Source organism: Meriones unguiculatus, chromosome 4, assembly GCF_030254825.1.
Source record: "Meriones unguiculatus strain TT.TT164.6M chromosome 4, Bangor_MerUng_6.1, whole genome shotgun sequence".
NCBI lineage: Eukaryota > Metazoa > Chordata > Mammalia > Rodentia > Muridae > Meriones > Meriones unguiculatus.
Window position 1 is genome coordinate 91,166,524 of NC_083352.1, and position 142,426 is coordinate 91,308,949.

Sequence of the window (142,426 nt, forward strand, 5' to 3'; positions counted from 1 at the left end):
TCCCAGGGAAGGTGTTTCTGACCCCCATTTACAGAAAAAACAGAGGCATGAGATGACCTGCTAACTTTCCTGGGGTCAGAGCTTTGTAAGGAATGGGGCTCAGCCCCTGGGGAATCAGATCCCTGGGTCTCCTGGAATCCTGGCTATGGTGGGAACCTGGGCCTCCGGAGTCACAGGAAGTGCTGGAGTAGAGATGGCTAACCCTCAGTCCTCAGGAACCTGGGCTCTGAAGGCAGCCTCCTAGGGCCTTGCCCTCCTCCCTTGGTGAAGGTCCTGCCCTCGGAAGAGCCTGCCCAGACAACCCACCTCTTTCTCAGGGACACAAGTGGCTGTCATAACTGTGGCCAGGGGCCTTAGACAAAGTGTTCCTGGCTCTCGGTTAGGAGACAGGTGACCTGAGGGGTCTCCCCATGACTGATACTAGCTGGCTGCTGAGGGTGTGGATCCTATGCATCCTGAAATGCCACAGTCTCCCTCCCCCTTGGCCTAGACCTAGTTCTTTGCATCTCTATCTACAAATGGTCTAGGCTGGGGCTTCAAGCCTGCTGCCTGTGAGGAACCCTCCCTCCCCCCCCCCACTCCTCAGGCTGCATGGTGAGCCCCCAACCTCACCGACTACAGCTCGGCTTTCTGGCTTTCCAATTCTGGTCACATCATGCCCACACCTGCCCGCTGCTGTAGCTCTGCTTCCCCAGGCCTGGTTCGGGGTGAAAGCATTGCTTATTAGCCAATCTGGACCCCTCTTTCTGTGAATTACCCGGCCTGATTGATATTCATGAGCCGGCACATCTGAGGCCTCAGCCAGCTGCCACGTGACTGCTCCCAGCCTCAGGGCTGACAGGGATGTGTGCAGCCCTGAGACACTGCCACGGCCCTCAGATGGGGACAGTGGTGTCTTGGGAGCAGCCCCTGGCTGACGGCGTACAGTCTGCCACGGCAAGGACCTGGAGGCCACAGCAGGGCTTCCAGCCAGAATGACCAAGAGGGTTGAGCAGCCATGGCCTCTCATCATTGGCCTCTCTTTCCCTGCTTTAGAGGTGTCGCATCCTTCTTGCCCTGTACAGGTCTTCCATCATTCTTTTTCTTTTCCTGGAGATCTGGGCTGGAATTCAGAATCACGATCTACCACTGAGCTGTCCTCCCCATTACTCATGGATGCCACACTGTCCTGGCATGTGTCACATAGGTATCATTTGTCACTTAGTCCCTTAGTCTCTGGGGATGAGGGCATGGGGACCTGGACTTCTTCCCTTGGCTTACTGTCCACTGCCTAGTACTGGCCAGCGATCAACAAAACTCTGTAGAATGGATGGCTGCCACATTTCCTTTGGACCTGATACTCAGTTCTGGCTTGCTAAACATCCTCTGGGTCTCGGAACCATCTGGAAGGAGTGGCCTTCTCCCAGGTTTCAAGTGAGGAAGCAGAAGCAGATTTGGGGACCTTCTGAGCAGAATCTAGGCCTCCCATATGAGGTTTCCAGCCTGTGCTTCCGGGTCAAAAGGTGGCACTTGACCCCCCATCCTGAGGATGGGGATTCTTGAGTGCCGTCTCATCTTGGGAGAGAGGATGACTTTTGCTCCAGAAGCTGAGGCGCTCGGGGCAGAATCAAAGAAAACGCTGGACAGAATGGCAGGGCGGAGGCAGAAGTCAATGCCAACTGCCTCTGCCATAGCATCCACTACCCTACAAATGCTGCGGGAGCCAGCAGATACAGGGCAGAGGACGGTGGATGGCTCACCTAGCAGGACAGGAGATGGCCGAGTTGAGGCTGCTCTTCAGACTCGACCTGCTTGGGAGCACCAGGGAGATGCTGGCTCCTCCAAAGGTCCCCAAGAAACGAGGCCGCAGCATCGGGGAGAGGCAAAGTGGGGCCTGTGTCTCTGATTCAGGCTCCAGAGTGAGGGCGGCCAGGCCTGGGGAATTGCAAAGAAAACCAGAACGCAGAGAAATGAGGCCACATCCCTGATGAAACTTTCTAAATTCAAAGCTTATCCTGGGGGAATTCAGGTCTGAAAGGACAAGTTTGGGGGAAATAAAATGAACTGGATCTGGCTGGTGGGGTCCCTGAGTACCTTCTTAACGTTTGCAACCCCTCAGCTTCCCCAGGGAGGCAAGAACATGGGAGCCACCTGCATTTGCTGGCCACCCTGGCAGGGATAGTGGCTCCCCTCCCCAACTTCTGAGGGAAGACAGAACACAGGCCCTTCCAGTGTCGAGAATTAGCTCTAACGTCTACCCTAAGGGCTTGAGGAGCACCACTGGGGCCCTAACAGTGCTCCTGGGCCTACAGTTGAGAGACAAGCCCCTTGCCTGGACTGGGCAAGCCTCAGACTGGTAAGAAAGGACTCTGCCTGGGTGCCAGGAAAATGAAGGGGCCCCTCCTGACCTAGCAAGGGGTGGGCAAGAAGATACCATCTTTGTCCTAAAAGGGCTCGCAGCCAGGTGATGGGATCCCCCGAGCCCCAGTGAGGGGTCTGGTGGGGTCTAGGGGCCAAGTCTTTGATGGCTGCTGATGACTGCTCTGAGGAAGTGGCATCTAGATGTAAAAGACAGACTGACAGACAACTGGGGAAGGGGTGTGTGTACGGGGGATAGGAGAGCCATAGAGTGGGTCTGGTTCTGGGGCACTGGCCAGAAAGGGACATGGGTGAAAGATGCCATTAAAACTGTGTGGGAGACTGGGTGCACTTGTTACCCCAACGTCCACATTTTTCCTCCCCCATATGGACACAGCCCCTCTCACTGACTCTGAATTTTCTTTTACAAATATTTTCTTTTCTTTTTAAGCAATGCTGGGGACTGAACCCAGCCTTGTGCATTGGAGGCAAGCACTCTGCCACTGTGTTCTTCCCCGGTTCCCTCCTGCTGACTTTGAGTCTTCCCGTGGAACTTATGGGCAACAGCAAACTTAACCCAAGAGGCTTTAAAGCAACTGCCACTCTGCCTTCCCCATTAGGAGATGCCCCAGCTGGCCTGCTGGATGGCAGGGGTCACATGAGTCAGCTCAGACAAGCAATGAGCCCTGACCTGGGGTGGGGAAGAGGCCAGCCAAGATCTGCAGAGCTGGCCAAGGAAGCTGCAGCTGAAGGCCGAGGTGCCGTAGACCATGCAGAGATAAGAACGGGCCACCCGCAGCACTTGACTAAGTACAGTGTCCCGAGCCACCAGGCTCCGCGATCTCTCTGCAGTTTCGTGGCGGTGGATAAGTGGTCCAGGAATGGGCTTAGAGCTGATGTCAAGGATTCATAGGGGACTAGACTTCTCTAGACAAAGCCTTTGCTATATTCACCTTCACTGTCAGCTTGCAGGAGACACATGTTTGGGTATATCTCAGAAGGTGTTTCCACCAGTGTTTGACTCAGATGGGAAGGCCTGCCCCTGAATGTGGAGGTCACCACTCCATGGGCTGTGGGCCTGGACTGAATAACAAGGGAAAAAGGAGAAAGTGAGTTGAGTACTAACACTCATCTCTCTCTGCTTCCTGACTGTTGATGCCACGTGTTGATGCTTCTTCTTCCCGACACCATGCCTTCTCCACTTCAATGGACTGTCCCTCAAAATATGAGCCCCAAACAAACAGACGGGAAAATATGCTCCCCCCCCCAAAAAAAAAAAAACAATCCATTCCTGTAGTTGTTTGTGCATCAGGCATTTGTTTTTTAAACAGTAATGAGAAAAGCAACCAATCAACTCAAGACTTCCTCTCAACCTTGTTAATACACATTTATCTGGTCCAGTTAATATTATAATCAGAATTTAGAGTGCCATCCCCTTGCCAGATTCCCACAGGGATACTGACAGCTCTTTGAGTGACAGCACTCTAACTTTTATGTCTGCTCAGCTGTGGGCAGAGAAAGGGAAGCTGTGGTCTCCTGTCCCGTCCTGCTAACAGCCACCGACTCTGGCCAAGGCTCTCTACCTGTCTGAGCTTTGGTTTCCTCATCTATCAGGTGGGGACCATAGCCTCATTTCTTCCTGTTGCTGTGAAGGCCACTTGGCTTGGAAGGCTTCACCCTGAAGGTGGTCTTGCCATTAGCTGAACAGCCCAACACCCACGGGGAACCCAAATTCCTTCCACTGGGGGTACTGGTTTGATGGAAAGGTCTTCCAGCATTTGAACATGTAGTTCCAGGAAGTGGTCCTGTTTTGGGACGCTGGGAAACATTTGGGATATGCGGACTAGCTGGAGGAAGTAGGCTTTGAATGTGACAGCCTGGCCACATGACATGGCTAGCAGTCTCCTGCTGCCAGGCTGGGCTAAAATCCCTTAAGTGGTCATAACTATGAGGAAAGTAACTAATACTGGCTTGTGGGGGCTTCCCAGGCCACCAGGGGGACATCAGAGGTTGGCTTTGTAGGCAGATGGTGGGCACATTCTTACTGAGAGATGGCTGAGCACCCCACAGGGCATAAGAAGGGAACCAGGAGAGGTGCTATGGTAGTTCCTGCCCCTGGAGTGTGTGCTGTGAGTCATGTCCCTGGGTGTTAGAGTTGGGCTGGGATTGGCTCTGTAGGCACACTGACTACACGTGGGGCTTCCTGCTATTCTTGGGTTTCCACCCTTGATCTGATGGGCTCATGTGTTTGAACACCTCCTTCCCCTTCAGGTGTTACTGTTTGGGGAGGTAGTAGAACCTTGGGGCGGCATCACGTTCCCACATCCGTTGCTGCACCTGCCAGCCATTACCTAAAATGGTGGCCTTCTCCCTCCAACCATGAACCAAAATGAAACCTTCTTCTCCTAAGTTGTTCTTGTCAGGTGTTTCCCAGGATCTCTTGCAGCTAGGTTACCATATTCTGGCCAAAGGAACACGGCAGGGGCCACATGAGGACTCCAGGCTGTGTGCCTGAGGGGCAGGAGTTCTTCCTCCACCAAGCTGATGGAGTGGGCATCCTTTGGACTGTATGAGCACACAGAGACCCCTGTGGGCAGCACCTGTTAGACCAGGCACGCTCACCTTTCCACAGCCACTCTGGAGACTTGTCTCTGTTGTATTGAAAGCCCCCAAGGCCAGGGCTCGTCACAATAGCCAGAATACAACTTCAGCTGTGCACAGTCTCTCAGAAACCAGTGCAGCTGGAGGCCCCTGACTCTGCAAGATTCTCTTTTACTGAGCACTGAGTTGTGTGGGTAGCTTGCATTTGAGGTTCTGCAAACAAAACAAAATAAAACAAAACAAAAACCCACCTCACAGTGAATAATTACCAAAAGATGCTCATACTGGGAGCTGAAGGGCTTGGGGGTCTGGATCCCATCTCTCTAGACCCATATACCCAGCACTTCTGGAGAGTGCAGTTTAAGACCACATAACTGAAACAGGTGTTTTCTCTCTGCTGTTTGTGATGGTCCTGTGCTCGTTAAGATTTCTTTCCTCCCACAAGGCAAAGGAGAAAGAGAGGCCTGGTCTTTAGTCAACCATGAGGTAGGACCTGAGGAGGACAGGGTCCCCCTCCTTCCCCTTTCACCTCCCTGGAATATTCCTCATGAGCAGCTTGGCTCATTTCTCCAGTCTCAGTTTCCCCCTGTGTGATAATCCCAGCCTGATTCTAGTGAGTCATTCTGAACTGCAGGTGTCCAGGGTAGTGGTGAAGGGAGGACCCTCAGCTGCTTCCTGGAGGAGGCAGGAGCTGCTGCCCGAGGATCTGCACAGATGGATGTGTTTGGTGTTGGCTCCTGCCCAGGGCAGGGGCACCACGGCCCCTGTGGATCACTGTCAGGAAGGCTGCAATTAAGGGGAAGTGGGGTCTATTAGAGAAGCTGGAGGTTGGGGCATCCTGGGTGCCTGGCAATGCTAGAATGAACCTGAAGGTCCATTTTTATTTTGTCACTCACAGAGACAACCCTAGCCCAGGGCTGGTACTGGAATATGCTGGCCTCCAGGGCAGCTGCTGGTGGGGGAGGGGAGGAGGACAGGAAGCCTGCCAGGTGTGGGGGATGAGAACACTGTCTTTGCATGGGGATGGGATAACAACGGAAGGGGGGTTATACTGTGTGTGCTGGGGGTCTTTCCCAACTCTCGGCATGTCCCGACTTAAGCATCTGTGCTGGGTAATTTTATGTCATCATGACACAAGCTAGAGTCATCTGAAGGGAGGGGGCCTCAATTGAGGAAATGTCTCCATAAGATCAGGTTGTAGGCAAGCCTGTAGGATATTTTCTTAGTTAGTGATTGAGGGCCCAGCCCAATGTGGGTGGCACCAACTCTGGGCTGGTGGTCCTGGATTTTTATAAGAGAGCACACTGAGCAAGCCAGGGGGAACAAGCCAGCAAGCAGCCCTGCCTCCAGGTTCCTGCCCCGACTTCCTCCAGTGATGGACAATGGTATGAAAGTGTAAGCCAACTAGATCCTTTCCTCCTTTGGTCATGGGGTTTAATGGAAGCAACCAAAACTATAACTAAGATGGCTTCCTACCAATCTGTGTTTCTGTCATTGCCTTGAAGGACACTGATGCACAGGGAAGCCAAAGAGCCAGTGCCGTGTCATACAATCTGTATTCGATGGAGCTGAGACTCAGCCCAGATTGTCTGTGCCGGTGACTAGGCAAGAGTGGCCATGAAATCTGTGGTGATGACTCAGCTCTAGCACCACAGCAATCTGTTGTGAAGATACCTGATCTCAGCTGGCGCAGTAGGGTTTGGATAGGACTTTATTGAACAGTGTCTGGCCCTGGCCCTTGGCCTGTTGTTGTTTTAATATGCTGATTTAGAACTTCCACATTTATTCTGTGTATGTGGGTCAGGGGACAGTGTGTGGGGGCTTGTTCTCTCCTTCTACCATGGGAGTCTCAGGGGTACAACTTGGGCTGTCGGCCTTCTCAGAAAGCCCCTTTAGCCAAGGAGCTGTCTTGCTGACCCCTCCTTAGTATGCTGGAGAGCCTTGAAAAAAACCTGTGGATCTGTTTGTGGCAACCCCCTGAGAATGAATTCATGAGGTAAGTGTGGACTCCTGATGTCCTCCCCTTGCTTGGGGCCCGCGTTTCCTGTTTCTGAGTTGGCTGGTTGGTGGCCCCCGAAGCCACCAGCTTAAGCATCCTGCTTGTCTGCACTGCCAAGATGGAGTTGGTGGGTACCAACCCTCTGTGCAGCCTTGTTTCCTAGAGGATGCCATCCACCTCTAGGAGGCCCTGAGACAGAAACCAGGGGCGGGGAGGCTCTCTTCTCCATTTCAAATACTATGTCCCCAGGGCCTGCCAGGCCAGAGGGACATTGTCCTGCTGGGACTCACAGTCAGGATGGGGCTGACCCCACATAACCCACTGCAACATGAGCAAAGAGTGGGGCACAGGGCCCTGTGCTTAGAGGCTGGTGTCACTTGAGCCCAGGAGTGCGGGACCAGCCTGGGCAGTGTAGCCAGATCTAGAACCAGTAGGAACAAGGAGGGACACAGGACACAAAAAGCTCTGATGGGGGCTGATGTCTCCCGAAGGGGGTAGAGTATGTAGGGTAGATGGAGACGCTCATGTCAACAAGCTCCAGCAGCAGGGGTAAGCACATTACCAGGAAGCAAGGGGAGCCCACCAAGCTTTAAAAAGCGATTCTTCAAGGTGAAAAAAAAATGCCTAGCTATTCCTGGGGAGGCAGAGCCCTGGAGGCTTCATTCCCAGGACCCGAGCACGGGTTCCATTTCCTCCAGGCCTTACCGAAGGGTTAAAGTCATTTTCATTAAAATTTAAATTCCAGCAGGCGCTCTCTCCCTCCTTCCCTGTCCTTTGAACGTTTTGACTGGCAACCATTTCATATTTCAATCTCAGCAGAACAAATTGAATTAGATGTTGAGCCCAAGCTCGGCTCTGTTCGGCAAAGCCTGAGCGCGTGTGCGCGCAGCCCCAGCCATCCTGAGTGGAGGCTGAGGCTGCAGACAGTGGGGAGGGGAGACTGCCTGCATCAGGGCAGGGCAGTGGCAGAGGTGAGGGGGACACACGGGGCAGGGGGACTGTCTTGCACCTGATATGAGCATCTTTTAAAAATATTTTTATTGACGTGTGTGTGTCTGTGTGTGCCATGTGGGTGCAATTGCCTGTGGAAGCCAGAAGAGGGCGCTGGATCCTCTGGTGCTGAGAGTTCTGGCAGGTATGAGGGGCTCCCCTCATGGAGCTGCTGGGAACCTAACTTGGGTTCTCTGGAAGAGAGGCACACTCTCTTAAAGGCTGAATCACTTCTCCAGCACGCCATGTGTGTATCTCAAGGCCTGGAACAACCTCTGGAGTCCATTCAGCAAGGAATGCCATGTCTCAAGGAAGACACACATAGAGACACCTGGGTTTGTCCTCAGGTCCAGGTTCAGCATGGGTTTGGCACATGGTGTCCAACACCTGGCATTTCCTCCAGCAAAGAATGGCTATTCTGAATATGCCTGCCCCTTGCTGTAGGGCAGTGGCCAGCAGGAAGAGGCATGCTCCATCTCAGACCTCCATGCTGGCTCAGACTCCACTCCACTCCCTTGATTTCCCTTCCTGGCTGGCCTAGAGTCCCAGCTGGGCTCTCAGAAAAACTCAAAGGCCCAGGGACAGAGCAACATGAGGACATTCACTCCCCAACCACCACAGCCTGCCTGTGCCAGGAACCACAGAGCAGGTGATGATGAGTCCAGCCACCTGCCCCTGGCTGCTGGCCAGAAACTATCTCCTCCAGGCCGTGCTGGACCCACAGGCTCCTGTCTAGTGAGGCTCAGTGAGGTCCTAGGCCTGTTCTACTTACCGCTTCTAGGCTACTGAGCTGTGTTGGGCACTGGCTACTGACAAACTCCTATTTATGTGTGTGTATATGTGGCAGGAAGGGCACATGTGGAAGCCAGAGCTTCACTGTGTCCTCAGCTGCTCGCCACCATTTTTTTTTTTTTGACCCAGGTCTCTTGCTCAACCTGGAGTTCACTGATTGGCTATGCTGACTAGCCCTGGGAACCTGTCTGTCTCCACATCATAAAATCTGGGATTCCAGATAAGCTCCACGTTGCCTGGCTTTCGAGTGGTTGCTGGGGACCTGAACCCAGGAGGCCAGAGGACTCAGAGAATGCCATTGCTGAGCTCTAGGGTTTAGAGAGTCACTGGGGGCCAGGCTGGCCGAGCACAGGTCCCCAGGTCCCATGCAGGTGGGTCCCACACCAGGCAGCACAGGTGCCGACCCTGCTCTGGGGAGCTTCTAGCTGCTCCTGTGTCATGCTGGGGACTTTACGCTGGTGACAGAGTGCAGCTTTCTTTCTTTCTTTTTTTTTTTTTTAAAGATTTATTTATTATTTATACGCATTCTGCCTGCACACCAGATCTCACCATAGATGGTTATGAGCCACCATGTGGTTGCTGGGAATTGAACTCAGGACCTCTGGAAGAACAGCCAGTGTTCTTAACCTCTGAGCCATCTCTCCAGCCCCAGAGTGCAGCTTTCTGCCCTGGGCCATCCTGGCTATGGTGCTGTGACATGTGGGTGGGTGCACCGTGAATGGGTGGGCAGGACAGGGAAGATTCCCATCCTGTCTAAGGACTCATAGCAACGTGGACCTTGGTTCCTAATGGTCCAGCCTGGGTGTGGCAAGCATCACTGTGAACCCTCTGGGCAGCACCACGGTAGAGGGTGGTGACAGGTGACGTCTGAGGTGTGTGAGGTAGAGGGAGGGAGCCATTCTAGGTTCTGTCATTCTAGGTTTATTGCTTAATTCTCAGCACCCTTGGACTGGAACAAAGTACCTGTCCCACCACAGGGTACGCTCCTAGCTTCGGTAGCTTGGCCTGGGGTCCAGGCCACTCTGAAAAATAGGACCTCATCTCTACAAAATTGCACAGGCCGAGCTCCTCACACAGAGTCGGAAGGCCTGGAGCTCAGAGTCCTGTCCAGCGCACCTCTAGCCTGTGGTGACAACAGCTCAGAAGTGCGAGTAGGTCTTCTCAGGTCTTCCTGCTGGGATGGTTGAAGTTGGTGTGGCTGGCTGAGGCAGCCATGCCAGTCACCGGCACTGAACGGATACTCCCTGAACTCCAAGTGATGTGGGTCTTAAGCTGCACGCTTGGAGTGGTGCTGCTGGTGCTGGGCAGTGGTGGAAGGGCTGTGGCCCCTGTTCCCTGCTCGACATCATCACCAACCTCAGGCTGTTGGTGTACCAGCATTCATGAAGAGGCTGTGCTAGGGTACCCAGCCAAAGATGAGCTTTTGAGGCCGCTGGCCCGGGGCGTGGGACTCCCAGTGCCTCCACCTTGAGCTGCAGGCCTGGTGGAGCTCGCAAAGTTCAGCCTGCGAACCTGGCATCAGGGCTTGGAATGCATGCTTCAGGAGGACCGTGAAGGGCCCCAGGTGATGAGGTAGAGTCCCCAGCTCCCTCCTTTGGCCAGCAGTTCTGTAGAGGGGGAGACAGGGCTGTAGGAGGCTGGCTGAGGGGGGGCCCGGGCGGCTGGTGAACAGGGCTGAGCTGTGGGTCCCACGCAGACAGCAGCTCATTCCTGCCACTGGCCCTACACTGGCTGCGCAAGCTGCCACCTATCGCAGAGTCTGAGGCTCTGTAAGGAGCCACCTCACATGCGTTATCCAGAGCAGGTGCTCAGTCAGCGGTTGCTGAACACGTCACCCACCGGTGGGGAGCCTGCAGAAAATATGTTCTCACATCCAAGTACTTGCCACAAGCTTTTGTGTCCTTTGGCCCTGACCTATGAAGAGCTCCTGTCACGCCCTGCTGGCCCCAGGGGCCCAGAGCCACACACCTTGGTGGTGCCAGCTCACAGCTGAAGAGCTTGTTCACTGTCGTCATCGTCCCCGTCTTCCAGCTGCTCCAGGATCCCATCCAACACCGCAGACCGCTTTTTCTTTGGGGGCTCTGTGGCAGATGGCAGAGAGAAGGGACCCAGAGAAGGTTAAACAGTGAGTGGGAGGAGGGGGGGGCGCAGAGGTGTGTGAGGCAGGCACAAGGAGAGTGAGTGAGTTGGGGATGAGCCAGGGAGGGATGAGAGAAGGAAGAGAACAAACACAGTTAGTCCAGCCTCCTGGTTAGTCCAGGCATGTCTCCTGCCTCCCACTGCTGCCAGCCACCCTTGTGCCCTTTCCTACCCTTCCACAGAGCAAAGGACCCACTTGAGGGAGCCAGGGGCCCACCTGAGGGCTGCCTCCTCCCCACCAGCCAGAGGACTAGCCAACCCAGGCAACAGCTGGACAGACAAGCGCGAGCCAGCTCCGTTTCTGTGCCACCATAGACTCAATGTCAGGTGCACAGCTGCAGTGTCCAAGGAATCCAGAGAGGCGTGGGGGCCATAGCAATGAGGACGGCTTTGGAGGAGAGGAGTTATTGGATTTGGGCTTTCATGGGTGCAGAGGAGTTTTCCACGAGGAAGGGGCAAAGGGACATTTGGACACACAGCTGCTCCGAATGCCACTGACTATCTACTGTTTGCTATGGCACTAGTGCCCTCAATAATCCCACAGACAAGGAACCAGAGAGGTTGGCTCTGGGCCACCTGCTCCACCAGTCCCCCTGCTAGTCTAACCGTTCACTTACCACCAGTGAAGGGCAAATTTATAAGGAGGCTGCCCACTCAAATCCCTGCCTTCAGGCTACTCTAACTCCTTCTGGGAAGCCCTCTGGGTGCACAGTCACCCACCCCTTTACCTAACACTTCTACATGACAGATATTTGTGTAGCTCCTGGTTCTGGCATGGATGACCTTGGCTCCTTCCTGGGGGGTAGGGTTGGGGAGCAGGAGTGTGTCCTGGAATCCCTTCCCTTATCTCATCCCTCCCATGCTCACCCCTTCCATGGCAGTCCCCAACCCAGCCACCCTTGACCCCTCCCTATCAACTTTGTCCTTCCATACTGGTTCTCCCACACACGAGCCCACGGGCACTCCTCTCTAGCTGCCATGCTGCTTTTTGAATCACCCCCAGGCCTGCAAAAACATCCTGGTCTCCCTTGCCCTAGCTCCCCATGTTCCGTGGACAAACAGCCTGTGCCTCCCCTGTCCCACCATGCAACAGATCCTTCTCTTAGGGTCACTCTCCCCAGCCGTATGAGACACCCAAGTGAGAAATGCACAGACAGAGGTACAGGGCTGGCACAGAGGTTGCCCGGAGAGGACAAGGGTGGTTGTGTGTGTGGGGGGCACTGGCTAGGAGCCGAGGTCTGGTAGCTATGCCTATCAGGGCCAAAAAGGAGAGGAAGCAGCCTGGCTCCCCGCAGTGTCCTCTCTTCACTCTATGCCTCATGCCTGCTGTACAATGGCCTCAGGAAATTGGATCCTGGGCAGGTAATAGGGCTGGAAATAGACAACAACAAAGCAGGTTCCCAGCCTGTGTCTGAGGCCCCTCCTGCTGCTACTTGGGTGGGGAACCGGGACAGGCTGGCTGGGAAAAGCGGCAGCCGGCAGGTTTCCCTTAGGTATTCCTGTTCTGTTTCAGAGGAGACCCCAACCTCTAGCACAGCCCCTCCTGCCACCATGATGGTCCTCCCAGCATCTCCACCTTGGAGACAACCAGAGGGACCCTGTCAAACCAACGCTAGAGCCCATCTACTTCTCTGCAACCCCTCTGCAGTGCCCTGTCCCTCGGGAAAGCCAAAGCTATAATACTGTTGGCAACTAGTGCACAGGAGTTGGGCATTTCCTAATCCTGGCACCCACTCCTCTCATCCTATGGCCTTTGCACTGCCATTTCCTGTCTAGAAGGCTCTACTGGGCCACTCAGGGGCTTCATATCTGTGGCAAAGCTTCCCTGGTTCCCCCTCAGCACTTGCACGACCTTTTGACTTCACTGTTTATCTCTTTAGCTGGAAGGCAGGTATGTCTGTCATGTCTATCATTCTGTCCCAATGCCCACAACTGTCTTGGTACCTGGCAGCCCTCAGTAGATGTCTGCTGAGTGAGTGACTGACTGAAGATGGCCAGGGAACAGCAGGGGTTAAAGGGCTCCAGCTATGGCAGGAGGGGCAGAGAGAAGAATGCGGGAGGCCTTGGGGACAAGCTTCATGGTATCCATTGCCCTTAGCCTGGGCTCATGGCACCAGACAGGCTGGGTCTCTAGTCAGAGTAGAGTGTTCTCTAGTCCACATCTTTGTCCACTTTCCAAATGCTGCTCTCTGGAGTGCCCAGCTGCAGGGAACATGCCTTGCTTGTGGTTATTCCCTTAGCCATCGGTCTCCTGCCTGGCAGTGGATGCTCCATGCTCTGCCTCTAGGGGGTGCTGGCTGTTTCTTGTGACATGTGACCCCCTACCCCAACATCTCCTGGAGCCCATGGGTACAGACTGTGCTCTAACTGGGTGCTCCTCTCGCTCCCTCACTGATGCCAACCACACTTGGGGAACCCCTGTGCATGAACCACTCCGCTCACACTCAGACTCCTATAGGGGGAGGCGGAGACGGCAGTGTGTGAGGACCCCACAGCAAGGAACCAGCCTCTCGAAGGCCTGGGCTCCCTGAGGCTGTGGCTGCGACTTCCACTTCTGCCGACTCTGCTTGGCTCAGTGTGACCGTACGCCACCCGCAGAGCCAATAAGAGTAGCCCAGGGCTTGGGGACCAACTAGCCACTCCTTCAATTATAAGAATTTTGTCCAGGGAGGTGCTGGAGGCCTGGGACACAGGGTCTAGGCAATGACACAACTCCAGGACCCTAGATCAACAGACTCTGCCATAACCACCCTGAGCAGGTCACTCTTGTTCTCTGCCACCTCCTGGGGTTGGCTGTAAGGACAAGAGAGTCAAAGGATGGGTGGGGGGGTCCACCTTGCTGGTGGGTCTGGCTCAAGTCCACAGCCAGGGATCGGGTGAGAACCCCCATTTCGCCCTGTAGGGCATGCTGGGCCCTGTGTCTTCACTACTGCCACTCAGTCCCTCCCCCCCCAAGCTGGCCTGCCCCCACATGGAGTGCCAGCTCGCCTGGCAGGAACAGCTGTGGAAACCCCGCTTCCCCATGTCGGAGGCCTCCGTGGGCCTTCACCAAACAAACACAAAGCAGAACCCGGGGAAGGTGTGAAATAAATAAACGGAACAAGCCGTGCATTTTCCTTCCACGGCGCAGCTGCTCCTGAAGATAAACAACAAGTGACTGTCACCAAACATCAATACCGAGAAATGAACTTGACAAAAAGCTAGGCCGGCCCCCAACAGCCCCCCAGTCCTGCCCCCTCCCCCCAACCTCCAAACACCACTTCTGCATTTCTCCAGTTCCCACCTAATGGTTTTATTTTTCAATTAATTCCTTGACAGAATGCCAGCCCGCATCTCTCCCTTCCCTGGCTGGCAATGCCGCCTGCGTGGAAGGCGCGGGCGGGGGCCTGTGGGAGGACAAGAGAAAGCGCTTCATGGGAGGAGAGGCAGGCTGGGGATGAGAGCATGGCTGACAGGGAGAAAAGAGGCTGGAAGGGGCCCCTGAAAAGGCAGGCGAGACAGAGGCAGCCCAGGAGGAGAAGCCAGCAGGTCAGGATCAGACCTAGTCTGGGCTCAGTTCCTGAATGAAGCACGAGCTGTGTGCTGGCCATGCCTGCAACCCCAGCACTGGAAGGGCTGGCACAGGAAGAGGGCCTGGGCCTGGTGCTGAGAGCCTGGACAGTGGAGAGATCCCATTTCAGAAAGTAAGAAGTGACTACCCACCAGGTCTTCAAGACTTTGGCTAGCAGAAGGGTGAACACTCAGTTGCTGAAGGCATGGGCCAAGACAGGCAAGAATTCTTAAAGGAACCATTAAGCGTCTCTGACGGCCAGCACCTGGGAAGCAGGGGCGTGGACTAGCATGGTAAAGCTGGAACACCCGTAGGTGTTCTCTGGGCACCTGTGGGCTTGCTGCAGCAGGCAGAGTGTGGACTTTTCTTCTGGGAATCTCACAACTTAGGTACAAGATCTCCGGCAGACAGCCTCCCCACATGGGCTGCGCTCATGCTGGAGTCTTTTCCTCATACCTCAGCCACACCTAAGGTTCCATGGTCACTGGCCCTGCTGTGGGAAGTGCCAGCACCACCCTCTGAGGGTCTCAGCAAGAGAAATGGGGGCAGAGTAAGTCACAGGGCAGGATTCACGTCCCAAAGCCCTCCCTCAAAGGGCAGGAACTCGGGCCCCACTCCAGTGGGTTGTATTCAAACGGCCCACATGGGCAGTGGGGCTTATTTCTCACAGCCATATTCTGAGCCCAGAAGGAGGGACCTAGGTGCTGGGAGGTTATGGTTTGGCCACAGGCTAACTTCTCTCCAGGTGCCCATCCTGAGCATCTTCCTGGGTGTAGGTCCAGATAACTGGACTGGCCCCGCACATGGGCAGCTCTGACCTGGGCCAGGCTAGGCTTATCCCAAGGTAAGGAAGGGGTACACATTGGCCCAGGGTCTTCTGTGCTTGGTCGGTATGAGTGTGGGCTATAGGGGCTGGGAACCCTGTGCAGCCTGGGAAGACCAGCAAGTGTTGAGGCGAAGGAGACTTGCTGAAAAGAGAGCAAGCACAGGATGAGGGGAGGCTGGCAGGAGGCTTCTGCAGCCCTGCTTAGCCTGGGAGGCTCGGTTTCCATTATCTTCCTCCTCCTCCTCTTCTTCCATCTTCTATCTTCATCTCTTCTTCTTGGGTCCAAGCAGAGATGACAAGGAGGAATGTGCCAGTGTAAGGGCCAGCTGGAGTCATCACAGAGTCACAGTGCAGGGAGGACCATGTGCCGTGGTCTGGGCAGCAGGGAGCCCACATGTCACAAATGCACAGTGGCTCTACAGGCCTAGCCATGGGAGATGGGACTAGGGTGCCCAGACTCGATTTCCTAGGAGTGGCTTGAAACTGATTTCCAGGTCAGATCTTCCAGTGGCCAAACAATGATGAATCCAATACTGTTTTGTGTTCACATGTCGCAGGCAAGGCACCGATGTCTCAGCTGGTGGCCTCTGGTCTACGTGCTTCTTGCTGCCTATCTCGGGCACTTGAGGCAGCCTCTGAAGCTGTCTCCCTGGCTTCCTCTGGTTGGGCCAGGCCGTGTGTCAGGCACACTGGCCGGCCTGTACCCTCTGGTCTGTGGGCCCTTGGCCCCGCCCAGGATGGTGGCCAGGCCCTGCCCCTCCCACACTGCCCTGCGGTACTCCTGTCAGTTTAATTCTGTGATCGATGAGAAGGAGCAGGCGAGATGGCCCAGCACAGCTGGCTTCCCCGTTAGCCCTAGCAGGGATTCGTGGGCTTGCCGGCGACGGCTGAGTGAAATGTTTGCAGAACGCACAGAACACAAGTCAATAACAATTTAGTGGGATTGGGAGCAGGGCCCTTCCTCGCACGGACAGCAGCTCCCAGGGGAGGGCGGCAGAGTGTGCAGGATATTGTCAAGTTGCTTGGAGTAGGAAGCTGGGCTGTGTGTGTGTGTGTGTGGGGGGATCGGAGGCAGGGGGTGTGGCTAGGCCACACCTGCCCCAGTGGCCTCGAGGACCTGCAGGCTCCCAGGAAACCTTCACTGGGAGACCCCTCCACATGCCCCATCCATCTGTACCCTGGGCAGGAGCTGCCTGGACCCAAATGGTTTCACTTTGTGAGCCTTGGTCTTGATTTTCTTTACCAGCTGAGGCAACCAGAGGTAAGTGAGAAAGTGTCTTGGTGGCTCCTAACCTCACCTGGCCTGAGCCATTCACAGAACCAGGAACCAGGATGAAAGCCCTCTTGTGTAACCACCCATTCCCTCCTGGGGCCCAGAGTGACAGTATTGGGTGTAGAGAGAAATGGCTGACACAACCAGGTCCTGGGAAGAGTGAGAGGGGCCCGGATGAAGGGCTGAAATGTGAGGCTTACACAAAACCCCCATTCCCAGGGAGCTGGGAGGAAGCATGACCAGGGGATATTTTGAATAATAAATTCTGTGACTTCACATACTTGCTTGAACTTTCTGCCTATGATTTTGAAAGCCTGATGATTATGTGTTCACGGCTAAGATCAAGGAGGCCAATTTGCAGGGGCTGATGGGGGATAACAGGCTCTTGTGGTCCCTGGTCTTTTGAAAGTGTGCCATCCTGCCGATGATGGAGGTGTGGAATGGGGGTGTGTGGGAATGCCGGCAGGCTTTAAATATCATCTGTATGCTGATAACTTCAAATTTAGATCTCGGCTCAGCCTTCGCCCCTGAGCCCTGAACTCATCCATCTATCTGCTGATATCCCTCAGGGCATCCTGGCTGATGTCTCAAACACGGCTTGGTCAGGCAAACCCCCTCCCAATTCTGCACCTATTCTTAGCTCCCCAGGCTGGCTCACCACCCGGGGGGGCCACCTTTTACTTCCATGTCTTTTCTATGCATACCTGGCCAGCACTCCCTTCTCCCCAAACAATCAGTCTCCTGGCCACTTTCCACCCTGCAGCCTTTGGCTGTGACCTTGGCCACCATCTCTGGATGACCACAGTGTGATCCCCAGCCCTGGTTCTAGCAGTATCCACTGTAATCCCAGCAGTGATGTGAGCTGGTGAGGTTGGTCTGATGCTGGCTTTCCCCTCTAGTCTTCTAGGGCTTCCCATGGCAACATCAGTGGAAGCTGGGCTAACCAGACCCTGCTGGCTTCCCCTGTCTGTTTTCCACTCTCTATCCTGGAGCTCCAGCATTGAACGCTTCTGCCCCAGGGCCTTTGCACCCGTGGGTCCCTGGGCTTGGAATGTTTCTCCTGTAGGTCTTTGGTGGCTGGTCCCTTACAATCACACAGAAATGCTGACTCCATGGGAAGGCTTTTTCTAGCTGCCACATTAGACGCCTCTCCTTTGGGATATGTTGTACCACCCATTCTAATTTTCCTCAGAAAACCTGCTACTGCCAGAACTGCGATCTTCGTATTTTCTGATAATCACAAGCACCACCTCCATGCAGGAATGAAGGATGGAGAGACAAAGCCACATGCCTTCCTCCAGGAGAGCTTACACCGAGGCTACCATCTAGGATATACACACGTGTCACGTGGGACTCAGAAACTGTGGGGAATGTAGGGCGCAGGAGGGCACAGGGATATCTGTTCTACACTGGTCCAGAGCTGTGTGTTCTTACGAAAGTCAACAGCCCTCTCTGGGCTTGTCTGGACCTGAACATGGGAACTGTCTCTGAGGGTGCTAGGCTAAAGTGCTACCAGGGGTTTAAATTGCTGCCGCACAAAGGCTCTCGACACTTGGCTCTCCTTGGCTTCCCTGAGGCTGATCTCATCTTTAGTGAGACTTCATAGGGCTGTAGAGGAACAAGGTGAGGCTATCAGGCTCCAAACAGGGGCCTGTCTGCAGGTTTCAAGTCGAAAGAACTTTGTGCTGGGCTCACACCCAGCTGTGCTGAGCCTTGGTGCCTAGACCTAATGTGAAGGGGACTGCAATCGGCGCCATGCAGGGCCCAGAACGTGCTGGATGCTCACTGAAAATCAGCCACGACCGTGACTGGTTCTTACGGAGCTCATTCATTACTCTGTGCACAGTTATGAAGACAGCTTTATGCCTGATGCAAGGAAAAGTGAGAGCGTTGGGAGAAGGCTGTGTCCCTTGGAGGGTTAAGCTAATAGGGAAAAAAGACGGTCTTGCGAGTGTGTGCACGCACGCGCTTGTTGATGTGTACGTGTGCGTGCGTGTGCGGGCCTCCATGCATGCCTGCATTCATGAATACGTTCGTGCGTGTTCATGTGCATGTGGTCAGGGCACTGGGAGAAAATGCAGTATGGAAAAGAATGCTGCAAGAGGGCTGGAGGTGAGGTGGTAGGCTGATGGGACAGGGGTCTGGCTGGGGCTCCGTCCCTGCCCTGTGAGGCTAGGAGGGTGGCTCAGAGTGCCAGGCCAGTGGCTGACTGACCAAGGCTACCCCAACTTATGCCAGAGGGCTCTTACTGCGCGTGCTTTCTGTCTACATTCTGCTTTGGCTGGTGTCACCAGGCCCAGCGGGCAGGGGATAAGGCGGGTGGCGGGCGGAGGGACTGCGTCACTGCAGCCACTTGCAATGCTGCTCATGCCTGCACGCCTACTCTGGAGGTGAAAGTTGCAGCCGCTAACCACAGCCCATCAGGCCTCCCCAGCTGGAATAAGACAACAGAGGGAAGCCGAGCCACGCTCCCGGCTAAATAAAAGCCCGTGCGCCAGGCCTCCCTGGCTGTGAGCTCTTAAGATGGGGCTGGGCAGCGGATTGCTTCCAGGCCATTTTATTCTGTCGCCTGTGCTTGTGGTGACTGTGGCCTGCCAGGCCCTGAAAGCTTCAAGATGCTGCGACCCTGCTGGTTTGTAACATGCTCAGGAAGAAAGGGACACAGCTAGAGACAGACTTTCTTCTTTCTTCCCCTCCTGTGCCTTCTTTTCACATCCCACACGCCAGGCAGAGAAGAATACCACTTCACCTACTACAGGGCCAGGGGCTGGAGACCAAATATCTGATTCCTCACCACGGAGGGGGCGGGAGGCGACAGCAAGGGGAGGGTGGGAGTTGGAGGGAGGAAGTCAGGAGATCAGATTGGAATAGTCCAGGGGTGTGTTTTGGGTTGGGGGGTGGGATGGTGAGAGGACAGGAGATAAAAGAATAGAAGTAGGGAACCAAAAGAGAGAACAGCAGCCTCCCCCCCCCACCCTTCCTAAGGCACCTGTCTGGCACTGGGGTGTCTGCTGACTCTGACTTTTCCCAGAGGCCTAGCCTGTACTGTGGGCTTGCCAGGTGCCTCCCAAGCACGAGCTAGCAAGGGACACTGTGGCGCGCTCCCATCACCCAGGAACTGTGGACAGCACTTAATGACAGTAACTTAATGAGGGATGCCCCATGGAACAGGCAAGGGAGTGGAGGTTAGAGCAAAGCTCCTTTGGACACCAGTAAGTGGAAAGCCTGCAGTGGGCTGAGCCGGGGGCACCTCCTCCTATGTGCCAGGCCCTGTGCCCTGGCTGGAGACTCAAGAGCACCAGGCTCTCCCTCTTCTTTGTCCAATTACAGCCTCTTCAGTCCACTAGCCTGAGCCCAGGAGAGTGGCCAGATGTTATCTCCTCAGTGCCACGGGCCTCCAGGGTGACAGCACCCTATGTCCACTGTACAGAGGGCAGAGCCGAGGCTGCATCTCATCAGGGCCACAGAGTGGCTAGTAGGAGAGACACACACACACATACACATAATGGATCAAACATAAGGGTGCTGACCAGATCAGCCGATGCAAAGGCTTTTAGTCAGGAGCATGACTAAAAGCTTAGGCTTGCGTTCCAGCTCTGTCATGGGTCCAGCTGGGCACCCCTCATTAAGTTACTTGCCTTCTCTGAGCCTCAGTTTTCTGATCTGCTAATTGGGTCAATGAAAGTATCAACCTCCTTGAGTCTTCTAGGATTAAGAACACAACAGTCAGTAGCTCTGTCAGTAGCTCTGACAGGAGAAGAGTGGCACAGCGGTGACAACAGGAGCTATGACTGTTAGTTTGAGCTATAGTTAAGCTGTCTACTTTGACCTAGGAATCTCCTGTCTCCAGCATCCCTCCCATATCAGGAGTGGGGCTGTGGAAGAGGCAGAACCCAGGGCAGGAGCAGTGACGCTCCCCCTGGCTGTACTGGGTATTGAAAGCCTTCGGCCAGCGCTCAAACTCCAGCAAGCTTGTGGCTGGGGCCTGTTTGACGACATGGCCTGCAGCTCTCAGGGAGCCTTTATGCTTCCACCTGAGGTCTGAGTACCTTCCTGGCAGAAGTCAGGGCCCAGGCTGGAGTTGGGCACGAGTCCCACTTGCCTTTGGGCTCTGCCAGGGCCCTGGAGGTTCAGAACAATGTGGACTTGGACACAAATGAGCCAGTGCTTTTCACAGTGGGGAAAAGGGCAGAGGAAAAGGAGGCCCAGGAAGGCTACGGGGTCCACAGCCCTGCTCTGAGGACTTCAGCTGCTGTGCACATGTGCAGCACAGGGTGAAGGGGGGGGGGAGCACACTGTTCCTGGGGCACCTGCACACCTGGCAACCTTGCACCTGCCTTGCGGCCTGCAGGGCAATGCCTGGCCAGTGTCACAGCCATGCATGGTCAGTACTCATGGCCATTTTGGGGCTCCCGGGTATCTGAAACTGATGGAGAGGCACTGAGTATCTGCCTAGTGGGGCCCTGTAGCTGTGAGCGGCCACGGAGACAGCCCATACCTATAAAGGCCTGGTGTCTGCTGCATCCTTTCGCCTGGGAGATGATGCAGCCTTTGGAGCTCAATTTATTGAAGGGGCCTCTGTCCACACAAGGCAGAAGTGCTGAGCCCACACTCTTGCAGGCCTGGGCTGGTTAGTGGGGTGACCACAGGGGAGGCGGGGCCCCCCTGCCTCGATCCCGGGAGAGCACCTTCCACAAACATTTGCCGACGGGTGCATTTGGGTCTGTCGATGCCTGTCGATGAAGACAGGTTCTGTCTGCCCATCAGGACTTGGGAGCTTATTGAGTTGTGAGTCCGACACCAAGTGTGCCGCAATCTCCTGCTTCTTCTGCTTTTCGCATCTGTTTGGGCTGGAATGCTCCCAGCCCTGGCTGGAAAGCCTGGTACTACTTAGGGACTGAGCTAAACAGGGGCATCAGATAGGAACTGACCACTCTAGATATAAGCGCACAGTACACCATGGTTGCCACAAATGGGGGTATGGGCTAGGGCGGCTGGGCCTGGCCAGAATAACAAGTCATAAGAAGGTTAAAAAACAACAACAACAACAACAACCACCATCCAACCAACCCCCCTCCCCAAAACCAAACAACAAAAACCAAAACCAAAACCAAACAATAGCAACAATAACAAAAAAGCAAGAAAGTGCAGGGACAGAAGCCCAGAGAAGACAAGTGATGACTGATGTCTGGAGTGCAGGGCAGGGCGGGAACAGCTGCATGGAAGGAAGCAGCATGGGCACTTTGAACAGTGCGTCCAAGCCCCTCAGTACAAGCAGAAACAGAAAGGAAGGTGCTGCATCGATACAGAACAGCATGTGTGAGGGTACAGGGCCCTCTTTAGGCTTGCGGGGCAATGAACTCTGTAGGAAGTACGGTAGACAGGTGGCGTGGCTCCGGGCAGGCCAGTGGAGGAGAGGAGCAGGGTCTGGCCATGTTTCACGGCTTTGGCCTGCTGGCTATGGTCAGCAGCACCATCTGTCTCTGTGTGAGGGGCAGTTTTGCTGGACTGCTCGTAACCCCCCAGGACAAGCAATGTACCCTTGTGGTCCTCCCGCTGTCCCTGGCTCCCAATCCCAGCTCTGTAGATAGCTCATGGTAAACACCTTCAGGGGACAACAGTGGCCCCTCCGAGCCCAGAGCTGGGAGGACACCAGAGGGCCCTGATGCAAGGATGACCAGGTAAGAAAAAACTGCCTGCCTCTTAGATCACAGCAGCAGTGGCTGCATACAGAAATGTGCCAGCCCAGCCCAGAACCTGTGGGCTGGCAAGGTGGAGGGGACCTGTTCCCAGCCGGCAACTCTCACGCAACCAATGGACCTAAAGCCAATAGACAATGGTAGCTGCTGCATTCTGCTTCCTGGGGTCCACCATGGAGGTACTTTTAAGGAAGCCAGGTTCAAGATCAAGCCTTGACCTCCTAGTGAGGGGTCACACTGACTTGAACCCCACAGACCTCTCCAGCTCTCCCTGATGCCCTCTATCCCTCAGCACCAGGCATAAGGCCCATAAATGTGGGCCTCTTGTTTCTCAGTTTCTGGAGATCCTTGGCCTAGGCTACCCACGAAGGGAAGTGGCTACCCTGTTTACCTGTGTCCATGACCCTGCTTAGTCACTATGGTGTCCAAAGTATGAGGACAGCAAGCCTCAGGAAGAACGTAACAGATGATGAGTCAGCTCTGTTAGTACAGAGCTCCAGCAGGAAGTACAGAGCCCTCAAGAAAGGCATATTGACACTGTGGTTCCTAGGGCCAGCTGCCAGGACCCGTTGCCGGCATTCCTGGGCTTGAGGTAGGTTTTTTTGGAACCTGAATCGAAGACTATAATATAGACAGAAAAGGCCACACTGCCTTTCCCTTCTTGCTTGCCTGGCCCCATTGCTCTACCTGCCCGCAAAGCCAACAAGATGAGACACTGTGCCTGTGGCTGTCCCAGTACAAGGTGGCTTAATGTAGCAGGAGGCCTCGGGGCTGCACCCAAAAGTGAGGGCAGCTATCCAGGTGGTCTCTGTCCCAGCTCCCAATCCCGGAAGTCCCAAATCAGCCAGGCCACTCCTACCTTGGAAATGCCTGGCTGTCTTCCTCCGTAGGGACTGCAGGGTCACCTCCGAGTCTGCCCATTCCAGAACCAGCCTCCGGCCGTACAAGTGCGTGCTGTGACACAGAGCATTGAAGGCTTTCTGGAAGAGGGAGCAAGAAAGAGCAGGGTGTGAGCTGTGTGGGTGTTCCACACTGCCTCTCTTGCCCCTGTGACTTTTGGTATCTGGTGAGGCTTCGGGGTGCTGTTGGCATACCTACTTAATTAGTGAGTTATATTTCAGGTGAGGGAGCAGCACGGGTGACTGAGCAGTCAAGGCACTGCCTGGGCTGGGCTGGTCACCTAGTTCCCATGTGGCATCTTACCTGTTACCTGTGGAGGGCACCCTCACTGACAGGCTCTCCTCTCACCCAGCTGCCCAGCCACAGAGGACAGGTGCACTGCCCCTCATGGTTACCTGGTGCCACTCTCCTTCGCTGGCCCTGTGCCTCATCTGTCCTGGCTGTTTCTGCTGCCTCCTTCCTGGTCCCTATCCTTTCCGCTATAGGCCCCTGTGCCCAGTTCAGCAGCCTGGGCCTCAAACACGCTCTTCCTTCTTACTCTGACTAGCTTCCCACCCCTTTCCTTTTCAACACTAAACTGAGATATAATTTATACACAGTCAGTGTGTTTAATATGCAACCATCAGCATATGGATTCTAGAACATTCTATCACCACTTCAAAAGAAAGATGCACTTCAGCTATCACCCCTAAAATCCCCCAATTCTTCTCCTTCTCCCAGCTCAGAAAGACTACAAACCCATTTCCTGCTCTTATGGATGTGCAGGCCTGAGCAGTCATATGATCATTAGATAGCACTGATCAAAGCCCTCTGTAAACATGGCTGGCTTCTAGGCCTTGTGCAGGGACAGCCTCCTCCAACTCTTCTGGAAACACCCCATGTCACTAACACAGGACTTTGGTGGCCAAGAAGCCTCTCAACTCTAGAGTCACCATATTTGGGGCATGGTAGATCCTGTGCTTCCATTTTTCAAGATCTTAGGCAGGTTAAGCAAATGGCCTGGACTCAGCATCCTGAAGTGGAAGGGTAAATACACCCAGATCTGGGATCTGGAAGAGGATTTGAGGTGATGCAGTGTAGGCTATATAGCTCGCCCACCTCCTGGGTTCTCAAATTCCCTTTGCAGCTCTCTTCTTTCTGCAGAGCTCTATGGCAAGGAGGATGCTCTGAGGGCTTCTGAGCTGACAGCTGGAGGACAGTACACTGGACCTGGAGAGAAGCTGGGAGCCAGCTCCTCTCATTGTGCCGACACCTAGAAGCACTCCTTAACCAGTACAGTGAGGACTGGAAGCACCTGGAAGCATCATGGGTCACCGTCCCTGGCCCATGATGGCTGGAACAGGGGGGTGCCGTGGTTGGAATGTGACCCCTAGGAGATACTTTGGGTCCTGACCTTGGGAGGTGACTGTGCCTGAAAACAGTGGTCTATGTACCCAGGCCACACTGGAGTGAGGTGGCCCTAGCTCAAAAGGACCTAGTGTCAGACAGGGCAGCATTGTGTGGGGATGGAGCCAGGGCCCGGCTCTGGCAGTTGAGTCTGCAGACCATACATGGGAGGCACTTGCCTCACTCTATGCCACGCTCTTCTGGTTCTGGGCCACGGAACTGCCTGGTGGTGCACCTCTGCTGTGTAAGCTGCAGGATGAACGTGGGAAGCAGGGCCAGGACCTTGGGCTAGTCACTGTCCCAGGTGGGCCATGCCCCGCCTTGGAGAGGCTTCAGGACTTACAGTAAGCAAGGAAGGCGGCACCCAGTGTCTGCTCAAGACAGACAGAATCTGGAAGGACGGGAGTGCTTGGGGATGGAGGGGTGAGGTGGGAGGGGAAGTGTGAACCGGAATGCATGGCCAATGGAGGGAAGGTTTTCCTGCTTTGTTCTCTGCTCTGCCTGAGAAGGGCCAGGTGCAGCTCCCCCACCACTGTTTTTTTTTAAGTTCCATTTAGAAGCCTTTCTTGACTGCCGGCAGAGCCCCTACCATTTTTTTTTCCAGGCAGATATAAAAATGCATCTGGCCCCCAAGCCGAAATGGCTCATTCTGAGCTCCGACGCGGGAGCGCTCAGCTGTCGAGGCAGAGAGATGGCGGGACTGGGAGAGCTGGGCGTCTTGAGACCGAGAGAGGAACTGGCGGGGAGTGTGGTGAGGGTCCCCGAGGAGTTGCATCCTGGGGACATGGCAGTCTGGGACAGCCAAGGCTGCATCTGGTGGCTGTTCTACCCACACTCACAAAGCAGAGAGCAATCTTGGCAGGGAGGCCCCGGAGAGCCGCCGCAACTCCAGCCTGCCTTTCTTTCTCAGTTTTTGCAATTTTTCTCCTTTCTGCTGCCTCAGAAGACCTGGGTCACTGCAGGAGCTAATCGCCTCTCCTTGGTTCTCCCTCTCTCTCCACCCCTTTGGTACTTTATTAGCTCCTCATCAAAAGGGCTTTCCACGCTCAGAGGTGTGGGGGCTGTGGCTCTGCAGCCACACTACCCCAGTTCAAGTCCTGTTCTATCACTTCCAAGCTGTGTGATGCTGGCCAAGCTGCTTAATGTCTCTGAACCTAGGCTTCATCACACCTAGAAGTAGCAGCAAAGATGGGGGTGGGGAGACTCAGGGAGCCATTCAGTCCCAGCTCACAGTGCTGCCCTGAGGTAATGCTGTCTGGCATACCATGTGACACTCCTCAGTCTGCAGGAGCCACGAGAAACAGTGGCAGCTCCTCATGCAAACTCTCTTGGTTTTTCTAGAACATAAAATGGGGTTCTCCAGAAATAGCAGAGCCCTTCCCAGCTCTGACTGCTGAGGGCTGAGGCCATGCTCTCTGTGCCTATTTCCTGAGCTGGAGTGTAGTGTCCTCAAACTTTTCCCCTACTGGGTAGTACAGTGACTAGAGGCTAAAGTCAGCTTTGGGGAATGCAGAGCACACACTTCAAGGAGGTGACAGGCACCTGTCTTCCTGAGGGATGGAGGGAGAAGGGAGGGAAGGTCCACTTCTGAGAGTCTTTTGGGCTGGGGCAAGGGCATACCTGAGGTGCATGAAGATTCTAGGTGCCTTAGTGGGAAGAATGCAGGCTGCCAGCAGCTCTTCCCTATGCCGGCCTCACAGAAACCATTCCGCCATCTTCCCAGAAGAGGCTCAGCTCAGGGAACTTGCTTTGCCAAAAATAGCCTGGGTGTTTGTTTCCTCTGGGGTGTACCATCCTGTGGCTGTTCTCTGTCATCCCTGTGGCTAAGAGTCTTTTTGGTGTGGCCCAGGGGGGGGCTCCCAGTTCCACAGGTCTCCAACCACGTGACCCTAGCCTGCTTGTTCTACTGAAGGGTCACTGGTCTCCCACTTCAACACACTGAGTGTGTTCCATCTCCTTGTGCAGTGAAATTGTGACCTCGTGTGCAAAGGCTCTGCCACCTTGTGCCTGGCCCACATGGTCTCAGTACCAGCACCCACTGCCCACCTATTGTCTCCTTGGCTAAACCCCAAATTGTAGAGGAAAGGCGCCTCATCCCTTCCTGAGCTGGCACACTACTCTCAGTAACAACTCAGTAAAGCAATCTCCTTCGCCGATACTCTTAAGGACAGGTCTCCAAACATGGTGGATGGTCAGTGTGGCTCTGCTTTAAACACCCGTCACAGCTTTTCAAGCTTGCATTTCTGAACACAGTGAGCATAGCTGGGGTCACTACAGATCCAAAGATGACCTGGACTTGGTCACAGCTGGGGTCACTACACACCCTATGACCTGGACTTGGTCTGCCTCTGTACTTAGCACCCATGGCTTTGGGTCCCTGATAAATGAAATGGTCACAGCAGTGTCCATTTGTGGCACAGGAGACACACGTCAACCTTTACACTGCCCTGCTGGGAAGCCTATGGCCCAGAGTACAAATTGAGGGACTCAGAGCTGACACAGAGGATGAGGAAGAAGAGCCAGACCCTGCTACCTCCTGGTAGCCATCGCTGGCCATGCTCAGCTCCATCTTCTGCACTCCAGGAGCCTCCTTCTAAGGCCACAGCCAGCACTGTCTCTCTATCTCTGCAGAGGGGGTGAAGGCAGGAGGCTTGTTGGGGGATAAGGTGAGGGGGGGTAACTCCCTCCCATCCCAACCTCTAGAGGACAGCTTGGGCCTCACCTTTCTTCCTAAGACTCTATCCTGAGGGCACTGACATTCCCCTACCAGCTGATCCATAGCTGTTCACGGTGAGTCCCTCAGTTTCTGGGGTGTAAATCTCTCTACCTGAAACACTGTGGGTGGACCTGCCCCTGAGGGACCCCAACTCCTGTTGGTGGGAGTCTGTCTCAGGTGGCTCCCTGGGGGATCATCTACTCCAGGTCCAGGGTACTACCATCCATGTCTCCGGCTCAGCTTCCCCGTGACTGAAGCCTCAGCCCTCAGGTCCAAGGTCATGGCCTCTAGCCTCCTTGTCCTAATCTCACCTGGAAGCCAATCTACCAGGGGAATCAATACAGAGTACAATGATGCTGGACCTGGTGGCCATCTTGCAGGCCATGGAAGGTCTGGAATGCTGCCAGTGCAATGCTGGGTCCGACCTTTATGCAGTTTTCCTGAAGACAAAAATTCTCCCAGAAACCAGAACCATTTTGTGCCCTTGGCAGGACTCCAGTCCCATGTGGTTACAGAGGACTAGCTATTCTACGGCTGTGGGCAGAGCCAAGAACGGACCTGACTTTAGAAGCCAGCAGCATCCTGGCCCTGTCCTCCTGCTCTTTGAATCCTCCTGGCACAGCCAAAGGGTTGTAGATCCCAGAGGCATCCAACCACTGACAGCATCAACCTGCTGTAAACATCTGTGCCCCAAACCTGAAGGAGAAGGTGATGGGGTGGCTAAGAATGGCCATGTGTGTGCAGGTGCGCAGCCACTGAGCACGGGGGACAGAGGAGCCAAGTCCTGCCAGGCTTGGAAGAAACACTGGGTGGTGCCTTCCGAGGCAGGGTCTACCTCAGGTCAGCACACTCTGCCAGTGGCTTCTGGCCTGCCCAGAAGCTGCCACTTAGGTAGGACTGTGTTCTAGCTCTTTGGATAAACAAGGAGTGACTTCCAAAGTGAATGGATGGCACCAGGGTCCATTCTGAGAAGTGATACTATCTTAGTCACTGAACAGTGAAGAGACACTATGACCAAGGCAACTCTTGTAAAAGAAAGCACTGAATTGAGGGCTGGCTTATAGTTTCAAAGGATACACACACACACACACACACACACACACACACACACACACACACACAGGCTGGCAAGAGCTTCTGAAAACTGAAAGTCCACCCCCAGTGACACACTTCCTCCAACAAGGCCACACTTCCTAATCCTTCTAATCCTTTCAAACAGTTTCACTCCCTGGTGACTAATCATTCAAATATATGAGCCTGTGGTGTCCATTCTTATTCAAACCACCACAGACACTGAGGAGCAGAGGGGACCTTCAAGATGAACAGCCACAGGCCTGTTTGTAGACTGACCCCTGACTCTTTGAGACAGACATGCATCCCCAGGAACCCCATCAGCTCAATCCAGTCAAATTAACCTCCAAGGATGGGGGTTGTGGTGGTATGTGTGTGTGTGTGTGTGTGTGTGTGAAGTAGGGAGAGGCTTCTTCACTCCTGCCTCAGCAGGTCTGAAGCATCTCAGAGGGCAGGTGTCATGGAAAGAGGCGGCAGGCTGCAAGGCCTGAGGCAACTCAGGCTGACATGGTTGAACCCTGCACTTTGCAGTGACCTGTCAGAAGTTTCTCTAAGTTTTACTTTCTCAATTCAGTGTGAGGACCTGAGACCCAATCAAAGCAGGGGCTGCTCCTTCGCCTTGTGTATGCCTCAGAGCTGGGTTTCTGCCTTCCTCTGACTCCCATTTGTGTCTGCCATATCTGAAAGCCAAGCCTTTGCTCTGGTCTACAATGGCACAGTGTGATCCTACTCATTTCTTGGTGGGGGTGGGGGAGCTGGGCAGCACCTGATCCTCGGGTTTTAGACCACATGTGCTGGCTGAGCCTCAATCCCTGTCTTGAAATGCAAGCTTGGCTAGTACTTCTGGGCGGTGGTGACAGAAGCCTGGTAAAGTAGCACCATTCAAAAGCCGGTGTGATCTTGCATATGGCATGAACGCACACCCAAAGGGAAAAGTGGGGACGGAAGGAATCTCAACTCCAGAGCAGGCCGCATTCTGGCAGACACACAACTGATTGATGCAGGTCTCAAGTCGGGTGCCCAGACCTTCAGGGCCGGAGGGACTCAGTTGCCTCCCTGCCCCCAGTACACGCGCCATGCCATCTGTTCTCTCGTGCTCTGCCACTCCCCAAGGGCAGTGTCACCTGTTGTGGGGCAGGGTCACCTGGGCTCAGGGACACACATTTGGAAAAGAAGGCAGCTCCGACGTCATGGGCCACTCTGCCCCCACTTGGCATTGCCTAATTGGAACAGGGGTGTTTCCTTGGTGGGAGGGGGGCCATCCTTTGCACACTATACTGACACCTCACGCTTTCCCCTTGCACGCCACCATGCAGACGTGTGGTAAGTACATGTTACGGATCGTCCGGTAGATCACGTGCTGCCAGCCACCATTCAGCACTGAGCAGGGGTGTTGCGAACTAGCAAGGGAGGTAGGAGGCCCGAGAAGCTCTGTGCTGCCCCTCATCACCAATTTCACAACCCCAGATCTCACTGACATGCCCTCTGCACCTCAATGCATCTCCAGACACCGTGAGCTCAGGCCACGCACCCCATTGCTCCCTGCGTGTCCGCCCACCGTGGTGGAGATGTGGGAAAGAGGAAGGGGATGCATAGGACCTTACAATTAAAGCTGTGGTTGTTTATCACGGCAGACCTCTGCCTGCCAACGCCAGCCGCCATCGCATATCCGGCTGCTGGCTCCCCCCAAGTGTTTATTTAAGCCAACACATTGCTCTGCTAATTGGATAACATTCTATGTGAAAATAGGCCTTTTAAAACAACAGTGGCGGTGGCTAAAACAGCTGCAACCGCAAAAGTACAAAGGAGCACGGTTCGGGAGGGAGAATTAAAGGCGCCTCGTGTGGAGAACAATTAAAATTTTGGTTTCCCGGTTTCTGTCTGCTCCTCCCCTCCTTCCCATTATGGGTGGCCCTTTCCTCCTTCCTCTGGGGCCAGCCTGGTCTAGGTAGGGAGAAGAAGGCTGGGCCTGAATGGAAACCCAGTGCCTATTGGTGGCTATTTAGGGGGCCAAATCCACCTTGCCCAGGTCCCCTCACTGCCTGTTTAGGTGAGAGGGCCCCATGAGCTGGGGTGGGCTGCTGGGAGCTCAGCAGTGCAGAAGGCAGCTGTTCTTCTGGGGCTCAGGGGACCCTCCCAAAAGATGTCCTCGTGGGACCTCTAGGCCTCTCTGTATGTCTCCCCCCATGGAGCCCTTTACCAGGGTGAGGTGCTGAAGCTGGGTAGCAGGAATGGGTATGAGGGGTGGGGTAGCAGGAGAGTCAGCACTTTGGTACGCCAATGCCTGATAGGAGGGAGGAGCCTGGCTTTATAACACTGAGCCAAGTCTGGTCTTTGAGCCATTTCTCCACCTGTTAAGCAACTTATCACCAACACCCGGGGGTATTAAAAATATGGGGCAACAGAAGTCCACAGGCTTTATCGATTCAGAGATACCCCAGAGGCCCAGAGAAGGGTGTGGTAGTGATGACAAGACAGGGGCTGGGGCACACAGGTAGGCAAGATGTGAACTAGCCTGCCTTCTTGCCATGCTACAGTCTCCTAGTTAATGCCAGCTTCCCTCTTCTGTGTAGGCCTCGGTTCCCTGAGAACTGTGGAGGCTCAGCTAGCATGGGCACCGTCGGCAGTACTGGTATTTACTGCCTAGAACACTAGGGGCTGATCAAATGTCCTAGATGGGGAAGATTCACCTGCCTTTCCTGTGGGCAGGCAGGGCTCAGGTCACTAGTGCCTGTGACTGGGCAGGGAGCCCAGTCCCTCCTCCCATCTGCCTGAGCAAGTCAGTGTCAACCAGAGGTGGGGCCCCAGAGGTGGGGCCCTGGGGCTGTGCAGACACACAAGGTCAGGAGAGGAAAGTTCCTGTGCTAATCTCCACTGACTCTATGGTGTTGCCCTCAGGGGCCCCCGCCTAACATTGTTGGGTGCCTGGTTCCTCTGGGTTCTGGCAGGTGACCTTCATGGAGCCCCTGGCTGGGTCTGCTCTCCTGCACCGTTGTGTACTTGATTCAGAAGGGACTCTGATGGGCCAGAGTCCCTGAGGATGTGTGAGATACAAGGTGAGGCCCAGAGAGAGAAGCAAATCCTTCATTCCAGGATGAGAGTCGGCACTTGCCAGGGTTCAGTGGGCCTGTGTGGAAGGGTACACCGTATGCCGAGGGGCCTGGGCTCAGGAGCTGAGATACAGTGGGGAGGGCTGAAGTGGGGGCTGGTTGCCCGCCCCTCCAGGCATGAGTCTCTATGGGCTTCTGGCCTTATAGTCTTCCACTGGGCAATGCAACCCTCCCTCCCCTTCTATGTCTAAGGATGGTTTGGGGAAGCCTGAGCGAACAAGGTTGCAGGAGCCCAGTGATTAGCTGCTGCTTTGCAAGGAGAGGGGACAAAGTAGGAGAAGGCATCCAAGAGGGTCAGGGACCATTGAGGGACCTGGATGTTTCTAAAGGGGCCTCTCTTTTCAAAAACACTGGGTGTGAAAAGGAGGCTTGGGAGAACATGTTCTAGGAGGTGGGGTCCCAGAGCCCTTTCCAGCTTGGTTGGGTTCCACTCTCCCAGCCTCAGGCCATATCTAGTGAGTGACACCACATTCAGGGTGTGCCCACACTGTTTGCAGGGTGCGTGTATCTATGGCAGGTGAAAAGTTACCCACAGGGCCACTCAGCAGACAACCAGGTCTGCAGATAGACCAAGGGGCTCAGAGGAGAGAGATGCAGCCGCCCCAAGAAACAAGAAGAGCAAGGGATCATTGTGGGAGGCGGATCACAGCTCACGCCCACTTCCATTAAGATGAGCTTACTGGCACAGTAGGCAGAAAGGGTGTGGGTGTTGGCATGGTAGGCAGGGCAGGGGGACTGCTGCAGGGATGGGGAGGCCCGAAATAGCACCTGGTGAGGGGAGGGCACAGCCATTCTTCAGGACTGTGGGCTGAGCCCTCGCTGTCCTTAGCTGCCCTTTCTCTTCCAGGAGCCAAGAATGGAAAGGGATGGAGGGGAGAAGCCGCCAACTCCATTATGTCACTGCTGAGGGGACTGACGAGGGATTAGGAGCAACACTGGATCTAGCCAACTGGGAGTAGGGCGCCCTGTGCCCCAGGACTCAGGACTGCTCTGCAGCACACAAGGAAGCCCCATCAGACCTGAGAGGTGCATGGAGGGTGAGCCACTCACTCTTCCAAGGTTGCACTGAGGAGACAAGAAGCCACCCTGGCTTCACAGATGGTGAGCTCAAGGCTGGGGTTGGCTTTGGTGAAAAGACCTTTCTTTAGGGGCAGAGAGTTAGGGCCTCCTCTACTTCTCTCCAAAATACAGCCTTGCCTGGGAGTCTGGCTAGGAAATGGACTGTGGTGGTCTCGCTACCGCCACTCCACTGTCCTGTGTTGGGGAGCCCCACAGCTCAAGATGCAGTGCACACACTGTCTTGTATTGGTACTCTGCTGACAGGAGGTCACCAGGTGTGCACAGACCTGAGAGCTGAGGGGCAGATGGCTCAGAGGGTCCCTGGGTTACATCAATGAGAAAAATCAGGTAATGCTGAGCATCTGCCATGGGCCAGGAAGCTGGCCTCATAGGTTCATCTGTCACAAACCTGGAATGGGGACACTACTGTCAATCCATTTCACAGATAAGGAAACCGAGGCATAGGGCAAGGCTAGAGGAGGCCAAGCTGCCTTCGGTGACAGTGCTTCTCTGGTTGTCAAGTGCTTGCAGTGTGTTGTCCCTTCTGTCACTGATGGAGGTGACAAGGGAAGGGCTGCCAGCTGTAGAGAGAGGACAGATGTCTAGGCAATGAAGCGGGCACTTGAAGTGGGGACATAGAGATGTAGGTGGCTGCCATGCCGTGGGACTAGTAACTTGTGCCTGTGGGATGCCCAGTCTAGGCAGTGGTGTGTCCCTAAGATGTCTCTTCTGCTCCATGCTGCTCCCCACCCATGGGGCCACTTGCAACATGACAGTTGGCTCTCAGAGCCTCTCTGCCCTTCAGCAGGATTCCCCTTGGGGTGGAGGAGCCCTAGTCATTTGGGAATCATCCTGGATACTGCTTTCTAGGGAGGAGAGTGGAGGCAATGGTGGGCCAAGGCTGATGGGCAGTGCTAGAAAGGGGGTACAGGATGGCCCAGCAGCCCCGGCCTTTGAAGCTTGGGGCTGTGAGAGAGATCCTAAACTCAGCTGGTGAGGACTCAACTCTGGCAGGATGACAGCCTGGCCTGCTGTCTTAGGCCTGAAGTCAGAGCAATGGCCTTGCTTCAAAGCCCAAGGGGGGCAGGAGAGGGCGTAATGGGGTATGGAAAGTTGGTTCAGTGGGTAAGGCCGCTTGCCTGGTGACTTGAGTTCAATCCCCACTAGCTATGGGTAGGAGAGGGTTACACATTCATGCACACATACCAAACACATATACAATAAATAAGCAAAAATACACCCCCCCCCAAAGGGTGTTCTGCCCTGCATAGCTCGAGAAATATCTGCTTATGTACATGTCCACTGCAGGGGTGGTCCTTGGTGTCACTAGCATAGAATGGAACTGGCCACAAGTGGAGGCTTGAGGAGGGAGCCAGATCCTACTCCATGCACTGTTTTCTGACACCCTTTCCATTCCCACTCAAGCTGGTTCAAACAGCACCCAGCCCCGCAGCCTCCTGGATGCGGGTCTTTACAGAGCAGCCTGAGAAACAGGTCGACCTAGTCTCCTGCACAGGTATTATGGACATGTGCACACACCAACACACAGTACCTGGTCCTCCAGATCCCATCCCCAGTGTTCTTCCTCCAAGCATACTGGGTAAATGAGCAGTGTCAAGGAAAGAGCCGACGGCACGAGGAAGCAGCGCTCTCCCCTGGCTCAGAGGCCCTGTGCTTCTCTTGGGCAGCACTCACCTTTGCATCCTGCTTGGTGACGAAGTCCACAAAACCGAAGCCCCTGTGTGCACCTGTCCCCGCCATCTTCTTTGGCAGACGCACAGTCTTCAGTTCCCCGAAGGTGCTAGAGACAAAAGGCCGACATCAGAGATTAAGGACTGAGGCCTGTGAGGGACGTAGGGGTTCTGGCTAGAGAGACCCAGGAGCTGACCCTGCAGGTTCCCGGAGATTGCTGGCTGCAGGAACACCCACCGCCCAGGCATGTTCATGTGGCTTCCTACTTCCCCACAGCCAGCCCTCGCTCCTCTGCAGGCGTGGCTTCCTTCTCCCTGCTGGCCACCAAGCGGGGGAGGGAGGGTACCATCAGGCTGGAGGTGCTGATGGGAAATTTTCGGTGCCTCTCCTGCCACCTGGGGGACACCTGGACACCTGTCCTTTCCCCATGGGATGTGTCTTGCACACACTGTGCCAGGTCAGGAAGGCCCCAGCCAGGGCAAGAAGCTGCTTGGGAGAGCCAAGGCTCTGGAGCGTGGCTGGTGGAGGTCCCCAGTTTTCCCAGGCAGATTTCACATCTGGGGCCAGGTGTATGCCAAGCCTCAGCTGACTCACCCCAACCCACAAAATCTTTTCTGTCAAGCTAGGCCTTGGGGTCTGGAGGTGCCTGAGGGCTCAGGGCCCTGAAGTCATACAGCTCCTTCCTCTGAGCCCCATAACCCCCACAGGCTTCCCTTTCGATATCTGCTAAGCCAGTCAAGCAGTGTTCCGGAGCAGAAAACCTGATCAGGGAACTGCCACCTAGATCACCCTTGGGGTCACCCCTCTCCTCTCCATCAAGGTAACCTTTGAAAGACTCTAGGACAAAAGGAATAAGCTTCCTTGGGGTCCCCTGGCCTCATGCCCCAATCCCAATCCCTTTGTAATGTCCATTTATCAAATGTGTACGTGTACATTGCCACTGATAAATATTTAATGCGCTCGGCATCTGAAGAGAGGTGTTATTTTTATTTGAAAATCTACACTCTCTGGCGGCCTCGGGGTCCACACATCCGCACATGGTGGTCTGGGATGCTTTGGGCCAAGGACCGATTGCGTAAAGAACACGGCGCAGGCCGTAAGTGCTTGCAAAATGATATAAGTTAAATCTGAGGCGTTAACCTGCAGCCCTGCCAGCATGAGCAGGCATCTGCTGGCCCCATTTCTGAAGGCAGGACGGTGGGTAAATGCAGCATTATGAAGCCTCAAAATGAATCGGCACGTCCAGCTCTCCCCAGCAGCCACCCCCACCCCCATGCCCGCGCAGGCCACTGGGACTGGAGCTGGTGACAAGGCTGGGAAGGGAAGGAGGCAGAGGGGAGCCTGGCCAGCTTCTCTTAGCTGAATTTGGGGGAGGGGGTGTCAGATGAGAAGCCTGGAGAGCTGACAGTCATGCAGCCAGCAAACCCTGCTTTATTCTGCCACCTAAAGGCCCACACATCCCACGACACATGGCCTTTGGTCCTAGGCACTCCCCATGTGTCTGTGGTGCTGCCTGGGCGAGGAACGGCTGGGCATGCACAGGCTTGCTTCCAGGCTGGTCCACAGAAATGGCTCATCGGTCACCTGTTCTCTAGGTCACTGCTGCTGGCGAGGACACCTGTGGGGCCACTGTCCCCAGTCTGAGGGCTTTACACCTTTGTAAGAAGGCTAGAAGGTGTGGGCAAACAGGGTGTTGTCTCTGCAGAGGAGGACAACACCTGGCTCTCCAGGCCCACCCACCTCATCTCCAGTACACCTGTCAGTCACCTTCACAATGCCACCAGCCACTGTCTCCCAACAGGTCTCTGGGTGTTTTGTGTGTGTATGCATTTATCTCAACAGTGGAAGAAACCAGACTGATCTCACTTGTGGCTGTGCCTGTACCCGGAGGCCAGTGCCAGCAGCCTGGGGCCCAGTGCCAACCTTGCACGGGTGTTGATAGAGCCACTTCCGGAATAAACAAACAACAGGAGATGGCTGGAAGAGGGTGACTATGAGGAAGGGAGGGGCTATGAAGTTTATCACTTCCAAGTCTTTCCATTCTATTTCACCAACAACCGGAATCCAGGGGAAGCAGTGCCAATCTGGGTGGGAAACAGCAGGGGGGAAGGTCCCTTGCTCCCACACGGATTGTTCAAGCCTGTCCTGTCCCCTATAGGGTCCCAGTCACTTCCAGAAGTGGGGCTTCTTTCTTCCCCAAACATGGCCAAATCAAGGGTGAAGCAGGAGTGTGTGTGTGTGTGTGTGTGAGAGAGAGAGAGAGAGAGAGAGAGAGAGAGAGAGAATGTGCATGCAGTGACTGGCCCTGCACACAATCCAGGGTCCTAGCAATCCACACAGGATCATGGGGACAAGGGAGGGAAGAGCATGTGCACCTCCTTTCTGCCCGGCTCTGTGATGAGGTTGGGGCTGGGGGGTGGGGAAGGGAGACAGAGGAGAGGGAGAAGAGGGCAGGGTAGGGGAAGGCTGTTGGGTTAATTCCTCCCCTCCACAGCATGCTTCAAGCCGTGGATGCTTGGTGCATGGTAAGCAGCTGAGGGGCCGGAGGAAGCGAGGAAAATAATTAAAAGGTGGAGAAAGAAGCTGGTGAGGCGGTGGAAGGGGGTGAGCTGCCGTGGTCTGCGGACGTGCATCTGAGAGTGTGGTGAGTGAGCCGTGACGATTTGGAACCACCATGGAATGGGGGTGGGGATGGGAGCTGGGGGCCTTCGGGGGAGCCTGCAACCCTGGCTTGGGGCTTCTAGACTGCCAATTGGATGGCCAAAGAAACACATGCCTCAAGGCTCCAGGAGCCTCAGGGAAATGGCTCCAGTGAAAAGCAGCTTCTAAGGACAGGGCAAAGAGCCAGGCTGGAAAGGACCTGAAGGCTTAGATCTTAGGAAGAACTTCCCAGTAACTGTGGACACTTGTAGAAATGTTCAGTGAAGGCTTCAGAACAGTCATTGCTGCTGTCACCCCAGCTATAAAGGAGGGCCTGCCAGGTCTCTGACACCCCACTCCCAGATGTAACAATGCTGGGATCAACATGGCCACCACCTCCGGTTGACAGATGAGAAAACCAAGGGGCAGAGGGCAAAGGTGACTCAGGTCTGAGGTGAACTCCTACCCTTAGTGATCATGAACAGGGCTGGCCAGAAACTGGCCCTGGGTGCTTGTGTAATATGGGATCATGGGTGGCCAACACCAAGGACTGCAGAGAGATAGCTGAAGAGAATTAAAATGAAAAAAGAAGGTTGGGGGAGGCAAAAAAAAAAAAAAAAAATCAATGAAGTACCTTTCGCTCCAAAGAGATAAGCAACATATAAATACCAGCCATTATGAAGGTTCTTATCTGCTGGCCTGGTCTGTGAGGCCAGTTTTTAAAAGAGGCCTTTGAAGGGAGTTCCACAAGAACCCTGCCTCCTGGGAGCCAAGGCCACGGTCATTGGGGCGAGGTTGGGCAGGGCCACCAGGGACCAGGGAGGGAGGGAAGGAAACTGCAGCACCTAGGGATTCATCCCCAGCCCAGCACGCTGGGGGACGGAGCTGTGCACGCTCCCCACTGTGTAGATAATAGAAACCACAAAATAGCAATTACTGTATCCGAAGCTGTGAATAAAGAGGCCAGAGCGGGCTTTTAAACACAGCCCTCCTACCCACCCCCACACGCTCACACTTCCCTAACAAACTCACACCTCACTTTTCCAATTATTTCATTCACCCTGGGTTCACCAATTACTCCTCCCGCACCACGGCCCCACCCCCTCCACCATGCTGCCACCACCAGGATTGGTGGCAGGTCTGCAGGTTTTGGATGACAACTGGAGTTTGTTGTGGGTAGTTCTGATTTCTGCAGGTGTGTGGGTAGGAGCGAGCACCTATGGGCCAATTATATCTGCTCTAAGGTGTGTTTGCCTACACAGGCAAAGGCGTGGGTCCCCTCCCGGTGGGTCCCCTCCCTATACAGGCTGCACCCTGCATTCCCTGTCCAGACTCAACTTACACAAGCCTGGCCAAGAAGGTGGGCTCAGGAAGAGAGAGGGAAGGTGAGAAGAGAGGACCCTGTAAAGATGCTGAACTGAGTGACACAGTTGCTCTGGACCTGGTCCTGGGCCTTGTGGGGAGGCTCACTGTGTGCATGCTGCCACCAGGGGGTGGCTGGGGTGCACCCCGATTCCAACTGTTACCACGGTTGAAGTCCTCACTGCTCATCCCACACACGTGAAGACATCAGAACCATCTACAACCAACTGCAGCTGTCCTCGAGAACCCACAGATTTCCCGAGAGTGTGGAGTCATGTAGAAAATCCACTGCAGGTCCTTTCCCCATCTGCGCTCGAGGCATTGTTGAGGAGTGGGCCACCACCCAAGGGACCCAGAGAGCAGCCCTGCTATATGAGCAAGATGAAGGGTGGCTTTGTGACAGGGGTAAACTGCAGGCGCTGCAGGCGTCTTCTTGCTGTGAAACAGTGCTTCAAATACGGTCCCAGCTCTAACTTCATGTTACGCAGGCACACGCGCACACACACACACACAGAGCCCTGAAAGCAGTGACCAGACCAGTACATTCAGTCCTGTGTCCCTTGCAGCATGCAGGGCAGCCTGGGCTATGAACTCACATGGCCCTCGAGAGCAGGGCATTGGCATTTCTGCTTTAAAGAGGGAGGAGAGTCAGGCTGGTCACCTGGGAGGCCTTGGTACTCCTAAGTGACAAGGAACAGAGCTGGACTCATGATGGGTGTCTGGTCCCCAGGCCTGTAGCTTGGCTGACAATGTCCGTGCCTCAACCTGTCTACCAGGGCCAGCAGCCAGCAGCCAGTGGAGCCATGCCCTGCTGGGGGAACTGGCTATTCTTTCTCATTCAACAGACCAGGGCCCAGTGCCCAAAAGGTCTGATCTTTGCTACTCCATCCCCTGATGCCATTGTAAGTGAGGGTGCTGAGTGAGTGATACATGACACGTGTGAGGCCAGCAGCTGCCCTGTTAGGTTTCCTGTCCCTTAGAGTCCTGTGGTGGCTGACAGTCCCACTGGGCAGCTAGAGAGCCAGGCCCACTGTCACCTGGCAGCAAGCCTGATCTCTAGCCTTGCAAATAAGCTAAAGGCCATGCCTACCCAACAGTGGCTTCAAGGGACACATCTGCCCTGGATCCCGTGTCTGTGTGCCAGACCCACACCCTCAATGCTGATGGATCTTCACCTCCCTTGTTGTCCAATCAGTATGTTCCCTAGCCCCTCTCTCCTATAGTGATTTTTCTTTCTAGTCGGCACCAACCCCAGGGCCTTTGCACCAGCTGGTCCGTTACTTAAAAAAAACAAAACAAACAACCCTGACCTGGATGTCTCCTCATTCAACTGTATATCTCTATTACCATCTGAATTCAAATTCTGCCCCTTCCCCTAACGTCCCTTCTGCCCTGAGCTACTATGAAGACGGATACCATCTGAATGGCTTATCTGTCTTTTCTTCCCTCAGCCAGAAACAGACAAGGCAGGTTCAGGCCGCTCAGCTGAGTCCAATGAGTTGTGCCCAGCACCCATTCTCCCTAGGTGTGGAGTCAACATGACTTGTTCTCTCTGAGTGTAGAGCACAACCCACCCGCTATCCTCTTTGGCAGTCACACGTGAGGGCAGAACATTCTTCGGATGATGTCCTTGAGGTAAGGTGGCCCATGAGTTAATGCAAGGACTCACCTCTACTCTCTGAATCTGGTGACAAAGTCACAGCAGGAAGAGAGGGGTCTGTCCCCTACTTGTTGATAGAACTGTCCCCAGATCATGACCTTCTCAATTATTTCCTGCTTAGCGGGAAAAAGAGGCAGTCCCCCCAAAGATGACCCGGACTGGGCGTGACACTCAGTGGGATGCGGCCACTCCCACAGAACTGTGGACAAGCATGTGTGCGAATGTGGATGGCAGTGCTGGGCCTGCTCTGCAGAAGTGATGGCCCAGGGTTGGTTAATGGCGTCTCTCCCTCTTTGTCCTCGTTGGCTCTTTAAAGAGGGCCTTTTACACTGAGCCCTTCCAATTACTCGGCGCTTCGGCCTGGTGAGAGCCGATGTAAAAGGTTACCCAGTCGCCATCAGCCAACACTTCCTTTCATTTTTGTCTCTTGAAGGCTGAAAAATGGCCTGGTTTCTGAGCAAGCGAGAGGAGCGGAGGGCAGCGTTTAGCGTCTCTCAATAGCCTTTCTCGGGGCCCTTCCAGGCAGGCGCGGCCTCTGTATTTTCTAGATGAGAGATCTAGGGCTGAGTGGTTAAACGGAGCGTCTGAATCTAAGCTGGGGCTAAGTTCCAGGTAGAGCTCAGGGCCTCTTGTGAGCCGCTCCACAGAGGGGAGACTGGAAGGCAGTCCCTGGCCTCCCTGTACCTCCAGGGGGAACTGTGGGCAACTCACTGCCTGGCTGTGCTGATGGACAGAATCGGTGGAAGGCTGGCCATGCCCAAACTCATGACTCCCAGGCCAGGCAGATGGCAGAGCGGGACAAGTTTACTAGGGACCCTGAGGGAGAAGCAGCTGGTGGCCAATGCTCCATTCCACAGGCAGCCTCCGCGTTCCTTGCGAGACGGTCAGAGATGGGTCCTTCACCACCTTTCTGAACCACCCATGCTGACTGAATGGGAGCCTACACATGTCAAAGGCCATCCCACCAGGCCAGGAAGGGTCCACACAGCCCAGCCTTGGCCTCTAGGTGGACCCATTTCCTTCTAGAAAAGGAAGGTGGTGATCCAGCATCTGAGAGACTTATAGGATACCTGTCAATCAAGCCAAACCCACCATTCACAGAACATCACTAGATACCTAAGATGCCAGAGCTGCCTCCAAGTTTGAGTTCCAACTTGATTTGGTACAAAGAATCCTTAAAGGCTAGCTCACATCCTGAAGACAGTGGTTCCCGCCTCTCCCCGTGACCTGGGCCTCGAAGTAGTTCAAGTTCTTGCAAGAGGGATTCTTGAGAACTCCACAAGGACACATAGTGTCTGCCTGGCTGCAAGTCCACCTGCAGCCAATCCACTCTTCAAGGCCTCACCACCCTTCAGGCTTCACAGCTGTGTCGCTCTGGGGGAATCCTACAGAGCCCCGGAGTTTCCAGTCTGTAGGCCATACATGCACCTGGTCAACAACCCCGTCCCCTCTGGCCAGGCTGGGCTCTGCTTAGACGGCCACCAGGAGCTGGTGGTTAAGTTTGGGATTTGCAGTCTTAGCTCTCCTGGGCAAAAAGGACTTGAGTTTGGATCCCAGAACCCAAATATAACAGCTGGCATGGAGCTATAATCCCATCCCGGTGGGGAGGCGATCCCTGGACTCCCTGACCAGCCTCCTTGGAGACCCATGTAAAAATGACAGACCATGTCTAAAAAACATAAGGTGGAAAGAGACTGAGGAAGACTCTGGAGGTTAAGCTCTGACCACCACCACCACCACCACACACACCTCTAAACAGAAACAGATTCTCCTTTGCTGACTATAGCAACAGGTATAGTTTGAGCCACAGAGGCCACAGAGTGGACCCTGGGTACTGCCCTACACAATCCTTGGAGGCAACGAGAGGCAGGATGTGGGGCCTTCTAAGCTATTTAATGGACCTGCCAAAACACACACAGCTATTGGATGGTGAGGCAGGGCTCACATGGAGGCCCTGCATGGACTCACTTGCTGTGCACACACAATAGAAAGGGTTTGTAAGTGAGGTGTGCCCCTATAAACCAGCGCCATTCATAACCATCCCACAGGGACAGAGTCAAAATTCTGCATAAAAGGCTAAGTCAGGAGCTCTCTGTCTAAGCAGTGTGGCCAGTGTCTCTGCTACAGGCGTTGGCAGTGCCTTAATACATGAAGGGGACATGAAGGGTATGTCTAGAGGGTGAACGGATGTGGTGCTTCTCAAACTCATCAGACCACCAAGACCTATTTTGTTTTTTTGTTTTTCCTTTGCCTGAATGAAAAAGCTTCCTGCAATCCCAGCAGGAAGCTGAAGCAGGAGGAGAACTCCAAGCTAGCCTGGGCAACAAGCCAGTCTAAGGCCAGCCTGCACTACTGAGTAAGTCTAAGGCCAGCTGGCATAGGATGGTGAGACCATGTGTGAGAAGAAGTGGTAAGAAGGCTGGGCACACAGCAGCTGTGTACCTGCCTAGGATTCGTGAGGCCTTGGCTTCCAACCCCTGGCACTTTGAGAACACCAGGAGCACCTCTCAGGACACAGGTGCCGCAGACACGGGCTGCTGTGGCAGATGAGAGAGGGGCATCAGCTCATTAGCTTAGGCACAGATGAGACTGGGGAAGGCTTGGTCTTACTCAGGTGACAACTCTGCATCACCAGGAACTACAGAGTGGGTCACTCTGTGGAGGGTCCCGTTCCAATGTGAGAAGCACCTCACATTGGGGGAGCTGGAGCGCCTCACAGAGGGAGAGCTGGAGTCATGACCCAGCCCTGCACCTGCCACCATATTTCTGAGGCTCCATATCTCACAGGGCTGTTGGATCCATGGCTACGTCAGAAGCTGGGCAAGTGAGAGCTGTGGCTACCTCCACCCACATCCATTGAAGTCTCTGTGCTGGCACCAAGCAAGAGAGGTCTCCCTGGGGACCAGGCATACCCAGCTGAGCCAAGACAGCAAAGGGGCTTCGTCAGTGCTGACACTCTGAAGCAGGCAGGCCTCCATCTTGGCACATGTCCCACCAAATGTTAAAAGACACTGTGAACAAGTGTCACCATGAAGGTGGCCCAGCACCTCTGCTTCCCATGGGCCACATGAGCCCATCTGGATCACAGGTCCCTCTTCTAGGGAGTGGGATGGAAAGGAAACCCCTCGAGCCCAGGGTGCACACTCAACCAGTCCCGCCCTCCAACCGGTACAGTAAAGGAACACATGGGTCCTCTCCCCCTCTGGTCTTCAACTGCCTGGAGAACAGCTAATCCCATTATGAGAAAATAAAGTGGATAATTTAGTTTAATGAAATCGTTACAAGCATGCAGCAGCCAGAGGTGGACGCCCAGAGCCAGTTCAACACCCTCATTGTCATTATCCGCAAGACAGGAAGGGACAGAAAGGGAGGACAGACGTTTAAAGAGACAGTGGGGGGGGGGGACCAGGCCTTTCTTGCAGCCTGAAACTAGCAAGAGTTTGCTTTTCTTTTGTTTGTTTTAGTTTTGTTGTTATTTCTATCCCAACTCGAGAAGCCTCAGAGATCCAGGCATTCCAGATGTGTTCATAGCCATGTGGGACCTGCTCTACAGTGCTCTGCCATCTCCCATCCTGCTCCTTTAGAATGAGCCCAGGACATACCATTGCCGAGCTGGGACTAAACTGTCCCAGGGTCTTCAATAGGAACAGGGGCTGGGAGCCATGGTGGGAAGAGGGGGTGAGTAGCGGCTGGGACCCACAAGGCAAACCTAGGGCACTGAGCAGGAGGATAGATAATCCTGCCCCTGGCCCACGGCTGCGCAGGCCTGCTCCCCACAGCTGGGGTGTGGCTGTCACACTTGCTGGCACCTGGCAAGACTGTCCATGCACTGATCTGTTCACACCTGCCTGGACCAGGTCACAGTGGGTTTTGGTGGGCCACTCCACCTGAGTGCCTGCCCCTCCATCACTTCTCCACTTGTCGCCCTGTCCCTCTCTCACACAAACAGCTCGTCCAGGCCCTGTCAAACATTTTGAGGATCTGATCTGCCACCAAAACATAATGATGGTTGCATGTTGGCAACCACACCATCATGAAGTTGCTTCACACAGGCCCTACCCTGGTCTCCAGAACGAGAGACTCTTTATCCTAATATCCTAAGTTTTTTGTTTGTTTTGTTTTTTGAGACAGGGTTTCTCTGTGTAGCCTTGGCTGTCCTGGACTCGCTTTGTAGACCTAATGTTCCAAGTTAAGGGCAAAGGGCCTTCTAGCAGCTGGATCCTGACCAGGGATGGAGGCCAGGAGGATGGGAAGGGGAAAGGTGAGAGGCAGGTCTTCCTGGGAGGTGGAAGATGCCCTACTGACAGTGCTAGATAATCATATCACCTCCATCACCAACACCTGACAGTGATGAAGGAACCAAGGCATGGCAGGAGCATATACCTACTTGGTGCTGCCTTCCTGCAGGGGCAAAAAGTGATGTACCCCAAGACTCAGAAAGGCCTTTCTGGCTCTCTAGCATAGTTAGACATTGTCTCTAGCAAACGAACTCTTGTGGTGGTGGTGGGGACTCCTCCCTGCCCCCCTCACCATGTGATGCAGGGAAGAAGAACCTCTGGGGAATGAAATGATTCTGAGCCAGGCCAAGAGAGACTGTGCCAAGGGCAGACTGAAGGACAGTCATGTGATGTCACTGTGGCTTTCCACAGTTGCACAGGGTGGCAGCCTTCCTTCATCTAGAACCCTGAGACTCCACAAGGAGGGACAGATGCCCAGTTGGACCCTCCCTCCCCTCCTTCCTTTTCCCAGAGTGGCTGACAAGGGCACCGGGTTAACAGTGGCAGATTCCGAAAGGCTTTAGGACATGACAGCTGGCAGCCACTGTTACAGTGAGGTACACACACACTCTGTATAAAGGCCAGATGGTAACTGGCTTTGGCGGTGTGAGTGCAAGGCTCTCCCTGTACCTGGAAAGCAGCCAGTGGACAGACATGGCTGGCTGCTGATAAAACTTTATTAAAATACTGGAAAAACCAGCAGCGAGGGGCTCTGTGGTATAGAGGTGGTGGTTCCACTGCACTGTACAGCCCAGGTGTTCTAGGGACATTTGGGAAAGTGTAGAGGGTAGAGTACAGGACAGTCTCTCCCAAAGGCTATTTTCAGACTTTCAGATAGAAGGGACTTCTGAGGAAACCTCTCCTCCCTGAGAGCCTCGAGGGACAAACTGGGATAGGCATGTCTACAGGAGTGCTGGTCCCGGGAGCCCGTCTAGACAGCTTGCCATCCACCTGAAGATTTTCTGAGCAAACACATGACCTTTAGCCCCGATTGCTGGGCAGCTAAGGCAGTGGAGTGCAGGGTGGGCTACCACCTCAGGTTGGCGTCTGTGAGCATATGCAAGGGGCTGGCACCTGTTGGTCACCTCGCTCAGTTCTCTGACTATACTCTAGGATACTTCCCTTCTATTCATTCATGCTCTGTCTCCCTGTTGAATCCCAGGATGGCTGATGCCCGGACAGTGCCAACTGCACCTAGTACCTTCTGCAGAAAGCATATGCTGACCGCTGAGTAAGTCACACGTTAGCTTACAGTTAGCCTTTCCTGGCTTCTCTGTTTTGTGTCACACCCCTTCCAATCATGACCAGGTCCCTAAAAGGGGAGTTGGCCTGTCCCTCCAGGGCCAGAGTGACCCTCTGGGGTAGCCATGGTGACTCTGCCTGAGGTTTCGCTGTGAAGTCTGACTTCCTACTTTGCGTCAATAAGCCCTCCCCTCTCACCCGCCCCCCACCCCCCCCGGCATAGTTGTGACATTCTAACTTTGAACTGCTCTGAGTATCTAGCTTGGGCACCAGACCCTGAGGGGCTTCCAGGCAAAGAAGGAAGTGGAGTGAAGAGCTCTGGAGGACAATGTTTGAGGAGCTCTGGCCTTCTGGATACTTTTTCTAACAACTGACACTAGGAGAAATGGACCAGAACCCTACCCCACGTCACTGGAACGATCTAGAATTCCCACCCCACGTCATGGGAAGTGCTCTAGAACCCCTACCCCGCGGCACTGGAAGACTCTAGAACCCCCACCCCACGTAATTGGAAGGATCCAGAACTTCTGCTATGTGTCACTGGAATGCTCCCCAAACCCACCTAGCCTTGCTTAGGATTGTGAGAAAGCCTTGGTAGGAAGTATAGGGCACAGCCTGTAGTGTGCTCCTTCAGCATCGGAGAAAGCACCTAGCGACAGCCAAGCCTGAGGCCAAGAGTGGTGCTGCCCCGGCAGACAGAGGCAATGTCTAGACAGCAAGCTGGGGGGAAGGAAGGCCTTGGAAGTTTCAGATGGCGGGCGAAGGAGCAGCAGTGATTCATACCACCGTGCCTGCCAGCACGCAGGGGAGGGCGACTCGCCTAGGCTGGGATAACTGTTATTTTTAAAAGTCTGGGAAAGAAAACAATAATAAACAACCGTGTACATGATGGCTAGTGAGTTTTGAGAGAAGGGGAGAGCAGAAGATGAATCTGTGAGCTGCACCATTTATTTGGGGCCAAACAACCAACACAGAGAGCTCCATCCAGTTCCACAGGGGAAGCAGCGGTGGGGGCGACTGTGTGGTCCATCAGTGGCTGAGAGCCAAGGAGTCTGGGGTAGAGTCAGGCCCACGGAGGACCATCTGCCATCAGGTTGGTCCAAGGAGCTAGAGGAGGCAATGATTTTTTTTTTTTTTTTAATCCAACTAGGGCCAGGTAGGATTTCAAGTGTGGAAAAACTCAGAGGAGTCGGCAGTGGGGTTGGTGTGTGTGGGGGTCGTGGCCACCAGTGTTCACCTCACCGGTGGGTTAGCAGCACTTTTCTCTCAGCCATGGCTGTGGAGAAGCTGGGCTGGGCTCCCTGCACAGGAGCAGGCTGGGCTAGGGGTGCCTGCCTCCCCCACTTTCCGTTTGGAAGAAGGAAAGAAAGTGTAGGCACAGCTGGGGACTAGGTCTGTAGGGACACGTGCCTTGTGGTGGGGGTGGGGGGCGTGGTCAGAGGGATATAATCAAAGCTTTCCACACCCTTATGGGGCACAACGGAAGATAATTAAAACCAGACTTGGTTTCTCGGCCTGGATTGGAGCCCCCCGATGAAGCAGAAGTTTTGTTTGGACCAGATGTGGTGCCGGCGGCTCCTGCAAGGGAGTGGCTACTTCAAGAACAGCTTCCAATCCAGGCTCAGACGGTCTGGCCAAACTGGGAGGTGATAGGGTAGGGGGCTCAGGTAGAGGGCGGGGGCTCCTGCCTCTACACAAGGGTCCCCCAACATGTTAACTATTAAATGCAATGATCTGTCTGATGTAGGTGGCCCACAGTGAGCAGACGGTGACGTAGATGAGTGTGAAAGAATAAATGAATGAATGGTTGCGTTAGCTCTCCCTAGCTGGGAAGGTTGGCCTGTGCCTATAATCCTAGCATGTGGGAGACTGAGGCAGGATTGCTGAGTCCAGGGCAAATCTGGGATATTCAGTGAGGCCATCTCAAAAACAAAACCAACCCACAAAGGCTGTGTTCTCTGATTCAGGGATAGGTACTGAGGTAACGGGTGAACACCAGAAACCTACTCTGCAACAGAAGGAAGGGGGAGGCACTTGTCCCACCTAATACATGGTGTAACGGGGACACAGACCACAGCAACAGTTCAGGTGACCCCGCCAGCCTCGCCTCTTCATACAGGGCATGGAGGCTGGGGCTGTGGGGCTGAGGAGAGGGCTCTGAGGTGAAGAGGCTTGCTGTGCAGCCTGACAAGCTGAGTTCAGGCCTAGAACCCAGGTGAAGGAGAGAACTGACTCCTAAGGGCAGTTCTCCGACCTCCACACTGTGACGTGTGTGCACCTGCACACACATGTATGAATGTGTTCCCGCACACACATACACGAGCGAATGTGCTCGCTCACACATGTATACACATATATAAATGCACTTACATACATATCTGCACACATGAGCATGCTTGCATATACATGTATGCACACACACACAGAGGAATGCACATGTACTGTGCTCTCTGGTTCACTAAAGAGAAGACCTGTTCTTCCTGTGCTTCAAGTCCTCCCAACCCTGATGAAGAAGTCAGAGGAGCCATGAGACCAGGCTTGACATATGATATATGCATGAGCATGAGCCTGACTAGAGACCCGGGGTGCTCCCTTCATGGCTGGGGCAAAACCCAAGGCTTTGAAGTTCTGTGTGGGCAAGGGCCTCGGGAGGCACGGGAAGGCAGAGTAGAAGCAGCCATCCTTCTGCCTAGACAGGGGCTCTCATTGTAAATGATTGGGAAAGGGGGAGAACTGGCTGGTTCTTTCACACAGGGCCCACCGGCCAGGTCTGACAAAGTTGTGCCATCTGGGGATCACGCGATCCACAACACCAAAACTTTCCTCTGGATCCTCACAGAGACCCTGGCACCCCTTCTCTTCCCGGAGGCTTCGCTTGGACACAGTCTCCTTGAAGCCCTGGTGTCTCTGTCTCCTTCCTGATGTCATTTGTTTTCCTTAATCAGGTACTTATGCGCCCTGATGAGAGGCCAGGGAAGACCCAGTCAACCTGTAATTAGGGAGGTTTGCAGCAAGGCTCATTAGGCCTCCCAACCTTGCCTCGCAGCTTCACCTGAGGGGCCTTAATGAGGCTGTTTCCCTGGTGTGCTGCTGAGAGGGCTGAAGGAGCATGTCCCCAGAAGACCCAGCTGTACTGTACAGTGGCCAGAAGAAAGGGGAGGAGGCTCCCTTCTCCCCAAACATACACAGAGCAGTGGGAGGGAAGGCAGGCACAATGCTAGAGGACCACTCCCCATGGACCAACGCTGAATTGTGCAGTTATGTGAAAAAAAAAAAGCAAAAAACCCAAACAACATTAAAAAACAAACAAACAAACAAACAAACAAACAGGTGTCAGAGTTAAAGCAAAACCCAAACCACAAAATTGAGGGGATCTGGAGGTGTGGCTCAGTGGTAGAGCCCTTGTTGAGAACCCCCCAGTGAAGGGCTGTGTGGCAGAGTGTTTGCCTGGCACTCAGCAGTCTGGGTCCAGCCCCAGCACCACCAAAACCAAGAGTTATTTGTTTATGAAAAGAATCAGCATGAACATTGCCATAGTGAAGAACCTTACAGACTGATGGCTCATTTTCTGGCCCCAGTCAGAAATGGGGAACATCTTTCAGGTAGCTCCAGGTTCCTTGGGTTACAGGATCAGGAACAGAACCACTGTTCCAGGGCACCTAGTATCCTGTCGGCCTGGTCTTTGTAGGTATAAGGCCAAAGGCACCAATGAGTGGTTGGTGGTGCATATATATATATATATATATATATATGCGCCCCATATAGTCTGAAGGCCCCACTCCTTTGCCCAACTTATCACACACACACACACACACACATACACACACACACACACACACACACACACACGCAAGGCTTGTCCAGACAGGGTGCTGATCTAATGAGTTTATGGGGGTAGGAGGGGCTGGAAGCTTTTGTCGTCTGCATCCCCACTCTCTGCCTTCCCCCTCCCCCAGATGATGACTTCTCTTCAGCAAGTTTCTTGCGGCTGTGGCTGCAGAGACAAGGGGCAGAAGCTGAGATGGGGACAGTTGCCATGATACACACTGTGGTAATTTAGCTTCAGAGCTTTCGCTCCTGTGGAATAATTTAACAATCTGGTGGGGAGGGAGGGAGGAGGACAGCGGTCATGCAGCTTCACATCCCCACCTCCAAAAAATAATCTAAGTTCCCAGAGCCAGTGGAGGTGCACGGCTGCGGGAAGAAGGAGAAGAATGAGAATGCTTTCCACCAGGACCCTGAGAGGTGGGGAGTGCCTTCCCCATCATTTTTGTGGGCGGAAAACAACAGGTGAGCTAGAGAAACTGTGGGGACTCCATCTTCCTTGCCCTGGGTTCATTCCTTCCCATTGAGAGCCTGAGCCTAAAGGGACAGTTTTCGGGAGCCTTTGGCCCTATGGTGGTCATCTTCATTGTCAAATGGACAGGACTGTCTCCTGGGAGACGCTTTTGAATGTGTCTGTGAGTGTATTTCCAGAGAAGTCTGACTGAGGTAGGAAGACCCACCCTAAATGTGAGAGGCACCATCCCACATTTAAAAGGAAAAAGTGAGCTGGGCCCTGGATTTACTTTGTCTCTGTCTAGAAGCTCCAGCCTGTGAGCACACAGCCCTGTCCTCCCGTCACCCCACTGGCCACTAAACTAGGCTGCAACCTCTCATGGGCAAACAGATCTCAGCCCCAAGGAAAGTTGATTGATTCAATGGGAAAGACAGGCCACAGTCCCTGGAGGACGCCAGCCCAGAGGACCCCATGTTACCAAAGTTGAGCTCACAGAAGCAGAATGTGGCCAGGAGGCAGGTGGAGTCCTGAGCATTACAGGCCTAGGGGTAGGGGTGGTCGGGAAGGGTGGGAGGGCGAGGGATCAGCCAGCTGAGCTGCTGAGGTGCAGGAAACAGCGTCCTCAGCCTGCCTGCCTTCACCAGTCTCCATCCACACAGTCTGACACGTGCTCGGTGCTGCCCAGAGCCCCGCGGGTGGCCATCCACCATGATGCTCATTCCAGAGTGAGGAAACTGAAGCTTGGCGGCACATACCCACCCACGGTCAAAACTGCAGTGAGGGACAGGGCTGGTATCCGAGCAGCCTGATCCTGTCCTCAGGCCTTCAGCCACACACGAATCTCAGACTTTGCCAAACAGAGACTGCGCTGGCCCAGGCTGCCAGAGGCTGCGGAGGGATTTGAACCTGGTTCAAGGAGACATCCACGGAACAAGTGGCTGGTGTGTGTCACAACTGCCTGAGCCGTGAAAAGCAAGGGAGGAGGTGTCTCTCTTCCTAATCTACAGCCACCCCAGGCTGAGATGAGCGGTGGCATGGGTTCCGCTGGGTCAGGAGATATGAGTCCCTCAGCTGGCAGCTTTTACATTTAGGTTACAGCGCAGGCACAAAGCTGTGTCGGAATGGCCTGATTTTGATAACTGTACAAAATAAGGTCATTAAAAACATCTTGTTATAAGAAAACTCTCTTAAGTAGCTTCGGCGGGCAAAGCAGGGATGCAGTTCACCCTCAAATATCAGAACTTTGGCCTTAGCTGGTCAGAAAAACTAGGATATACAGGTAGGAACAGAGAATAGACCAAACATGAATTTTTATGGTTTTCTTGTAATTTTTCTATTTCTGAACCAAAACCAAAACCAAAACAAAGCAACCAAAAAACCATGCCTCACACAGCCTCGCAAACCTACCTTCAGCTTTATCATTTGATCCAATGATAGACCCAGGCTCTAAGATCAACTCTCCTTAAAATATATTAAAACAACAACAACAACAAAAACTAAGACTCTTGGCTGCCTGCGACTGGGTCTTTCTCCTGTGCTAGCAGACACAGACAGGCTCTGCACGGCGGTGTAGCATGAGGGGCTGGGAGGGAATGTGGTCTTCCTGAGCTTTGTCAGGGATCATCCCTTATCCTTGATAAAGGGCAGATACCTCTCTCTCTGGTGGGCATGTGACAGGGCACTGCCAAGGGGTTTCAGGGATCTGACTTTCATACCAGTGACTCAATGGCAATTATAAGACGAAGGGGCAGTAGGACCCCACTGTACCCATCTTCTCTTTGCTGTTTGTTTTTCCTTAAGCAAGCGTTTCCTGGGTGCCTAAGAGGCAGCCCTGTGATGGGGCAAGCACTGGCGTAGAACTGAGGGCATGGAGGCCCACGTAAGGGAGGGGGCAAGGGTGGCTGGGCCACACCAGGCAGCTAAGGAAGGCTTCTCTGAGGGGAGGGCCCAGTGTCGCAGATCGTGAATGGCACAAAGAGAAACACAGGTATGTAGGGAAGACGGCTCCAAGCACAGGGAGGCGTGAGCCTGGCACTGGGTGGTGAGGAGGTCACAGCTGGTGAAATAGGCAGAGAGGGGATGAATGCACACAGGATGCCCAAGAACAGCCATCCTCCGACGTGAAAACACAAGATTCGGAGAAGCTGCCTGTGTCCCTACTGTTCACCTAGACTAGGGGTGGCAGAGACAGCCACAGTAGGCCTAATGCCTGTTTCCACACAGCCCCAGAAAGAACAGTGTTTATACTGGGGGAGGTTTGGGAGGGAAATCTCACAAGAACATTGTGTGCCATAGGAAAAAGACTTCCTATGCCTTCACCACAGCAAAAGCAGCCACATCCCATCCCTCCCAGTTCCCTGTGCTTTTGAGCTGTGGCTGTTGCCACCATCTGCCCTTTACAGAGAAAGCCAGGCAGTCGCTGCTCTGGACAAACCCTGGTTAATGCTGGCTTTGCCTGGGAGTTACTGAGCAGAGAGGGTTGGGAGTCAGCACGCTGGTCCTTAGGATGTGGCGTAGGTTAGGGAACATATATATGATATATAGAGGAAGACTGGGGGCTAGGGGAGCAGGAAGAGTGGCTGCCCACGTGTCGGCTGAAGAAAGGGACTTTATTAGATTGAACGCTGTTGCTATTTGTAAAAACTCAAAAGACTTCGTGATGACGCTGCGGGACCCATCTGTCTAATGGCGGAACACAATTCCCGAGAAGCTATAGCCCATCAAAGGGTATTTGATTCTGCTTTGCCACAGTTCGTATTTTTCAGCCCTAATCTAGTCTGGATTTTCAATCCTGACTGTGTTTAGGAGTGTCCGGGTGGGCCTGGAGCCTCACAGGAGTGCTCTATACTGAACTACACCACAGCCTTTTACATTGGGAGGCACTGTCTCTTAGGCTTTGCAGGTAGGCTTTGAACTTGGGATCCTTCTGCCTCAGCCTTTCACGTAGCAGGCACAACTGGCTTCTTGCTTTTGTTTGAGACAAGATCTTTGGCTTCAGCCTGGTTTTAGGTCGCCTCTCTATTGTCTCTGACTGAGCCTAAGGTACAAGGCCTCAAGTAGGCTTATCACTGTCCCAGGATTTGGGCTGTTCCCACAATGGCTTCCTTCCCCCTTAGTGCATCTTTTGACAGACTCCTTTCCACTCTCCCCGCTGTCCCTCCCTCTTTCCCTCGGTGAAGGCTGACTGGCCCTGGTTTTAGCTGCAGGCTTGGGATATCATCTTGTGCTCTTTATCTTGCCATCTGTGAAGCTGAGGTAAGCTCAGGACTGGCAACAGAGACAAAGTACCTGAAAGACAGAGGTTTCAATGGGTGGTGTTTTTCCCAGAGGGCCTGTGGACACCTGTGGGGCTGATCTGGGTTGTCACAAAGACTATCAAGACTATCAGCAAGTCGTGCAGAATAACCCCCGGCACAGGACAAGTTGTCCCTCTGCGCCAATCCCACCTCTATTAGTGTACTGTTGTTGGGTGAGAGGAGGTCAAACCACACCACCAGCCTCCAAATTCCTGTGTCCTCCAACCTCCTATGTCCCACACCCTAGAGGACGCACACAGTACTCTGGCTTCTACTCATTAGTACAAGTAAGTACCTTCCGAGGCATGACAACACCAATGGCTCTGGGCACTGCTAAAGGTCACTCTGAGACCATAGCTCCCAACTCTGTGGTGTTGGCAGTCAAGGAGAAGCTAGCACCAGGCCCCACTGCAGAAGGTGAACCCCGGGGGAAGGGAGGCTTGGCCCCCATGGGGGAAGTCTGAGTGAGGCTGGGGATTTGGGGAAGGAGAAAGGACGTCTGGCTCGCTGAGATTACATTCTTTTGCAGCGCTCTGCCTGGAGCACGGCCCCCACGGGTCTCAATGCAAGGCGGAGCACGCCTGCCTCCCCATCACCACACATCTGCCTTCTGGTGCTGCTGACTTTTTTTTTTTAAGCCTATAAACAAAAACAAACGCAACGACCAAACAAACAGGGAATTTCCAACTGCTTGGGTAAAAGGCAGCGAATGAGAAGCATTATTTATTCCCCTGCCTGGGTGCACAGGGCTTGGAGAGAAACATGCACGGTGCAATTCCCTACCATAGAAGGAGAAAAGCCTGTGAGAGATGGGAAAGGGCACACATTCTCCCGAGCTTCAATTAAGCAGAAGGGGAAGATGAGCAGGCTGTCTGGTGGACCGGCGGGCCTCCCTCTCCAAGGGCACCTCCTTCCCAGGCTTCCTGGTTCCCAGATGCAGGGCTTCTGGTCACCCCCAGGTTGACCGGCTTCCAGCCCTGGCAGCTGGAAGCCAGGAGCGGAAACCTCGCTAATTCAATCAATGAGCTCTGACAAGCCTAAATGGTTGTTTGGAAGGAGCCTCTCTCATCCACCTCCCTCGTTGCCCCAAACCTCAAATACAATAAATTAAATAAAACATGAGATACAATCGGGGCCTTTTTGGCCGCTGTTTCTAGTGGGAGTCAGAAACATATTAATGAAGCCTGCGTTCTCCCTCCTCCTCTGATGTTTGCTCTTCCTCCTCCCTGCCTCTCCTGGTGGGGGAGACTGGAGGGGGCTGGGGGTATAATTCAGCACACTGCCATAGGTGTCTTCAGCCAATCGCAGGCGATGGCAGCCGCTTGCACCTTGCTGACAGCTGCTGTCAAAATACTCTCTCAACCAGCAGCTCGATAATAACTCGAAAATGAGATACAAATGAGTGATTCCTTGCGTGTGACTGTGCTGACGATCCTGCAGCCCACTAGCCCTTGGTGTGGCCGGGAGGTACTGCAGGGCAGCTCTGGCCTCTGCAGGGAGGCTGGCAGAAAACAAAAAACAAAAACCAAAAAACCAAAAAAAACCCACAGAAGCCAAATGTCTAGCCCTGGATGAATGTCTGGGGAGGATGCTCAGATCCTTAAAAGGGTCTTGAGAACTGGTCCAAGATCCTCCCAACCATGGGGTGCTGCCTGCCCCTTCCCACATCCAGGTATACCTGATGTATGGCCAGAATCTTCCAGTGCAAGCAACCCATGAAGTACTCTCTGACCACTATGTGGGGAACCGTGTCTGAAACCCCAGGAAGAAAGAGGACCACAGGACTGCTACCCAGGATGAGTGTCACCCACCTGCCTCTGTCACCCACAGCCAGGTTGGCCCATTTCTCCCTCAACAATGCTTGCCCCTCACACCTTGGTAAGAAAGGTACAGGGGAGCCCCTGGGAGGACCAAGTGAGTATGCAGTCAGTCCTTTTCCATGGTTCCCCGGGATGGGCGGAGCTCCCAGCTGTAGGTAGCAGGACCCTGGGGGCAGGGTGGACAACTCTTCCCCAAAGCCAAGGCTGGCTGCTGCTGGAGGCTCTCTGCTTGTCATGAATAGGGATGGAGGGGGCTACGAGGCAACTCTGAAAATGGTCCAGCACCCATCTCTTTAAAAAAAAACCCGATGCATTCATGATGCTCCTCTCCTGTTTAATAAGCTGCTTGGAGCTGATGGGGCTGTCTGTCTAGCTAGGAGTTAGGGTGCCTGCCAGGCTGGGCCGGAAAAAAAAGGTTCTTAGAGAGGCCCTTACTTAAATTTAAAGCAGTAGAGTGCCATGGTCCCAGGGAGGGGCACCTATGAGGCCTGCACTAAGATCTCCCCCCTCAGCTTGTTTTCTCCTCCCTCAACAAGCATTTATTCCCAGCCTGTGCTAGGAAAACACTGAGCTTCTTACCCAGTGTGTGGCTGTGTTCTCTGTCAGCTGCCTGTGTCACCCATCTACTTTATGATGGCGAGGGTGGGATCAGCCTGTGGAGCCTGCGGTGCCAGCGGAGCCACTGTAGGAGGCTTTTAAGCGTACACTCGGAAGGACAAGAGGCTCTCAGCACACATGAGCAGGGGAGATGCTGGTATGGGGGTTACGTCCATCAAACTCGACTACAGAGCCAGGGGAGTGCAGACTGGAACCTGGGCCCCAGGGCCTTGGTTCTGCCACTTGACGGCTCTGAGACCTCAGGCGAGTCACTTAACCTCTCTGCCTTGCCGTCTCCTCATCTGTGAAGTGAGGATATTAATGCCGATCCCACGACAGAGGCGTGTGGGACAAGCATGGGGCAGTGCCATGATATGCTGCAGACGCTTGCAAATGGCTGCTTTGGTGGCTTTTGCTCACTTTCCCACGCTCTTTGGAATGAGACTCACTTAAGAATGGGGAGAAAGCCTTTAAGACCAAAGCTTCGATTTTGTTAGCAGATAATGATCCTGAAGGTGTTTTAAGTTTTGACAGTGTGTGAAGGGCTGGGAAGAAACCGCAGTGGCCAGGACTGTCCCATCTACATTTATAGCAAGGAAATTCAAATGAGGGGCTGAATTCAAACAAATCAAAGTGGAAGATATGAGAGGACAGAGCCACTGGAAGGAGAACTGGCCATGGGTTTGACCAAAGTCATCTGTGCAAGGCTCTCAAGGTCCTCACCAGCAGCTCTGCCATAGGGAGATGGTCTGAGAGGAAGTGCTCTCCCCTCTGACTCTAAGCATCATAGCAGCAGCACAGGAAGGGAGTCCAGGCCACCTTAAGTGGACCAGCACTGGCCGTTGCTGGGCATGCTTTCTCCTGATCTTTACTCTGTGCACATAAGCGAGCATCACGCAAGCCTTGGGTGTTTGCTCAGTGGCCCCTTCCACACATACTTTCTTCCCCTCACCACTGGGAAAGCCTCTCCCCGCCCAGCACTGCTGAGGTCTCCCTGGCATCCCTCCCTGCTGTCCTTAGCCCCTTTTCATAGAGATGGGCAGAGGGAAAGCCAGCAAGGAGCCCGTGTGCACACTGCCGCCCCACCCTGGCACCTGAGCAGTCTCCTGACGTCCCACTCCATGGTCTGGAGGGTTAAGCTCTGGGTCCAAGGCTAGTTCCCTGGAGGAACCACACTCCACCTACATCTGGGGCTGGTCCTTGCTGGGGACAGGCAGGAGCATTCTTTTCTAGGAGAAATACCTTTGGATCCCCCAAAACTGGGCTCAGAAAACAAGTGTTCTGGAATTTATCTAAAAGAAGAGGTGAGCAGAGGGGAGGCAGGGGCAGTGGGGAGGCAGGAGGCACACCAGACACCAAGGAAATTTAGAAAGGCAGCGGTGGGAAGGAATCTAGGAAGCCACGTGCCCTCTGGCTGTAGCACAGCACCGGGCATTGCTGTGTACTCCAGGCACGGTTCCTAGACTCCTTTGTACACAGCACCCCACATGCCCTCAGAACACCAGTGAGCTCTAATGGAATCCCTCAGACCTTTCCCCTAGTCTGCAGCAGCACTGTACCCCCATCATAGCTGACCTAGGCTCCTTCCCAACACTGAGCACCCACAGAGCAGACACAGGCTCACTGTGGCACTCAAGGTTCCTGGGTCCAGTTTGAGAACTGTGATACCAGTACCAGGGTACCACAGTACTTGGACTGTCATGCTGAGTGCTGGTGAGGACTGGCTGTCGTTCCACAGGGGTGAACCTCTGGGAGGCAGAGACCCACATGACTTCTCTGAAGGGGACTGGCTGCAGAGCCAAGACTCAGCAACCCTGCTCCAGTGCACCCCAGGACAGCCCTGGATGGTTGTGTGGGTCGGACACTACACAGTTCTTGAGGTGGCCACTCCCACAGCACTGAGCTCATGGCCCCACAGTGCCAGCTTTAATGGATGCTGCCCCCTCTCTGAGCCACCTATCCTGTGACTTCTGCACTGAGGCTCTTGGAGCTCCCCCACAAATGGCACCCCCCCACCATACTCCACTGCCAGCCACCAGCCTGATAATGACATGCCATGAAGTGCCAGAGGCACCATCGGCCAGTGACCAGTGTTAATTGGGAAACTGCACCAAAATTAGAGGCTACACAACCACCAATGAGGCTGACAGGGGAAAAGATCTGCAGGCTTAAGTGGGCCCAACAAGTACGTGGTACTGAACATTGGGACTAAGGTTAAGGGCCGGTCTTCTGCAACGATTCTTTAATCAAAGCTGCTGCCTAGAAAGACCATAGCTAAACAAAAGGCCAGCCAGGACAGTCCTTGTCCCTCTGGGAGCTGACTACCCTGAGATGTACTGGTGAGGGCCTGCCTGCCCCCCCATACAGGCCAGGAGAGTCCTGTTCACTTGAAAGCTCTGTGACATGGGCGGGGTCTGAAGACACTCTGGGGACATCTCCCAAGCTCGTTGGCTCCCACTGCCTTCTGTACCCAGGATGCTAGGAGATAGATAGGTAGAGCCCTGCACTGGTTCCAACAATCAAGCTGCAAGCAAGACCAAACAGAGTGCAGGCTTGTGACAGGGCGCCCCACTTCAGTCTAGGCTCTTTGTCTTCCCTGCATATAGCAAAAGGCTGCCTGCAACAGTAAGGAGAATACATGCCAGTGCTGGCTTTATGAGGAGGGTTCCCCAAAAGCAAGAAACTGTGCTCTGTCATCCAGGCAGGCGGACACACCCTTGTAGCAGAGGAACACCACATCGCCACTGCAAACTGTGGCTGCTCATGTATCAATGCTGCTGTTCCTGCAGTCACAGCAGACATTACTAATCAATTGCAATGCCACGTTCTGCAAAGCCCAAGCAGCCTCCCCACCCCCAATTACAGAATGCTAGGCAGGCACAACCAATAGGTTTTGCTGCCTTGGAGAGCATAAACTCTGCCATGCCTGAAACAACTGCCTGTGCAGTGCAGGCCCAGAGAGGTCAAGCAGCAGCTGAGTTCAGCCTTGTCGGTGGTGTCCTGCTGACGTAGAAAACCTCATTAGCTCCTCCCAAGCTCATAGCCAACTTCTGATGTCTGAGAAAAGACACACCAGATTGCCCCCAGACTCTCCTCTTAGCAAGGGGCTGGGCCTGGTGGAGCAGCAAGAGGAACCAGGAGCTTACTAGGAGAGGCCCATTTATAACTATGGTTATGCACCTACACTTCAGACCCAATCCTATGTTGAAGGAGGGAGGCTTGGTACTTCCAACATTCCAGGGTGCCAGGTTCATATCAACTATCTTAGATTTAAGTACTAAAGATTACACAGCATATAGAAATCGGGGTGACTTCTCTCTCCCTGCTTGTCTCCCACTGGTTGTTGATGGATGAAGCAGATTTACTCCTGATCAAAGACCAGAGTGGCAGTGACTGACTGGGGCCTGGTCCTTCTTGGGTCACAGATGACTGCTGCATGACTCAGTAGCTTCTCAGGTCTTCCCAACAGCTGCCGTAGATGCCACCTGCTTACTCCTGCGACCAGCAGCTCACTACTGCCATCTGTCACGGTATGGGGTATTGATCTTCCAGTTGAAATCTGAAGTCATTTACAGATTTACATGTGGCTAGCCTTGAACATTTTATGCAAGGATGCACCCTGTTCTGCTGTGGGGCTTTCAGACTGCAAGCCTCAGTTACCCAGGGAGGTAGAGAAATGAAGGGGACCCCAGGTACAGACTGCTTTAGGCACAGTAGGGACAGTGGTCAAGAGGCCCTGTCCATTGTGCCCTATCCCACGGCGATAGGGATCATGAGCATAACAAATGTTAACCTCACAGCTAATGCCCACGGATCCACCAGGAGCGCCCACCAGGATCCCAAACCTATGCCAATACTGGATAGAATAATCAAACAGCACAGCTCTGGACTGTGGCCCTGGCCGAGGTTCTTTTTGATGCATATGAAAGCCAGGGTGTGTGTGGAGAGATTGAGGGGCACTGCCAACCTCATGGGCTCCACTCCAGGTGCAACAGACCATCCTGCTGGCCACACGGTGCCTCAGTTACTGTCCTAGTTTCCCCCTGTCCTGACCCTCACCGAAGCCATGTGTATGCCCTAAAGTGGCCAGCAATCCACATCCAGAGCTGATAGCTGCTTCAAGCCACAGGAACCTGAGATGTAGGGGATACAAAAGCCCCTTGTAGCCTCCTTTGGGGAGGCTGTACTTCCCCCGAAAGGGCCTTAAACAACCTTAGCCAATAAGATCCAGAGACCCGCTGAAGAGCAGAGAGCTCCATGGTCTAATGTGTGGTAACCATCACCCCAGACATTCTGGAAGGTCTGCATGGATGGGCCAGGCTAGAGGGGCAGCTGGCAGGGTAGCACCATCAGCCAGACAGGCTTACTCAACAGTGAGGACGAGGAGAAGCCTCTACCTCAGCCAGGCACAGCAATGGGTTCCAGAGGGACTGTGCCCACACAGAAAGTTTCATAGGAGGACAGGGGGAGGAGACAGAGACCCCAGGGAAGGAGGCGATTGAGCGTCAGCTATGTGTGAGTGCCCCAGGGAAGGAGGCGACCAAGCGACAGCTAGGCGTGATTGAGCTGCCACAGGACCGGAGAGATGTTGTGGTCCTGTTACCTGGGATGTGGTTCCAGAGTACACAGAATGACAAAGCCAATTAGAAAGTTAATAAGAGAAGTTAGTTTAAAGATCAGACAGCTGGGGCTGGGGGGACATTCAGTGGCTAAGAGAGCTTGCTGCTCTTCCAGAGGATGGGGTTCAGTCCCCAGCACCCACATGGCAGCTCTTATAACCATCTGTAACTCCAGCTCCAGGAGACCCAGCAGCTTTTCTGTCTTTGTGGGCAAAGGCCCCCCCCAAGACACATATGCATGCATGTATATAAATAAATATATATATCCATATATAAAAATCAGACAACTACAATAGAAAATCATGGGAAACTGAGCAGGGGTCCGCAAATGAGGTCGGGCAGAGAAGGTGGGCGAGTCACGTGTGCGCCGGCTAGATGTGGGGCATGTGTTGGGGTGCAAATGCTCGCGCCCTGGCATTGAGCACGCGCTGGAGAGAGCTACTCTGTTTAGTGGTGGCACCCAAAAGCCAGGAAGCACGCGCCCCGTGAGCAATACACACAATAACCAAGACCTACAAAAGGCTGCACTGCCCTGCAGTGAGGTGCACCACAGCACTGCCCACGCACGGCTGCACTGCCCCGAAGTGAGACCCAGCACAGCACTGCCCCACGCACGGCTGCACTGCCCCGAAGTGAGACCCAGCACAGCACTGGCCCACGCACGGCTGCACTGCCCCGAAGTGAGACCCAGCACAGCACTGGCCCACGCACGGCTGCTCTGCCCTGCCGTGAGACCCAGCACAGCACTGGCCCACGCACGGCTGTACTGCCCCGAAGTGAGACCCAGCACGGCACTGTCTCCTGACACAGTAAGACACAGCATCAAACAAGCAAGCAAGCGATGGCTCACCTAGCCAGCATGGGAACCTCACCGGATGCACACAGCATGCTGTAAAGGGCAGTGGGGGGGGAGGGCTCTCGCTGGGTGGCAGCAGGACCAGGAACCATGTGGAGCTGGCCGTGTCTTGTGTGGGCACTGGCTAAGGTGTGGATGTACAGGCACGAAAGCTTGTGGTCCGCATACACCTCTGCACCTGGTCACCTCTGTCAACCTTCAGCAGGTCGCTGGATCACATGTCTGCCTTCAGAAACCTTTGCTGGCCACCCTGAGATCTAAACATGTTCATCCAGAACCCATGATCCTATTCTGATATGCGATCTCTACAGATCTGAGACAAACAGACGGAGCCATGGGGCCGGCGGCGGGGGCGCCCATGTCAGGAGGAGCATACAGACACACACTAGGAGGTGCAGATCGGTGCAGGAGGGTCTGGCTGTGAGGCAGGGAACACCACTAGTCCAGGGTGGTATCTTTCCAGACAGCCAGGGGAACCCGAAACCCCCTCCCCTCATCACACCAGCTCTGTGCAGAGCAGTTGATGCTTCTAGAAAATACTGCCAGGAACCAGGAGCTGACACAGCAGAAACCCCATCTTGGGCAGGGGAGGGAGGCCACTGGCTGCCCTCTTCCTTCCCTCTACTGTCACGGTGCCTATGAGAAGAAATGAGCCGACAGGGACAGACTGAGCTGTCCAGTAAGTCAACACAACAGGTGTGCCAGGCACAGGAGACCCAGGCGTGTAATTAAGGGCTCCGGACACCTGTTGTGAATTGCCCATTCACACCCTAGCAGGTGGCTCACACCTCTGAGGAGGAAATAGCAGGGGAAAAAAAATTAGCTGTGTTCTATCTGGAGCCAGGCCAATCTGAGAGGCAGTGGACATCCCTGCCCTTCGGGGACAGTCCCAGGAAGACGGTGGGCTCTAGAGTGAGAGCTAACTACACCACAGAGCTGTGTGACCCTAGGCAAACTGCTAACCCTCTCTGTGCCTCCCAAGCTTCGTCTTCATCAGCATTCTAGAGTAAGGGTGTGCCCAGTAGGGCTGTGCACAGTAGGGCTGCACACTCTGTGAGCATTTTCTAAGTACCCACCGGGACACTAGGCTCCCGTGCACACTGTGTGACTACAGTGACATCTGACCTTACAGTCTAGATGGGGTCAAAGGGGAGCTGCAGGCAGGTTGGGAGAAAGTGGGAGAAGCGAACAGACCAGGTGGAAGGGATCCAGTGAAGGGTGAGCGAGCCAAAGGGCTCAACCCACACAGCCGTAACCGCAGAGATCTGGCACTGGGCACTCTGGATTTCCAATTCCCTGATGAGACTAGGGTACACAGAGGGTGGGTAGCATGTCCCAGTCACACAGCTAGGGATGGTGGCTCTAGGCTAGGAGCCCTTTATCTTGCTGCCTTGACGACTGTGACATCATGTTTGACGATTCTAAGATTCACTGTGTGTGTGGCCACTCAGAGGAGAAGCTGGGAGGAAGAGAGGGAAGAAGGAGGGGGAGCCAGGGCGGGCTGTAGGGTCTCAAATCTGGCAGAAGCGCAACCCATGCCTGTGGGTGGGGGTGAGGTGAGCAAGGGGCTGGCCAGAGAGCTTCTCTGGTGAGTGCCATGTAAACCAAGTGGCAGTTCGAAGAGTTGTGTGGGGCCATATCTGACCTATAGTTTATCAATGGTATCTTAGGCTGTGGTGAGCCCGGTGACAATGACACTCTGTAATAGCCAGGTCTTAGGAAGAACCACAGGCCTCAGGAGCTCAAGGAACACAGACCCTGCCTCTGTGTGTGTGTGTGGCGGGGCCTCCATGTCAAAACCGAGGGCAGAGGGACTTGTCTGGGGCTGATAGGGAGTCAACAGTGCAGCCTTCCTACAGAACATCCACCTGGGCTCTGCAGTGACTGGCTGGTGACTAGGAAAAGCCCTCAGGCCCTCAGGCTGTCCAGGCCGTCAAGGCCCTCAAGACTTGAGCTCCATATCTTTAAGATGTCCCGTTAGTCCCAGTCTTAGCATCAGTGTGCTGTCTTTGAAGATACCTGATCCTTTCAGGAAGGAAGCACATAGCTTGCAGGCCCAGGGACAGCTCTAGTGAACACCTCTCAGGGCACAAACATGGGGAGAAGCTCAGTAAGTTCTCACACAGATGGCCTCCTGTGCCCATGACTAGGAGGGCAACGGGCAGAGAGCGGAAGCAAACCCAGACAGGACAGGAAAAGGATGGCTTTCATCCTCTTGGAGAAGAGGATGGACACTTCTGAGCAGAAACTGCCCAGGGAATATGTGGAGGCCTGGCAGAGGCTGTGCATTCTCCCTGCCCTCTGCCTAGGCCTTCTCTTCTGCCTTAGACCCCTGATACTAGTCTTCCTAAGTTTCAGGCCAAACAGGGCTTTGTGAAGTCCAATGCGGCCCAAGGGGAGTCTCAGGTTCCACTCTCAGGTCTGTAACCCTGTTGGGCATGCTGCTATCTCCACCCTGAAGTGAGGAAGGCTGGGGCCTTAAGATGATGCAATCACTTAGGAGAAAAGAACTGTTGGGAAGTGTAATCTGACCACCAGACTGAGAATGACACCACTTTCCCTCCTGTCTTTCTGTCCATCCTCCCCCAGGCTATGCCCTTTGCTGTCAGAGTAGGGAGGTAGCAGGAGCCAAGTTGTGGTTCTTCTCCTATGAATGAGGAAACTGAGGCTGGCCGACCGTCAAAATTCTCTGGCTCCAAACACCCTTATCTTCCTGCCACACACCTGGGAGGTCCCTGAGCCCTGTGAAAACCACACACCAGGTTTCACAATGGACACCAAACCAGGTGTGGAGCCTTGTGTGACTCTCCAGGCCATGTGCCCATGGGGCCAGCCCTGCAAAACCTCCTTCCTGGGAAGAGAGACTCTTGCTTTCCTAAAACCAGGGACTCTAGGCAAGGCTGCCCAAGGAAGACAATGGGGTACTTGGAGCTTTTGCCTGTCGTTGCAGTTGTGAGGCCTGAGCTGCAGTGTGCACACACAGGCTGGAGCATCCCTTCTGGTCCTTCTACAGGGCAGAGGGACCTGGGTAGGTGAGTCCTTCAGGCATCCTTGTGGGCTGATGAGGCAGAGGGAATGGCAGTGTGGAAGGCACATACCCAGGGAAGGGAAGAGACAACGAGAAAAGTTACAGACCTTCAGGATTCTGCACCTCAGGTAAAGACCCAGCTCTGCGTAGAGCCAGATCCTGGGTTCAGATCTTGCTCCTACTGTCAGGTGATGCTGAACCCCAGTCATCCCAACTGTGACTGCTGCCTCTGGGAAACCTCAAGGAACCTGAGAGCCCCTGGGAAAGCCACTTGGAGGAGGAAAGGGCATGACAGCCAGAGGCACTGAACCAGCAAGTGGTTTGGATCTGGGCTGGGGAGCAGTTTCTTCCTGAGAGACGGAGGCTTTTAGAACAATGGCAGACTGAAGCAATGGGATCCTGGGAACTTGAATGGTTCAGCCCCAGTGCCTGGTGCCCCACAACACTGAGTATCATTCCATGTCATGACACAGCACAGCTATTAGATGCACATGACAGGCATCAGCATAGTTATTATATGACGGGACACTGAGGCCCACAGCAGGTATACCAGAGAGAGCTATCACTGTCCCTACTGTTGGCTCAAATCACTACTGATGAGGCTCCTGCAGGCACAGAGCCCCACAGTATCTCCTGTGAAGGTACTGAGAACCAGTAGAATCTAGGGGGCAGTGGGGCCTCCAGAAAAGGGTCAGTAAATGCTGTCCTGCCCCAGCAGGTGGTGTTAAGACCTGTCACACAGGCCCAGCGTTCTCACGTGCCTCTTCCCTGGCCTCTGCAGGCAGTGGCAGAACAGCAGAGGCTCCTGACACAGCTGCATCTAGCATAGTACCTCATATAAACCACACAATCACCACAGTGTCCCCACCAGGACAACCTGGGGTGACAAGTACTTCTAAAACTGGGAGGGCAACAGACTGGCATGACCAAACTCTGGTCAGAGCCCTGAAAGCAACATGCCTGCTCAGATGTGCAGTCTTGGGTAGGCTGTGCCCCCAGTTCCCTTTGGGCAGAGCAGAAGCCCTCCCGTGCCTAGGACTGCAAGCTCCAAGCAGATCCAGAATGGCCACCACCAGGCACAGAGCCCAGCACACAGGGACATACACACCTGGAATGTGGGTTGTGAGTTTGGTCAGATCTACCAGGAAAAGCTCCCCAATCCTGCCTGACATAGTAGGTCAACCAGTTCTCCGAAACCCTGAAACCTTCCCTTAGTCAGTGACCTTTTGCTGGCCTGTGGGTGGCTTTGTCTAGAATCAGGCCTGAGGCCCTGGCCTGGGAAGGCTCACAGTGACCCCTGCCGTCCACCACTGCAATCAGCCTCATTTCTCCATCCGCTAGGAGGCTAACAAAAGCAAGGCAGCGCCTGCCTGTCCGGGAGGAGAGGTTCCAGCTTCAGGGTTTCTGACCGCTTAGTCAGAACAATGGCGGAGGGGAAGAGACACCACATGTAAGCACATTCAGCAGACACTAATTCCCTGTCTACTAAAAAGAATATAATACACAGATCAAACAAAGCACCTTCTCTTGCCTTGCAGTCTTTTGTTTCCCCGGATAAATGTCATCCCCAATACGCTGTGGAACCAAGTGACACTGTCATCTTCCAGGGATGTGGTTCCCGATCAACACGCACGGTTCTTAGCAACTCCTTTTGATGTGGCAGCTGTGAGATTGGACCTTTTTTTTTTTCCTTTTTTTTTTTTTTTTTTAAGAAGCAGAGCCACAGTAGGCAAGCATGGAGCCGGCACTCTCACTCGCCTTTTGGCTGATGTGCCGGATGTAGATACGTGAAAAATGTCCCCTTGCCCCCGACTGTGACCCATCTCACCAGGCACCACAGCTTAGGCATCACAGGGGATGATATGTGGCGTCAGCTGGGCTGATGGTGCCTGTGAATGCCCCCACCCCAGGGAATGGGGAAGAACATGGAGAGAAGGGAAGGGTTTGAAGCTGATTCCCCCAAACAGTGTCCTGCCTCTTAACCTCACAGCGAGAGTAAAGACACAAGTCTCACGAAGATAATTCCCTCTCCAACTTAGCACTCATCACGTAGCCATTGTCTGTCTTGCAAGACACCGTTGGGTCACTACCAGAGACATCACCTGAGAAAGTGACAAGCAGCCGGGTGCTGCTGACGTAGCTCTTCCCTGGGCCTCTCTCTGTAGGCAGTGGCAGAGGAGAGAGGGGGCTCAAGCCCTGAAGTACTCTAAGACTCCAGCTGAGCCTCTGCAATTGGCATGGAGGGGTGAGTGAGCTCACACACTGGCTGTGAGAGCACATGCCTTGGGGTGCCTTCAAACCCAGCACCCTCTTCTCATGGGATCACAGAAATGTCTCCTTCAACTTGGGGCTTTGGGCAGAGCCATCTATGCAGCTCTCCAAACCAAAAACCCTCTGCTGTGAAGGTACGTGGCAGCCAGCCTGTGTGGTTAGCTTTTAAAGAGTCCACAAGTCCTTCTGGGATCCCCTATAAGAGTTCAGCTTGATGGGGGGGGGGGGAAGGGTGATGGAAAGATGGCTCAGTGGGTAAGAGCACTGACAGTTCTTCAAGAGAACCTGGGTTCATTCCTAGCAGCTCACGAGCATCTGAAAACTCCAGTTCCAGGGGATTTCACGCCCTCCTCTGGCCTCTGAGGGCACTGAATGCACATAATATACAAGTGGAAGTAAAACTCTCATACGCATAAAATGAAAACATTGGAAAAAAAAGAACTCCAACTGACGGATCTTTCAAACCACGAGCAGAGTGAGCCTGGCTAAATCTAGGCTCCAGCACATCACCACGGCCTGCAGCTCTGCCTCTGTCCCAGCCAGTCTGTCTTTGACCATTACCTGCCTGGCCCCCAAGCTGAGGTTGACTCCTGTGCTAACAGACCACGGCCTGTGTTCTGTTGGTAGGATATCCACTGTCCTCCCCAAATGGCTTTTCAAAGAGGGCAGCTGACATCAGCAGTCTTAATCCTATCAGGACATTAGGATCCTCTGGGGAGCCGAGGTGAAGGTCCCAGTGTCTGGGCCCCACCCTGAAGGGATGACCCTCCTAGAGCATACACAGTAAATGCCACAGGGGAACCACAGGCTGTAGCCACCTGTCCCTCCTGATACGTGGTGACAGCCTTGGGGTACCAGTGCACACACCCAGCTGTCCTCCTGCCTGAGAGGAACGGCTAGGGCACTCCTGTACTACAGTCCCTGAGAATAAAGGAGACAGACCAAGGGCAGTTTGAAAAGCCCCATTGTGAGCTGCAGTGCCATGGTCAGGACCTGGGTGGCCTCCCAGCCTCCAAGGGGCACTGTGCCCACTGCCCAGTGCGGGGACCCACCTGAAAAGCTCCCGGATCTCCCTCTGGTTGGCCTGGAAGGGGATATTCCGCACCAAGATTTTGGAGGTCGTCTGCTTCTTGGGTGCTTGTTTTTTCCGAGTGGGTGTTAAGGCAGGCCTGGGGTGGGGTTGATGAAACAGCAGGTTATTTGAGGTGTCAACTGTTCGTGCCTAGACCACTCCTGTCACCTTCCCACACAAAACATCTCCCTGTCATTTCAAGTGGCCTGCAGAAGGGGCTGTGATGAAAGCAGACGATGTCAGCCTGTCCTCCACTCAGGGTGACAAGGACTGGAGTTACCTTCTCCCCTGAGCTGCTGTAGCTCCCTGATCAATGCAGCCCGCTGCTACTGTCTTGTAACAAGGACCACGAGAAGGAACCTTACGAGGGAGGGCCTCCTGCATTTTGGGCCAGCACTTTGCCCCTGAGCTACACTCCCAGGCCCATCTGCTCCTTTTATTATAAAGACATGTCTAAGCTCTGTACCCAGAGGATGGACAAGGGCTGGTCCGATTGGGCAGAGAAGTTTGTATCGAAGTTGGCATGTGTAACCTTAATTGGGAAGAACCCCAAATGGGTGAGGAATTGGCATTTAAGAACGAGACTCCAGAACAATCAGCACCAAGGTCAGATGAAGAGAGCTGCCACCCATTCAAGGCCAGAGGAGCCACCTGGGGACTCACTTAGTGGCTCGTTCGGAGATCCGTACTTCCAGTTTATGGCCGTCGACGACGTGACCCTAGAACACAAAATAACCGGGCCTGGTCACTAACCCATCCTTGCCCTTCTCCAGCACCTCGTCCTTGGTCTGAGGACACGAACGGCCTGTCCCAGGCAGAGGGGTTGGTGGGAGCCAAGGACAGAAACGGCTTTAACACAGAACAGTTCCCTGAGCCAAGCAGCAGGTGGCCAGAGAGAGCCAGTCTCCCATGTCCTCCTGACCTCTTGTCCACCCAGAGAGCCATTTCTACCATTAGCAGCATTCTCAGGGAAAGAAGCCTGCAGATCTAGCTTGCAGACAGCTCACTCTAGCTTGCAGGCCCTTTATGGACCGTTCTAGCTCACTAGAGACATGCATGAGCTAGGCTCTAACTGCAGTCCCCAGCTGCAAAGCTGGTGCATTAGCAAAATGACCCCTGGAAATCCCTCAGATATCCCAGGAAATACAGCACATGGGGATTTGGACGCGCGATCCCTGGCAGTGATGTGTACACACGTTCGCGCATAGAACAGCACATGGCACGCATGCAAATGCTGGGCTAACAACTCTTGAGAAATATGGACCAGTGTTTGCAGACTTGAATTTGAGTCAAATGAAGGCACGGGGGTCCAGGAACGAAGCAGGATTTCTAGTAAACAAAGGACAAAAACCTCACAGGGCACATGCTATGCCCTCTGCCCTGCCTGGCCTGAGATGACTGTTGATGTGCAGAGCTCTAGCTATCTTTATTGTTTTTGAGACAGGCTCTACTGTATAGCTCAGGCTAGCCTACAGCCTGCTAATGTAGACTGGGCTGGTCTGGAACTCAGAGGTCCTCCTGAGTGCTAGGATCAAAGGTGTGTACCACCACTCCTGGCCTTGTGGTTGTCTTCTTGAGCAAGATTCAGGTCCCTTGAGGGCTGCCACAGGCTCAGTCCCACTGTTGAGGAGCACAATCTGCCTCTTTGCCTAGACACTTCTCAGCCCCTCTCCCAACTTTCTCATTGGTCCAAGCTAAGGTGATGTCTTGTGAGGGGCATAGGGGTTCCCCATTTATCTCCAGACTATCCATGGTCCTCATAGCAGCTCTGGAAAGTGTCCTAAAGCTCAAGCCAGAGCCACGGTCTTTTACCAAGTTAAAGCCCAATGCTCATTCTCTAAAGGACCCATAAGAAGGTCTCAGCTTCTACACCTCTCTCCTCACCTCCTTCCTAGAACCTTACCCCAATCATGCCCACCACACTGGTCTCTCTCTGCTTCCCAAATGTACAAAGTTCACTCCTGCCTCATCCCTGCCATTGGCCTCTGCATTTGCCATCCCACCTCCCAGAGCTCTGAGATTTCTCTGTCATGGCAGGTGCTAGCTTACCTGCTACCTCCTGAAGGAAGCTTTTTGTGTTTTCTGAAGTATCCTCCCCGTCCCTCCAGGGGAGGCATTATTGTCATGGAGCACCTGTGGCTGTGTGCCCTTGCACATCTGTGCAGGTCTGCAGCTGGTCTTTCCCAGCAGAGAGAGGAGTGAGCCTAGTTCACAGTCATGGTCCGATAGACTATCCAATAGACAGACGCATCTCCACGTGCTGTATTTCCTGGGATATCTGAGGATTTCCAGGGGTCATTTTGCTAATGCTCCAGCTTTGCGTCTAGGGACTGCAGTTAGAGCCTAGCTTACTCATGGCTCGGGTGGGTTAGAGTGGTTCATAAAAAGCCTTCGAACTAGAGCAAACATGTTTGGAATCATGGTAAAAAAATGAATAAACAAAGTTACCACGGACGGGTGAGAAAGGCCCTTAATCTGTCTTGGGCCATGGCCTCACCATGATGGCCCAGAACCCCAGCTTACCTGGAGCTGCTTGAGGGCTTTCTGGGCCTGCTCCGGCTTCTTGTATTCCACAAACCCAAACCCCATTGAAAGTAGCACTCCTGAGAGAAAGAAGGAGAAGGCGGGGGGTGGAGCTTAGACCAGCCCACCTGTGAAGACTCCATGGATGGACGCCCACTTAATTTCTCTTCCCTTCTCACACTGCTCTTCCTTCAAAACAAGACCCCAGCTCGTGCTCAGAGATGTAGGACCAGGCATTAAGGTAAATCACCAATGGGGCTACAGGGCTGCTACCTGGGGCCTCTAGGCTATTAACTAGCAGATAACTGACACTATGATCAACCTAATCAGATTCTGCTTTTCAAAGGGAGTGAGCAGTAACAGGGGTGACGACGGCTGCCACAAGCAGGATCCTGGGACCCGCCTGAGGAACAACAAGTAGAACATCATGGCTATCCATTATTACTCAGCAGCATGCTGGGCCAGGCCATGTGGTGTCCCCACCAATCCTGCCTAGCCAGAGGGACTCCGAATGGGGATGGCCTGGCCCTGCCCATCCCTTGTGAAGCCAGGAGGATAGCTAGGACTCTGGAGAATCCCTGGGTCCAAAGAAAGACATGAGGCATATGTGCCCACTGGCCAGGGAGACGCAAGATTAATGAATCGGTAGAATGTTCTAGAACTTGTTCCTCTGGGTATTTCCCTTGGAAGACAGGAGGGAAAGCCTAAGGCCAGCTATTTCTTGGCATGCCTGGGAAAGTTCCAGAACATGGGGGTAAAGGGAGAAAACAGGCTTCTGCTCCACACTGCTGCCCCTGTGGAACTGTTTCAAAGCCGCTCACTGTTAGGGAAAGTTCAAGAGAGAGAAGAGCCCAGTGTGTCAGCTGGGTATGCCAAGGAGTAGGAGGCCTGAGGCAGGCCAGGTACCAGTTTAGGCAGGAGGTGGTGACACTTGGCCTTGGTGAGGATCCCGTCTCCCTCCCTCACACCTTCAAGAAGCGCTCCTGCTGAGCCACAGGAACAAATACCTGCTTTATTCTTCTTCTTGGAGATCATGCAGCTCTTTACAGCTCCCACTCTGGAAAACACCTGCAAAAGACAGGTGCCTGTCACTGGGCTGCTTTTTGAACAGAAGTCCAAAGCTACTCCCTTACATGAGGACCCATCCCTAAGTGTATGAGGAGGCCCAAGAGTTACAGGTAGGGAAGACACGATGCTATCATCAGGCCACAGCCTGAGGGGTCCCTTCCCTGTCTCCAGTCTCACTCACTTCCTTCAGTGTCTCCTCTGTGGTGCTGAAGTTGAGGTTCTTAATAAACAAAGTGCATCCTGGGACACTTTCTTCTTCCTCCTCCTCTTCCTCTTCCTCCTCTTCCATCTTGCCCGTGGAGGCTTCTGCTCCTTCCTCAGAAGCCTTTTCACCTTCTGGGTCGGGTGCTGGCCCTATCAACAAACAAACCAGTGTGTTACATGAAGTCACTGCAAAGCCCAAAAACCTACTAGATTAAAGGGCTCCTGCAGGCACTGGGGTTCTTTAGCAGAGGGAGGTGAGGAGAAGGGAAGGGAGAAAGGGAGGAAGAGACAGGGAAGAAGTAGAGAGAGAGGGAGGAAGAAAGGGAGAGAAGGGGAGAGAGGGAGACAGACAGGGAGGGAAAGAGAGAGGTGTAAGAAAGGCAGGCAGACACAGATGACCTACTGTTGGTGCCATTTGAGAGAGGGTAGAATACTGAACACAGATCAAAACTGTGAGTGTTAAACAGGCCCAGGCTGCACTAACTTAACTTTAAATTACTACATGAATTATTCTCTTTAATCATTAACCTAAGCAAAATGTTATTTTTCCTCAAAAACAAAACAACCAAACAAACAAATCCAGGGTATTTGATGAACTTCAACTAAAATCCAATTTGAAATTTCTCAAAATTGGTGGTGGTGAAACAGCTCATTCTCAATAACCCTGGACCCAAGGGATTGGGCTTGATATGCACTGCTGTCAAGAGATTCCAGCAAGGGAAATGCTTGCCCTGGTGGACAGAAACCAGAAAGGTCCTCAGATAGGCCCAAGTGACACCTGCTGTTTCCCGGGTCTGGCTTCTCTGTGTGAGTGGGACTTCTTTCCATCTCCCCAACCTTCTGAAAGCCTCAAACTAGTTATAACTGAGTGCCAACCCCATAATTCCACCCCATAAGCTCAATGGAAATGCCGAAGTGACATCAGTGACTTGGTTACCTCTCTGACACTACGAGAAATACAGCTGTGCCCTCAGCTCTTTGGGGCCTAGCCCAGAATCCACACTCACCTGGGAGACAAACAAGTATGTCTCACAGCGATGCTACCCCAGCACAACTGCTGGTACTTATGGATCAAAATGGAGGAAAAGTGTGACTCATGACAGGGAGCAGGGACGTCAGGTCCTGGGGAAGATTCAGAAGCAGCATGGCCTTCCACAGGATGATAGTCCCAGCCACTAGCTCACCTTGGCCTCAGGCAAGGAGGCTGGTGACATCGTTGACACATGTGACCTTGATGAGGTGCCACACCACAAACCATGAGAGCCCACAGAACATTCTGGAGGTTTCTGCATCTGTTCTGAACTCTAAATCTCAGGCTGCCTCAGGTTGGTGCAAGGGTTTGTCAGAGCCAGAAAAGACCTTTTCACAGAGGAGAGTGAGAGGGAAGATGGTGGCTCAGCAGGTGTGCGGGCTGCTAGAGTGGGTGTCCCTTCTCAGAATTGGCCGATCTCTGACACTTGAAGGGATCACTTCAGTGTGGTCAGAAAAGTGGAGTTTTCAAGAAGAGGAAAATGTAGCTGTTTTTAAAAGTTGGTTTATCAATTCTTACAACTTAAGTTAGTAGCACTTGGCTTTCATCCTCAGCTGGGGCCAGTGAAGAAACCATTTTGCTTGCCTCACGCACTATGCCCTGGCCTATGCAACACTGCTGACCCTGCCCTCCTCCTGTCCCCAGTCTGGACTCAGCCAGCCCTAAGCAGCATCCAGGGAACAGAAGCCTGTCAGCCCCTGCTCTGGGCCGCACAGAGCATGTTCAGATGGTAGCAGGGAGGTGTCTCTCAGCTTTAGCAAAGGACTGAGCTGAGAGAGGCTGTGGTCAGTGTCTAAGATGGGCAGGTTTCTCCTTAGCAGGCCAGCTGCTCCTAGTCCCAGCCTCAGGAGGTAGGGGACTTTTAAGAATGGCTGGCACCTATTCCTCGGTGTGAAGCTGGTCTGGCCAGAACAGCCCCAGTAGCCTCCCCAACTTCCGATGAGCTAACCTACACCCTCCCTCAACATCAGGAAGAACACCACCCCCACTAAAGGTGCAAGACAAGCTTTGGTGAGGCAGGCCTTCCTCCCACAGCCCGGCTACCAGCCTCCCTACACTCATTTTGGCACTGTGGATCCAAAGGAGGGGGGAAAACTGAAGGCACAGAGCTATGACACTTGTGCAGGCCACACTGGTTCTGCTGCGAACTGGCTGTGCCAGGGCCAGTGGCTGAACCCTTCCTTCTGCAGTATGGGTATGGTGGTTTGAGAGAAAATGGACTCCATACGCCCATAAGGAGGGGCACTATTAGGAGGTGCAGCCTTGTTGGGGTAGGTGTGGCCTTGCTGGAAGAAGTGTGTCACTGTTGGGGCGGGCTTGGAGGTCTCCTATGCTCAGCAAGGCCGTGTGACACACGGTCTTCTGCTGCTGCCTGCAGATCAAGATGCAGAACTCTTAGCTCCTTCCCCAGCTGCCTGCACACCGCCATGTTTCCTGCCATGATGATAATGGACAAAACTCTGAAACTGTAAGCCAGCCGCAATGAAATGTTTTCCTTTATAAGAGTCTTCACAGCAATAAAACCCCAATGAAGACAACGGCGTTTAATGAGACCAAGCGCGGTGTGCAGGCACGTTACACACATACATACATACACACCCACTCTGTTCATCTCAGAATCTCCACCAGGTCACAGCACTAGCATTTTCCCTGAGGGTTCTTCTTGCCTACCGTGTTACAAAGGACTCAACTAGTCTCTATTACTTTCCTCTAATTTCCTCTTTTCAGATCCCTGGCCTCACTGTGAAATCACCTTCCCTCCTAGCTCTTGTCTGTGTGTCTCAAATAAGAGGGGAGCTTACCAGGTGTGAACTGGGCCTGGGTGCACACTGCCTGGTGGGCCCTTCTGGAGCTGCTGAAGGAAGACCTGTGAATCCCTAACCCTAGAGGTGAGACAGTACAAGGCAGGGAGTGCAGGCCCCATCCCCTCTCCTTGGGGTTCTGGGAAGGCCTGCCTACACCATATATCCAGGAGACCTAGTCCCAGCCACCTTATATACCTAATCACTAGCTCTGCTGGGGCCTTCATTTGGGTCCAAGGGAGGGCTGGAGGTGGCTAAGTGCCACGGAGACAAAGACAAGGTCTTTTCTTACAAAGTGTTTCTGCTTTAGCCCCAAGTGGGGAGACAAAAGAGACTAGAAACTGGGTACCATAAAGTCCAAATGGATGACAAGAAAAGCAAGAACCACCAGGGAGAAGGGAAGGAGTTAGAAAGGTGGAGGGCTGGGCAAGGGCCAGGGCTGAGGTGAGGAGCTGGATGCCAGGTGGGCCACAGGGACCGGGAGGAGCACAGAAAAACCACTTCTGCACCAGTCGGTACAATGACAGCCAGTCATGGATGGCCACAGGGGGCGTCATTATAATCAGGCTGTAGGATTCCCCTGCCCCTCCCCACTCCAGGCTCCTGTGAGGCCTACAGCGACAGCCTGTTATCAGCAGCAGGCAGCTTTGTGGGACCTCCCCTGACTCACAGCCTTTTATCTGGAGGTGAGGGTCTTGGTTGTGGGGAGATAAAACACGCTGTTCCTGTCCCTGGGGACCCATGCAGGGAACAGAAGCTCACTGTAGAAAAGCCTGCCCATCCCCCTCCTTGCTTGTGAAATCCTAGTCTGCGTCCCCAGCGCTCTAGGTCCTCACCCTACAGGGAGGGGAGAGCTGTCGGTACCTCAGGAACAATATGCAGTGGGCAGGAGATGAGGCGGCACAGGATGAAACTCAGAGGAGTGGCAACTATGTAGTCAAAGAGGGACGAAAGAGCCATAGGAGGCCAAGATGCCTCTGGAAAATGGCAGTTAAGGATGATGCCACTTGGCTACCAGCCTGTGGGTGACAACAGTAGCCTTGGGCACCCTGGTGGCTACCACCCATGTTAAAGACAGAAAAACAGAGCTTAGAGAAGAGAGGTGCTTCCCCTAGTCATGACAAGGAGGCTGCTGTGTGCTGGACAGAGTGTAAATTTCCCCCCACCCTGGCACAGCACCACTGCTGTAAGTGTAACTCAAGTTTCCATTGACCACAAAACAGGCTCGTGCCATAACCACCTAAAGTCACCCTCACACTTCACAGTGTCACCGACCACTCATTGGCCACCAAACCCTGAAGCCACTCTCAAACCTCATGTGTACCAGAGCCTTGGGACACAAGCACCACCATAGGCCAGCCCTCTCTTGAGAGGGATGGTGTCACATCCTTCCCCATGGTCTTTCATGGCCTCGGCATCTGTCTATGCAGCTGTCCTGCCCTGTGCCTAGGGCTGCATGGGGTGCTGGGCACCTGGGCCACAGTGACAGCCTGGTCAAGACAGAAATGAAAAGGGAGAAACAGAGAGTATAAACTTCAGTGTCTACCAGGACCAGAAGGACAGGTGGACAGAGCCACACAAGGTCTTTGTGGGTGGCCCAGTGCCTCACAGACCCCAACACTGCTGCCCAGCCAGGAGATGGGCCTCCCAGAGTGTGTCTTCAGGAATCCTGGCCCTGGCTAATTTTCATGCCCGACAATGAGTACTTGCTTTTATGCCAAAACATACCTCCCAGGTTCAAGTGTGGTCAACAGCCAAGAAGCAAGGCAGCTGGAGGCCTGGGGTGACATGGGGTAAGAGAAAGGCCCAGCAGAGGTGGGCAGCTCAATGGACAGGTATTGGCAGGGCATCTGCAGCCCAAGGTTCCAACTCCCAACGGTAATGACAAAACAAATGTGGTACCATAAGAAGAAATGCCTCCTGAGAAGATCATGAGGGGTCTGACAGACAACCATGTCGCCTCCTAACAGAAGGTAGCGGGGTACCTAGAAAGTCTCACCAGCTACATGAACCTGATGAGCAGAATGTGTGTCAGGGTCACATGACAGAGACAGACAACCCATCTGGACCTGTGGCCTCTGAAAGATCCTCAGTGGACAGTGAGCAGAGATGTCACTCCAGCCGGGGGAGGATCCAAAGCCTCTACCTGCCAAACTTGTTACTTGCCTTCGATTTTCTTGCTGTCATACTTTAATATACAGAAACCATACGAGATAGGTGTGGTCTGCACACCCAACACCTAGCCTGTAGCCCCAGCACTGTAGAGTGGAGGCAGAAGGACCTGAAGCTCAGTCATCCTCAGCTACATGGGACGCTTGAGACAACCCTGGGCTACGTGACAAAGTCAAAACAAAACAAAGACCAATAAATTCCACACAATACCTTGACCTCCACAATCCTCACACTTGCTGTCTCCACTGCCCAGAGCACACCTGGGATGTTACCCAGATGTTTCAGGTTCTCAAAGTGACAGGTACTCCTGAGCATCAGGAATGGATGATGGAGAGCTCTCCTGCTCTAACATCAGTGATGCATCTGTCCCTTCCCCACAGTGAGGCACCAGCAAAGAGGACCAATGCCTTTTGCTTTCCTGACCACCAGGGGGCACTGTGACGCTCAAGCTGCTACAGAGGGTCCATCTCTTCCAGCAGCAGCCACCTTGACGCTGGAGACAGGTTCCCACAGCCTCTTTCAAATCCTTGTCAATAGACTAAAGTCCCAGACAATACACTCAGTGAATCCATTCTTGTAACCTTTGGCCAAGAAACTAAAATTGACCATCTCATGTGACAAGATCCATTGGTCCACTTTTTAAAGGGTGCCTGACACTCCTACACAAATCTATTTGTAGGAAGACCCAAGGGCATCTACTCAGTGGTCTAATGACAGGCTTGGCTGTCCTCCACCCCGCCCTCCGCCCAACCCTGCCCACGGCACGGTGACCCCAGATTCTGCACTCACCAGTGTCTTGCTCCTCCTTGGCTTTCTTTGCAGATTGCTCAGGTTGGGAATCTTTCTTCTGGGGAGCTGCGCTGAAGACATCAATTGGAGCCCACTCTAGGTACAGGGGAACATGGTGGAACTGCAGAGACAGGGGTGCAGAGGCTATGTATGGGTCCCCATCAAAGACCTGGCTCTCTCAGTGCCACCTGACTGAAGAGCCAGAAACGACAGAGGCAGGAGAAGCTGGACACAGAGCCCTTCCTGGGTCAGCCGCGGGCCCAGGGCCTCTCATACAGCCAGGTAGCCCGGTACAAGCAGATGTGGTACTGAGGTCATGAAGCATAAAACTCCCAGACAGACAGACAAATAGACAGACAGAAATTCCTTGTACTGGGCTGAATGGTGGCTCCCCAAGACACGGTCAAGGTCAACTCTTGACCTTGAGCCCCAGCCTGTAACTGTGACCTTGGCAATAGCAGGCAGATCCTGGGGTGAGACTGTCCTGTGCTATCTGGATGGGTGTTAAGTTGAACAAAGTCCAAGGGGAGGAACAGGACAAGCACAGGTGACTAGGTGAGCCTAGGGCCACTGGGACCATCAGAAGCAAGAACGTCAGAAACAGACTCTGCCTGCCGCTGGCAGAGGGAAAGAACCCATTGCTAGGTGGTTTGGGCATCTAGCTGGCAGCTTTAGAGAAACCAGTCTTATGCCACCACGCTGGTGGCCACTTGTTATAGCAGACCGGAAAGCTCATGCCTGCTATTTTCTTTTCTTTAGTCAAAAAGTCAGGAGGCAGCCCTGGGTACAGCAGTAATGTCTACCACAGGGCAGCAAGCTCCAAGAGAGAAGGCAGATTTGAAGGGAGTTTCTCTGGGCACCCACCAAGATCAGCGGTCATACCTTAGAATAGGCCAGGTGCCTGAAGGCCTTGCGGGCCTCCAGCGGCTCCAGGAACTCTACAATGGCGGTGATGCCGCCTTCAGGCAGCAGCACGCGACCCAAGCTGCCAAAGCGGCCGAAGATCTCCTGTAGCTCCGCTGCTAGCGTACCGGCGGGGAGGTTCTTAGCCAAGATCACAGTCTTACTTCTCTCTGCTGCGGCCTGAGGGGAGATGAACGTGTGTGGGACAAGAGCAGGGTAAGCTCAGCATGGCTTCAGCACTGACCATTGCGGGTAGCTCCAGGAGAGAGGTCCCATCAGGGCCCTTGGTGGTCAGGCATGGAAAGCAGAGCTTGGGCGGAAGGGGTGGGCATTCGCTGGCAGTTTTTTGCTTAGTCCTTGTTCCACAGACAGCTCTGCAGAAGGGCTGGGGCTCAGAGCTCCAGACTATACCTTCCTCAATTCACCACAAGCCACAGGGCCCAACAGCCCCCAAACACAACCCAAATTGGAGCACCCAGGGTGGCCCCATGGGCTTCCAAAGGACAAGAACCACATCTCAATGCCCAGGCTCCTTCCTGGCAGTGCAGACCTGCTGACTAGACGCGGAAGGCAGGAAGACGTGGGGACTTTGTCTTCCTGGGTGCACCCTTCTCCTCTGCAGGAGATGTTCTGAGGAGGCCAGTCCTGCATGATTCCTCTTGCCTCAGGCTCCCATCACCCATAGGATCTATCTTTCCAGCCTTCCTTCCAGGAAACTTTGTCCCAGCTCTGCCCGACCACAGACTTACTGTGTGCAGTAAGGACTCACCTGGCTGAAAGAGTCCAGGCTGACGCCATTGTTGATAAGGAAGCTGCGGACCTCCTGGACCAGCTGGGTCTCCCCGAGAGCCACGCGCACAGCCACACTGCCCTTGGTCTCCTGTAGGAGGAAGGGAAGAGGCCCAAGTGCTATCAGGGGGTTCAGCGGAAAATGCGTGTGGCCACACCAGTCATTCTCCAGACTGGAGGCTCCTGGGACTCAGACTCCTCTGGACTTGCACAGTAAACCTGGGATCCCTTGGTCCCTTTCCACTTTGCCTTGATCCATGGCTCAGGATGCCCTCCCCTGGCTTTCCTCAGGTAGATGGCCCTGATGTTCTTCCTTCAGGTCACTGCCTGCAGGGCCTTTGGACTCACACACCTCAGCCTCCTGTGTCACACCTGTCACCCTGCTGAGCAGCCCAGTGTAGCTATGACCTCTCATTTGTGTGTCCCGCCAATACAGGGCACCAGAAAAGCAGCTTCCCTTCTGTCCTGGGCATGGCTAACATCTGAGCCACAGCAACTGTCCCCTTAACTTAGGTCAGGCTGTGGCCTTTGCTTCTCTGAAATCATTATCTCATATGAGATGTGCTCAGTGTCCAGGGACAGTGCTGACCCTGTGTCTGGGGAAAAAGGTAAATGACAAGGGAGGGTGGAACTGTGAACAAAAATCAACAGGTATCCTCTGCCAACCAGGTGACAAGCATGCTTCCGCCCAGGTTTGGCCTAAGATAACTCAGCAGCTGACCAGTGAAAGAGCGGACATGAACTAAACCACACAGAGGCCCTTCACTCACATGGTCAAACACTTGGCTCTTGGTGGCATTGTACTTCTGGGCGATGGCATCAGCCACAGCATTCGGTCCCATAAACAGCGTGTTCCAGTTGTGAGAGCTGAGGAGGGCAGAACAGAGGTCACATGGTGGCCAAGCAGGTCGATTCCTTTTCAAAAGCCAGCCTGGGCTTTTCCCTCCACGCCCCTGTCATGAGCCAAGTGCATGAGGCCCATGACTCTAGAGACCAGCAAACTGAAGAACCCATGTCATAGCCCCTAGCTCTGGGCTGGGACTCAGTGCTCCGCACACATTCTCTCCTGAGATCTATGCTGTGATGTTTTTGCTCTCCCCATCCTGCAAGTGGGGAAACTGAGGCCCTTGAAAAGTCATGGACGAGGAGCACCAGGAAGAGTGAAAGACGGGTTCAAGGGCAGCAGACCCTGGGACGGGGGCTCAGTGGCCACGGTGGAAGACAAGAACCTGGAGCTGTTGGCTTTGTCCATGGCTTCCTTCTTCTTCTTGTAAGAGGAACCTGGGGCGTCAGCCTCTTGGGTGGCTTCTTTCTTGATGGTGGAAGGTAGGACGTGGAGCATCCTGCCCTGGAGGGGATGGAAGGATATAACACAGGCTCTACCCTCAAGGATGCCACCTCAGGTCACAAGTGCTCGAGATCTGTTATCTGACTGGAGGGTGCGGCAGAGGGACCACGTGATTTGTGATAGAGTGAGTGAGAATGGACCCCATAGGTTCATGTATTTGAATGTCTAGTCCCCAGTTTGAGGAACTATTTTGGTCTTGGAGGAGATGCGTCACTGGAGCTGGACTTTGAGGTTTCAAAAGCCTACTCATTTCCAGTTAGCTCTCTCTGCCTTATGCTTATCAATGGAGATGTAAGCTCTCACCAGGTCTAATGCCATCCCTGTCTGCCTGTTACCATGTTCTCTATCCTCACGGTCAGGGCCTCACCCAATGAAACTCCTCCCCATAAACTACAAATTTAAAACATAGCGTCCACCCATGTGGACAAAGAGCCTCCCCGAGTCGGCCAGGGACCTGTCATTGTCGTGAGGCCAGCTGACACAACTGCACGTTGGAAATTTTGTTCACATATTTAAGAAGACTGAATTTTATATATGTGCATCAGTGTGTACAGCACAACTACCAGTTTGGCTTATTTATTTGTTTGTGGTTTATGGATGTCACTGTTATCAGGTCAGCCTGCACCTTTCTTCTGTAGACCTCATGTTCTCACCATGGGGACAGAAAAGGACAAGATGCAGGTTTGTGGAGCTGTGGGAGCTACAGCTGTGCTTTGTAGAGTATGCCTGAGCTTGAGAATATGTGTATGTACCGTGTGTGTGGTGACTTTGGAGGCCAGAAGAGGGTGCTAGAGTCCCTGGAACTGGAGTGTGTGGAGTTACACATGGTCATATCTGCTCCAACATGGCTTCTGAGAATTGAACTTTGGTCCTCTGGAAGAGCAGTAAATGCTGATTTTTCTTTACTCTTTTTGTCTCTTGAGACAAGATCTCACTTCTCCCTATATAACTCTGACTGGCCTGGAATTCCATATGTAGACCAGGCTGGCCTTGAACTCAGAGATCCAGCTGCTTCTGCCTCCTGAGTGCTGTGGACCCAGGAAGTGCTCCTAAATGCTGAGCCATCTCTCCAGCTCTGGAAACTTCAAGCAACCTGAGGTGCTCGGGCACACCATGGCCACCACACCTCCTGTGTCATCCTCTGCCAAGGAACAGTTTCAGAAGGCAAAGAGCGGCCTTTAGAGATGACACCCTCTAAAAGCTCACAGAAGGCCACCGTGGGATCGAAGGCCTGAAATGCACATGCTCATGCAGAAACACACGCATGCACGTACACACTCCTGCTTCCTCGAGCCCAGCAGCCAGCAGAACTAGCACTGAGCTAACTCACCTGGAATACCTGCCCATCTACCTCTGCATAGGCCTTCACTGCGTGCTCAGGGAACATGAAGGTGACGAAGGCAAAGCCCTTGGGCTTCTTGGTCAGGCTGTCGATGGGGTAGTGGAGTTCTGACAAGGGACCTGGAGATGGGACGAGATGGTCAGTCTGCTGTGGGCCAGAGCACTGGCTAACAGGAGTGCTGGGACCTCGCCAGGCAATGGGCTGGATTAGTAAACTCAACAAATGGCTGTTCTCGACCAGCCCAGGCTGCTGGGTCCCACAGGAAAGCATAGCAACTACCAGCCAGCTTACCAGCCCAGGGTTAAAGGCATTCTGTGTGTCCATCCTCAGGAGAGGTGTGGACTTTATATGTGGCTTCATTACTTAACATGCATAGGCTTGTTTCCTCACCTATAAAATAACACAAGACCCTTGGGTCATAGGACAGGTTAGGGGGTAAGCTGTGCTAACACATGAGGAGTGCAGCCAACAGTGTCCCCTACAGGTGGTGTCATGTAAGTGTCATGACAAACGAGGCAATGCTTCCTACTCTGAACAGGGAGCGTCATCATGTCCCTACCACAAGCCCCTGTCTTTCTAAATGGACACCCACAGTCCAGACAAACTCTCTCCTTCAAGCCTGGCCACGTCAGGCAGCAGGCAGGAAGGTCTCGCTGGCAGGATTCTATGGGCACCCTGGGAGATTTCATCACCTTGCCTTTGTCTCCCTGGAGCCTCCTTTCCCCTCCCAACTCTGAGCCTCCACTCCCACGCTGTCCTTGGAAGAGACACAGAAGTTATTGTAGGCTTCTTGAAAGTGTCAGAACCTCAGCCCCATTATTACAAAGCTTCCCTTTGTGTAAAAATCCCGACCCCATAGACAAACACAGCCCCAAGACCAGGAAACTACAGGCTGGTGAGTTTTCAGTCTAAGAAACTACAACAGCAGCAACACTAAGAATAGTTCCTCTGGGCTGGGGTGTGGCTTGGTGGGTGACCCAGTGCTTGCCTGGCTCATGTGAGGACTTGGGTCCATCCCCAACAAACTAGGAGGAAAGTTAGCTCATCAAAAGACCAGCCTTAGGCTGGGCATGGTAGTTCAATGCCTTTAATCCCATCACCTGGAGGCAGGTGGATCTGAGTTCAAAGGTAACCTGGTCTATAGGGCTAGTTCCAGGACTGCCAGCGCTACACAGAGAAACTGTGTCTGGAGTGGGAGGGGGGCAGAGGGCGACAAGACCAGGCTCGTGGTCAGCTGATTGGTTGTCTAACCTGGACAGAGGACTTTGGATGGTTGGCTGGGGATGGTAGTACATGCATGCAGGAGGCTGAGTTAGGAAATTTTCTGCAAGTTCAAGGCCAGCCAGGGCTATCAAGCAAGATCTTGTTCCTTAAACACAAATAAGAGACTTTTGACAGCCAAGTGCCTCAGTGTCTACTATGGACAGGACAGGCTGAGGCAGATGCTGCACTCTCTCCACATTCTGAGAGTGAAGAGAGGCCTATGTACACGGCAGAGGTGCGGAGGACTGTCAGCAGTCATGGTACACAGAGCGGCCTCTAGCTGATGGACACAGATGGCACCCAGGACCAAGTGGAGGCAGCACCCACCATAGGCAGAGAACAGCTTCTCCAGGTCCTCCTCAGAGCTGGTGTAGGACAGGTTCCGCACAAAGAGCCTCCCTGAGTCGGCCAGGTCCTCCTCCTCCTCATGTTCCCCGAGCTTGCGGCCCTGCCAGGGTGCGCTGCTGCTCTTTGGGGGACCGTGCGCTGTAGGTGCCTGCTTCTCCCTGAACACCTCGATATAGCGTCCACCTGCACGAAGACAGGGGTCAGGGCTGTGGGGTGCCTGAGGTTGCCAGAGCCGCCTGAGGTCCCCACAGCCTCCGCTCTGCTGCCATCTAGAGCCTGCCGTCTCTACCTATGACCGTGTCTGCAGCAGACTGTTCCTCAGGCTGGAGCTGGACTCACTGAGACCTCACCCACTTGGAAGTACAGTCAAAGCCCTGAGGAGCTTTCAGGGCCATCCCAGACAGGGTTCTGGGGCCTCCCTCCTTCCCACTATAGCTGGTCTTTGCTACTTTGTGGGTTTTTCTTTTTTTTTTTTTTTCATTATTTATTTACTTAATGTGAGTTCTTCTTTTTCCCACCATTTCACCCCCCCCCCCAGTTTCATCCCCTATCACTAGATAGGGAAGGATAAAGCAGAGAGAGAGAGTGGGGGGGGGGCTTGACTCTAATTTCTTGTTTCTTATTTGAGCACAACTACCAACAAACCACAACCAATCCCTGTGAGCAACCAACAACCACTAACCCCACCTATGCGGCTCTAGCATTTATACACCCTCTGAAATTGTCCCAGAATTCCAAATGTCACACAATCATAGAAACTATCTGCAGCTGGCGAAACCACGCCTCTGCTAGAGCAGGGGGCAAATCACAGCCAACTGCTGCATAGCAGCCCCATGTCCCACCCGTGGGATTGAAATGAAAATGTATAATCTTGTAATATTTCTGTGTCTTTTAAACACAGAAACTCTGGACACCAAAATTTCAGAATTCTCCCTATACCCACGACTGGCTGATCTGCCTTGAGAAGCCTGCACATGACAACTGGACCTGGGACACTGAGCAAGTGAATCACTGCACCACCTCTCACCCCAGGTACCTGTCCCACTGCAGCCAGCACCCATCCTCCCCACCCACTCTGCGCTCCGTCAGAGCCCACCAACTGTCCTGCTCACAGGGTTCCCATGCTCACTCAGGGAGACTCCTCACACGTGCATCTGAGCCACTTGTCCATGCCACGGATAAGTGAGGATGCATCTTCCCCGGGCAGCCAGTGTCATAGGCTGTTCTCCAGACCCAACAAGCGGCTCCAGGGAGCCAGAGCCCAGGTCAACACAGCTTGCCCCGCTCCACACACCACTCAGATGAATGGCATCACCTGCCCACTTTCCCCATGACTTTCCTGTGTTCATTCTGTGGGTGTTCCAAGGGGAGGGACTGTGGACTCCCTGCTGGATCCCCAGGCCTAATGTATGATGTCAACACAGGGACAACCTTCCCTGATGTCTGACATGCCCTTACCCATGTATTCTCGGTTGCACTTCAGAGCTTTTTTCACTTCCTCTTCACTGCTGAGATCCACGAAGACATATCCTGAGAGAAGACAGTGACAGGAGTCATAGGCACAGAGTTAGGGAAACCTGTCTGTCAATCTCTAGCAGGCATGCATGCACACACACACACCACCCCAATAGCTCCAGATCAGGGGGCCAGCTGTGTGAATGGAGATGTGAGTGAGCAACAGGGCCTTCCTGCCCATGCTAGCCTCACCCTGTTCCTGAACACTGTCTAGAGAACTGTGTTGGTGGAGGCCATGCTGTGACCCAGTTCAGGATGGTCGGGGCCATTGCCATGACCACTGTCCCTGGAGCTCAGATCCAGGCCAGGAATCCTTCCTGAGGGGAGCCTAACCCTATGAGGCAGCACAGCAGGGCCGCACCTTTTTTAGAATAGTTAAGTCACATGTCCCAGGTCACACGGCTATCTGATGGCAACGCTATAACTTGACCCCAAGCCCACGGGTTTTCCACAAGCAACAAGAAGCTATTCTTTCTGCCTAGCTCTCTCTTCTGTCTTCTGTAGGGACATTACCTCCTCACAAAAGTACTTCAGTCCCTTCCTCCTCCATGAGTCTCCCAGGGGCACAGCTCTAGGCCTCGCCATTCTCAATCTGATATAGCCTCCCAGGCCCAATCCCCTGTACCGAGGCTGGAAAGCGCGCTGACTGACGTGTGGCTGAGTCCCCCTCCTCCCCCCCCCCCCGTTCCAGCCCTTTCACAGCCCTGCTTGCTGCCCCAGCTGGCTCTCTTGGCTTTGAGAACTCAGACACACTCTCTCCTGCTCCCTGCCCAGTCTCTAAAGTGTTGTAAATCAGAAGCACCATCCTTAGTTGCAGACTGACACCACCACAGTTCTCACAGAGCCGGCAGCCTTTAGTGTCAGCTCCTTACTCCTGGGTGACAGGCCCACCCCTCTGTGTAGTTACTAAGGCCTACCCTGTCTGTGTCTGAGGTCACAGGGCTCCTAAAAGCAGCTAAGCTGGGATGGAGACCCTCTACTCTACAATGCCCTCTTCAGGATTAAAGGTGAAGAGAACTTGGTACAAGATGTGGTAGAGTCAAGAAGGGGTGCTGGGAAAGAAACGAGGCACAGGTGCTTTCTTCCCCAGGTGCTCTACCCTGGCAGCCTCTTCCTGCCAAGGACCCTCACAGCCTGCAGGCTGGGATTCCCTGAGCCATAGCGTCTTAGGGTGTCTCTGTGAGATGCAGCTACGCTCTGGCCGCATCTCCAACAGACTCCTGGCCTGGTCAGCAGGTAGGAGGCCCGCAGTTGCCCGCCTCTCCCAGCCCCAGCTCTGGCTCATCACCAGACTCTCTGCCTTTTGACAGCCAACGCCAGTGCTCTGAGTCCAGGGGACCCTGGCTGACCAGAGTGGAATCCTGCAGAGGCATGGCCCGAGGCTACGCCACACACACATTCAACAAGCTAGAGCTGTCCAGTGTCAGTAGACACATCCAAGGACAGTGCAGCAAGCTCAGGACCCACTGGCATCTACCAACAGAGGGTGTGAGCCTGTCCGTGCAGAGAAGGCGGGGAGGGAGGGGAGACCCTTGCAGATGAACTATGCTAACTGAGGGCAACAGATGGCAAGAAAGAAATCGGTGTCAAGGAGGCCCGTGGTGCCTCCTCAGCGCTGTGGCGCAGGGTGTTCTCTCTGCCTCACCTGTTTTGTTCCCGTGAGCATTTCTCACTATTCGAATGGCCACTGGCTTCAGGGGCGCCAGGAATTCCATGACGTTTTTCTGAGAGAAAAAGAAAGGTGTTTTTCCTTCTATCTTTCTTTTTTTTTTTTTTTAAGCTTAATATTTATTGGACTTGTTAACAATTTTCTAGTGTTTTAGACTTTAAAGCATCTGACAACCGAACCAGGGATGGGGTTCAGTGGTTGAGTTCTTGCCCCCAGTTCCTCAAAAAAGAGAAAGATGTGCCTGCCAACTGGTCTCATGATGTCTGTTAGGTTAGCATTAACAGCATGCATCTAGCTCTGTTTTCCTTTCCCTGGGGATTGAACTCAGGCCACTGAGCTTCCTCTCTGGCCCCATGTCCCCTCCCCTTCTAACAGAGAACCCGCCCATCCTGGCACCACGTGAGGGAACATAACCAGTCTTCACACTGCCACCTCTCTGCTTCCCATGGCAGCAGCCTCCATGGCCTGCTCCTTCTAGCTCATGACCTCATCTGACCCTGGCATCCCCACCCTCTCTGCATCCTGTATTCTCTGAATGCATTACCTCAGTGACATTGAATGGGGCTCCTCGGAGCTTCACGGTGTAAGGGGTGGTGGGTTCCTTCTGGCTGGCTGGCTTCTCTACCTGAGTGATCACGGAGAAAAAGCGATTGTGGTGAGTAGCCGACGGCCACGTGGCAGGTGGTAGCTGGCATACCCTGTAGCTGGAAGGGGCACCAACTGCTGGGGAAGATGGCGAACTGCTTGCTGTGAGCCCAGCCTGGATGGAAGTGGAGCCGGCAGCTGGAGCATCGTTACTACACCTGAGATGAGGGCTGCCCGCACGCAGAGCCTGGCAAGCCACCAATACACCAAGAGACCCTGGCCCCAGGAAGGAAGTAGAGGTATCACTGAGCCAGGGCTTGCCAGGTGTCCAGCTGGCAGTACAATGCCACAGGGATGCTGAGGTCAGGTTCCACAGTTCCGGGGTGCCAATAATTCCCAAGAGCCTCTGCTCTAGGTTTCTCCTTTGAAGCCCAAACCTGCCCTGACTGGAACTCTTTCCCTGTCAAAGTCTGTCTTGGGCTGCTGTGTACCCCCCGACTTCTTTCATCACGTGAACCCCAAGGGCTGCCCTGGCTTCGGCTGCAGGACGCATGCACAATGACTGTATCATGGACGCCCTCATGAATCTGAATGACCAAATCCTGCACTGCAGGGACACGTGTCGTGACTAGAGGCCTGTGGGGTGGATGCTTCTCACCCAGGGGTGACAGGTACTGAGGGTCAGTACTGGCATGTGACTTCCATGCTGCCACACATCCTGGACAGGGCATGTTGGTTTGCGGTGGCAGCAGACGAGGAATGGAGGCCTCTCTGCCTCTCACTGTGAAGCAAAGCGCAGGGCAGGAGATGGGCTGCTCCCAGGGAGAGGATGCGGTCCCACCAGAGTGTCTAAGTGCCCTGTCTCTGCAGCAGAGAGGATCTACTGCTGAGAGGCTAGGGGCCATCCTCAAGGTCTCAGCTTCAAGTCCTGGCCCCACCATCTCCCAGCCATCACCATGGGTGAGCCACTGCCCCACCCAAGACCTGCTTCTTCACCTGTGCAGAGGACTGTAATGAGAATCACTGATTTGCCAGGGATGTTACCCAGCATGCAGTGAGCCCTCAGTGACCTCATCTATCTGTAACTAGTGTCCTCACATCTGTCCATCTTGCTGCAGGACCCACCCACTGATATGCCACAACTCTAGCTTCCCGAGGCTCATACAGGGTCCTAAGCTGTGAGGACACCCTGTGAACAGCTGGCCTTCCTTCCTAGTCAGTCCCCTAGGGAAAAGGCTGCAGGCACCCTGGGTGACCCATGCTCATCCTCATCCTCAAAGACACAGACAGACAGACAGACTGACCACACACACACCTTGCCAGCAGCTTCCTGAGGCCTCTGGCTTGAAGACAGAGTTCCCCGGCTCACACTTTCCTGCTGGGCTGGGGGGGCAGGCAGGCCCTCCTCTTCCTCAGCCTCGCTGCCTTCCTCACAGTTCACCGCCTCGTCTTCACTGTCCTCTTCGTCCTCGTCCTCAGAGGACACCTCTGCCCGCACCATCTTGGATTTCAGGTACTCCATGTCGGACAGCTCCTTCTGCACGGCTGTCTTTGGCTGCAGTCCTTGCTCCTCTGGGGACACAGAGGTTGGCGGCCTTTGTGAGCAGAGACAATGAGCCCACCAGGGCCAAGGCCCTCACACACATGCAACTCCAGCCAGTTCTCTGATGAGCAACACTTGGTGGTGAACTGGTCACACTTCCCTTGTCTCTCTACTCAGCCCATGGCACATGGAGATCTGTCACTCCCTTTCACCAACCTGGCCCCTTCCAGCCTTCTGTCCTCTATAAGATTTGATTATGTGTATGTGTCTATGTGTGTATGTGTGAACATGAGTGCAGTGCCTAAGGCCAGATGAGGACACTGGATCCCCTAGGGCTGGAATTATAAGCAACTGTGAGCCACCATGTGGGTGCTTAGGCACTGAACTCAGATCACCTGGCAGAGGGGGAAGTGCATTTAATGGCTGAGTCAATCTCAGCACCTCAAGATCTCCTTTTAGGTTCAACTTTATTGAATCTTTAAAAAGCACATATAGCTAGGTGCAGCAGCGAACGCTTGTAATCTCAGCACTCGGGCAGGTAGAGGCAGAAGCAAAGGCAGGTGGATTGCTATGAGTTTGAGGCCAGCCTGGTCTACAAAGTGAGTGTAGGATAGCCAGTGATACACAGAGAAACCCTGTCTCAAAAACAAACCAAAAAGAAAACAAACAAAGAAAAAAGTACACACAACACACTACTCCTTTTGCTTATGGGCAGAGGTGCTGTGCTTTACCCATTCAGCAAAAATCCACATGCATGCTGACTATAGTCCTTGCAGGATACTAGGCTTCTAGGGGTGACTGTGCTGAACACCTGCCACCCTATGTCCCTTATTCTTGGTGTCCCTGGTGAATTGTATAGTTTGTGCCTAAGTACAAAGGACACGTGGTGTGACAATGACAAGGGTTGGGGGGACAGGAAGCTGGAAAGGGGGAAGAGGTGTGAGTTTCCAGGGAAGCCTGGCTGGGCAGAAGAGGCATGGCCATTCCTTATGCTGCAGCCTGGGTGACCCTCGGAGCACACCCTCCAGGGGTTTCCAGCGCTCAGAGGAAGGGAGGCTGAACTCTCCTCACCCAGCTCCATCTGCTGTGAGTCCTGAGACTAGGCCACGTTTCTTCAGCTACTGTGCTTTCCTTTCTTTGGGCCTCTCCAATACTGTTCCCCACTTCTTTGGCCTCTCCACCCTTAGTCTCACAGTCCTCAGCTCGGCAGACTTTACCAGGCTGAGCTGAGCTAGTCCCACACCTCACTGTAAACCGGAACAGTTGTCACTGTGGGCCCCACACGGTCTACGTTCTACGCTTGGATTGGCCACTTACCAGCACAGGCCCATGAGGGTGCGGCCCCACCACTATTCCTTAGGGCTGCAGCCCTTCCAGGAAGCTTTGCCATGCCCCGTCCTGCCTCCTTGGTATACCTGTCAACGAACATGCTCCACCGGGGAACATGGGAACCTGCCTCTGTCCCCTGCTCTCACCAGGATGCCCATTTATAGGTACAGGAATTTGGGGGGTCTTTTCTCACTACTGTGTCCCCAGTCCCCAAAGCTGTGCCTGGCATACTGCCCATGCTCAGTGAATACTGGCTGAGTCAGGTGACTAGCTCTGCCTGGGGGAGACATACCAGTGAGTGGACTGCTCATCCGCCCTATGGCTGTAGGGCAGCACCTGGATGGCTCTTTCCTACAGCCTTCGTCACCAGAGAGTGTCACACAAGGTGTCCTTTGTAGGTCTGTGCCAAGTATATTGTACTTGTGCCCATCAGGCCAAGGCCAGGCAAAGGCTCACACAGTCCCAGGAGTGTAAGCTCACCTTCAGGTTCCTCTCGGGCCAGCTCCTCCTCACTCTCCTGCCCTGAGTCGGAGTCAGAGTCAAAGTTCAGATAGTCACTTGCCGGCTTGGTCTTCGCTTTCGGGAGCTGGGAGTCCAAAGCATCGTTTGCCCACGTGGCCACTTGGGTCCTCTTCTGATGAATCGACAGGAACTCCTGGAACTCGGCATCTTGCTTCAGCTGCAGCAGCGCAGCCAGGCAGGAGGGACGGGGAGGAGGGAGAGGAGGCAGCAGAGGTTTAGAAGGCTCAGTTCTCCAGTCCTCCACCCTCTCAAAGCTCGCAGCCCTCCCCCTTTACCCACAGAACATTCACCTTCTCCAGGTCACTGGGCACCTTTTTCTTCTTCTTGTCCTGAAAGTACAAGACAGACACGGTCACACTGATGTTGTGAAGGGAAGACGGAAGTGCACTGCTCTGGGCATACCCACCTTCCAAAACCATCCAATAGATACTCTCAACTCCTTCCCAGCCAGAGCCCACCCTGGCACTGGGCACAGGGCTGGGGGTACCACCTACATACTTTTTTAGTGTCTGATGGAACGGAGTCTTGCAATGGCTGCTTGGGCTGGTTTGGCTTCTGAGCATGCTTGCTCCAAGCTCGGGGCTTCGTTGGGTCTCCAAAGGACTTGCAGAATTCCACCTGCATAGGAAAGAGAGCTGGTTTTCACAGCTGCTGAGGTACCCAGGCACATGTATGTCCCTTCAGCACCAAGAGCATAGGTTTCCCAGAGTGCAGTAGCCACTGACTTGCTTAGTGCTTTAAAGTGAATCACTTCCATCCCCAAATGAAACATTATCCTCCAAAAAGCCATTCTGGTCACTGCCATTTACAGGGGACTAGTTCTGCCTCCCATGCTCACCAGTAGAATGTGACAGGAAATGCTACTGTCCCCTGTGCTTAGACCAAAAGCACCTGGAAGCAGGTGATGGGGCAGAGACAAGACTGGGAGCTCACATTCACCTCATAGGCCAACTAAGGATGCCTGGGAAGCAGCACCTGCCAGGGGCAGAGCAACAGGGAGTGATGACTGTTTACCATGAGGCAAGCTCAGTCACAGCAGAAAACAAGCCCAGGGTAAAAGGAACAGCAGGGTGACCACAGGAGTGTAGAAGAGCGCCAGGGACCGTGCTTGAACTGATGGATCCCTCAGCCCTGGCACCTCCAACACACTCTGAGAGGCAGCCTCTGGGAAGACACTCCCACAAGCCACACCCAGACATTCCACGCTATTATTGGTCAGCAAACCACTTTATCCCGGTGATGTCCCTTTAGAAGTAACTGTGTTCAGGGTTTAAAGGTCAAACAACAGAAAAAGAGTATGATGAAAGTTAAACATATTTTAATTCATCGGAAACGCTGGAGAGGGTCCAGGGAACAGTTGGCAGACTCTCAGGCAACAACGCTTGGGCACCTTGTGTAGTCCTGAAGAAAGGCGAACTCTCTGTGGTGGGCAGGAACTCAGACTCACCGTGATCCGGGACGTGTCAATAAAGCTCCTGTGGAAATGGCTCAGCGCTGCCTGGGCCTCCTCCTCTGACTTGAAACCTATGAAGCCGAACTTGCGGAACTTGCCATCTTTGGTGAACTTGAGGCTGCAGTCAGTCAGCGTGCCGAAGGCGGCAAATAGCTGCCGGAATCGCTCCTCCTTCATCTAGCGCAGAAGGGACATAGTGAGAGAGAAGCTGGGCTCCCCGGAGCAAAGGGACAGACAAGCTGGAAGCCTGGAGGTCCTGGAGGGCAACCCGAGATGAGTGGGTGGCATCATCTACTTTTTTTTTTTTTTAGGGTGGCCAGGTGCCGGCTCAGAGCCTGACCAGCTGAGCACCCCCAAGCATGAGGAAATGAGCACCTCAAATGGTCTCTTTCTTATTCTGTCCCCTATAAGGACAGAACCAATTAGAGCCTCCACTTTGTGGCTCCAATACAACGGATACCCAATGGACAAGGGAAGCTATGCAAATGTTTGCTAACCATGTAATGGAGCTGATTAAAGATGGCCACAGCCCAATCCTCAGCACCTGGGATTGCACTATAGTACACCGCAAAGCTAGAGTATGCAACCCCGGCTGGCCTCAAACTAGAGATCTGCCTGCCTCCCCTACCAGTCCCAACAGGGGTGCTCCATCACTTCCACATATTGCAAAAAAAAAAATTTTTTTTTGGTGTGTTTGAAAACCTGGTGGTGAAGCCAGGCATGGTGACACATCCCTTTAATCCTAGCAATCTGGAGACTGAGGCACACAGATTTCATTAGAGTCTGAGGCCAGCCTGGTCTACATGGCAAGTTCCAGGCCAGCCAGGGCTATGAATGAGATCCTGTCTCAGAGAAGACAAGAACCCTGAAATGAACCTGGGTATGGCAGGGAGACAGAGGCAGGAGGATGTCAAGTTCAGGGTCAGCCTGGGTCATAAACTAAGAGTCTGTTTGTTTGTTTAAAACTCACTCAAACCAACAAACAAAATCCTAATGGAGGAAAGCATCCTGGATCTTCTGGGTACTTCAGCACCAACACTGAGGTAGAAGGCTCTGAGCCTGAGGAGGACTAGATGGAGGAAGGGGATGGGGAGGGAATCAGAAAGCCAGGTGTTCTTAATTCTGAAGGCTGGGGGTGACAGAAATGGCCATGAGTCAGAGAGGGCAATGACCAGCAGATCCTAAAGAAGCCTAAGATGATCTGCTGGCAGCCATGTCTGACCTGCAGCACGAAAACCATGGTGCTATCATGTTAAAGGGTTAGACACTCCAGCCAGCTGCCAGTGTCTGACAATACCTTGACATTAGACTTGCTGACCTCCAAAAGGGTAAAAATAAAAACAAACAAAATATCGGTATTGTTTCAACCACTTTACCAAGAAAGTAATAGGAAATTCACATGCTAGCTATTACCATAATGTGGTTAAAAAGTCCCACAGTGTGAGACAGCTGGCTCCTACCAGCCTTACACCAGCCAGGTTTCTGTGTATGGCTCTAGGGCAGTGGTTCTCAACTTGTGGGTCGCCACCCCCTTTGAGGCCACATATCAGCTATCCTGCATATCAGATATTTACATTACATTCATAACAGCAAAATTACAGTTACGCAGTATCAACAAAATAATTTTATGGTTGTGGGGAAGGGTGACCACAACATGAAAAACTATATTAAAAGGGTGCAGCATTAGGAAGGTTGAGAACCACTGCTCTAGAGGCACATGGCCCCACCAACAGCCAAAATAAATTTGATTTGTGTGGCGGGGGTTGGGGGGCTATGTAACCAGGCTGGCCTTGAACTTGCCATCCTTTGCCTGGGTGTAATGAAAGCTGACAACAGGTGGTCACTACCACACTTGGCTTTGAAGTCTGTGGCCGAGCTTGCCCTGTGATAGTGAAACAGTAAGTGTTCTTCCAGTCTGCTTCCTGTTGTGATACACAGCAAGACCGAAAGCAACCTGGGGAGTAAAACTGTTTGCTTGGCTTGCACATGTCAATCACTGCCCACCATCCAGAAAAGCCAAGGCAGGAAAGCCAAGGCAGGAACTGAAGCAGAGACCACGGAGGAACCCTGAATACTTACTTGCTCAGCTAGCATTTTTATACAGCCCAGGAGCACTGGCCCAGGGGTGACAGCGCCCACAGAGGGCTGGACCCTCCCAAATCAGTCACTCATCAATGTGTCACAGAGTTGTCCACGGGCCAGTCATAGGTAGCTATTCAGCAACTGGGGTTCCCACTTCCTAAGTGGCTCTGCTTTGTGTCAGGTTGACAAAAATTACCCAACACAACAAGGAGGGGTCCTCGGTGTGCTCTGAATCCAGCCGCCTATCACCACATGCAAGCGTTGTTTTCTTCTTTTACCCGGCACGGCACGCGGGTCCCGAATGCCTGTCGGGTGCCAGGTTCTGTGATCACGCCAAGGTGGGCCCCCCTCCACTCAAGAAAAAAGACCACTGAACGCCGTTTCCATCACTCAGGTCCTCGGGGGCACCGCTCCACCTGTTTCCCCCGACAGTCTCGGAAGTGGGAGAGTGAACAGCGTGGAGCCATAAGGGTCCACAACTGCATCGAAAGAACCGGGTCCGAGGCACAAGGTGCGGCTGGCATCTGCCTGGAGTAGGGCTATCCGGTTTGGAGCCAGGCACCCATGAAATGGCAATAATCAATGAAGGTAATTATAATAATCGTAGCCACTTTTCCCACTTCTGGAGTCGACAGAACAGGGTCCAGCCCCATTGGCTTCCAGACCTAATCCCTCCATCCTTCAGTCTCCTTCCCCAGACCCCCACGACCACTTCCGGGCCCCCATCTCTGGCTCTTGCTCACCCCATTCGGGAGGTTCTTCACGATCAGTCGCGACATGGCTCCCAAGTCCCCCTCGCTTCTGATTCACGCACCCCGAAACGGCGACTTCCCACAACTTTCACGCAGCCTCTCTGGGCGCCGCCATTTTTAGTGAGTCACGTGGCCTCCTCCCGGAAGTAGGTGTGGCCTCACTGGAGCCTCTCCAGGGAACTCACACCCTCAAAGGGAGGGGAAAACCTGAACGCCAGCATTCTACGCAGGCGCAGTTTCTCCGCCAGGTCTTGGAGCGGCCATGCCCGGCAAGGCCAGCAGGGGGCACCCATGCCCAATTCTCGAAGGATGACAGACCGCGGGGGGGAGGGGGGGAAACAGATTCTTGCTTCCTTAATTTTTTTTTTTTTTTTAAGGGCAGAGGCAGTAGAATCTCCTTGTTCTAGGCCAGCCTGATCTATAGAGTGAGTTCCAGGACATCCAGGGATACACAGAGAAATCATGTTTCAAAAAAAATTTCTAAAAGATTCATTTAGGGCCAGGCGTGGTGGTGCATGCCTTTAATCCCAGCCCTCCGGAGGCAGAGGCAGGCGGATCTCCGTGAGTACGAGGCCAGCCTGGTCTACAAAGTGAGTCCAGGACAGCTAGGGCTCTGTTACACAGAAAAACCCTGTCCCGAAAAAACAAAACAAAAAAGATTCATTTATTTATTGTGTCTACATAATATATACGAATATATAAATGTATATATGCACACATACTTGCATACATACACGCACACACGTGCACACGTATGGGCACATGTGCCAGCGTGCACATGTGAAGGTCAGAGAACAGCATGCCGGAGTACCCTCCTTCACCTGGTGGGGCTCGGGATCAACCTTAGTTAGAGCTGACTCCTTAAGCCCCTGAACCAGCCCCCTTGCTTCCTCTTTAGGACAGGGAAGCTGAGGCTTAGAGAAACTGCCAGGCACTGACTCAGCGACTGAGCATGCCACATAGATACCACTGTCCGCTGTGAGTATTGGAGGTAACAGCCCTTAATTTGCAGACAGGTGAACGGAGGCCCTGAGGAGTGGAGCCGCTCCATTCAAGTCACGTAGGATCTTGGTGAAGGCTGAAATTAGAACCCAGAGCCCCACAGTGAGTACTGACTGTTTCTACTGATAGCAACCGTGCAGGCATCCCATGGGTCTCTGCGGGGCTTTTATCACCTCAGCTGCCAGCCTGATGCCTGAGTTCCTGGCCAGACTTGCCCCTGAGGGCTTTGCACGGCTGCAATCAGCCAGGGTAGTTCTTCTAAGGTTCAAGGTTTTAGAGCCTTTTCAGGACCTGCTCTTGGGGGGGGTGTTAGATGGAGACCCCCATTTTCTCTCCAGAAAGACCTTAGTCTGTTATAATTTCCCATCATGTCTCAGCTGCACCCCATGTCTTCCTCCAAAGCTTTTGCGATCTTCTTCTAAAAGACATTTCATGCTGTCTCCCCATACTCTTTCCTATCACTATTGGCAGCTCTTTCGAGAAAGAGTTCACAATTCGCCACTTAAAGTGTGTGGTTCTGGTTGGCAAGATGGCTTGTCAGGTGAAGGTACTTGTGGCCAAACCTCTGGGGCTCACTGGCCTGCCCATCTAGACTAAGAAACAAGTGAGTTCCAGGACAGAAGAGATCCTGTCTCAAAGGAGGTGGACCAAATTCCTGAGGATGACACCTCGAGTTGTCTTCTGGCTTCTACCTGCACATGCATGCATGCATGCACCCCACTCCACCCACCCACACATACATGTGCACACACACATACATGTGTATACACACAACACACACATATATACAACTGAGATTTTTAATCAGCTGATTTCTAAACTGCAGACAGGCAGCCTGCTCTTTCCACGTTTTATTTCCAAAGAGCCTCATCAGGCCCATCTTCCTGAAGCTCCCCGGCGGGAGCCAGGTGGAGTCAGCAGCAGCTGTTTATTGGATGCTGATTGCCAGCAGAGCGCTGCGGGTTTCAGGCATCTAGTGGATTTGTGAGCAGAGCCAGGTGGCCATGTATGGCCTCTGAGGGAATGAAGTAAGCAGGAGGCAGATGTGGCACTCCCCAGGATTCAACAGAAGACGGTCTGAAGAGTTGTTAGCTAGAATGTGGGTGGTGGGATGGATAAGGACGGCCCCTCCTAAAAGGTGCCCCGGGACCTCGTGAAAAGGGGTCTTTGGCCATGTCACAAAGGATTGAAAAGTGGGATCGTCTTGGAAGACCTGGGTGGCCCTAGATCTGTTTACTGACAAGTGTCCTTTGGCGGGAAGATGGAGGACAGAGATGGGAGTGGATGTCACTAAAACAGGCAAGGGGGCCACAGATGATGGACCAGGTGTACAGAGGGGGCGTGGCCCCAAGGACAGCTTACTCTCAAGCTTGTCACTGTAGACCTGAGAGAAAAATGACTCTTTTGTGGGATCATTTGTTATTCTAGCACAGAGAGAAATATAGGTGGGTCTGGCATGTGGCTATGTCTTTAATCCCAGCACTTGGGAGGCAGAGGTAAAAGGATCTCTGTGAGCTGGGGACCAGCCTGGTCTACATAGTAAGTTCCAGGCCAGCCAGGGGTAAATAGTGAAACCCTATTTTAAACACACACACACACACACACACACACACACACACACACACACACAGAGAGAGAGAGAGAGAGAGAGAGAGAGAGGCAGACAGACAGACAGGTGGGTAAGGGATACCTCAAGGCAATTGAGACAAGGGCTGGAGAGGTGGTTCAGTGGTTAGAGCACTCTTGCGAAGGACACAAACTCTGTTTTCAGCACCCACAGTGCTGGCACACAACAGCCTGTAACTCTAGCTCCAGGGAATCCAACAATCTCTTCTGCCCTTCACCAGCACGGAACTCACGTGGACAAACCTACACGCAGGTACACATAACTTAAAATGAGAGCTAAATATTTTAAAAAGCAGGTAAAGCAGCAAAGCCCACAGCACAGGGACCAACAGTCCCATCCCCTATGGCCCAGGCTCTAGAGGGGAGTGGACAGGGCAGGAGCCATGGAAGATGGGGCAGGCCTCCAGGAGCTGTGGTGGTTGAGACAGAGCATCACCACAGAGCTGCAGAATGGTGCATGGCTGGTTTAAATGTGATGCCCAGTCTGCATGCTCTCCTTCATTTCTCACTGCAGCCTCACACTGGGTAACCCAACCAGGGTTTGGGGGCTTGATGACTGTCTTAGTCACTGTTGTATTGCTGTGAAGAGACACCACTACCAAGGCAACTCTGATAAAGAGAAAGCCTTGCTCACAGTTTCAAGGCTTAGCCATGACCGTCATGGCAGGGAGCATGGTGGCACACGGGCAGGCATGGTGATGGAGAAGTAGCCGAGAGCTACATCCTGATCCATAGGCAGAGGGGGCAGGAAGGGGGGAGAGAGAGAGAGAGAGAGAGAGAAAAGAGGAGAAGCAGAGGAGAGGGGAAGGAGGAGTAGGGTGAGACTGGGGCTGTTCTCGGCTTTTGAAACCTCAAAGCCTGCTCCCAGAGACGTATCTTCTCCAACAAGGCCACACCTCCTAATCTTTCCAAATACTTCACCAGCTGGGGACTCTGTGTACAAATATGTGAATCTTTGGGGGCCAGTCTCATTCAAACCACCACATCGACCAGGAGCAGGGGTGTGCAGTTGGGGTCCGGGGCCCATGGCCCAGTGAAGGAGCAGGGATGGTTGGCTAGGGACCAGATACTAGAGTTTCACCAGGAAACTCCAAGATACACCAGAAGACAGAACCAAGTCCTGTCATGTATAGTGTCCCCCAAGTATTGGGGTGATGGTGTGGAAACAGGGCATGCACTCTTGTTGGTCACGGCAGCCATCACTTAAGACAGCTACTGTGTTCTGGTTCTCCCCTCCCCTTTACAGGATGCTGCCCAGATATGTGTCTGGTATTCCTCAGCTCTCATTTCTGTCCCTATATCCTCTCTGCATTCTCCTTGTACACACTGCAAGACCCCGCCTTGACCTTTCTCCAAAGGAACTAATGATTTCACCTTAACACCATCACCTCCAAAAGAGACCCTGTCTCCAAATAAGGTTCCCCTATGTAACACTCAATGTCAGAGTTAATAGGACCTCAATTTCTAAGTGTGTTGCAATCTTTTTGTTTTCCTGTTGTTTTTGAGACAGGATCTCTCTATATAGCCATTACTGTCCTAGAACTCAATCTGTAGACCAGGCTGGCCTTAAGCTCACAGAGATCTTGCCTGCCTCTTCGTTCCCTAGCAATGGGATTAAAGGCGTAAGTCTCCTTTAATGCCTTGCTTATATTCAACCTTTAACAATTACATTAGTCGATGGGTGTGGTGGCACATACATTTAAATCCCAGCACTTGGGAGGCAGAAGCAGGCAGATCTCTGAGTTTGAGGCCGGCCTGATCTACAGGCCAAGTTTGAGAACAGCTAGAGCCTACACAAAGAAACTCTGTCTCAAACAAACAAACAAACAGAAAACAATAAGCAAAAAGTCCAATCACATTGGCCAAGATGATCTCACAGGCCTGTGAGGAGGTGACAGTAATTGCTGCTTCAGGGAAGGGGGACAGAGAAAGTGGTGTCCAGGTGGAAGACATCTTTTAAAAATTATTTATTTATATTTATTATTATTTGTGTGTGTGTGTGTGTGTGTGTGCATGCTAGCACATGGACTCCAGAGGCCAGCTGTGAGTCACCAGACGTCCTCTGTAAGAGCAGCAAATGCTCCGAACCACTGAGTTATTCCTCCAGCCCCAAGAGAACATCTCATATTGAGTAGTGATTTGTCATTTTGATTTTTTTTTTTAACACCGAAACAACTACCGGCTGTTTTAAGTTAACGACAGTGTTAACTACATGTGGATATTATTATCCATACTGAAATTATCTCAGAATCAAAGTCAGCAATGATGATTATGGAGGCTGCCGCCAAGGCATGGGAGGGACAAAAGGAAAACTTGGCTGGATTTGGAATCACCTGGGGTGTATCTACAACTTAATTGTCCAAGATTGAAATGAGGATGGAAGGCTTACCCTCGGTGTGGCTAGCGGCATCCCAGGGGCTGAGGTCCCAGCATCCATCTCTCTCTCTCTCTGCTTCCTGACCTCGGATGCAATGAGACCAGCCACCTCTCCCTCCTGCTGCCATTCCTTCTCAACATGATGGACCGTGCACCCTAAGACTGTGAGCCAACCCCAAGTTCCTGCTTGCCCGCCTTAAGTTGGTTCCATCAGGTCTTTTGTTACACAACGAGAAAATGAACTAATACATTGATTGATTGATTGATTGAGTGAGTGATTGACTTTTACTTAGAGAGCAGAGAGTAAATATTTCAGGTTTGGTGAGCTACACAGAGTCTGAGAAGCAACCAGAAGCAGCGTGTGTAGACACGTGAATTTACCCTGGTGCGATTAGAACACGCTGCATGGGTGTCTTGAAGGCATGTTGAATCTTAACCACCAGACCACCAGAAAGTGTGGCTTCTACATACATCAATTAGAATGTTAACACTGTATAAATAAATACAACGATGGGGCTGGAGGACTGTTTCTAGCTTGGGAAGCTTGAGGGCCTGAGTTCGAATCCTCTGATCCCGGTTGCCAATAATCCCAGGGAGGCAGACAGGAGAGGATTCCTGGAAGGGAAGAAACAAACAACAGAGGGACCTTGTCTCCCACAAGGTGGAATGTGGCAACAAACACTGGGGTTGTCCTCTGAGCCCTACCACACATGCCATGGCATGCCCACACCTACACGATTACACGTTACAATTACATGTTAATTATTATTATTATTATTCTAAATTTAAAACATACCTTCAGTTCTGGGGACAACTCAGGGTCACCGTGTTCCAAAGTCATTCATTGACTCTGCCCCACATTTCAATGTACTGAAACGTCCTTAATGAATGACATGAGGGATGTGACCACACCCCAATCCCCTCTCAGAATAGTCTGGGGGTGACTCTGAGGGCTTAGCCTTTAAGCCAAGAGCAGGTACAGGCGGCTCCCCGGGCCCCAGACTCATAGACTTTGATTTTATTATTTTTCATGAACTGCTGTTATTAAAACACACAACTAAATATAGCCTCCCCCAGGGACGGCTGCAACTCAAAAAGGTGTTTTAAAGGCATTAAAAGAAAATGGAATGCTCTTTACGAATCCCACATCCCCACGCTGGCCCGGGAAATATGGTTGCCACATGTGTGGCAGGCTGCCGTGCCCACGACCTTCTCTCCCCGTGCATCAATAAGCTTGCTCACCTCAGCTTTACCGTGCCCCCTTCTTGTCCTCCTGCCTTCCTGTGTTGCCCCCTAACTCTTGCCCCTTTTCTCTCTCCTCCCAGCATTTGGATTTTGGGGGCACCTGGAACCCTCAGGTTGATTTTCGCTGACAAGGCCTCGGGAATTAAAAATAAGAAAAACAATGCAGGGTGGTCCGGGCGGCTCCAGTGGGTCAGGAATGCATTCGGGACCCCGAGGAAAGGCAAGCAGTAAGGAGAGAGTCTGCAAGGCTCTAGGATAGTTGTCCTTAACCTGTGGGTCCAGACCTCAGAGAATCCTTTCACAGGGGCTGCCAAAAAACATCAGAGAACACAAGCGTTGACATTACAATTCACAGCAGTAGCAAAATTACAGGTCTGAGGTAGCAACAAAAATAACTGTGCTTGGGGGTCACCGGGATATGAGCGACTGTGCGAAAGGCTGCAGCGTTAGGAAAATTGGGAGCCACTGCTCTAGAAAATGGAGAGGCCAATTTCAAACGAGCTCTTGGTTTCCTGTGTTAGTTGCTGTTTGCCCCAAATGCCCGGGACCACCCGGAGCCCTGGCGGTACTGCCGAGACCCCACGTGCTAACGTTCTTAGTTATTTATCGCGCGTCTCTCTGTGTGTGAGCACACACAAGGGCACACCTCTGTAGAGGACAGACGTTGATGTCTGTGTTTTCTCAGACTTACCTTGTTTGGGAGGCAGCGTCTCTCATGGATACAGTCTTCAATTCAGCAAGGCTGTCTGGCCAGGCAGTTCCAGGCTTTTCTCCTGGGTTCAGGTCCTCCTGTTGGCGTAGCCATCACTTTACCATCTAAGCAGTCTTCCTTCTCTGTTGCAGCTTTTTGTCCCTCCCTGTCGGATACAGGTGTCACTCAAATATGTCACTCAATGAGGGTGTGTGCATGTGAGGGCTGGAGAGACTTTGCGCACACCATTACCACAGCGCCAACAGCAGTAACAAGAAAACTATGTTTTGATGCGTCGGCCTTGGAGACTATCTCTCCCCAACCTTGCAATAATCCAGGGGTAGCCCTGCAATTATGGAGGACAAAGTGGGAGCACAGAGAGGCGACCTGAGCTTGCCTAGCCAGGAGCATACGTTGGTCAGGGCTGTAGCACCCGAGGCCCACCCGCTATGCCGTGGGTAGTTGCTCATGGTTCGACCCCAGCAGCCTCCTGTCGCACCGGCTGGGTCTGGAATTCAGTCTCCTCTGTTAACTGCCACCCCACAACACTTAAGATTTCTCCTGGGTCCTCCCGAGGCTGTTAGGAAAGCTGCCTGCAATTCCATACTGCTGGCAGCAGGGGGAGCGAGTGGACCGTGGATCCGCGCTAACAACTCCTGCTTTTTTTTTTTTTTTTGGCCCCTTAGATCCTCTCTGGAACCATTCGGACCAACCAACACAGGAGGGCATGCTTGGTTACAGTTGGCTGGTAAATATTTCTGCAAACACGAATAGATTTGAATACCGGGTAACTGAAGGAAGGCAGAGAGCCACCTGGCTGGGGCTGGCAGGATTTGTCAGGGTCCTGGGTAGGGAGGTCTGCAGAAGTGTGGGCATGGCCAGAGGAACAGCAGGAGAGGCCTGGGAACCTGGACCTGCGCGGTCCGCAGCAGGCTGAGAAGTTCCCGTCAGGGCAAGCACCCTTGCAGATCTAATGAAGTACGGGCCTTAAGATGGGAACATTTTTGGAGACTACCCTCTTGTGCCATTGCTCGTGTCCTAAGAGGGAGAAGACGGGGGAGTGACAAGGACAGGGCCTCTGAAGGTTCCCCCTGGCACCAAGAACCTGGCCAGTCCGAGTGGAGAATACAGATGAAGAGCAGGTTCAGCATACAAGACCTGGATCCCCTGGACACCAGAAAGAATCTACAGAGAAACACTGAGGAAGGATTTGGAGCTGTGGTCTCAGCACAGCAGAAAGTGGCGGCCTGTTCCGCACAGAAGGAAGCGCAAGGGACTGGTGATCACTCACAAGCAGAGAAAACTCCACCAAGACAGCGAGGGTATGCTTGGGACAAGACTGCTGGACCCAGGGAAAAGGACAGTGCACGTCCCTGTCAGGCAGGAGCTGGGACGACCCCCTGACCTTCCTGACCTGTCTGGGTCCTAAATCCACGTGGAGCCGGCCTCAGGGGGGTGATCACGGAAGCAGAGAGGAAGCTGGGTAGGCGATGACATGAGACAGCACAACATCCTCTGCTCTCGGGGGGCTCAGCCGGGCCCTGGGGGCTCTGAGCTATCTCTGGGGTCGAGTCCCAGACTCTTAGGTCAAGGAGGGACAAACTGTTGGCGAGCTCTCATGCCTCTGGGCCCTGGCCTCCGGGCTCCGGGAAGAGGCGTGAGTGATCTGGGGGCGGGGCACGTGGCACAACTTCTCAGGCTGTCTAACAGGGAGCCTGCCTCTAACCCCAGCCTGACCGACCCACCGTGTTCCGGGAGGTCCTGAGGGGGATGCTGGCTTTGGTGTTCAAAATCCACTGAGCTGTGTGGCCCTGGGGGAGTCAGCCCCTCCATCTCTCCGAGCCTCAGTTCGCTCATCTCATTTGGAAAGTGGAACACCGGCTCTATTTGTTGAACTGTGTTCTCCACCAAAGAAACACTGGAGGGCAAATTCCCCCGACATCTGTAATGTGACCTTATTTGGAAATAGTCGCTGTAGAAGGGGGTCAAGTTAAGATGGGGTCAGATGGGGTGCGGGTGGGGCCTATGATCACGTGGTGTTTTTCTAAGAAGAGAGAGAGAGACGTAGAGAACACAGTGGTCCATCAGAGCACCGACAGCAAGGACTAACCAGTAAGACATGGGGCTCTGAGGCCAGGCTACCAGAGACCTCACACCAGGAAGGCGGGTTCCTCCCTACAGCCGTCGGTTCCTCCCTGCTGGCCGCCAGAGGGCGCACGACCAAGCGCTGGACAGTTCTTTCCTGTAGCCGCCAGAGGGCGCACGGCTGTAAGCATGGACGTTAGCTTCCAGGCCTAACTGCTCTGTCCCTTTAAGCCAAGCGGACTTTGGTTGCCTGTGACAGAAGCCAAGGCAAGACAGACAACCTCAAACCAGAGCTCATTGCTCCTGTATGTGCATGGGAGAAAATTCGTACAGCACGCGGTGCCTGGGCCTGTTCCCTACTTGGCTCAGATGTCCCTTTTTGTACAAACTCACCTGGACTCCCCCAGTCCACAGATGGGCTCCTAGGGGAACCCCCCCTTCCAGAATAGAAACTGATCCACCTGAGGGTGGGTACACCCAGAGACTCTGAGTAACTTGTCTAAAATCACATGGCTGGCAAGCAGCAGAGGCACGACTTGAACCCGGGACTCTCATGTCCAAACTTGGCCTTTTATGCTCCGCTGTGCCTCCAAGCACAGCATGCTGGGGTGAGCCTGAAGCCTGTGCGGAGGTGCCAAGCCCAGAGGGCATGAGAGAGACCAGTCCCGTTCACCTCCTTCCCATGCCGTCTCTGCCCCGGGGACTCTGGTTCCCTCTTCACACGTACACAGCTGCCAGGGATCAAAGCCTTCTCCAAGATGTATTTGCTGTGACTTCCAAACAGACGGGTGTTAGCATGTAGCTAAGAGAAACATCGGGAGGACACAGCGTACAAAAGCCGGAGGGCCTTTAAAGTCCTGGTGATTGATGGGCCCCGCTTTGGTCTCGGGCTATCTGGGGGCTGGGGTGGAGGAATGAGGAGCTGAAGCTCTCAGAGCCCAGGGTGGAGCTGGCCACTGCAGGGACACCTCCCACGGCCTGATTCTGCTCTCCTGCTTCCGCCTGGAGAGGGAACTGTCCAGGCTTTGAGCCATAGACCAACATTGGCACAGAAACAACAACAACAACAACAACCCCCTCTTGTCTATTGCCAGGCTGTGCCCATCAAGCAGGGCACTTCAGGTGTGTCTGGACTGAGAACCCAGAACTGGCTACCAGGGAGGCTGGGCTCTACTCTGTACTCCTGGAATACTGACAGACCAAGACAGTTGAAATGCCAGTTGTGGCAGAACACACTTTTAATCCCAGCCCTGGGGAGGCTGAGGCAGGAGGATTATCCGTTTGGGCAAGCCTGGACTAAATAGTGAGAGCCTACACCCAGACTGGGAACTCTAACTTGGGCCCAGTTGCACCAGACCTTGACCTTGTTAAGAGCTTTGGACATCCTTCAAAGAGCTTTGTGTTCCCAGGACTGGGGGAGGGGAACAAGCAGAGGGCCTGGCTTAGACCATCCATGGCCTGTGAACGCCTGCTCTGCCCTGGTTCTCCGGTTTCAACCTCACGTAGCTCAGGCTCACTTCAAACTTGTTATGCAACTAAGAATGTCCTTCTCCTCCTTCTTTTTCTTTCAGGTTTTTTGAGACAGGGTTTCTCTGTGTAGCCTTGGCTGTCCTGGACTTGCTCTGTAGACCAGGCTGGCCTCAAACTCACAGAGATCTGCCTGCCTCTGCCTCCCTCAGTACTGGGGTTATAGGTGCGCACCACTGAGCCCGGCTGTCCTTGAACTTCTTGATTCTTCTTTCTCCACCACTGAATGCTGCTATCAATTCTGGGCATGCCCAGTGGGACCAAATCTGGCTCTGTGAGGGCTAGATAGGAGCCATAGCAACTGAGCTACACTCTAGCCTTCTTTCCTTTAACTTTTCATTTCTTCTTCTATGGCCCCTCCCCCCACCCAGTGCAGGTCTGTGCCTCAACACTCACATAGAAGGCAGCTAGTGACAGTCAGCCTGCCATTTAAAATCCAAAAGATTTATTTTAAATTGTGTGTGTGTGTGTGTGTGTGTGTGTGTGTGGTGTTTGCCCACAGTGGCCAGCAGAGGGCATCAGATCACTTGGAGCTAGAGTTACAGGCCATTATGAGTGGCCATATGGGTGCTGGGAACTGAACTCAGGTCCTGGACAAGAGCCCCTGGTGATCTTAAACACTGCTGAACTGTCTCTCCAGCCCTGGTTCTCTCCTCCCGCCATGTGGGTCCTGGGGAGCAAACTCAGGCCATCAGCTTCGTAGCAATTGCCTTTAATCACTGAGCTATCTTGCCGGTCCCTCTTTTCTTTTTTATAAAAACGGGCTGACCTCACATCTCAATCCTCCTGCCTCAGCTTCCCAAGTGCTAGGACTATTAGAGGACAGGTCAGAGGACCACCAGCAAGTTTCAAGCTAACAGGCAGAGACAAATTTTTCCTAGCCCTTCTCATGTGTCTTGGGGAATAGAATATGTGGAGACTGAAGACAGGCTGCTGCTAGCAAGAGACTAACTGGGGCCTTTGTGGGTTGTAGTTCTTTTTGATTTTTCCATTCCCAAGACTCCTGGGTTCATGTGACATTGGGGCCTTAGCCAGAGAAATGGGAACAAAGCCAGAAGGTATTCCGAAGCTCCAGCATACATCCCGGCTACTGCTGGAGGGAAAGGGGGATGAAGAGAAAGAGGAAATTGCCTCTGAGTCTGCACACAGCCTGGTTTACAAGAGTCATGAGCTGGGCATGGAGGCACAGACCTGTAATGCCAGCACTGAGGAGGCTGAGGCAGGGGGATCATCAGTTATAGCCCAGTCCAGATTGTATAGCAACACCCCATCTGACAACACACGAGACTACAGATTCTGGGCTGGGTTCAGCTGGCAGAGGGCTTGCCTTATGGTGCACAAAGCCCTGGCTTCCACCCCTAGCTCCAGCCCAGAAGGCAAGAGACACTTCTCAGAAAACCACCTTCAATCCTAGGCCTCATGTTATACATTGAAAAACTCCCCCACCCCTGCATTCTCAACCCTCCCCCCCCTTTTTTTTTTAAGACAGGGTTTCTCTGTATAGCTGTCCTGAAACTCACTCAGGGCTGTCCTGAAACTCACTCTGTAGACCAGGCTGGTCTCAAACTCAGCCTCTACCTCTTGGATGCTGGAATTAAAGGCATGTGCCACCATGCGTAGCTTTTCATTTGATTAAAACAACTAAACTGATTTGTGTCTAAATGTGTGTGTGTGTGTGTGTGTGTGTGTAGACGTGATGGCTTTGGGGTCTTCCTCTATGACTGTCTATTCCTTTGAGATGGTGTCTCTCTCTGAACTTGGAAATTGCATTTTTTCCCCCAGCTAGACTGTAGGTCAGCAAGCCCCAGCTCTCCTCCTGTCTGTCCTGCTTGGGGCTGGGGACATAGGCATGCATAGGACAGCTGCCTGGTTATGCGGGTGCTGAGATCCAGATCAGTCCCTCAAGACTGTGGAACCAGCATTCCTCATTTCTGCATTGGCTCTCCAGAAGCCAGGTTCCTCCTGATGTGACGTGGATTCCAGGGACTGAACTCCAGTCACTAGTCTTGGCAGAAAGTGCCTTTATCCGCTGAGCCATCTCGAGGGCTTCTCGTTCATCTATGTGTCTGAAAGCCTGGGTGCTCGGTGGCTGAGGCAGGCTTGGGTAGGCAGTGTGGTGCCATTGCTGTGGTTCAGGTGAAGGAAGGTGTTACATAATTCATGCCCTGAACCTCCATGAACCTCAGTGGATTTCCTGGCGTCCAGGGCTGGAGAGATGGCTCAGTAGTTAAGGATGCTTGTTGCTCCTACAGAGAACCCATTTCAGACCGCAGCACCCACATGGGGAGCCTCACAACTGCCTGTAACTCCAGCTCTTTGAGGGTGGGGATCTCACACCCTCTTCTAGTCTCTGAGGAGCCCCATGAAATAAAAAAAAAATAATATGTTTTTAAAATTCCCAGTGTGTAACAATACTGCTGGTATGGGAGATAGAGTCTCCTTACCTCAGGATGGCCTTGAACTCTCAGGAGAGCTGAGGATGACCTACAAGACCTGATCCTCCTGCCTCCACCTGCCAGGTGCCAGGGTAACAAGCGTGTGCCACATGCCCGGTTTTTCATTTACTCTTTAATAATGCCCACGTTTGATAAATATCTCTTGAAATCCCTGGGTTCTTGGAATCATGGTATCGTGGCACAAAGCATCATGGCAGCGGGAGTTCGTGGAGAAGAAATTTTATGCTGGATAGGAAGCAGGGAGGAAAAGCTGAGGGGGATTCCTCTGTGTGTGTGTGTGTGTGTGTGTGTGTGTGTGTGTGTGTTCTGTGCATCTCTGCATGTTTTATGTCCATTTTGGTGCGTTTATGTATATGTGTGTGTTGTGTGGTATGTGATTGTTGCGTGTGGGTGTATGCATGTTGATATGTGTGTGGTGTATGTGTGAGTGTGACAAGATTTCTCCAAAGACCCATCCCCAATCCTCTACAGACTCGCCTGCTAAAGGCTCCCCAAACTTTAATGGTGCCAACCCCTGGGCTACGGACCAGCAAACATGCAAGCTTTGAGGGCACGCCATAAGCAGGTTGTAACGCCGGCTCTCCTCTCCTCTATTTAAGTAGCTTACGTCTTTGAGAAAGTTTATATCTGGCTATGTGCACTAATATCTGGATCACATTTTTAGTTAGGTTTTTTTTTTTTTTTTTTTTTTTTTTTATAAAAACAATATTAGGGCTAGAAAAGCTGGCTCGACGGTTAAGCTCACTGGCTGCTCTGCAGAGCACCCGCACGGAGGCTCACAATCACCAGTAACTCCAGTTCCAGGGGATCCAGAGCCTGCTTCTGGCCTCCTCGGGCACCAGGCGTGTGTGTGTGTGTGTGTGTGTGTGTGTGTGTGCCGCACAGACATACATGTAGGCAAAACACTCAAACACATAAATATAAAAATATGTTAACTGTCCCCTGACAGGTGTTTTTTTGTGTCTGTGTGAGCATTTGTGCACAGTCGTGCACAGAAGTCAGAGGACAACTGACGCTGGCTCCCTCATGCCGTGTGGGTTCTGGGATCGTCACTGGGCTTGGTGATAAGCCTCTTTAGCTGCTAAACCACTTTGCTGTGAAAAGAAAGCCCTGTTTCTGGGAGAGAAGATGCTCTAAATGCACCGAGTCATCCAAGGGGGGCGGAGGAGGGTTTCTCCACCGCTCAGGCCCAGCTGCCCCTTGCTGTGCTGAGGATCAACCCGAGGGCCTTGCACACACTTAGCCAGTGCTCCGCCACTGTGCTCTGCAGCCCTACTGGAGACTCCATCTCGCCATGTAGCCAAAACTGGCCTTGAACTCACAATCTTCCCGCCTCAGCTTCCCCAGTGCACAGTGATCCCTCTTGAATTATCAGTAGAAATTGCAGCTCTTAAGACTTACAAAGAAAGACGGAGGGAGCCAAGGTGCAGAGGCCAGCTCGTGACGGAATCATGGTTCCTCTCCGAGTTCTTGCTTCGGGATTCCTTTTGAGTCAGGCCCCTGCACCTAGCACCAGCCACTCCTACACTTCTCAGACTGGTGGGCCTTTCTCCTTCTAGGTACTCCGTGATGGATGGGGAAGGCCCCAGCGTGCCCCACCCAGCCAGGTTCCACGTCTGTCACGTGTCTGTCCCACCCGCTCTGGGGAGGGTCTAGGCAACAGCTGCCTTTGATCAGCTCAACATCTGGGCTGACTAGTGATCAAAGATGGGAACACTGTGACAGCTGAGACTTGGCAAGGACCCAGCCTGGCTGACTGTGTGGTGGGGGAGGGGAAGAAGTGGGCAGGCGTGGAAAGTGGGGACCAAATGTGGTGGGGGGTGGTGGTGGAGTAAACCATCCCAACAGCTACCTGATGGAAGGAGCAACGGTTAGGAGCATAGACTGCTTCCGGGACCTTGAAGTGCCCTGCCTCAGTTTCCTCTTCTGTAAAATGGGGATGGAGAATGTGGTAAAATGAGCTAAGACATGCGTAAGGTACCTAGAGCAGCGCCCCCTGCTGACGCTATGCGGTATTGCCAGTCTCCTTCCTTCAGTCCCTGCAAGGAAGTTTTATTTTGTGTGTGTGTGTATACACGTGTGTATATACAGGTGTGTGTCCAAGTGTGTGTACAGGCATGTGTGTACACAAATGTGTACAGGCGTGTATGTACAGGTGTGCGTGTATGTGTGTGTGTCAGGAGCAGAGGATAATCTTGGTGGATAATTTTCAGGAGCTGTTCACCTTTTTTTCTCCCCTCTTTTAAATTAAAAAAAAATTGTGTTGTGTTGTGTATATGTAAATGTGTGTGTTCATGTGTGTGAGTGCGTCCTGTGGGCGTGGGAGGCCATGGAGGTGGGAAGAGGCTGTCGGATCTCCCGGAGTGTGAGCCACCTGACCTGTGTGCTAGGAGCCCCATGCCCCTCTACCTTTCTTGCAACCCCCCCCAACCCTAGGTAGGAGAGAAAGATGGTTAGAAGGGAGGGGACATAGACCTCTTTAGACTTAGTTCCGGCTGGTTCGGGTCATTGGGATGTTTGGAGTAATTCCAATCTCAGTCGTCAGGATATCCAGCTGCAGTGATTTTCCTTCTTCAACTGTCTGCTTGGACCCCCCCAAAGCGTTGCTTCCTGTCTCTCTGGGCTCTGGTATTTATACCCTCTCTGAGTCCTCCGAATTCCACTAACTGCAGCTGGCAAAGACCAAGCCTCTCTCTGAGCCACACAAGGCTGTCACCAGCTGGCAAAGACCAAGCCTCTCTCTGAGCCACACGGGGCAGTTATCAGCTGTGGACAGATATCCCACACTTGGGATTAAAACCAAAACCTGCTTACATAATATAACCAAGTTTTTAAGAGAAACCAAAATTTCCACTATACCACGTGTGTGTCTGGTGTCCTTGGAGGCCAGAAGAGGATTGTCAGATCCCCGGGAGCTGGAGTTACAGACAGCTGTGAGCTGCCACGACGGTGCTGGGAATCGAACCCTGCTCCTCTGGAAGAGGTAGTACTGTTAACCAACGAGAGCCAGTCAGTCTCTAGAACTCTATTTTTTGGGCTTGTTTCTGATCCCATGTAGCCCAGGCTAGCCCTGAATTCACTATGTAGCTGAGGGTGACCTTGAATGTCTGACCCTCCTATCTCTGAAATTGCAGGTGAGTGCTACCACAGCTGGTTTATGCAGTGCTGGAGGTGGGACCCCGGGCTTCGTGCATGATGGGCAGGCGCTCTGCCTACGGGGCCTCAGCCTCAGCCACAGCCACAGTAGCAACATTTGGAAAGCTCCTGTAGAGCCTTTAATACATCCATGGGCTTTTAAGGACGCCCTGGCGCTAGTGAACTTCCCGAGGGGCAGACAGCAGTGTGCCAGGAGCAAAGGCAAACCTCTGAGCTCCCACAGCTCGGGAGCTCTGCTGTCACCTCGTGAAGACACATAACTCATACGAGGAAGGACAAGTCTGTGACCTTTCAGGATGGAAGGGGCAGGAGGAACATGGAAGGCTGGCCAGAATCTGGTGTGCATGGCCACTGGAGTCTAACCGCAGCTCCTGGTTCACAGCAGGGACTGAACCTCCCCTTCCCCTTCCGCTGCCTCCTGGGAAGGACAGGCGTATGCATGGACAGGCAACCGCATTTTGCAGACTAGGAAACGCCTCCGGGGCTATTCATTTAAACCCGATCCTGATCATCTGGGTTTTTTTGGCAGGTTCTCTAGGTTTGGGGGCTCCGCCCGGGTTCTCGTCCCTTCTCTACGCTTGCGCAGGGCCTCACTTTGAAGAGCTTCCTCTTCTTGGGGCGGCGCCTGCAGCCGTCTTCAGAGGTCTGTTCGTAGGTTGCTCTGCCGGCCTAGCAGGGATGAAGTCAGAACCAGCGCCGCTCTGGGTGACCCTCAGCCACCAGCTGACTGGGAGTATGCAAGGCTAGGCCCCCGGGCCTCTAGAGAGCTGGGCCCGGCTAGTAGCTGCGCGGATCCCGAGGGGCGCGATGCAGCATCAGGTTAAGAGACTCCTCTGGAAGCATGGTCGCTCTTCTCCACCTCTTGCTCCCCCCCAGGCACCCGTTCAGTAGTCCCTCTCCCGGATGCCTTGACGTGGTTCCTGGGTTTGCGGTTTTACCTAGGGCTGCTGGGTCGTCCCCTCGGATATCCTGGGCTTGGGCTTGCTTCTGTGGCACTGGGTTCTGTCTCCATGGCCCAAGGCGGAAGAGTTAAGTATTAGGAGAAATATAGGAGTAGCCTCTCCCACCAGCGGTCATAGGGACTGGGGAGGGCAATGCTGTCGAGGTAAGGTGATCCCTTCTGGTCCCATTGGCCTTGGGTGCTTTCCTGGTATTGTAGGACATCGGATCTCTGACCTCCGCTCACCAGAAGTCAGCACTGCTCCTTTAGTGTGTAGATGAAAGTGTCTCTAGAGATCATTTGATGTCCATGTCCTTTGTCAAGGAGCTGCCGGGTCAAAGCAGGGTCTGAGAGCCCTCTGGGAAGGTGGGTGGCTTGACTGAGCCAATGCCAGCTCTCCAGGGAAGGTCTCAGGAAAGCGGTGGGTGTGACCAGACTACGGGGAGGCAGGCACAGGGATGTCAGCTACTCCAGTGTTGTGGACCACACACACAGGGCTACAGAAGTTAGCGTGGGATATGCCTGTCCCAGGATGAAGGGCTGTCCTAAGCAGCTTCCAGCCATAACTTCCTAATGGCATCAGATAGTGGTGACTGGGGGACGGTTTCTCCGAGCCTTAAAGAAGAGGAGACACCGGCTGAGTGCTGGGCTTTCCAGGCCGGTGAGTTACCACATCCCAGCAGCCCTGCATCTGTCAGTTCCTTTATGGAAATCCAAGGTCTTGGCTTCCATTCTTCCCCATTTCCCCTCTTCCTATCTCCTAATCTCTTTCAAAACAGCGGCTTCCATCCTGGAGCCTCCACATTTCTAATTCACCAGGGGCCTCACCCCTTGGAACCAACCCTGGCTTTCTTCTCCATCAGGACGGGAGCTCAAACATCCCTTCATAGCGGGATTGTCCCCAGACCCTCCCTGCTGAGCCTGCCAATATACACAATCTCCACCTTTCCTTCCCAGCCCAGGGCCCGGCTGTCTGGGGGACAATGAGCCGCTTGTGAGACCTGAAGGACAGCTTTGCCTAGGGTGGTCCCTTGGCGCCTTTGCAAGATGGCCTCCCCTGCCCTGGCTGGGCTAGTCCCAACCAGAGATGATCAGTCTGCCTGGGCTTCTGTTGGCTCCCACTCCTGAAAGGCAAACTCCACATCCTCTCTGCTCAGGGGTTTGAGTTTTCTTGGAAGCATTTGATGATGGTTTGTCAAAAAGCCTATTCTATTCCTTTCCCAAATAAACACTCCATAAAACGATCCGACGCTCAAAGGACCTGTGCCCAGGCTGAGGACTGCTCAAACATGGGCAAGCCTGTAAGGACTGACTTTCCTTTCTGCTCAAGGCTTAAAGATACTCAGCGGCAATGCAGCGTTCCGTCCTTCACTTTAAAAAGGATTTAACAATTAAAATTATGTGGTGTGTGTACGTATGTGTGCAGGTGCCTTCTGAGGCCTTCTGAGGGTGTCAGATCCCCTGGCACAGGGTCCACAGGTGGTTGGGAGCCATCTGATGTGGGTGCTGGGGATTGGATCACGGTTCTCTGCAAGAGTAGCACGTGCTCTGAAACCCCAAGGTGGCCCTCCTGCCCTGTGTTCTTAACTTTTAGAGATGACTTTTGTTTGTTTGCTTCCTTGTTTTTAATGTGACACTTAGTCTTCTCCAGAGTGGGAGAACATTGCAGCTTAACTCCATCCCTCCTGGGTGCCTAGGTCTGTTACACTCACACCCTTTCGGATTGGATCCAGCATGCAAGACCCAGGTTCAGTGGGGAGAAACCATTGAAGTACACAGCCTCCAGGCTGACACACCAGGGGACCCAGGCAGCCTGCAATATGGAGAATAAAAGCTCTTTGCTTGTTTACAAAGGAACAAGAGCAAAGGAGGCCACGTCTGCTCCAGCTGAAAATCGCTGGACAGTTCGCAAACAACCCAGAAGCATTTCCTTCCTCTCATAAGTGATCCTGGCAGAGCCCTGCCCAGCCCATCAATGAATGTAGGAACACAGCCCAAGTCCTCCTCAGGTGTAGATCAGGGATTCACAGCCAGCTGGGCTCAGTGGTGCTCACCTGTGATCACAGCCCTGGGAGGCCTAGACAGCAGGATAATGAGTTCAAATCTAGCCTGGGCTACAAAGCATGTTCCAGGCCAGCTTGGCTTTGTAGTGAGACTTTGTTCCAGAGCATAACAAATCACATCTGAGGTTTGGAGTCATCAGCGGGTGGGTTCTGAGTGTCATGTGCACGCATAATGTCATGTAGCAGAATGGGAGGTCTGAACCCAAAAGAGACAGATGTACAGGGCTGGGGGTCAAGGTGGAGGTAAGAGCAACTTCCAGACATTAGGAAGGGAGTTGGAGGGCTTTTTGGTGGTGGTGTCACTGGAGCTGAAACTGGTAAGAAAGGTAGAGGATACTGAGGGTGGGACATGAGGGGAGATAGAGGGCAAGACCCCTGGGTAGGCAAAGGGGACAGAGTGCTAGGAATTCTTAGACAGATTGAAGAAGGTTAGAGTCTTTTTTCTTTTTTTTTTTTTATCTCTCAGAGAAATGGATACAATCATATTACTGCCCTCAGATTAATTAGGAAACATGCTGGCGAGGATTCAGGTAGAGTACTGTGGGGTCAGCAGCCTCATGCAGCTGGTGGGTAGCTTCAGCTTCTCCACTGTCTGCTGGGGTCTCCCCAGGCAGGTGAAAATATAGCATTTGTCCATTGGAGTTTCTGCATGTACATCCAAGGAAAGGCTTTATAAACACATAGAGATTGCGACTGTGCTTTCTATCGAGGATCCAGGATCAGGATGCCAGAGGATTTGGTGATTGCTGAAGGGTGCTTCAGGGAGGCACCTTCATGGCTCTCCACCTCCCAAAAGGCCCTATCACCATGGGGCTTAGGATTTCCCCACGAACTTGGGAGGAGAAATGTTAAGATTACAGCTGACACCCCTGACCTTCATCTTGGACTATTTTCATCTTGCCAGCCTAGTTCTCAGCACATCTTGGCCATCCTAGATCTGGCTTAGCTAATGAACATTCATACTGTAGTGTCTGTGGCTAATATGATCCTTGAGATCCCCTCACTCTTGGTCTTAAATGGAAATTTGTGTCTCATTTTTTCTAGGAAACCGCCTTCCACTCATTTATATCAGAAATCTCCCATGGTTGCGAGATGAGGTCTTTTCCCAGGATATTCAAAGTTGGGTTGGCCTGGTGGCTACCAGCCTAACGTGTGACATTAGAAGAACCTTCCTGCCAAAGTCCCCTCTCCTTCCCTACCCTCCTCTTCCATCTTAGGTCTAAACTGCCATGGAGTGATGAGACATATTTCCACAAGGGGGCGCCCGCACTCTGCAAGAGGATGCAAGCGTTCTAGGCACAGGACCTGATGAGGAGGTAGAGAAAGACAGGTTTGCATCCTCTCCTTGCTCTCTCTGACATCTTCGATAAGGGACTTGGCAGAATTCTCTATGCCTAGTTTCCCATCTAAGAACTGGGATGGAATGGTTGTTTTTCTCACTCTACGATAACCCTGGGAAACACGCATGGCAGGCCCTCCCCATGGGACCGCAGATCTTTGTGCTTCTGAGCCTTCCTCTCTCAACAGTGGGGTTTATGGTTCTGCTGCTCATTGGATGGTAGGGGGCGGCTACATGAGATCGTCCATATAAAGGACCCACGTGATAATGTCAGTTGATTGAATTTTGCTTCCTAAACCTTTAACAGCTCACATTTATTTTTATCAACAGGACACTCTGCAAACACCCCCATTTTACAGAAAAAAAAAGGCAGGAGATAAATTAGGCTAAGCCTGTATTGACAGGTGAGAAGATACAACGGCTTTCTTTCCACCCCGTAGAGCCCCTAAGTACAGACAGCAGCAACAGGACTTAAGTTCCTTGTCCATGCTCCCAGAAGGCCAAGTGCCGACCCCAACTACTCCCAGCCTGCCCTAGCTCAGGCCCCTTCTGCCTTCTCAGTGTGAATCCATCTTAGCACTTCCCCAGGGACGCCGACTCTGCAGGAGGTCCAGTCTCCCCACCTCTGTCATGTGCCCATCTTGGGAAGCTTCCTTGTTATGTTCAGAGTAGATTAAGCCAGGCTCTCTGTAAGTTCATCATCCGGGCTCTTTCGTATCAGTCTAAAGATGAATTACCAGCAAGGGCAAGTATTTTATGAACACTGGCCGTGTTCCCAGCTTGGATACGAGACTACAGAACAGATCCAGGGAAGTCAGAGACTATAGGGCTCCTCTTCCCTCAGATCTCTCTGACCCCAGGTAAAAGGGTCCATGATCACTTTCGTTTCGAAGATGAGCCAGGCAAGGCCCAGGGGTCTCTCCCTTCAGCCCTTTCTCTCCCTCCTGAGCTCCTCCGGCAGGCAGGGGGACGGTCATACAGGACAGGGCTGAACACAGAGTCTGATATTGTGAAGCATTCAGCACACGACTGCTGTTATCATGAGTGGCTCTGAAGACCCTAACTGAGCATCCCAGGGGGTCCCTCCTCTCCGATTTCCTGTGGGAGAGTTGGGGCTGGGTTATCTCATGGTGGCCTTTCAACCTCTCAGAGGACCGGGGTCAGGGCTGGGGCAGCAGGCCTGCTGGGAACTGGAGAGCTGGCAGCATGGTGTGTGTCAGCGTGAGATATACCAGGAAGATGGTTGGAGATGGTCAGGGAGCAGGGCAGGGAGAGGAAGAGGAGACAATTAACAATGCCCATTGTGGGAGGGGGTCAGGGTGGAAGAGAGGGTAGAAGGTTGCCAGGGCCCATGATGCCCCCGCCCCATTCTGGCTCCATTTGGAGTTCGTGAAGGTTTTTATTTTAAAAACTTTTAGTGTGTGTGTGTGTGCATACACACATGTGTGTGCATGTAGAGAGGCAGAAATCAATCTTGGGTGATGGTCCTCAACAGCCCTCCATGGGATTTGTTTGTTTGGGACAGGACCTCACTACTGAGCCCTGGCTGTCATGGCTGTCCTAGATCTGGTCTTGCTAAAGTATAGTACCTGACATTTCCTAGAGTGTTTGTGGCTAATATACCAGATACCCCTGTCTTTTTCCCCAATTTTAGTGGGGAATTAAATTTTCTCTCTCTCTCTATACATATACATATATATATATATATACACATACACACATACACACACATATATGTAAGAAAACCATTCTCTACTTACCTTTATGTAGATCAGGCTGGCCTCAAACACACAGAGATTCTCCTGCCTCTGCATTCCAGGTGCTGGGATTGAAGGCCTGCACCACCATGCCTGTCTCCATGTGAATGTTTGAGGTAAGGTCTCTCTCTGGAGTCTGGGGCTTGCTGACTCAGCCTGAAGCTGGCCAGTGAGCCCCCGGCATCGGCTCGTCTCCTCCCCAGTGCTGGCATTGCAAATCCACATGACCCATGCCCAGCCTTTTACTTGGTGGTGAGGGACCTGAACCTGGGTTCTCGTGCTTGCATGGCAAGCATCTTTCCAGCTGAGCCATCTTCCCAGGCCAAGATTGTAGCTTTGGTACTTAACTTTCAAAATTACATGTGTTTATGTTATGTGTTTGTGTGTGTTTTGTAAGAGTGCCCAAGTCAAGGTCAGAGGACAACAAGGTCAGAACACATCCACGTTCTCTCCCAACGTGGATCCCAGGGAATTGAACTCAAGCTGTCAGGTTTGATGGCAAGCTCCTTTACCCATTTAACCCTCTTGCCAGCCCTTTAACAGTTTGTTGTCTTGAAAACCAGCAGTGTCTCTTTAAGACACTTCAGGAAGTTGTAGCATTGTCAGTGGAGCCAGTGGGTCATGTCTGCCTGTGACCCTCCTGTCTTCTTTTGTGCTAATACAAACAGCCACAGCCTTGACTTCCTTCTTCAGAAATCAGTTTGCATCGTTGCTATTTCTCCAATGCACATTTGTCTTGGCTATGCCTTTAAGTTAAAAATCTGTGGGCAAACCTTATCCTTCTTAATAGCTGCATGTTTTTCCTCTCTCTGGCCACGAGCTTGTCACCCGAGGGCCAGGGGGTTGTGCCCGGTTTAATGTAACAATAGTGCTGCCACCAACATCCACATTCATGTTCTTTGAGCCCCGACTGCTACTCTTTCAGGGAGGAGCCCCAGAAGTGTGTCAAAGGCCACTCAGCTTGAGAATTTTTAGATTTACTGCACGGCTTCCCAGAGACCCTAGTCTGTTCAGTGAAAGGGCTGTTTCTCTTCTGTTTTCACCTTTAAGGCTCCAGTGAGCCTTGAGACCATAAGAAAAGGTTTGTTGCTCTTTTGAGAACAAGACTATGGTGTTTTGTGTTTTTTTTTTTTTTTTTTTTTTTTTTTGTCCTGTGAGGGCTTGGGGTAGGCTAAAGAAGCAGGAAGAGGGTAGATCCTGTCGGTGCCCTGACCCCTGGCATCTCAGCTCCTGACTGCCAGTGGCCTGAACCCAGCTCCCTGGGAGATGATATATGTGGAGTGAGTTCTGAAGTGTCTCTGGCCTCAGTTACAGAATGAGGAAGGCATGAGGGTCTTGGCGCTGTCCTAGAGGCGGCGTCCAAGGGCTGGGGACTGCAGGAGCCTGGGCAGTTCAGCGATTCTCCAGCACGCTGGGTCTCTCTGACGGCATACCCTCTCTGCACCTGTCGCCACGGTACCTCACCCTCGCCCTCGCCTGTGTCTTGGCACAGTCTGCTAACTAACATACCAGGCTCACCCCAGGCTTTGTGCTTCCGGGGCACACTCGAAGATGGGCTTCGAGGAGCAAGAACAACAGTGCACTTCATGCTCACCTCCACACTGACCGCTCCATCAGATGCATGCTCAGTCACTCCTTCTTATCCTGAGACCTTTGACTGCCGTGCCTCAGTTTCTCTACTGGCAACAACTGCTCCTGTCTTTAAGATGTCGGAAGGATCACATGTTAGAGCAGGTGCGTAGCCACCCACAGAGAAGGTCACACTTGGGTCCCAACGGAAGACGGAAGGAGATATCAGGGACAGTCTCACTGTTGGATGGAGGGAGAAAGAGATAACGTATTCATATAATCATACATAAGTATTTCTGTTAGACATTTATAGACCTACAAAGCCGATAAGGTCACAGCCTCCTCTGGTGCAGCTTAGAGACGGTCACCGGAACTGCCTGGCTTATCCGTGCACTTTTCCATGCCTTCCTGCAAACTTAGTGTGAGCATATACATCTGGCATGGACCTCAATATGTAGACCAGGATGGCTTTGAACTCACCGAGATCCACCTGTCTCTGCCCCCTGAGCACTGGGGATCAAAGGTCTTCGCCACTGCATACCATCTTCAAGGACGTTTTTGAAAGCCAATCATTTTGTAAGTGTGGTTTAAAAAGTGTTAGTGATCTCAGAAAAGGTGGCTTGGTGTACAGGCTGGGCCCATCTGCAGTTATCCACCCGGCCCTTCCCTTGTGTGGTTCCTCTGGGGACACTTCATATAGACAAGAGCATGTGCTGTGGTGGTTCTCTGTCTCTGCGGGGATCCGTGTCTGGGTCCCCTGGGAAGTGTGTGTCTTGTGTGTAAAGTGATTCGCATCATATCACACTTACATACATCACAGCATTTTCGTGTAATATTTACATGCACTTATTTATCTGAGGGGGGTCCTGGGATTGAACCCAGGGTCTTGAACATGCTAGGCAAGTGTTTTGCCACTAAGCTACATTCCTATACTTTTTTTTTTTCTGACTTTGAAGCCAGGGCTCACACGTCGGTCCAGGCTTCCTTCTAACTCCACCCTCCAGAGATCCAGGAGCCAGAACCACCCATTCCCATCACACGTGCATCTCAGCCTCAGAGGTGGGCCCGACTGGCCTCTGCATTCCCATCAGCCCCCTTCTTCTCCACAAGTTCTCATTCAAGGTCCCCATTGGTGGCACAGCCTTTACAAAGGCCTCTGGCATTCTTGGAAATCAGAGGAACAGCTAGACAGTGTCTCAAACGAGACTTTTCAAACTGCGGTCCATGGAGCCGCAGCCGAAGCTGGCTAGAAATGCAGAATCCCAGGCCCTGCTCCTGAATCAGTCCCCACAGACATACAAGACTTATAATCACACCGACACTGTGCTGTCTTAGGACCCCCACGTGCCTGGGTGCAGACAGGGACACAGTAGGATGATGTCATCCTGTCCTTAAGGCACATGCTTGACTCTCCAAGTGTCCCCTCCAAATTTGGAAGACCGTTAGGAAGCAAGGGTCTCGGAAGACATGGCGGGAAACAGAGGTGGCAGCAGGTGGCTAAAGACGAGTGGGTGGGCTGGGAGAGGTGGGCGAGTGGTGGCCCATGTCGCCACGGCTGACGGATGAGCGAGCAGGCCCCCGGGGAAGATGGATGAGAGTGGAGACGGAGTGATGAATGGGCTGGGGGCAACGAGGGTTGCTGGACAGCTGCAAGGAGCAAAGGGCTTAGTACGCAAGAGGCTGCGCTGTGGGTGGCAGGGAAGCTGGGCAGCCACGTGTAAGGAGGGGGCTCATTCATGCCCCCCTTCTAGGAGAACAAGTTCAGTGGCCTCAAGTATATTAACATGGCACACAGCCGCTGACACCCAGCTCCCAGAGCTCTGCCTGCTACCTGCTAGCTCCTGTTCCTCTCTTCAGCCACCGGTCCCCTCTCTCTCCCTGAATTTACCTGCTCAAGGTACCTCCTAGGTGGGGACCTGTGTGGTTCGGCCCCTTGTGAGTTCTTTCATATCCACAGCTACTTCCTGGAGTGGTGTGGGTAAAAATCACCCCCTTGTTTGGATGACGGAGAGGGAAACACTGACCAGGAAACAGCTCACCCAGCACTCCCCACCCAGGGCATCAATAGTCAAGAAATCAGGAGGACTTTGTGGTATTCTGTGGACCACTCTGGCATATCTGTCTTCAACCTTTTCCCTGTCCGTTGATGGAGCAAAAAGGAGAGAGCCCGGGTTGGAGAAGCTCAGGATGACCTTGACCTTCTGATGCCCTTGTCTTCACCTCCCAACTCTTGGGATTACTGGATATTCTAATTTCAGGTATTGCTAAAAAGAGGGTCCTTACAAGGATGCCTTGAAATTGGAATTTAGTAGCGTTTGTTAAAACAAAACAAAACAAACAATCCCAAACCTGACAGCAAATTCAGCAGGTGCATTGAACCTGGATGTAGCTCTGTCCTCGCCACTCTGTGGGGTATGCACCCAGTAGGTAAGAGACATGTTTCATACCATGACTATAAGTTCAACTTGACCTTTTGAACTAGAACCCGAGGTATACTTACCTAGCTCTCTGCTAGAAGACTGTCATGTGGGGTTTGTTTTCCTGATGAACTCTGAAATCTGGGAGGATAAAATGGTACACACACAGGCTCTGTGCATCAATTACTTCTCATTTAAGTACTATTTAAGTACTTTTGGGGGTGAGGAACTCCCAAAAGTACCCCTGCTAAGTGAGCTCCTCTGCTAAGTACCCCCCTGGGTCCTTTATTGCAGGGCAGGATTTGAACAAGCGTGGCCAGCCTCTAGGATGTTCCCTAATGGCTACACTGTCCCTCACTTCTTCTACCCTCATGAATTGACCCCTCTCTTCTTGACTGAGAAGAATGCCTGTGATTTGCTTCTGGCCTATGGCATGTCCTACCCACTTGCTAGCATGTTCTCCATCTTGTTCTCAGCGTTGATGGGCTCAGCCACCATGCTGCAGCAGCCTGCCAGAACCAGACACAGCTGGAGACCCAGAACCAGAACTCAATAGGCAGCTTCCACATAAGAGCTGACAAAGAGCATGGGACAAAAAGCTGACTGTGTGCATGGGAGCAGACCTCCTACCCCCAGTCAAGCCTTCAGGTGAGACCCAGATCCTGTGGGTGCCTCCGGGCACCCTGAGTGCAGGCTCCTCTGTCCCTGCTCCAGAGGATCCCTTAAGCAGCATGCTGATCCGACCCGTACGGTGCTCAGCTTGAGTGGTAACTTCTGAGTGGGGTAACTGCAAGATAATGGCTTCTATTTTGTAGGTGAGAAAGATGAAGTTCAGAGAGGTTGTCTGTCTGGCCTGAGGGCCACAGCCAGGGGCTGACACCATAGTCAGACTCCGTGGCTCACTGCTCTCTCCCATGTGCTGATGTCACCCACTGCTGTCCTTGGGAAATGACTTGCCCGTGAGTGTCCTCCTGCTCTGCCCATCACCCCCCTGGGAAGCAGTGTGAGCTTGTGAGGGGGGAGGGAGGAAGGGGTAGGAAAGGGAAGAGGGGATTGGGGGTCAGGGTTTGTAAGACAGCGTCCAGCAGTCAGCACTGGCATTTGTCAAAGGAAGTGACTTCTCTTGGGTCCCAGCACCCTTCCCAAAGTGGACACTGCTTTGGAGGAGTGCGAATGAACGAGCTTGTCAGGCCCAGGTGGGGGGAGGGGTGGGAGCTGTGCTCTGAGCCTGGGCGACAGATAAGGGAGTCACAGCCAGGACAGAAGTGGCTTCTTTCTCCAAAGCAGTTCACAGGAGGGGTGGTCAGAGGGAGGTGGGGGTGGACAAGACAGAGACCATTTCCTCTAGGTCTTTCTGTTCTGGAGACACAGCTGGGGACCCAGCGGTGAAGAGCGGGGAACACACAGCCCGTCTCTATGGGAACCAGGGATGTGGGGATAGATGGGAAACTCTCTTCTCAGAACTTGGTGGAAGCCGGAGGATTCCTGTCCACTGCAGAGCACAGCCCCCCCAAGCGTAAGAGTCAGCCTTTGGTGAGATGGACATCCCCGGGCTGCAAGCAGTTGGTAGGCTGGTTGGTGAAAAGGGTAGTTCCAGAAGCTAAGACTCTATGGCAAGGTGACCTGTCACTGTTTTTTGAATAACTCCACAGTCCACAGGGACCGATAACTGAACGAAGGAATGTGTGCATGTAGGTCATTGCCAGGCAACAAGAGACTATGGGTTGGTTACATAGGATCTAGAGACACGAGCTTGGTACGGTGGCACAGGCCCATGGTCCCCAGCACTCCAGAGGTAGAGACAGAAGACTCCTGAGTTCAAGCTCAGCCTGGGATACATAGGAAGACCTGTAAAATTATGAAATCTTCAGGAAAATGGAGGGAACAAAAAAAAAAAAAAAAAGCATCGAGTGGGATAACCCAGGCTCAAAGAGACAAACACCACATGCCCTCTCCCTCATGTGGGCCCTACTGTCTTATTTCTACATGTGTGTGTGTTTCCGTGGGGTGAGTGTGTGTAGTGCCCAGGGCACAAGAAAGAGGCTCATGGGTGGGGGCAGGCTTTGGGAGAGGAGGGACGAGGGTGATACATGCGGTTTAAAGGTGGAAGGGGGAATAGTGGGGTGGGCTTCAAAGGGACGGGGAAAATGGTGATGGGGAGGGAGAGGGAGGGAGGAAGGGGGAGAGGCATACAACTAAGTATATGTGAAAACCCCCAACTAATTATAGATAATAAATAGGAAAGTGCCTGCCCCCCCATGCAATGGTGACTAAGGCCCCGTATTTGCTTGAATGGATGGCTTTAGCAATCTTTTAAGATTCTTAAGCGTTTCTAAGTATCAGGTTCCAGGCAAGGTTTGGGGAACAGTTGGATCAAGGTGGACAAAATTGTCTTAGGACCAAGCTTTCCTCCTGGTGAGGGGGATCCAATGATTGCTGAGTGACGATGAGTCCCAGCCTTAGCTACTAAGGGGCAGCATGTCCGCGATCCCACCCTGGGTCCAGCATCAGGCGTATCTTAGCTGGGGGGTGTTTCTACCCTGTGTAGAAGCTCAAGTCCTTCATGTGCATGTGTCCAGATGTTGATTCAGATGGAACAGTAGGATGGCCTCTCTTTCTCAGGGGTCTCTAGACATGGGGCTTTTCTCCTGGAGGGTCTAGCCTTGGCTTCAAGGAGGAGAAGTAACTGTCTTTAAGGTGGGTTTCCAAATACCATGTCTGTTATAGCTCAAGGGTTAAAGGAAGGGCCAGGGCCAGCACAGATTCAAGAGGGGAGAAGGATTCACCTTCTTGCTATGAGCAGTGTGTGTGTGTGTAAGGTGGGGAAGACATGGCTTGGAGCAGCTTCTGAGCTGAGGTGTGGGTGTGTTTCACACTTTGATAAGAACTGATGTTGTGAAATCATTCATGCTTAAGCATCTATGATTTCATCCCAAGCATTAAATGCAGAGGTGCCACCCCCATTTTACAGGTGTTGAAATATAGACAGGGTGGTAACGTGGCTCCTGGTAACCTGTCTAACTAGTTGTGAGTGTGTGAATTGGAGCCAGTCTTTTTTCTGTAGTATCACACATATAATAAGCCAGGGGCTTGGTCAGGGACCCCGTCTTGTTAGACTCTTGGATCAAATCACAGATAGACAGACCTGCCCCCATCTCCATATGGTCTCTTAGCACTAATCTCTATTTATTTGTTTATGCATTTTTTCATCTATTTACTGATTTTTGTGTGTCTCTGTGCCTGCTCAGCGTGTGTTGAGTTTAGAGGGCAACTTCAGGAGTCAGCTCTCCCCTTCTACCTAACTCAAGTCAGGTTTGGTCTCAGGCAACTTTACCCATGGAGCTGTCCCTCTGGTCCTTAGCCTCTGGTTTCTCATCAAAAGCGCAATCCCCTTGAGAGAGAAGAATGATCGATAGTGTTTAGGTTCAGAATAGCTTTAGTTGTTAGAGAGAGAGAAAAAAATCTATCAACCATCAATTGAACTTCATTTGTCCACCCCTCAAGCTCAAAATTATCCTGTATTTTCCTTATCTGTGATGCAGCCAAATGACAGTTAGGGTTGCTCTGAAATAGGCAACACGCTTTGCACTTGAACTTAGTCAAAGGGCTGAGAAGTGACAGCCAGCATGCTTTGACCCAGATGTCTCATGAGCCATGACACCTCTTGACAACTGTCAGAGACAAAGGACTGTTTTCACTCAAGCAAGTGGCATGATTATGGGTGAAGATTCTCCTCTCTTTAAAAGTCTCTAAGGATGACCTAGGAGAGCCCAGATGTCATCTATCTATCTATCTATCTATCTATCTATCTATCTATCTATCTATCTATCTATCTATCTCCACATCCCAGTGAAGAAGAGGTCTTGAGTTCTGGAAACTGAGCATTGGGACCTACAAGCCCAGCTATCTGACCTTTGCCAGAAAATCGAGTTTGTATTCTTTACACTGGACCCCAAATAACTCCACCTCATGCCCTTCAGCAAGACACCAGCTCTGTCTTTCAAGGCAGACTGCTACCCAGGCCTTCGGGAAGACATGAAGCCTTGACTCTGACATGCCTAAGTAGGAGTTGTGCAGGAACTGTTTAGACTTGCCATGTGCCAAGTGTGGGCCTCTGAATTCAAATGCTCATCCGGCCCTTGAAGCTGGTCCTATGAGGTAGGCACGGGCACCCCACCACTGAGTTAAACAGACTGATCTTGGGTGGTCCTTCGAGCTTTGTCCTCCAGGGCTAACAACTGGCAGGGCAGGCTGATCCTTGGGCTGTCTGCTTCTCACAGTGACACCCTTCATCCTGGAGCCGTGAGGTGGATGATAGTAACTGGCTTTTGTAGCCAATTTTTAATTTTAAAAGAATTATTTGTGTGTGTGTGTGCACATAGAGGCCAGAAGAGTGTGTGGGATCCTGGAGCTGAACTTACAGGCAGTTGTAAGCCCTATAACATGGGTTTGGGGATCTGAATTCTTGTCCTTTGGAAGACTAAGCAAGTGCTCTTAACCTCTGCACCATTGCTCCAGTCCCATAGCCTGATCTTATATGTCTTCCAAAGGCACATGTGTTGGAGGCTTTATCTCTAGGGGGGATGCTATTGGGAGGTGGGGGTATCTTTAGGAAGCTGTTCTAGTTAGGGTTTCTATTGCTGTGAAGAGACACCAGAACCACAGCAACTTTTATAAAGGAAAACATTCAATTAGGGCTGGCTTACAGTTTCAGAGATTTAGTCCATTATCATTGTGGTGGCAATCATGGCCATGCACAGGCAGACATGGTGCAGGAGCTGAGAGTTCTACATCTTGATCCAGAGGCAGCAGAAGGTGACTGTGTGCCACAATGGGTGTAGCTGGAATATATGAAACCTCAAAGCCCATGCCCAGTGACTCACTTCCTCCAACAGGGTCACTCCTTATGGACATTCGAACACATGGTTTTATGGGAACCATTCTTATTCAAACCCCCACAGAGGCAGGGACAAATGTGAGGTCTTTATGACACTGGGGGCGGTGCCCTTGGTGGGATGTGGATCCATGGCCCTGGGCCCCATACTCTTGTCATGATGTACTATCTCACTATAGCCCTCAAGCAATGGGCATAGTTGATCATGCAAAGGGCTCCCGGCTCTACATTCTCAAGTGCCTACCGTTTGTCAAGTGGGTCGTCTCCAAACTTGACAGCAACATTCGAGATGGCCATGATCATCAAGCTCCTTCACAGACAGGTGCCTTCCTTGTCTGATGTCACGCAATGGCTGACTCGGGATTCCAGCCTGGGGCTGAGTCAGGCTTGGGCCCCTCCCACCAAAAGATGCTCTGTTCTCGTTAGCCCCTTGAGTTCACTGGAACAGGACCAGGCAGGTGTTACACTCCTCTGTCCCGTTAAGCTCAGGTGGTCAGGCTTGGTGGCAGGTGCACCGAGGGGGACACCGGGGACTCCATTTCTATGGAGGGGTGAGCTGGCCCTGGATCTTGAGGTTTCTCCCAGTGTCTGGCCTGCAGCGGGAAGACATACTTCTTGCCTTTCCTCCCAGGTCAGTGGTGGGCAGAGGTGGAGAAGGAGAAACGAGGATCCCTCGCCATGAAGGGCAATGGAAAGGGTTGAGTGATGGGGGAAGTAGGGAACTTGGCACAATTAGGAATGCAGAATTAGGAATGCAGGCTGAGGTTACAGAGCGGCAAGTTCCACAGCTGGGGAGTTGCCTTTGTTTTCTCATTTGTCAAGTGAAGGTGATGAAAGGCACACAGGGATGCTTGAAAGACCAGGTGAAATAAGTCCTGTGTGCTACACAACAGGGTCCATAGAATGGCCCCTACACACACACACACACACACACACACGAGAAAGATGGCAGATAGTATCCCAAGTCTCTACTAGAAGAAATGGGATCGCTGGTCTCCGTAGAACACAGCAGAGACCCTGAGTGGCCCTCTTCCTCTGTGGTGCCCCATGAGGTAAGCAGCTGTCACCAGGGACCAAATTCTTATTCACAGCTGGGCAGACAGGAAGTACTTGCTCTGCACAGGAAGTGGCATTATCCTTGAGGAACAGAAGCCTTCCTGCTTGGCACTTGGAGACTGAGTGTTCCAACAGACACCTGTGAACTGCAAGCTACATGAGAGGCTCCTTCATAGGCTCGGGGACCCGGGACCCGATGGGGTGATATCTGGAGCCTTCCCGTCCTCCCTCCTCTTCGTTTTCATCTGACCCTGACGTCCCCTCCTTCTGGCTCACCCTGCTGCCTGTCACTGACAGCACGGCCAGCCTCAGAGCTGGGTGACCTTTCAAAGACACCGGGTTTTGTTTAATTTTCAGAATTCACCTCTCTCTGGGCCCGGCTTATCAGAAGCCGCGAGGCCCCAGGCGGGGAAGGATGCTGTTTGGCACTTCTCCCCGAGTCTCTGAAGCAGATGGGCCAGCACTTTTCCAAGCAGAGACTTTCCCCTCTCAGCCATGAGACCTGGAAAGCGAGGAGACCTGGCAGGAAGCAGGGTGGGAATGGACAAGAGTTACCCCCCAGGAAGGATGGAACACCCGCCATGCTTGCTGTACTATCAGACCCACTTTCCTGAAAACCTTACTCTTTGTTCTTGTGTGTCCTCTGCAAGGTCCTGTGTGCAAATAACTGCACCTTGTATTTACAGAGTCAAACGCCACATATGTGTAGATCCAGTAACACAGCAACATGTGGATATCCTGTTGTTTCCTCCATTTCACATGTGCAGAGGCAAGTCACTGCCCCAAGTCATACACTATCTGGAGGCGTTAAACTCAGCCCTGTGGACTTAGGTCTGCCTGTGGAGCCATAGGAAGCCCAGCTGGTCATCATGGAAACCATGTGTGTATTTGTGTGGTAGGTATAGTGTGTGAGTGCATGTGTGTGTATGTACATGTGATGTGTGTGTGGTGTATGTATATGTGTATGTATGTATAGGTGTGTATGTATGTGTATGTCTCTGTGTGTGTATATATGTGGTATGTGTGTGTGTGTGTGTGTGTGTTTTCCTTCCCCTCAAGTTGACATAGGAACAGAAAGGACACAATGATTAGATAAGTCTAGTGGCCAATACTAACCAATGCCTGGCACGTGGGACCCAGTCTTTTTTTCTGTGTGACATCATTTAATCTCATCAACCAATGCAATAGATACTATTATTGGACAGGAGAAGAGCAGTCAGGCTTGGGACATCAGTCATGTCCAGCATCCAGGCAGGGAGGAGTCAGCCTTCAACCCTGTGGCCAATGTGTGCATATGTATTCTCATTTAGCCATGGTTTGCTTCAGACTGGTTGTACAGCTGAGGCTGGTCCTGAACATCTATTACCTCTGCCTCCAACTTCCAAGTGCTGGGATTACAGGTGTGTGTAACCATGATCTTTTATCTTTTTTCTTCTCTCCTCTCTCTCTCTCTCTCCTCTCTCTCTCTCCCCCCCCCCCTTTGTGTGCCAGCACCTTCTGAGGCCAGGAGACTGCTTGTAGCTTCAGCAGAGTCACACACAACCAGAAATCAGACCTATGCAGAAGCGGTTGGAATCTCAGGCGAGGATTTAGGGACCCCCTGCACCCCCACAATCCTGTCTTTTATGAGGAAGGTCAACAGACCTGATCTGTAGGGTGGCTTGCAAGTTGTCACAGCTGTCCTGATGGTGGTGACGGCTTCTGAGCAGCGTTCTACAGCAGCGATTTGTGGAGACCCCTGAGGCCTTGGTATGGAGGCTCAGTGCTGAGCCATGACCAGGGGGTGGTTCAGACCCTGCAGTATAGGAGGAGAAGGGTTGAGTGGCCTCTCACCAAGAACCCCCATCCTGGGCGGATGGAGGAGCAGTCTCTTCTTTCTGGAGGTTGACTACTTGAATCACCTGCTCCTTAAGCTCTGTGAATATGGAGGACGAGACCTGGACGAGTCCGGCTGGTTAAATGCTTACTTTCTCAGCTTGACTTCATCATGGCTTGGTCCCTGCTCTCTGGTTTTCACCTAGCACCATCTCTCACCAGCCTGTCTGCTTTCCTAGGTGCATACACCCCCCCCATCTTTACAAGATGCTTGGGTGTTGGGGTCACATAATCTAACAGCAAGTAGAAGGACAGAAAGTGCTCCCTTGGCATGGGCTGTGTGCCTCAGGCAGAATGCACTGAGGCAGGCAGACACTGTCTTGGCCATTTACTCCCACACAGCCTGCAAGAGTGACCAGGTTGGTGCCATTTGCATGGAGAATTGAGGGGAGGTGTGGGCCAGGTGGGCATGGGTGGGGAGGAATGGGCAGGGGAAGCAGGGGAGGGCAGGAACTTTATCTCACTGAGGAACTTGCTTCACACCAATGCAAAGTTATCTTAACTATTTCTACTTTCTGTATCTCTATGATTGGGTTTATTTTTTTTTTCTTTGCTTGGGAAATTATCTATTTACAACTTTATTCGTACTAGGTAGACTAGCAGGCAGGAAGTGTGGGTACCAAGGAGGCTCTGGGTAGGGACAGATTATGTTTGTTTCCAATAGTTTGTGGCTGCTTCTTCCAGCAGCCTTTGGCAACACTCACTCTGAGCATGCATGCATATATGTGACTATACAACTTGAACAATCTTATATGCATATGTGTGGGCCTTCATGCCAACATCTCACATGCACACATGAGAACATACATGAATACACACAAGTGCTCTCACATATACACATGTGAATGCACACACACAGAACGCTTTCACATGCACACATGTGAATGCTCTCACAAGCATGTATGCTTTCCTGTCAAAACTCTGGCTGTGGGTAGATTTCAGAGTCACACAAAATGAAAGTGCCTCAGCCCTTCCACCTTATCTACTGGAAGTAAATTTTCTTCAAGCTTTCCTTCCTCATGAGCGGGGTTAAGTGTGTGGTGGACCATTGTGTAGTCTAAAAGCCCTAATGGGTGTGACATTGGAGGGTCTACCAAGTGCCATGAGTGATGACTTCAGCATTTCAGTATTGTCATGTCTGTGTTCAGAGGAGGGGAAACTGAGGCTCGTCAAGCTTTATAATCCACCCCTTAATAAAAGGCAAGACTGAACCACACTTCTTGCTTCCCAATCAACCCCTGTCTCCTTCATGCAGGAGACCAGCCAGTGGATCTCAACCTGTGGGTCACAACCCCTTTGGGGGGGGTGTCAAAAACCCCTTTCATGGGGGTTGCCTAAGACCACAGGAAAACACAGATATTTACATTATAATTCATAACAGTAGCAAATTTACCAGTTATGAAGTAGCAACAAAAGTAGTTTTATGGTTGTGGAAAGGGTCACAGCATTAGGAAGGTTTAGAACCACGGCTCTAGAATAATCGCAGACACAAAACAATCCCACTAAGGGTGCTCAGAATCCAGCGGCCAGGAAAATGACTCAGCAATTAAAGTACTTGTAAGTATGAGAGAATTCAGCGTTTCCAGGACCCATAGAAAAAGTTGGGTAGGTGTGTTGGCCTTGCTATAATCCTGGTCCCAGAGCAGCTGGCTATCGAGACCAACTGATCGAGCTCCGGAAGGGAGGAACAGTCCACAAGCCACATAGACAAGTTGTCAAGGCATGGATCTTGAGGAAACCTTACACAGTCACTGGGATCATCCAGATCACACTGAAAACAAGATTATTATCATTCACAGAAATCAACATTAAACCTCTCTGATGTATGATACTGTGATTTTGCTCCCTGTCCGGAGCGATGATTCTAAGCATGTCTGGAACAGCTTTAATTACCACCCTAGGCTGGAAGCCACAGAGCCAAGGGAAAGGATACATTGTGGCCTAAGAATGTAACATCGTAAAAACCTGGTAGGAATTAAAAGAGGGAAACAACACAAAGAACCAGTTAGACCCTAGAGCAGGGACCATGTGGAAACAACGCTTTAGGAACCTGGACCTGCAGGAGTGTAGGACCTTGACAGCAGTGATCAAAATGTCATTTAGGTAAAACTTGCTTATTGAGTGCAGCCACCTACCATGTGATTCCGGCCCCCAGTGTGGGAGCCCAGGGGAGAGGCCTTCTCTGGGTACCTCTGACCTCTGCCTATCCTTCGCTCTTCACCCTCCTGGGCCACATGGGTTTTAAAAAATGGCAGCTTTGAGTCCACGCCGAGCTCTGCTCCTCCTGCCCCCTTTAACCCAGACACTCAGGCAGCACAGCACAATGGTTGAGTCTGAGGTCCTGGTGGCTCTGCTCCAAACATCGATCCGCCGTTACCTGCTGCATCTGGGACACGTAATTTGACCCATGGTTTCCTCCTTGTAGAGGTGAGAAACACATTCCACGAGGCCACGCTTGAGCTGGCTAAAACCCAGGCAGACACACGTGCACTTTAATCACACTTATTCACATTTTGTCGTTCGCTTAATCACATTTTGTTGTACATTTAAACCACCTGGGGGAGCTTTGAAAAAGCAAATCAAAATAAAACAAGCGCCCACTCTGGAAGCGTCAACTGTCTCTCTGTGGAAGTCAAGCACGCACACTTTAAAAACTACCAGTGTGGGCTGGGAGATGGCTCAGTGGGGAAATTGCTGGCTGTCCAAGCATGAGGATACAAGTTTAGTCCCCAGCGCCCATGTCAGAGGCTGGCGCAGTGGTGTGGGCACCTGTAACCCCAGTGCTGGGAGGCAGGGACAGGCTGATGACTGACAGGGACTGACTGAGGAGACAACCAACGGTGGCCTCAGGCCTCCGCTCGAGCACGTACACAAAACAAATTCACGACGTGCAGTAAGGGTGCAGCCATGAACTCCACGATCGGTTCATGAGGTAAGATTCAGATATCATCGTTCCCACAGTTCAGGGTGCCCACACGGACTCCCCAGCTGGCTTCGCTTTTCCGGGCTCAGGTACACAAGGTGAGCTTGGCCTCCCCAGGGGCTCCATTCGTCACTTGGCAAAGCCAACAAACGTGCCAACAAAACAAATGAACAACCGCAGAACCTACGGCCATTTTCTCCACCGCACTTGGCACATGGCACCTCCCTCCCCCCTCTCCCCACCACAGGCGGCTTGTAGACGTGTGAGACTGCCTCGATTCTTCCGTCTGTCACGCTCAGTTGGGTCTCGGAGTTTTCTCCATCTCCTACCTGGTGGAGAGTGAGAAGAAGCTAGGCTCACCTCAGCCACCATCCTCTCCCAGCTGGTACTAGCCACATGAGTCATTCATTCATTCATTCATTCATTCATTCATTTTTCCTGTTTTTGGTGTGAGGTGTATCTGTATGGTTACAATCAGGGAGGCCAAAGGGGGACATCAGGTGTCTTTCCCTGTCAATCTCTACCATAGTCCCTCAAGAAGGGGTCTCTCACTGACCCTAGCAGCCAGCAAGCTCCTGCAATTTTCCTTTCCCCACCCTCCCACACCTGGCTTTTTGCATGGGTGCGGGGATTTGAACTCAGGTTCTCATCCTTTGACATCACTTTCTTACTACTGAGCTGGGTCCTCATCCCTTTCTTTGTTCCCTTTTAGAGAGGGTCTCATGTGGCAGGCTGGCTTTGAACTCCCCATCTGTCTGGGGGATGATCTTGATTCTTTTTCCTTCACCTCCCAAGTGCTGAGATCACAGGCCTGAATCACCATGCCTGACTTTCAGTGTTGGGGATTGACCCTAAGGTTTCATGTACGCTAAGTGAGCCCTCTACCAACTGAGCTATATCCCAGGCCTCATATTGTTGCTCTAAACATCTTATTCACTCTGGCACTAAGTTCTCAGTAGCTCCCATTGCCATCGATCGAGACAAAGACCAAACCACATTCTGTCCTCCAAGGGTTTGCTGGCAGTTCTTTTCCCATTGTCCACCTGATCCTGATCCATGGACTCAGGCTCTCCAGGGGTGGGGGTGGGGCAGCTTGAATGCGTTAGCCCCAGGACCTTTGCGTATGTTATTCAGGCTCATTTTACCCAGCTTTCTCTGAAACCTCTGGTTAGTCCCATACAAGTGTGTTAGCTAGTACTGTTCTGTCTGCTTGTTTCTTTATTTCCTTTATTTCCTTCCTTCCTTCTGCCTTATTAGCTTGTACACTTGGCACCCCATGGTAGCTGTTAATTGCTTTCAGCACCACCTCATTCGCTCCTGTGATCCAGACTTGGTTTATATCTGAGAAAACTGAGTTACAGAGGAGCAGGGCTGCTTCAGCTGAAGTCACAGGGCTGCTGAGTCGCAGAGCTGAACTTGAACTCAGGAAGTCTGGCCGTGACTGAGGGAGAACGGGCTGCAGTCGTCTGCCTCTCGGTCATGACTGCGGTCACCCTGGAGCTTTGAGCATGGTAACATGTGGTGGTTATCACCAATGAGGAAGGAAGAACAGAAACCATTTCCACTCTTGATTCCTGAACTGGCTCAAAACCAAAAAAAAAAAAAAAAAAAAAAAAAAAAAAAGGCCAGGTAGCCGGGCCAGAGATGACATGGGTGAGCACACAGGCGCATGCATGTGCATGCATGTGAGTGCTAGCCAACACAGAGAGCCCCTCGCCCTAGCTAGGCTTTCCCTCTGGAAGGGAATCACCATCCCTGCCTCCCCCTGCCCCATTCCCAGCCGCCTGCTCAGGGTCTCTGAACAGAACCACTCCACCAATTCATCAGGGGCCGTCAGCCTCTTGGAGCTGTTTAGGGCATAAATCAAATGGCGGCCAGGAGGAGAGGCTTAAAAAAAGGTAGTGGGGAGAGAAAAATCGGGGAAGGGGGTGAGGGGAGAAAGAGCGATGGAGGAGAGGGTGGGGAGGAGTGAGATCAAAGGCAAAAATTCATCAGAGATAACGGAATTATTTATTTTTCCTGCTCTCAGTCTCTGGGCCTTTGAGGAGGTCACACTGATGTATTTGTGCGTCTTGGGGCCGTCTGTTGCCGGAGGCCCCCCAGCCCCCCAAGGCACACTGCTTCTATCAGCAGCAGCTGCCCCCTCTGTGTTGCCCTTGGAGCCTTTTGAAGTGGGTCCTGCTGGTGTTTATTCGCCCGCGTGTAAGAAACGTGTGCAGGGTGCTGGCAGCGCAGCTGGGGGAAGGAGAGACGGGGGTCCCCTCATCCGTCACCAGCTTGTTTATTTGGGTACCACAGCGAGCCTTTCTCCACTTATTACTCAACGTCCCCCACAGACGATGGCAGCACCCCCATTCTGAGGCATGGGGCAGGAATAACAAACACGCGGCCACCTCTGCCCGAGGCGCACGCTGTGCTCCAGCATCGTGCCGCACTTGGCTTTCCGGACGAAGATGGAGGGGAGGTGCCTTGGCTCTACCAGATTCATCAAAGACCTCAATTGCTCTCATCCACGTTGCGGATGGGGAAACTGAGGCTCAGGGGGTTCCGAAACGAGGATGGGTATGCGGTGCCACAGCAAGGCCGATATGAGTGGTAGTGAAAGTTGGACAATTGGCTCAGGGTCATGTAGGATTAACGTGGCCCCTCATTCTGAAATACTGCTTCTTCCCGGTCTTATTTTTAGTTGTTGGGTTAAAAAGCTCATGGCGTTATCTTAGAATGCCCCTCCCCCCAAAGGGCTGGGGATAGAACCTAGCGCCTTGAGCATGCTGGGCAAGCAAGTGCTATGTGGCTGAGCTAGCCCCTAACTCCTTTTTAATCCATTTTAACAGACCGGCCAGGTCACAGCTCCATCAAACTGTCGGTCACAACCTTCTAGCGGACATGAACCCTGTGAAGAGATCGGCAGTGATGAAAGGCATGTGAATATACAGTGGCCGAGAGTTCAAAATCCAAAGTGTTTCTGGAAGAGCTTGCATGGGTTCGCATCACGGGGCTTTGAGAAGCCTGGGCGCGGAACACGTCACGTGTATGCACTTTGTGTAGTGCATGACTTTGCCCCCCACACGGCAGTGAGCGCCAACAAGGCCTCCTCAGCGGGGATTCTGGGCCTTTCCGTGTCTTGAAACCATAGGGATTTCACCATTCATACCAAAATTTCTGCACTTGCAGAAACAGTGGGTTAAATAAAGACCCGCGGGGTGTGTCTGTGTGGGAGCACATGGGGAGGTCAGGGGTCTTCTTGGGTGTTGTTCCTCAGGTGCTGTCCACCTTGCTTTTTTGAGATTGGGTCTCTCATTTGGTTTGGCCATTAAGCCACTGGGACCTTCCTGTCTCAGCTTCCTCAGGGTTGGGCTCACAGCTGCATGCCACTGTGCCTGGCTCTTCTACAAGGGTTTCATAAAAAACAGACAAACAATTTCATTAGAAATTGTGAAAAATCCCAGCATTCAAATGCAGAGGCAGGCAGATCTTAATGCAGAGTTTAAGGCCAGCCCGGTCGACAGAGCAAACCCTGTTCTTGGCTTGGAAACAACCCTACACATGCTTCTGCCATTCTGTGCTTCGGATTTACACCGAGAGGTGCTCTCAGCACCGAGGGATGACCCAAGTCTATCAACTCCTCTGCTATCAAATGATTCAGCCATGACTTGATTCTTCGAGACAAACAAGCATTCAATCTCATTAGTATGCAAATTTGCTATCTTTAGCAAAGAACTGTTTTAAACTCAATTTGTACACCTGTGTATATGTGGTCCCTGTATGTGTGTGTACATGAGTGTGTGTATGGGGTGTGTTTGTGTGTGTGTGTGCGTGTGTGTGTGGTCCATGTATGTGGGTGTGTATCCACGTGCCTGTAAGGAGCCAGAGGTTGATGTTAGGGGTCATCCTCAATCATGCTCCACCTTATTCTTTGAGGGTCTCTTCCTGAACCCACAGTTCAGCAACTCAGCAAGACTGGCTGGCCAAGAAGTCCGCATGGATCCTCTTGTTCTTGGCTTCCCCAGGGATGATGGGCACCTGCAGTTTGTCTGGCTTTTTGAGTGGGTGCTGAGCATCAGAACTCATGTCCTCTTGCTCGCATGACCAACTCAATGCCCACAGCCATCTCCTCAGCTCCCATGGGACCATTGCAAGTTCCTGCATACCTGGGAATCCTGTAAAAAACAATTTTTTTTAAGCCAAAAGGGCATTGAATGAATTGAGCTTTAGAGGCCCTGGGCTAGATTATGTGTTAATAGCCGGGTAGCTCAATGGACAACATTAAAGTGAGCGGATACTGTTGCTGTGGCTTTTCTTCCATGAAGGCAATTTTGCAATCCTCACAGCTCAAATTATGACCAAATCACATACTCCAATATGGAACTGGATGCCTGGGCACAGACTAGAGTCAGGCTGCTGGGCTGAGAGCTGGGGCTGACACAGAAGGAAGCTGGATGGCTTCCTCTCTTTGTGGAGAAAGAACTCGGGTTCTCCCTCCATCAGACCTGATTGTGGATTCAGTGGGAGAAGGTTGGTCGTGTGAGGTGGTGGAGTAGGCACTGTTCTCAGTGCTTGAAACATTCACCCACTCCACCTGCAGGATACTGCTCAGGCACCAACACTCCCACATTTAAGGTGGGGAAACTGAGGCGTAGGTTTTATGCACATTCCCAGAGGCTTACATTAGATCTTCAAGGACTGGCTTTGAAAAACCTCCTGGTTTTCAGCTTACAGGTCGTTAAGAGCAGCCTCCAGTGTTAAAGTGCGGGATGCTTTGGCTTGTAATGTCTGGTACAGGGCACTTAGAAACATAAGTGACTGGATGAGAATAGCATGGGGAGGGATTCAGGCTGTGGGGGTCTCCTATGTCCATCCATCTTGCCTCCCCAAAACCAATGGCTATGGGCGGCTGACCAGATGCTTAGCGGTTAAGAGAACACACTGCTCTTGAGGAACCAGATTTGGTTCCCAACATTCATGCTGGGCAGCTCATAGCCACCTGTAACTCCAGGTTATACAATGCCCTCTTCTGGCCTCCATGGGCGCTGCACTTATATGCACACACACCCACACTTTAAAATAAAGCTTGGTTTAAAAGTCTGTGTAGAAGGGGCTGCCGAGAGCTCTCTGGGCGTGAGTGTACAGCCTGCTTCTGATTTAGCAATCATCATTTACTTATGTCAGGAGCAGAGCTCGGGAAGGCAGACACTGCCACATGACCCTCAGGCCGTTTCCCTCAGTGACACGGGAGACCTTACAGTCACATGATGCTCTGAAGGAGACGCAGACATCCATCAAGATTTCTGTTTTATTCTCAGGGAGACACTGGCAGCTTCTGGCTTCCAGACCACGTAGACTATTAAGTTTTGTTCCTGATAGAAAGTTCAAGACTATTCTGAGACCTAAAGCTTAGGCTTCAGACTTTTCATTGGGGCTTCTAGTGTCTTTTGATTCTTTTTAAACTCCATCTGGAAGACAATCAAGACTTTTCCTTTTCCTCACTTAACTGGGATATGGGGGAAGCTTCCCAGAAGAGTGGCTCAAGCATGGTGTGACATGGCCTGCTGTAGGTGTCTTCCTGTGTTTTCCATACATAAACACACATCTCAGTTTTTAAGCATAACTTTTACACAGCATACACCATCATCCCATGATCACACATACTGACATGCCTCATTCATTTTGTCCATTGGCAGAATGCTGGGGTACCCTCTTCGTGGGCATTTAAGTTATCTTTGGTGCCATCCCCTCTCGACATGCTCACAGGTTTCTTCCAGTGTCTACAGCCACAGCTACACGGCATGTTCTTATCCATTCTGAGAGGGTCTAGGGTTGATTTTGCTCAAGGTAGAATGCCGTACAAAGGCTGGTGGGAGAATCCCTGCTGCCCCAGTGCTGTTTCTGAGCCATCAGAGATAGGTCAGGGAGCATACCCAGAGGGATGGGACACAAGTGTGGTGTTAGGAAGAGCTGGGTGAGCTTGGGGCCACTTTTGAAAGGAGTGGGTCACTCGTAGATAATAAAACAGTGTATAACTAGACTAGAGAAATGGCATGGACGTGGTACAAGAGGGGTTGATGGACAGCTGCTGGCCACACAATAGTAATCAGTCGTTGGAATCAAAACCGGTTGCTGGTAGCATTGCACAGACAGTATAGGGCGTGTTTAATGCTCAATAACACTGGGCCCTTAATCTGCACATGCCACAATTCACCACTCTCTAGACTTCATTTCATTTCCTGCTCAGGTCTCCTTGTCCGTGACACAAGACCCGACTCATTTCTGAAGGAGGAAATGAGTGTTGAATAGAACTGTCTTCTCCAGCAAGGTCCTATCCAACACCAGGCTGTCTGATCTCAGGCAGGTGATGCATGGCCTCAATTCCCAATTAATTGATTAGTTAATTAATTAGTTAGTTAATTAATGGGCTTTATGTCAGTCTTTGCATTACATGGCATCCTTGGTTCTCTCATCCCAACCCAGCCCAGTTCTAGGCACAGGAACCGAGTGAGCGAGGAGCCCCAGGCTGGACCCTTTGGGACCCCAGCTCTTCTTTATCTCCCGATCAATGCTCTATGTGACACAGTGGTGGGGTGTGCAGCCCTGTTGAGGCAGGTTTGCTGTTGCTATATGGTGAGCACCAAGGATCCTTTCACCCCCACCACATGGGGGACCAAACCAAGACAGAGCTTCCCTCTAGCACCAAAGAACCACAGGGTCAATGTGCCTAACACGTATGCCATGCACCCCAAATGTTTTCTTACATCGCAGTAGCTCATGAGAGCATCAGTCCCACCCTGTCAGAACATCGAGCTGTGAGCTCTCAGAAAACAGGGCAAAGATCCAGCAGAGGCCTCTGGGGTGGGAGGAGTGTACATCCAAAGCTCCTGAGATCGGTCTCTAGGAAAGGGACTTGGGTGCTGGGTCAATGCCTGATGAAGGAGCTGTGATCCAGAGCCAAGTTCCCGGCATTACTCGTCAGGACTCTCATCATGGAACAGGCCCTGAGAACTGGAGAGCAGGGAGACAGCTTTGCCTGTCACACCCAGACACCCTGACTGATGTTGGTAGGTGAAAGTCAGAGGCACCATTACCCACTTAACAATGTATCCAGACCAGTGTCAGTCAATCATCCTCATGAGTGTCTCTGTGTGCACATGCACACACAGGCATGCTTATTGTAACCAAGGCTTGGCATTTGTGCCCTGGGCTTCAGACTTTAGTCACCTGAACACTGCCTTGTTGAATGGAGGCACAGCAGTGAATCTCAGAGCAAGGCGCAACGGCCACCCAAGGCTTACTAGGCAAAAGAAAAAAGGTCTCTGCCTACATCTTTGTGTGTTCTCGTGATGAATTCACACTTCAGGTCCTGAGCGATTGCAGATGTGTCTTTCGAGTTGTTAGAGCACGCGCATGCACACACTGTGGTCCCCTGGGTCATTTAGGATGTCGGAGGGACCCTGCCTGCACCAGGCTATTGGGCGTCTGTAGACTCGTGCTCTCTCTCTCTGGGTTGTCAGCCTGGAAGCTCACGTGAGCCAGGGCTTTGAAATCCGGCTCAGATGCCAGCCGAACGCAGGCTTTGCATAATCAAGTTGACAGATGAATCTAGGCCTGCCCTGCTCAGGACAGGCACATCTATATCCTGCTTTAAAAGAAATACTGCAGTTTTAAAGAGGAAAGAAACATATTTAAGAGATAAAGGGAGGGAAAGAGAAGAGTTTTCTGGTCATTAATTATAATAAAACGCTGGGGGAAAATTCACTTTAAAGGCACGGTAAAGCCCTGTAATCTTCAAAGAGATAGAAAGGACTCAGCTGCCCGAGAAGGGAACTGTAGTTAGGAGACCACCATTTCCAACCGATTATGAACCACCAAGGTGAGGGCCGGAGCCCCTCGGTGGGGTGAGGCCTCTGGCTAAGGTCACCTTTTGCCTGTTCACATCAGTGCTGTGTGGTGGTAGATTTCTGTTGCCTGCCAGAACCATGGTGTCTACTGCAATGGGAGGGAAGGGTTTGTCCAACCCTTGCTGCCTACCCGGATGCTTTGTCTTAAGGACCCAGTTTGGACCCTACTCCATCGGCTCATCGGGGAGAAGGTGGGGTGGCACAAGTTGCTCCAAGCAGGTGTTTTCATGCCAAATCGCATATGTTTGCAGCCTACAGCAGGTATACTGGTTGCTAAGATGGCTCAGCAGGTAAGGTAGCTTGCTGAGTTTGACTCCCAGGACCCACAAGTAGAAAGAAAGAAACGACTATTGCAAGTTGTCTCATGACTTTCATAATATGCTGATGTATTTACATGTGCACGTATACACATAAATAAATGGAGTGACTTTTATTTATTTATTTTTTAGAGAGAGATACTTTTGTGCAGTGATAGTATAGTTGGAGGGCAAAACGTATCTCCAGCCAATGGTGCTAATTCAGAAGGTTGTGCAGTCAGTAGGCAATGGAATCTAGATGGAGGAAGTGGGTCACTAGAAGAGGAACTCCAAGTTTCATATCCCTGCCCCTCTTCTCTCTGCTCTCTGCTTCCTGACTGTAGATGCAATGTGACCTGTCACTTTAACCTCCTGTCTCCACTATTTTCTATGCCATGATGGACTGTGTCCCCTCAAACTGTGAGTCAAATACACCATCCTTCCTCAAGCCACTTTGTCAGGCATTTGGCCACAGCAACAGGACAGAGAGACTCGTGTGTCATCTCTGTGTGCTGCAGAGTGCCCTGTAGACTCTGGGGTGGGGGTTGTTGACACTGTCCACATTGGAACAAAAAGAGTTGATCTCCACACTGCCATGAACTCTTCACTGAGTGGAGATGGCCCCTGTAGAGGGAATTTCCTGGAGAGCAGTGGGTCTGTGGGACAGCAGCATCCCAAATTTACAGCCGCCACAGGGGTGATGTCTCACCCTTAAAAGATAAGGTCTTACTTGGATTCTGTGACTAACTGGAGTACCATGGTTTATGGGGATATCTTGGCAGTCCTTCTGTGAGTAGGGAAAATGTGATGTTAGCTTGGGAAGGAGCCCGAACTAGCATCCTAAAGAATGACAGGTCTCATAGCATCACCCACCCCATCCCCTGCCCTGTACCCATACCTGATCAGGACATCTTTGATACAAACTGATTCCCACATGTGTGGGACTGCCTAGACTCTAGCTGGTCAAGTGTGCATGACTGTGCCCAGCTGAGATCAAAACTACTCAGTTCATAGCAGTTCAAGAAAGGGTCTTGTGAAGACGGTGGGGTGAAATGGTGGCCACCAGGAGCCAGAAGCAGTTGGGGAAGTGTTTGTCAAAGAACAGAAAACTTCAGTCAGGGCCTTGGGAGAGAGGTCACTGGGTGAGGGCCCTTCTTGTGCAAGAGTGAGGACCTGAGTTCGAATCCACAGCACTCACGCATGTCATGGCTATATGTGCCTGTCACCTGCTGTAGAAGTTGGAGACAAGAAGGTCACTGGGGTTTGCTGGGCTCCAGGACAGCTTCAAATTCAGTGAGACTATCCCAAGGGAATAAAGTAGTGAGTGACAGGGCAGAGCACCAACATCCTACTCTGGCCTCCATGTGCACGCACATACGTACATACAAAAAATAACCCTAGCTGCTTCTCCAACCTGCACAGCTCTGTCTAATCAGCCACCTTGGCTTTGCTGCAATGTCTCCACACTCTGGTCAGTTGTCCCTTATCCTCACTGCGTCTGAGGAGCTACGGCTACAGTGGGTGTGAAGAACATCTGGCCAGGGGAAGTGTCTCATCCGCTGCAGGCAAGGCACCCCTGGCCGATTCCTTCTAGCTGTCCGATAGGGCAATGTGACTGAGTGGCCACACAGTCCCATAGCTTAGGAGAGGCGTTGCTCACAGCCTATGCCTGTGTACACACTGAAGGTGCAGAGTGAATCCGGCACAAGCTGGTGTGCTTATCTGGGACCCCATGTGTGTCTCTCTACCCTCCCAGCCCATTCAGGACACCTGCCACTTCTTGTCCCACACTGGTCACACTGACAGCTTCTACCCCAAAGCACCTGAGCCTTAACATGAAGGCTCCTGACCACAGGAGCACACCAGAATTGTAATCCAGAAGTGTTTTAAGCTCGTATCTAGAGGGGTCCAGCTCACCCCATTCTGCACCAAGATGTGAGATGATCAGATGCTACTTGGCACCCTGAAGGAGCAGCAGACTCATTCCCAGCAGTCCCCCGGGGGGCCCCTGTCCTGTGAGTGCATGCTATTGAAAACCACTAAAGGGCTGAAATGGCTCAGCTTGTAAAGGCTGTACAACACAAGTATGATGACCCACGGTCCAGCCCCAGCACCCCCACGGGATACCAGGCATGGTGGTGTGCATTCGTGATGCCAGCTGCTGGGGAGACAGGCACAGAATTATCGCTGGAGCTCACTGGCTGGCCAGCCTAGCTGAATAGATGGGTGCCCACTGTGAGTCTGTCTTAAATACAAAGAGTTCATACAGGGGTAAACTCTGGCCTCCACACATGAGGACACATGTACTCACAAACATACAAGAACGAATACCATAAATTTAGTTTGTTTTTTTTTTTAAACAAACATATTGTTGAAAATCCAAGATCAGAATACAACAGATTCAATCAATGGAGAGCTTGGTTCATGGATGGTAACTTCTTGGAAGGAGAGAGGGGGAGTTTGGTATCTATATTTGTATTGGTGTGTATGCAAGAAAAGAGCATCAGGCCCCTGAACTGGAGTTACAGGTGATTGTAAACTATGTAACGTTGGTACTGAGAACTGAATACAAGTCCTCTGCAAGAGCAGCAGGTGCTTCTAACCAGTGAGCCATCCCCAAACCCTCTGTGGCTTTTCTAAGAGACCCCTATACACAAAAATGAAGACTCTATTTTCAGGTCTTTGGATGATGCTCCAAAGGCTCCATCTTCTAATCTATCATGTGGGAGAGGATGGGCCTCACCAGAGGAGTTCTGAGGAGACACTCCTGTAAAAGCTCCCAGGAGGATAAATCCTTGGTGCTAAGGGAGAAGCCACTCTTGTGAGCCTTTCTAGGGAGCAAGAGAAAGCAGGGGCGTGAAACAGGAGTGGAGGAAATGGACTTTCACGTTTCCAGTTCCCACAGGGCTGAGGTCTTTGAAGAGCAGATCTTGAGCCAATAAGTTGGCCTGACTGGTCTCAGGATGGCTTGATGTATACAGAACCACCATAAAGCCTTATCAGCATCCATCTTAGAAGCCACTTGGACCCAGTCAGAAATGTGTTGAGCTC

General features: G+C 52.6%; 1 protein-coding gene across 2 annotated transcripts; it reads right to left on the reverse strand.

Moving 5' to 3' along the window:
* Positions 1-9,624: 9,624 nt before the first annotated feature.
* On the reverse strand, positions 9,625-94,339 carry Rbm19 (RNA binding motif protein 19). 2 transcript variants are annotated; one of them, XM_021633205.2, is made up of 25 exons: positions 94,182-94,339; positions 91,351-91,533; positions 90,402-90,521; positions 90,194-90,232; positions 89,862-90,060; positions 87,825-88,081; positions 86,469-86,549; positions 85,901-85,979; positions 84,199-84,270; positions 82,720-82,923; positions 81,118-81,248; positions 79,669-79,787; positions 79,210-79,306; positions 78,420-78,530; positions 77,630-77,830; positions 76,748-76,868; positions 70,932-71,104; positions 70,690-70,750; positions 69,683-69,762; positions 67,823-67,878; positions 67,140-67,256; positions 34,144-34,249; positions 23,066-23,186; positions 10,688-10,800; positions 9,625-10,326 (listed from the first exon to the last, which is right to left on the reverse strand). In XM_021633205.2, exons 1-24 carry the CDS (start codon positions 94,215-94,217, stop codon positions 10,703-10,705), a joined length of 2,862 nt encoding a protein of 953 aa, XP_021488880.2. In that variant the 5' UTR covers positions 94,218-94,339; the 3' UTR covers positions 9,625-10,326; positions 10,688-10,702. The 2 variants fall into 2 exon arrangements, with proteins under 2 accessions (XP_021488880.2, XP_021488879.2); XM_021633204.2 differs by having other exon boundaries at positions 9,625-10,800.
* Between the last annotated feature and the right edge of the window lie 48,087 nt (positions 94,340-142,426).

Excerpts from the sequence above, each read along its gene's own strand:
- Rbm19 (XM_021633205.2), bottom strand. The coding sequence starts at position 94,217 with ATGTCGCGACTGATCGTGAAGAACCTCCCGAATGGG. Across the intron at positions 86,550-87,824 it reads CTCAGGAAGCTGCTGGCAAG|GTAGAGAAGCCAGCCAGCCA; the intron begins GTGTGTGTGTGG and ends GTGATCACTCAG. Across the intron at positions 10,801-23,065 it reads GACAGCCAGGCATTTCCAAG|AGCCCCCAAAGAAAAAGCGG; the intron begins GTAGGAGTGGCC and ends CATCTGCCACAG.